This window comes from Monodelphis domestica, chromosome 5 (genome assembly GCF_027887165.1).
Source record: "Monodelphis domestica isolate mMonDom1 chromosome 5, mMonDom1.pri, whole genome shotgun sequence".
NCBI lineage: Eukaryota > Metazoa > Chordata > Mammalia > Didelphimorphia > Didelphidae > Monodelphis > Monodelphis domestica.
In genome coordinates, this window is record NC_077231.1 from 17,487,590 (window position 1) to 17,631,768 (window position 144,179).

The following is a 144,179-nucleotide window of genomic DNA, read 5'->3' on the forward strand; positions in this document are numbered from 1 at the left end:
TTATGACAGGCTAAGTTTAGTCTTGAGAGTTGAGAACAAAATTCTTTGTGAATAGCTGTTGTCTTCCAGTACTTCTCTTGCACCAACATAATAATTCACCTCTATAAATGGTTTGTAATATTTTTGAAAGCCATATATGTATTTATATAGATATATATACACATATGTATTTTAAATCTCTTAATTTTTACCACAGCTCTGTAAATTAAGTTCTTTGATGTTATTCCTTTTTAATAGTAATAGGTAACACATATACATCAGTTTAAAATGTGTCTAAAGTATTTCCTCATTTTATGATGAAAACAGCCCTCTGAGTTACTTGTGAGGATTATCCCCATTTTACAGGTGGGATAAGTAGGACTGAGTGGTTAAATGGCTTGCCCAGCATCCAGCTAGTTAGTGTCTGAAAGAGCGAGAGACAGAACAAAAATAGGAAGAAAGACAGAGACAGAGAGATGGATAGGCATGAGAATAATTGAGTCATGGGAATCCTAGGGAGGCTCAGGAGAGTGTGATTGAGAAGCCCTGGTTTATTGGGCATTTAAGTGTGGTATATATACATCCCATGAACAAAGAAAATGCATCAGTAAAAGGATAACATGTCAGAAGCATACTTTGCTAATTGCTAACTTTGTACATAGAGGAAAGAATAACATGTCAGAAACACATATTTTCTATACACCAATTAAGAGTATGTTGGAGTTACCAAACTATGCAAGCCAATTCGAGTATTCAGCTGCATAAGGGACCAATATATATTCATCCACCCTAACCTACAAATCTTCTACTTTGTTGTTATCTCTAACATCAAGCTGTCTCGAGGCACCAAGAATATAATAAGTGAGAGTCTTCTGTCTGGAAATAATGCTTTAAGGTTATGTTAACCTGGCCAATAATATTTAAGTCCTTCAGTAATGTTTTAAGCCAATTAAGAAGAGTCAATTAGAAAGAGCCAGATGTCTATGACATGATTTGTGGACCTCCAGGTTCATTACTCAGTCCTTGCCAGGAGTCTGGGGTATAAAACACATCATTTCCTGGCTGCTGTTGCCTCAGGGGGCCTGGGGTGTCCTATCACTTCCTTATTTCTGTGCTCTATCCACTGGACCATATAGCTTCTTCTGTTTCAGAGGTAAAAAAATATGGGTTAGCAAAGTTGATATCTGCCTATGGTTATTATACCCAGAAATTGTTAGAGAAAACATTTGAACCCAGGACATTCTTGACTCTACTCTCCCACTGAAAAAACAGAATATATAGAAATATGGAGTTCCATAAATAATGCGAAGTGGGAAAAGGAAAACTAAGGGTATTTATTTTATGTCCTCAGTACAATTTTCTATAATATCTAGGCTTGATTGTACCATTCCAGGGACCAGGGAGAGGAAGGCAAACTGTAATTTACTGATACAGTGTATTAGCAATTGTGTTTATTTCTTTATATAAAATTGATTTAAAAACATATTGGTTTATACAAATCTTCAGGGATTCTTCATTCATATGGAGGGTGAATGATTTTGAGTTTGCTAATATTCTATATCCAGTTAAGTTGGAAATTTTTGTTCATTGCCATCGATTCAATCTACTCAGTTGTTTACTTTGATATACTGAAGCACCATGGGAAGCTCACTATTAAAGAAACTGATCAATTGGGGGGACAATGAATTAGATCAATTATTACTTTGTAGCACCCTAACTTCTACGAAAGGAAACCCATCATTAATAGGACTAAGCAACCTGATGTCTTCTCAGGATCATCATCTTTAATAAAGAAAAAGTATGATTATTTTTAGAAAAATTAAAATTAAAAACAAGAGCCTTTATTAAGTGTTTACTCTGTGCCAAGCATTGTGGATATAAATTATAAAGCTAAGACTGTCCTTGTCCTCAACAAGCTTATGTTCTAATTGGCAAAACCTCACACACTGAAGAGCAGTGTCCCAGGAGGGGCAGTTTGCTTGAGGAAATTACAAAGGTAATGATTGGGCATTGAATAGATAAACACATACCCACTCTGGAAGAAATGGATTGAATTGATTGTAGAAGGAAGGTTACATTATAATTAGGACAGAGTGGGACATGAAGTAAAGCCTGACTTTCCTGAAATAATTTTATTGGAGAGGTGGTCACCAATGAGGATTGCTGTGCTATTGGGTGGAGTCTTCCAGGGTGTATTCTGTAGTGTGGGATTGTCTTAGAAGCATTATGTATTTATTAATTTATATTATGTATATATATGTAATACATATAATAAATAATAATGAATGTATTAAATACAAATGAAAAACATTTGGTGTTTTCTTTGTTTTGTGGATTCACTGAACTCCCATTGATGTAAATATACTCTGTGAGCTGGGACTGTTTGAAGCAGTTCTGCCCAAGCAGTGTCCACTCACTCTGTCTCTATGTCATATTTTCTCTATGCATCTTTCATTTTCATTTTTATTTTTCACCCATCACTTTCAGTTCTCAGCTTCCCTTCTAGGTCAGAAGAATCCACTTGTGTCTTGTTATGGTTGGCCCATAACATCAAACAATAGTCATGGTTTTGTGAAAAGAATACTATACTAGAACTTGAGAGCTCTATTCTTTATGCTACCATTGTGTGACCCTGGGGAAATCGATCACTCGCCAAGCATTTATACAGCTCTTTCTGTATGCCATACCCTGTACAAAGTACTAGGAATGCAAATACAAGCAGAAAAGGTCCCTGACCTTGAGGAGGTTAGGGTGGGAAATGAAGAGTTGACTGACTTGAACACCTTCTTTAAATAGAAGTTGTAAGCTCCAAAATGATCTTCCAGAAGAGGCGTCTCTGGTACATGGTGGAGAAGTCCAGAGGGGTTCAGCTAGGTGGGAAATAAAGAGGGCTGGCAAATAAGGAATGGAGGAAGGAGATCACAGAAGTTGAAATTTCAGTTACACGAAATTGAAAAGTTTTTGCACAAATGAAATCAATGCAGCTTGGATAAGAAGGGAAAGCAATTTTTAATGCAAGTTCATTATATTGATTTATTTTAACAACTTTCCAGAATAGAAAGAACTAGGCATCCACTAGGCATCAAGTGAGTCAGTAATAGTGCATGAAACTAGCTGGTTGTTAGTGAGTCAGGCATCCAACATTTCTCTTTCTTTGCTGTATGGATGATTGGAAAGGAAACTACTCCCAGAAGTGGAATGGACAGAAAGTCAGAGGGAGTAACTAGAGAGAAGATCACTTTTCAGCTCTGCTGTCTTGCCTCCATAAACCTCTAGTAAGTATTGTTACATATGCAAAGTGTAAGGGCCAGAATGTAAGGGGTGAAAATAAAAGGGTTGGACTAGATTTAATAGTGTGGTCACCAAAGAGTAATATATCTCAAATCAGAATGACTTTTTTATGGTAGTTTATTTACAAAAGGAGAACTGGTAAAAGTAAGAAAATCAGAGAGAGTAGATATTTACTCTGGCCCAGTCTGAACCAGGCAGGGCTTCAGAAGCCCCAGAAAAGGAGGCCCAGAGGTAAATTAAAGAAAAGTTTTAGCCATGAGGCCTCCTCCAAGATGAGGGGCCTCTCTGGAGACTCGTATCTCCAGAAAGCCAGGAAAGGAGTCAGCCTTTTTCACTCATGCACATGGTAGTCCTAAGGGAAAATTCAAGAGCAGTCTAAGGTCCCCAAGCTCCTTCAAGTCAAGTTCCAAGACAAAAAGACCTCATCACAGGAAGTTCTTGCCACTTTTAAAGACCCTTCCTTTCATCACTTCCTGTGCCTTCCTTCAACTTTTATATGGACGAATTATAGCTATAGCTTTGCTTAGGACTGCCCAGGGGACAGACAGTGGATTCTGATTCATCATCTACTTTTATACACGTGGGGCAAAGACCTCCCCATACTTAAGTATAAGCAGGTATACTCTTGGGTGATTAAATCTAAAAATGGGCAGGGGAGAGTTAATCCCATCTTCATAATCCTCCCTGTGATCATTTGGGAGACTAGTCTCCCCAACTGATCATTTAGCATAATCATCTTGTACCCCTAAAAGTCTTCCAACTACAGTTGTACACAATATTGGGCCTTCTAAAAGGAAACTGCAATTGTTTGAGATGAGAGAAATAGAGAGAAATGGATTCTTATCAACTCAATCAGAGGGGCAGGGGTGTTGGAGATTGAGCTTCCCTGACCTCTGAACCAAATTCATTTTATGACACAAACATGGTACTGATCCCAAAGCCAGGCAGGTCAAAAACAGAGAAAGAAAACTATTGACCAATCTCCTTAATGAATATAGATGCAAAAATCTTAAATAGGATACTAGCAAAAAGACTCAAGCAAGTGAACCCAAGGGTTATTCACTATGACCAGGTAGTATTCATACCAGGAATGCAAGGATGGTTCAATATTAGAAAAATCATCCACATAATTGACCATGGTGGTAGTAGTCTCTTGGTAACCAAGGATGACAATTGTCTTTGTGCATTTTTGTGCACAAAGACACCTGTACATGAAGATTTAAGTGGAAAAGTCGATGCACAGAGACAGTCCCACTCTCTCGTCGTTGGAAGCCTGGGTCCAGTGGCACAAAAAGTCATTACACCTGGAGACTTCCTCAGCTGCATTGGATGGCCGTGTTGTGTTTTGTGCTCCAACACGCCCTTAGCACTCCACAGTGCCTTGCTGCATTGCCATCTCAGCCGTTGAACCCTCTTGTTGGTTTATTCCGCCTGTTCTGCCAAAACAGTCTTCACATGCTGGGTGAGCAAAGCCCTAGTTCACCAGGGGTCCGTGACAACCCGATGGCTACCCTCACAAGGTTTAGCCGGCCTGTCGAAGCCGTTGTCCGGGGTGTGGCCGCTGCCGCATGCTAGCAGCTACTAGGAGCCACAAGTGAGAGCTGGGTGTCAGGTGGGGGTCAGAGGCTGGAGAGCTGCCCTAGGAGGGCACAACAAACCCTCCATACCAAAGATATTACTCCTCACTGAGCACCCCATACACCCCATAATTGACCATATTAACAAGCAAACTGACAAAAATCACATGATTAAAAAGCCTTTGATAAAATACAACACCCATTCCTATTGAAAACACTAGAAAGTATAGGAATAGAAGGGCCTTTCCTAAAAATAATAAATAGTATATATCTAAAACCATCAGCAAATATCATCTGCAATGGGGATAAACTTGAAGCCTTCCCAATAAGATCAGGAGTGAATCAAGGATGCCCATTATCACCTCTTTTATTTAACATTGTACTAGAAACACTAGCAATTAGAGAAGAAAAAGAAATTGAAGGTATTAGAATTGGCAATGAGGAGACCAAGCTATCACTCTTTGTGGATGATATGATGGTCTACTTAAAGAATCCTAGAGAATCAACCAAAAAGCTAGTCGAAACAATCAACAATTTTAGCAAAGTTGCAGGATACAAAATAAACCCACATAAGTCATTAGCATTTCTATATATCTTCAACCCAGTTCAGCAGCAAGAATTAGAAAGAGAAATTATATTTAAAATCAGCCAAGACAAAATAAAATACTTAGGAATCTATCTGCCGAGACAAACACAAGAACTATATGAACACAACTACAAAACACTCTCCAGACAATTAAAACTAGATCTAACAATTGGAAAAACATTGATTACTCATTGGTGGGACGAGCTAACATAATAAAAATGACAATCCTACCCAAATTAATCTTCTTATTTAGTGCCATACCCATTGAACTACCAAAAAACTTTTTTCCTGAATTAGAAAAAAACATAACAAAGTTCATTTGGAAGAACAAAAGATCAAGGATATCAAGGGAAATCATGAAAAAAAATGCAAAGGAAGGAGGACTTGCAGTCCCAGATCTCAAACTATACTATAAAGCAGTGGTTATCAAAACAATTTGGTACTGGCTAAGAGACAGAAAAGAGGATTGGTAGGATAGACTTGGGGTGAATAACCTCAGCAAGGCAGTCTATGATAAACCCAAAGATCCTAGTTTTGGGGACCATTCTTTGGTCCCCAAATTCTGCAAAATCCACCTTTCATAGTGGTTACTCTTTTCATTTACATTAGTGTAGCCATAATGCCAATTTATAAATCTGTCCATGTTTCTCTTTATTCATCATGTTTATCATTTCTTACATCACAGTAATATTCCATTCCCTTTGTATTCCACAATGTGTTTAACAATTCCTCAAGTTAAGGGCATTCAGTTTGTTTGCATTTCTTCATTATCATAAGAAAGCATTACTCCAAATGTTTTGGGATACATAGCTATTTTATTTTTGTCATTAATGTCTTCGGGGCATACAATATGCTTAGTAGTCGAATCACTAAGTCACAGGATATGGACATTTTAGTCATTGCATTTGCACAATCCCAAAGTGCTTTCCAAAGTATTTGTACTGATTTACAGTTCTATCTAGAAAGCACAAACAAGGAGAATCATGTGAGGGGGAAAACTTGTTTCAAATATTTCTAACAAGGGTGTGATAGCCCAGTATGTAGGGAATTAACCCAAATGTGTAAAATCAAAAGCTATTCTCCAAATTATAAATGGTCCAATGATATGGGGTAAAAAGATAAAACATAGTTTGCAAAATAAGGATTGAGACTATTAACCATACAAAAAATTCTCTAAATCATTCATAATAAGAGAAATTCGAATTAAAAATAAAGATTTTCCTGTTACAGAACCAGGCCTAGAGGTGGGAGGTCTTGGGTTCAAAATTGGCTTCAGGCATTTCCTAGTTTTGTGACCCTGGGCAAGCCAATTAACCACACTTGCCTAGCCATTAACACTTTTCTGCCTTAGAACTGACACTTAGAAGAAAATGGCTAAAATGAAAGTGTTGGAAGAGCTATGGAAAGCCAAGTTCATTGTTGGTGGAGCTGAAAAATGATTCAACCATCTTGGAAAGCAATTTGGAATTCTTTTTTTTTTAAACCCTTGCCTTCTGTCTTGGAATCAATACTGTGTATTGGCTCTAAGGCAGAAGAGTGGTAAGGGCTAGGCAATGGGGGTCAAGTGACTTGCCCAGGGTCACACAGCTGGGAAGTGTCTGAGGTCAGATTTGAACCCAGGACCTCCCATCTCTAGGTCTGACTCTCAGTCCACTGAGCTACCCAGCTGCCCCTTAATTTGAATTTCTTTTAAAAAAGATTAAAATATTTGTGACTTTTGACTTAGACATCCTACTGCTAGGCATATGTCTAAAGGAGGTAAAAAACTGGAAAACCCTGCATATACCAAAATATTCATATCAACATTTTGTGGTAGCAAAGACTTAGAAACAAAGATTCACTAATTGGAGAATAGCTAGAGAAATTGATGGAATATGATTATCATAAGAAGCATTGAATGTGAATTTAGAGCAGAAACAGGAATATAAGATTCACATTAGCTAGTACAATAATGAAAATTAGCCCCATGAGAGCTGAGAGTTGTAGAGGTTGGGGAGTATGGGAGTGATACTATCAGGCACACTTGATGTGGTGGGTTTACTAAAATAATTTTTTTGCCCTCTTTAATTTTTTTATTACACTTGGCTTCTTGGTTAGGGTATGGGTACCAATTTATAAGGACAGGAAGAGTTTACATTCACACTGGAATTCAAAAATTTGAAGGCTAGTCCAGTTGGTGCATATATGTTTATATTTACTATTGATATTACTTTGTTGTCTATGGTACCTTTTAACAAAATGTAATAAAGAGGACTGAGGTCATTTTGGCAATTAAGGAAAACAGTATGCACTTCATCGTGCCAGAGTATTAGGACTCTTATGAAGAAATTAAATTACTCCATTTATAGTTGTGTGTTCTTTATGAAGTACAGATTATTGAAGAGCAAACATGAATTATTCTATTATTTATATAAAAAAGATGATTGATCTCTGGTTTCTAGCAAGTAGTTTTTTTTAGCTTGAAGTGACTGGTAAATATGAAGCCAGTCTTTATGCAATTGAGTTCCAAATGGAGCTACAATTATATCAAAATGAATTCCAAGAACCTGCTGAGTATGTATGACCGAATTCATGAAGATCCTGAAGGAGACTTGTATAATGCTGATATATCCTCACTGTGCTCTTTTTCAGGCCTGTATCTGTGCCACCAGTGTCCTTCATGACTTGTGGTAGAGAGGTAAACCTTGGCTATGTTCAAAGTCGGCCACCTAAACTCTAGCATTTTCTGCCATGCTTGAGGGATGCCCTCAAAACATGTAAATTCTCACAATGATGAGAAAATAGGCATGTAGGTTATCATCCCTCAAAACTCTTAGCAAAACAGGCTTGAAGATCCAACATTCTAATCCACCAAAGATCCAGGGAGAGTCTGTCCTTAGGAAGTAGAGGTGGGTGCATCAAGCCATGAGACAAGATGAGATGCAGAAAAGCCAAGCTCCCTACCCAAAAGTGCAAGAGGAAAAGTGGGTATCCTGTCTTGACACAAAGCTCAATTCAGAAACTAAGACTGGAAAGATGAATAAAATAAAAAATACAGTCTGTTGTAAAGAATCATAATAAGGTGAGCTTTGCCCCAAATCCAGGAGAGAGTCATTTCACAGTAACTGCAAGCAGAAACTTAAAGGGAAAGAATGGATTTTGTACAAGGACTGCCAAAAATACCTAAAAGAAATGAAGTAAAAGATTATTTTTCAAAAATTAAATCCTCTCCAAAGGAAGGAATTAGGAGAAGAAACAGTTTTAAGTGGAAAGTGGTATATTTTATCCAAGTAACAGTAATCAGAATAAAATTATTACATATTGAGGATAAGCAAAAATTTCAGATCATTTGGGCATGTTTTGAAATTGTATCTTGCTGAGTTTTCAAATACCCTCCTCCTCCAAACTAGGAAAGTTGTAAGGTTTCCTTTCAGTCTGGTGATCTTTGAATTTGACAGCAAAGCTGGAGAGTAATTGTGATATAAAGGGAAGGGAAGAGGGAGGGACCCTTTTGGATACCCCAGGAGATTCCTAGAAACGTCCTTTTACCTGAGCTCATGAAGACTCACCTTTTGATCCAGGCAATGCTAGACTTTGTTACATTTCATCAAAGGACAATTAAAAAATTTAGACCATTGTGATGTGTATGTCCTTTGTTAATTTTTTCAATACAGTGACTTAAAAAAATACCTCTCATTTAGCACCTTTAAAAAAATTCTTTTATTTCCCCCCAACTAGATGTAAAAACAGTTTTCAACATTTTATTCATTTTTTCTTTTTTTCTTTAGCATATTTTTCAATGGTTACATAATTCATCATTCCCCCTTCCTCCCTGCACTCTATCCTCCCCCCTCTTGAAGCTGACAAGCAGTTCCACTGAGTTTTACATGTATCATTGTTCACAACCTATTTCCAATGATCCTTTAACATCAAAACCCTAATCACACCCCTATTGTGCGTTTCTGTTTCTACAATTCTTTCTCTGGATGTGAATAGCATTCTTTCTCATAAGTCCCTCAGAATTGTCCTGGGTCACTGAATTGCTGCTAGTAGAGAAGTCCATTACATTTGATTGTACCACAGTGTATCAATCTCTGTGTAAAATGTTCTCCTGGTTCTGCTCCTTTCAATCTGCATCACTTCCTGGAGGTCTTTCCAGTTCACATGGAATTCCTCCAGTTCATTATTCCTTTTAGCACAATAGTATTCCATCACCAATAGATACCACAATTTTTTGATGGACATCCCTTCATTTGCCAATTATTTTGCCACCCCAAAGAACATAGCTTTAAATATTTTTGTACGAGTCTTTTTCCTTATTATCTCTTTGGGGTATAAACCCAGCAGTGGTTTGGCTGGATCAAAGGGCAGGCATTCTTTTAAAGTCCTTTGCACATAGTTCCAGATTGACCTCCAAAATGGTTGGACTAATTCACAACTCCACCAGCAATGTATTAGTGTCCCAATTTTGCCACAGTCCCTCCAACATTTATCACTTTCCTTTGCTGCCATATTGGCCAGTCTGCTAGGCCTAAGGTGGTACCTCAGAGTTGTTTTAATTTGCATTTCTCTAATCAGGAGGGATTTAGAGCACTTTTTTATGTGCTTATTGATAATTTTGATTTCATCATGTGAAAACTATCTATTCATGTCCTTTGACCATTTGTTGATTGGAGAATGGCTTGATTTTTTTTGTAAATCTGACTTAGTTCCTTATATATTTGGGAAATTAAATGTTTGTCAGAGAGTTTTATTATAAAAATGTTCTCCCAGTTTGTTGCTTTCCTTCTAATTTTGGTTGCATTGGTTTTGTTTGTACAACCCCTTTTAATTTGATATTATCAAAGTCATTCATTTTACATTTTGCAATGTTCTCTATCTCTTGCTTGGTCTTAAATTCCTTCCTTTCCCACAGATCTGACAGGTTATATTCTATGTTCACCTAATTTATTTATGATTTCACTCTAGTTTTCAACATTTTAAAAAGAATTTTGAATCTCAAATTCCCCCTCTCTCACCCACATCTCCCAAACTGAGATGGTAAGCAGACTGATGTAGATCTTACAAGTGCAATCATGGAAAACATCATTACGAAATCATGTAAAACTATATTAATCCTTTTCTGGGAGGAAACTTGAACCAAAAAATTAATATAGAACATGAGAAAAGTTTGATTTCATCTAGAGTTAGGTTCTTTCAGTTCATTCTCTGGAAGCAAATGACATTTTTCATCATGAGACCTTTGAGATTGTTTTGATTCATTGTATTGTTGAGAATACTTCATAGTTGTTCATTGTATGGTATACCTATCAATTTGTTCAGTGTCTTCCTGACTCTGCTTCACTTTGGGCAAATCTTTCCAGGTGTGTGAATTAAATATCTGGGGGACCTCCAACCATGTCCGATTCAAGAAGATTCACCACAGTGAGTAACCAACCATAGGAGTCCCAGAGTCACCTGTCTGCGTGTGTCAGCATGGCATGGCACATCAGGTTCCTGACTAGCTGAGGGGAGGCCAAAAGATATGATGTATAGAGGATCCAGCCCTAACAGGAGGGACCCAAACAAAATGCATGTAAATGAGTGAGTGAGTGTGTGTTATTGTTGTGTGTGCTCTATTTTTGCAGTAAATAGACCTTTGAAAAAGGTCATTAGTGTTCATTTGTTAAGTGAAATAGGCACTTGTGTTTAATATTGGGGAGAACATACTGGAATGGGGACTTGAACTGATAGCATTTTGGAGTCACCTCCAACTTCTCAGTCTATCCCAAGAACCCTGGAGATGAGATATAGCCTCGCCTTGGGGGACCTGATTTGACAAGGTCAATGGTTTGGGAACTTTTAATAGCTATATTTAAACTGAGGGATTTTGTTGAATAAATGAATAAGAAGCATCTATTAAGCATGTACTTTGTGCCAGGCACTGGTCACAAAATTTAAAAAGTAAGACAATTCATGTCCTTAAGGAACTGGCATTCTAAAAGTGAAAGACAAAATATAAAAGGGAGCAGTAGGTTAGAAAAAAAAGCATTCTTGCCTAGGACTCACATAGATGGTGAGTTGTGTAAACCTTAAAATTTCTTAGACTTATAAATGTTGGATATTTCACCATTGGGAAATTTCATACTTGAAAAATTTCCTATTGATAGTGGGAACTCTATTGGAATGTGAACCCCATTGGCATGGGAGGTTCCTCCTCCTCCCTTCTTAAGATTACTTTAGGACAGAAACCTTTTGCTGAACAATGGAAAGGGCTTTGACCTATGCTTAAGCATAGAACAGGAAGTTCTTTGAGTCATGATTGATTTTAGAATTGATACAATAGAGATACTTGGAATGACAGAACCAGGTCTTGGAAAATACAATTTCCACCCCACTCAGTCCTAACAGGATTTAGGAAGGGCTGCAGCAAAGGATCAAGATTTAATTATTTGAGAATATGACCTTCAACAGACATGTGCAAAGCCACAGACCTCTGGGCGGTCCTGGGTTAAGCTAGAGCCACCATTGGCACAGGGAAGACATGGACAGTGATTGGTAGATGTGAGAACTGTGGTTTCCTTAAAGATAGAGGGGTCTGAGGACTGAGGGGTGGTTGGTTGGAGAGGTTTTTGCTCTGAGAGGTGGTGCTTTGAGAAGTTTGCTCTGAAGGAAGCTGAAGGTGGAGGCCCCTTCAGGAGACTGTTTCTCCATTTTGGTCACGTGAGTGATAGGGACTGATCTCTTTTCTTTGCCTCAGCTATCTAAGGGCTTGGGCCTTTTGGCCCAGCCTAAACAGAAGGGGTATTTAAGCCCTATTCCCTTCTCTCCCCTTTCTTTCTCTCTCTCTCTCTCTCTCCCTCTCTCTATCTCTAATACCTTTCTTCCTCCTGTTTGTAATTAAACTCCATAAAAGGTTGACTGCTGACTTGAGTTTTCATTTAGGAATTACATAGCTGAATTCCTTGGCGACCTTAAATTAATATATATCAGTCTTTTAAAGTGATTTCCTTGTCACAGTTGCCAACTATCATTGCCTTTTCAGAAGTAATAGGAATATTGAATCGAGGTCTATTTCCAGAATAAAAGGCTGAAAGAACCTGGAAAGGTAGAGAGGGTTAAGTATGCATCAGCCACTGTACTGCTGTAATTGTTTTCATCTTAGTCTCAGAAATCCTCTCATCCCTTCCCCAAATGTATTATTGCAACAACTGACGAACTACCACTGCCACCCCCAAATTTAACAAAGAGGAACAAAAGGGGACAAAAACACCAAAATAAAAAAATTTGTTTTTAAAAATCCTGAAAACCTATGCCATGATTTATACCTCTTGAAAGGAGTAGACATGGGAGTGTGTGTAGGGGGTGGGGAGAGGTTTTCTCATCTCTTCTTGGTGTCAAGCTTGTTCTTTATGATTCACAAATTTTATTTTCAATTGTTTTGTGGCTGTCCTTTCCACTTTTACTGTTGTAGCAAATTTCTACATTGTTTACCTGGTTTGGCTTATTTCACCTTGTATGTTTGGGTAACTGTTTTACCTACTTCTTACTAGGTCTGTTCTATTTCTCCAGCAGTTCTCTAGAGAGCTATAGTCTCCTGGGGATCTCCTGGTCCTTCTTGCAGCAGTTAGGTATAAAGAAAAGCAAGACAGTTCTTGCCCTCAAGGAGTTTACTGAGGATGGGAGAAGGGAGAATAATGACATGGTTTGGAAATGACCAAGAGCCATGTACCTTGCCTGCTCATGTCTGCCTGGGACCAAATGCAGCAGCATTTTGCCCACTTCAACACTGAGCTGGCTTTTCAGGTTTCACCTGATTTTCTTGAGGTTTTTCCCCTTTCCTAGGCTGAAGGATCACACATACCTCTCTTTCTACAGTACTATAGAGATAGAACAGAGTAAAATTCAAAAAAATGTGACAGTTCATCAAGATTCAATTCAATTCAAACATCCTTATTTTTTAAAAATTATGTGGACCAAGTTTCTCAATTTCCTTTTGTTGTTCCTTGTTCCCTGAAGAGAACAGCCAAACCAAACAGAACTCGTGAGTATAAATGGGAGTAGCAGTTCTTGGGTAGACTTCTCCTTCTGAGAGAACTCCACCTCCATTTTTCAGTCCTTCCAGTAGGGAAAGATGAGTGTCAGAGCTCAGATGGTTCCCTTCTCTGGGTAGGGAATCTTTAGAAGAAGATAAGAAGAGGGACTCCAGCACCACAGACTTCCCAAGTTACAGAGATGACTAGATTCAGATGCATATCACCTGCAGATTCTCTCCACACAGGTGAGTCTCTTCTCTTTCATTTCTTCTCATGTCTTTTGGGATAGCCTAGGAATCTGTCCAAGAATCAGTGAGCAAGAACTCAAGAGAGTGAGTCAGAGAGAAAGTAAGTAGAAAATGCTGATGAATTCATTATAGTCCTGGAGGCAAACTGAGATTTCAGGAAATTAAAGAGCAAGAAGAGAAGGCCATGTTAATAGTAGATTCAAGACTGATGCTAAGGGATGAAAGTCTAAAGGAGTGTCAGACTGCAAGGCTGGAAAGGAAAGGGAAACAAAGGAAAAGCAGGAAGGAGATGGACATGGACAAGAAGAGACTGTTTTTGTCTAGAAGCTCTGCAACAGAGGATTACAAGGGGGAATTTTGGCAATGCAAATCAACCAATATTCACTGAATGCCCCCTATAGTCCAAGGGCTAGACTGGGTACCATGAGGTTGGAATGAGGGAGAGGAAGGTACCCTCTGCCTTCATGAATTGTTATTGAAATTGCCTCATCTTCAAGAAAAGCAAATTAGACCTGTCATGAACAATAGTTATCCCACAGCTTCTGCCATAAGAAATAATAGAGCCTCAGTGCTCAAGGTTAATAATTGGATAGCCCCTGTGCTCTAATATAAAAAGAACTTCAATATCCCTTGGCCTTAAGAATAATGTTTATATAACCTTAAGCTCAAGAATAAAAACACAGTTCTACTTACTAAGAATAGTTATCACATAATCCCTGCCCTCAGGAGAGCACCTGACCCAGGCTTCTAAAATCAAGAATCTCTAACATAATGCTTCCATTCAATTAGAGTCATTGCAGCCCTGGGTAGTATAGCTGCTAGCCTCAGAAAGAATCATGCCCTCAAGACTAAGAACAAAACCTCCTACCCTCAAGGAGAAAAAATCCATAGCTTTCCCCTTCAAAATAGGAATAGTATTTCCCTTGCATTTCAAAATGATGCCTGCTATATTTTGAGGTGTTTTACAATTTTCAGAGGCCCCCACTCATCTGTCATCCAGTCTAGACAGTCCTTAAGCCAAGGAAGGAGAAGTTCAGAGACACCTATTTTGTTCTTACCTACTAAGGTTCCTGCCAGGTCTGATTTGTTGGGAACTGTGCAGGTGGAAATTTTGCCACGCCTGAGCTCCATTCCTAGCATCCTTTTAAATTCCATCCTCATTTTGCATAAGGATGCTTGGGAGACAAATTTGGCCAAGACCCACGCTGCGGGGCTCTTTTTTTGGAGCTTGTGTTCTTGGTAAAGTGCTGCAGGTGTGAATCTCTGGCTCTCTTTGCTCTGCTCACTTCACTGAAAGAACCCTTTTTCTTTTCCCTCTCTATTGATTATTATTAAAATGCTATCTATATTACTGGGAGTATGTATTCATTTTTACTCCTACAGAACGCAGGGGCCTCAGCGACAATACCCACTTTTTAAAAAAGCTTCCTTCCTCATTGGGAGAGGAGAGATATCCACAAAAAGGGATGATAACCACGTTCTGAGCATAATGTGGTTTTTAATCAGACTTGAATTATCTGAGGCAGATCACTATCCATGCTTTGGTGAAGAACTTGTGTATCAGCCCAAGGAGGCAACTCACCAGTAAGACGGTAGTTACCAAGTCCAGATGCAACCCTGTAGCCATCCGGGCCAATCTTAGTTGGATGCACCTTGTGGGGCTTCTCTGGTCTCTGCCGTTGCCTTCAGCAACTTTCCCCAAGAACATCAGCTTTGACCCACTCAGCAGCCCTGTGGTTTGTTGATAGGTTCAGAGGAAGGGCTAGAGCTGACCCAGGGAAAGGGAAAGGCTGGATTCAGTCAATCCCAGCCCTATACAAGAGGATGTCTGTGTGGCCAGGTGGGGGTTGTTCTATGTGGATTCACCTTTGCTGTGATTTCTGCTAAGGATGGATGCTGACAGCAGAAGAGTGTATTGGAAGAAGTGAGAGTCAAGAATGAAGGAGGGATAGGAGGGTGCAGGGTCATGACAGGGGGAAGGGAAAAGAGGTGACACGGAGAGCAAAGAGGTGAAGATGTTGAGGCAGAGCTGGGGGTTAGCCATGGGGAAGGAAGGGGCAGCCATAAGGAAAAGACAGGGGAGAATCAGTAGCTAATAGAAAGGGGCACCATGATTAAGAGTCCAAAACACACATACCTAGAAATCCACAATACATACTAGGCATAACAGAGGAAAGTTGTTCCAACATGATTTAAGAATTGATAGATGAGGGGATAGCTGGGTGTCTCAGTGGATGGAGAGTCAGGTCTAGAAACTGGAGGTCCTGGGTTCAAATTTGACCCCAGATACTTCCTAGGTATGTGACCCCCCCCCCTCCATTGCTTACCCCTTATGACTCTTCTACCTTGGAACACAGTATTGATTCTAAGATGAAAGGTAAGGGTTTAAAAAAAAGTTGGTAGGTGGAATGAGACAATGTGAAGACCTTTCTTATAAATCTCATTCTTAAGACTCTCTCTCCCCACCAGCATTTACCCAAAGCTCACGGAGGCCTAGCTTTGAGTTTCTCTTGAGCCAGCACTGGGTTCCCAGCTCACACTTTTGTTATTTAGAAGAAAAGTCACTGTTTTTGTTTCTCATCCATGTCCAACTATTTGGAGCCTATTTGGAGTTTTCTTGACAAAGATCCTGGAATGGTTTGCCATTTCCTTCTCTAGCTTATTTTAAAGATGAGGAAATGGAGGCAAAAGGGTTTAAGTGACCTGCCTGGCTCACGCACCTAGTAACTGTCTGAGGCTGGATTGGAACACAGAAGGATGAGTTTTCCTGATTCCAGGCCCAGCCACTGTACCACCTAGCTGCTCTGATAGGAAAATTACAGTAGCTCTGGCCATGTGACCAACCCATGCTTCAGAGGTCCAATGAATCCTATCTTGGTGTATTTTTCCCCACAGAGTTTGGAAGCTACAAGTCCCAGATGAACCCCTGGATTTATGGGCTGCCCATTCTGTTCTTGAGTGCCTATTTTATTACCAGCAGTGTTGGTGAGTACCAGGTTTGCCCAACCCTGGGTTAGAAGTTGATTCATGGCCCCATCATAGGAAAGGCATGGGAGCCTTGGATGCAAGTGACAAAGGCAAACTTTTAATTTAATGTGAAGAAAATCTTCTGACCCAACTGAGTTATTCTGAAGCCAAATACCTTAAGAGATGGATCATTAGGGAATAGAAATAACCATGAAGGAGCCCAGAGACATGATGCCAATGCTTAGAGGCATCATTGCGCTCACGGTAGAGAAGAGGATGAGGAGAATCGAAAAGATGCCCTGCTTTGCTTACAATGTCTGGGCCTCCAAATCAGGTCTTTAGACTAAAAACACAGTGCTCTTCCCAGGAAGCTGTGCTACCTCTACTTCTCTTTGGAAGACCAAGACATGTTTTGACAGTGGGCTAAAGCGCAGAGGTGTTCAGCCCCGCTTGCCACCTAGAAGCATGAGTAGGCAACTTTCCTTTTTATTATGAACATAAGAATCATTGGCAAACAAAAGGCATACTGAAGAGGCTTCCATAAGAAGTTCTCATAAGAATGTCTCTTATGTGGCTTTTGTCTTTGCAATAGACAGTTAGAGATGTATTGTATTTAACAAGATAATACCAAATTGTCCTGTTTGTTGGTATCCCCTTGTATCAGTTTTTTCTGCCCATTAAGACATGTTTTATTGATACTCTTTTAAAAAATATTTTTGCATCTCTATCACTATGGCTAGAAAGATTGTCCAGCTATAGAATAAGGAAGACTTCAGAAAGAACAAAGCCAGTAGCACCCTGGAAATGGTGGTGAAGGGATGAGAACAAATTAAGGAGCATCCTACAAATGACTACACTTTTTTATTGATCATTTTGGTTTCAAGAAAGCACAACATTACTATCTAGCATTCATTTACAGTACTGGATCAACATGTGGTCTAGTCCCTGAAACCACTGAGCAAAACAAGACAAGACGATTTTCTTGAGTAGCACACAAAACCTGCACCTTGAGTAGTTAACAGGTCACTTCAAGAAAGATGGCACCACCCTTGTTTCTATCTAGATCTCAGGCTATCTTATTGCCTTTTCTATATTCTGGTAAGTAAGTCATCACTAGGTTTGTTCTTGAGTTTCTCTTTGCATGAGGCTTCACTTCATGAAGACTTTCTTTGATTTCTCTCTTAGGATTCATTATGAAACACATTTTGACATTGTATGCCTATCCTATCATTTCCTCAGTTTTTTCTTAACCAGAGGCCACTTGATTTACTGCCAAATTTCTGCCATCATAAACAATGTGCCTTTGAATTTTTGTGTGCATGTCTTTTCTCCTATTCAAAACTACCCATCAGGAACTTTCGGCAAGATACAAAGTTGTTTTTTTTTACTTTTATTATATAATGTCCAATAATTTTTTTTCAAAATGGGCTTAATAATTATGAGCTCCAACACGAATACGTTATTTGCCCTGTTTTTTTTTGTAGTATGCCTTCAACAACCTCCCTTCATCTTTCATCATCTTTCCCTATGTTATGTCTGATATAAAAGAGATCAATGCTTTTTAATTATCACATCTATGTTGCTATACTTCTCAGTTTCTCCCAAACCCCTCTACCTCTCTTCTCCCAGAAAGGTGTTATGATTAAAATTATCTCAAGGGGCTTAATTTGGGGTAAGAGTATAAGCTTATTGATTATATTAGGTTTATTTGTTAGACCAACTTCATAACCGATGATAAAGTGATAGATCTCCATCATTGTCTCTCAAATATTTAGGGGCTCATTATTCCACTCCCAGCTTTGACCATTCCAAGATATCATTAATTGTTGATATCTAATTAAGAAATGGTTTATTAACCTATCTACCCCTACCCATCCCCCCCACATTATGAGAAAAGAACCCCTTCAATTATTAACCAAATTCTGTTTAAAAGGAAGATATTCCTTTGGATTCCCAAAGACAAAGAAAATACAAAAATTAGCAGACTGCTCCTAGACAAAGGAATGCTCAGTAATTCCCCCCTAATATATAGGAATTAATACAGCATGTGAAAAATAAATTCCCACAAAGGCCTATTTTAGCTCACTATTTTAAAAGTGTGTTGAGGATGGACAACTTGATAGACGTAAATAATAAATAGTAGAAATTAATTTTTGTTTATTTTTAAGTATTTTCATGGTTACATGATTCATATTCTTTCCCTTCCCTTTTCCCTCTCCCCTCCCAAAGCTAGCAAACAATTCCACTGGGTTATTATCACTCAAAATCTATTTCCATATTATTAATTTTTATAATAGAATAATCTTTGAAAACTAAAGTCCTAAATCATATACTCATGTAAACAAGTGATAAATCATATCCTTTTCTTCAGCATTTCTACTCCCAAAGTTCTTTCTTTTGATGTGTGATGTAGATAGTATTCTTTCTCATAAGTCCCTCAGGACTGTCCTGGATAATTGCATTGCTATTAGTAACAAAGTCAATTAAATATGATCGTGCCACAATGTTTCAGTTTTTGTGGTTTTGTTCTGGTTCTGCTTATCTCATTCTGCATCAGTTCATGGAGGTCTTTTGAACTTGTATGGAAATCAAGCAGTTCATCATTTCTTATAGTATTCCATCACCATCATATACCACAATTTGTTCAGCCATTCCCCAATTGAGGGATGCCTCCTCATTTTCCAATTTTTTTGCCACCACAAAAATTGTACAAACAGGTCAAACCCCCCCCTTTTTATCTTTTTTGGGATACAAACCTAGCAGTGATGGATCAAAGGGCATGCTTTCTTTTAAAACCCTTTGGGTATAATTCTAAATTTCCTTCTGGAATGTTTGGATCAATTCACAACTCTGCCAGCAATGCATTAGTGTCCCAATTTTGCCACATCCCCTCCAACATTTATTATTTTCCTTTACTGTCATGTTGTCCAATCTGCTAGGTCTGAGGTGGTATTGTTTGAGTTGTTTTGATTTTCATTTCTCTAATCAGGAGGGATTTAGAATACTTTTTCATGTGATTATTGATACTCTTGATTTCTTCATCTGAAAACTGCCAAGATATGAGAAATTAGAAGGAATCATTGCTCTTTATGGAGGAGGACATTCTGGAAAGTTCCATCCCAAAACATGATTGAAACAAGCGAGGACATGTGCCATTGTTTGGTCCCCTAAAAATACTAATTCCCCTTTGGGAGAAGGAGGCTTTTTATAGTTGAGCTCATATGATCCTCACAATAATCTTGTGAGTTGTTTCTAGTTGTTTTTACAGGTGAGGCAGTTGAAGCTCAGGAAAGGTTAGGTGGCTTGCCCATGATCATGTAGTTTGTCCAAGGAAGGATTTGAACCTAGTTCTTTCTGATTCTAAGGACAGAGTCTTATCTAGTATACCACACTGCCTCCCACCATTTATCACTCTCCAAAATCACCAGGCTTTCAGGAACAGAGTAGGTCTTTGTGTAAAAATTCAGATGTTAGAAGTTTTAGAAATAACCACAGGAGAAGATGTGGTTAAGAGCAGAAAAGGCAGACAGGCATCAAAGAAGTTTCTACATAGAAGCACCATTTGAAAGCTGTGCTGAGCACCTGCCCTTATCTCATTGGGAAGTCCAGGATGCTAAGTAGAGATTTGATGATTTTTTTTTTTGTAAAAGGGATATGCTCTTCTCAGAGTTTACCAGGGATGGAACTGGAGGAAATCACCTCAGAAAATGGAAGGGAAAAGAGATAGTGAAAGAAAGTACACAGAATAGAATTTATGCTGAATTTCCTGTGAATTCTCCAGTGATCTGAGCCAGTGTCTATTGCAGGGGACTCTAACATGGAACTGAGGTTGACCAATGGAAGTAGCAGATGTACTGGAAGACTGGAAGTGAAATTCCAGGACCACTGGGGTTTGGTGTGCAATGATGGCTGGAGTGGAAATGAGATTTCTGTGATCTGCAGGCAGCTGGGGTGTCCACCTAACATCAATATTCTTCAGGGGCAGAATTGGACTGTTCTACCTGGACTCTTCTGGTCTGCTAACGTTTCCTGTTATGGGAATGAATCTTCTCTCTGGAACTGTAGACACGATGGCTGGAGAGAGCATAATTGCACTCACCGTCAGTATGTCCAAGTGTCTTGCACAGGTAAGATATACTTATGTCTTCTCAAAACCTCTAGTGAGGAATCTCCTAAAAACAGAAATCTGAGAATTGGGATTAGAATTAGAATTAACTTTCAGTAACTGAATGAGTGAGTGGAAGGTTAGTGCCTGGAGGAGCTCTGTTTCCTGAGCGTTCTTCTCCCAACTCCCCAGTATTTTCTGAGGCCTAGTAAGAAATGGGAGCCACCTTCTCTGTGAGGCACATCAGATTACAATCTTACCCCAGGAACTTGGCACTATTGGTTATACTGGGGCATTTTAAATCTTGGATCCAGCAATGAGTTTGGGAGAAGAGGGGCTTTTTCTTTTCTTTTTTTTTAATTTAAATTTATTTTTCCCCAATTATATGTAAAAACAGTTTCCAAAATCTTTCAAAGAATATTGAGTCTCAAGTTCTCTCCTTGCCTCTCTGTCCCCCAAATCCCCATTCATCTTGAGATATTAAGCAATCTTAGATAGATTTTACATGTGCAATCATGTAAAACATTTTCCCATATTAATCCTTTTGTGGAAAGAAAATAAAATTGAACTAAATTAAGAAAGTAAAAAAAGTTTGCTTTGATCTAGCTTCAGACTCAATTCCTTTTCCTCTGGAAGTAGGCAACATTTTTTATCATGAATCCTTTGGGATAGTTTTGGATCATTATATTCCTGAGAATACCTAAGTTATTTAGTTGTTCATTGTAAAGTATTCCTGTCACTTTACAATGTTCTCTTGGTTCTGCCCATTTCACTTTGCTTCAGTTCATGTAAGTCTTTCTAGGTTTTTCTGAGTTCCTCCTTTTTGTCATTTCTCACAGCACAATAGTATTCCATTATAATCATATACTAAAAATTATTCAGCCATTTCCCAATTATGAGTATCCCCATACTTTCCAAATCTTTCCCCCTATAAAGAACTACTTTAAATACTTTGTACATAGAGATCCTTCACACACACACACACACCTTCAGAAAAATAATATCTTTGGGATACAAACCTAGTATTATTGGGTCAAAGGGTAGATATTGTTTTATAGGTCTTTGAGCATAGGTCCAAATTTTTGTTTTGAAAGACTGGATTAGTTGACAACTCCCTCAAGAATGCATTAGTGTCTCAGCTTTCCTATATCCACTCTAGGTTTCATCATTTTCCTTTTCTGTCATAATAGCCAATATGGTAGGTGTGGGGTGGTACCTCAGAGTTGTTTTAATTTGCTTTCACTAAATGGTAGTGATTTAGAGCATTTTTGCATGACTATAGAGAATTTGAATTTCTTTGGCTGAGAACTCTCTGTTCATATCTTTTGATCATTTATCAATTAGGGAATGACTTGTATTCTTAAATATAGAACCCATTTCTCTATGTTTTTTGAGAAATGAGTCCTTTATTAGGGAAAATTATTTTAAAAATTTGCATCATTATGATTACTGTGTATTGCTTTTCATCCTATTTATCTCTGTCAGTTTGTGATGACCACCTTCCCCAATTTCTTCTCTTCTATCAGCCTCCCTGCTTCTCTTATTCCCTTCCTTTCCTACTTTCCTGTTGGATAATATAGCTTTCTAGACTCAACTGATTGTGTATGTCCTTCCCTCATTGACTTCTACTTGCCCAATTCTAATTTTTCAGATATGATTTTCTTGAGTGAGATTTTGTGCCTCCTTTTCCAGTTGGCCAGTTCTACTTTGTAAAGTTCTTTTCCAGTGAATTTTTATGTACCTCTTTTTCCAAATGGCCAATTCTATAAGTTTTTCCTCTTCAGTGCATTTTTGTATATCTTTTTCCATTTGGCCAATTCTGATTTTTAAAGAGTTCTTTTCTCCTTTGGATTTTTGAGACTCTTTTACCAATTGGATTATTCTGGTGTTTTGTTTTGTTTTGTTTTTAGGATACTAATTTCTTCAGTATTTTTTGGTGCCTCCTTTACCAAACTATTGACTCTTTTCTCCATGATGTTCTTGTGTCACTCATTTCTTTTTCCCATTTTTTCTTCTACTTTTCTCACTTGATTTTTTAAATACTTTTTGAACTCTTACACTAATTCTTTTTGGACTTGAAAGCAATTTATATATTTTTTTCTTGGCGGCTTTGGGTGCAGCCATATTGACTTTGTTGTCTTCTTTTGAGTTTGAGTCTACCCTGTCACCAAAATAATTTTCTATGTTTTTCCTTTTTTTTAAAAATTTGCTCATTTCCCTGCCTTTTTCTTTTTTAGTTTAAAAAATTGTTAAAACTGGGCTCTGCACCTTTAGGGAAGGGAGCACTCTTCCAAGCTTCAGGTTCTTCGTCTAGCTTCTTTCAGAACTGGCATTGGGAATCAATCTGCTGAAGTTCTTCTGGCATGATGTAAGGAGAGGTATGTTTAATATTCTCCTGGCCTTTGTTCTGGTCTGTGAGTAACCCCATACCCTCTTTTATCCTTTGCAGCTGTGACCAGGGCCCCCTACTCCCCTGTTATTGCAAATGCCTGTATATCCAGGACTGAGACCTGGTTCTATGTATTGTCAAGAGTCTTGCACCTAGAGCTAGCAAATGTACCCCTTAATCTCCTTCTGAGTCCAACCAACACTTACAGTCTATGGCTAAGAGTTCCAGAAGCCTTGGCTGCTCTTTCAGCTGCACTCATGCCTTGGAAGGGCCTGCCCTGGTGAGCTGTATTCTGCCTCCATCCCTGGTGAACTAGATCCTCTGTGCTGGCCTTCTAAGTTTTGGGCTAAAAAATTACTTCACCTTGTCTTTTTATGGATTATGGTACTCCTGAATTTGTTTTGAAGCATTATGTCATAGCTTTTTGAAGGGTAATTTGGTAGAAATCAGTTAGGTTCCTGTACCTTCTCCACCACCTTTGAAGGGCTCCTTTTCTCCAACCATCATTTCCCATCTTCTCACTCCTCTGCAGAAAGGATTATTGGGACTTCAAATGGAGCCTCAGTTGGGGATGGTGAGGCAAGGCTTCTCTCTGTACCTTGGTCAGAATCCATGGATCAGCTTCTGGGTTCTTCTTCACCCCACCCACCTTTGTACCCAGCCACTACCCAATGGACAGACATAGGGTCTAGATTTTTACTCTACCTTCAAGCTGGGGCTGGTGAACAGAGCAGGTGCCTAGACCCTCAAACCAGCCCAAGCATGAATTCTCTTAGAGGTCAGAGCTCCTCTGATCAAAAAGATCCACAGAAGGAGGCTCATTGCAACCCTACTAGATTGGGCTGGCTGGGAAGAAACTGATGTCTATTTTCTGGTACTGGCCAGCCTGACACTTCTGCTGGATTCTGTCCCAGTGCCAGGAGCCCATGGCACATGCAGGCCACTGAGGCTGGAAAGACTGCTTTACATTTGTCTGCTTAGGAGCTGGAGTGAGTACTCCTGAAGAGTTTGTACATCTCCTGGAAGGGCAGGCAGAGGGGCAGGCCTGCCAGTTCCCTGGTTGGCCAATGTGGGTGATGTGTTTCTTTAACCTCTCTGGACTCCATTTCATGGCCCCAGCAAAGATTTTTTTTTTCACATCTCAGAGCCCATAGCTCATGGCCAAGAAGATATTAGCTGCTCCATCCCTGGGGTTTCCACCTGCAGGACATCCTTAAAGATCAAGGTGCTGTTTTTGTGTGGGCTGGGCTTTTATTTGATGTGATAGGTCTGACCCTCTCTATAACAGTCTAGGTTTGGTGGGGAGGGGGAGTAAAGTCTCCCTGTTATAGTCTGGTTTCTTCTATTCCTTCCAAAGCCAGCCCAGTAACTCATGTAGGGCAGGGCTGTGGTCAGCTTCTGCTGAGCACACCTCTTCAGGAGACCCTGAGAGTGGAAATGAGAATTCTTGTTCACTGCTCCTTCAGGGAGACCTCTCTCTTTCTGATGATTGCCAGGGGCCTATTGTCTTAAAAAAAAGATATGAGAGGAAGTTTTGTACCCCGTGGGAAGCTTGGACTTTCCGTATGGAGAAGGGGAGAGGAGAACCCCCTTCTCAAAGCAGGGTTTAGGGGAGACAGCAACTGTAACGGGTTGGCTCAGAGAGAGGAGAGGGAGTTTGAAGATTTTCTCCCTTCTGCCTTCCCTCCTTAGCTAAAGCTGCTCTCCCCAATTATCTCTTGTCCCCTCTCCACTACTTGAGGCCAAAGGGTCTCCCCTTGATCTGTTCACTTATACTCAGCTTTTAACAGATAACTTTTAATGTTAACTCAATCAGCTAATACAAAAGGAATAATGGGCGGGAAAGAATGGGGAAAAGAAAGTGGGAAGAAGGGGGTCCCTGTCTCTAGCTAAACCCTTTCCCCTCCCTCCTCGAGTTTGGGGGAACTCAGGTCTTGGCAGCCTGAGCCCCCTGAGAGAAAGTCAATTTGACAATTTTCCCTGGGCAACAGGAGCTGAGGTAAAGTCAGCTCAGGTTTCTCTTCAGAAAGTCCCTTCAATTGGGAAGTGCTGGGGGGAAAGATGGAGTGGGTAACCCACAGGAGAAAGTCTTTATCCACCTCTCCCAACTGAGGGCGTCAGTCCTCTCCCCGACAGAGTCTTCTCCTCCTTTGGGAGTCCACTCCTGGGGCCCCTCCCCTGTCGACGTGATCAATTTCACATACTCTTCAGCTTGGCACTTTTTCTCTAGTGCCAGCCTGTCACAAATCCTCCATTTCCTGTTGTTCGCTTGTTGCCACCCTGGCCCATGCCAGTTACTTACCTTCTATGTCTATTCTAATCTATCTATGTTACTTATTGTTCCCATCTAACCTCCTCCCTCCCAAAATAATAAATCTTATCCTAATCTGTCTATTTGCTAATATAAGTTCCTATCTTATGCTGAGACTGAGTTGTGGGAAGAGGGTTAGGATTATGTGCCAACAACATTTTTTACAACATAACAATTTCTTAATGCAAAAGTCACTCCTATTGCAATCAATATAAAATTCAAATCTTAAGTAAAATTGAACTATCCTATGCCTTATATAATGCCAACTCCAATGTAACAATTCATAACATTTATAGATATATATATTAACTTGTATCTAATGAAATCTGATTCATTCTGTCCCTCTGTTACCTCTCTAGTTACAATATTCCCTTTTCCACCCTAAACTACTCTATCCCTGTCTATTGACAGTTAGTATGTTAACTCTCCTTTCTATCTATATTACTGGATTAAGTCATTATTATGCTATATATATATATATGTATATATATATACATGTCTTCTATTTGTACACATTTACATATGTCATGTGTTATTTAAATACATATATACATATATATCCTCTGTTACTAGAGATTTATTTACAGATATACAATTTATGGGTTGTTCTTATTTACGGCACAGCCCCTAATGTCAATGTGAAATTTGTTTGTGTTCTAAATATGTCATTATGGATGCATATTTATTCCAATGTATATGTGGATGTACTTCCCTATATGTGAAGTTAATATGATCGGCAATTAATCTTATGTGACCCATTTTCCTGAAGTTCATTCCCCATAATGGCTTTGATTCAAAGTTCTTTCCAGTTGTCTGTGAATCTTCCATCCTTTGGTATTGTTTGAAGCTTATCACAGGTCCAGGGTGCCTTCTCCTTTATAGGATACATACTTACTTGCCTGTTGTCTCACCTTGAAAGATGATCTCAGGTATTCGGATCATGCTTTGTATGTGTAAGATTAATGTGTGCATGCATGTAAGAGTGAATATGTTGATGCATGTGAGTGAAACTTTATACAGGATGTTTGTGCCATCCTCATGTGTGTAACTGAGATTCTTTTTTTATGTAATGAATGTAGGTATCTTTCTTAATGTGTAATTGTAAGGCGATTGTTCTATTCTTATGTGGTTGATTGTAGAGGTTGATGATATTTTAGTTTAGGCTTGAGATTGAAATTTGTATATAGGTTTAATAATTCTAAGGGATTCTAAATCCACCCAAATAAACTCCCAGGTTCCACTAGGAACCACTTCTCCTGTGTTTCACAGGCTACACTAATCCTCCCTGATTTAACTAACCCAAATTTATAATATCTGTCTTGGGCATTATTCTGTTATGGTTTCATCCAATAATTTTGTTTGGGTAAGATGCTCCAATAGCATCTTGGATGTTTCTCATCTACATTTACTGGGGTTCACGGACTTATCTCAGTTCTTTTTTTTCAGCCAGGGATTGTCATTATGGGCTTAGGGGTTTTCCTGATTTGAATAAGGTTTCTTTGTGGATCATGTGTCAGATCTTATGCCTAGTACCAGTCTGGGTCCTAAAAGGTTTCATGCTGTTTGCTACCCTATAGAACTCAAACCAAAACTGGTACCAAGTTTTCTATCATATTACTTCCAATTCAGTGTCACTATCCCCTAAGTCATATTCCTTACAAAATTCTTCCTAACTACTGACTCCTGTAATATACAGTATTTCCTCTACTGATAGTTTCCTAAGTTTTCAATTGCTGAATCACCCCATGTGAGCTGCTTGACTCCAGATAACTTGTGAGCCAGGTTCACCCAATTCCCATTCCTAAGCCTCCTGGTTTCAAGGTCTAGCAGTCAACATAATCGAATTCGATTACAGTTTTCTTTGACCTCAGCTAGTGGCTCTCTCTTCTGTCTATGTTCTGCCAAACAACCCTCCAGTTTGGGATTTTTGTGGCCCCATATTGGTTCTCCTACTATCTCTTTTCATGTGTGTGTGTGTGTGTGTGTGTGTGTGTGTGTGTGTGTGTAATTCTGCTTGTTGAGATCTGATATATTACACAGTTTTTCTTTTGGAATTTTCCTAGAGTTTCTTGTCATCGCATGATCAATAATGAGACTCTAGAATTTGGTTTCATTGAATTACCTGAGTTCTCTTGTCTTTTTGGTGGAAAAAATAGCTAAGCTTTCTTCCAGGTTATAAGATCTCACTTAGTACAGTCATTTTAGTAGATTCCACAGTGGATATCACCTTTCTACATGAGAAGAAGGTGGAAGGGTTAGCTAACACTGGATGAAGCCTAGTTTCCAAAAATATCTTGACAGTTAAATGCTGGAGGCTGAGAAGGAAGAAACATCTCTAAGAGGTACAACTCTCAGTTTACATAAGAAGAAACTGAGTCCAAGTGAAGTCAAGTGATTTGTCCACAATCCACAAGTAGTCCAGTCAAGATTTGAATGCAGGTCCTCTGACTGCTAATGAGGTGCCATTACAGCCTGTCTTTCACTTCTTAAGATTCCAGGAATAACCCAGGTTGGGTTGGTCGAGTCTACTTCCCCCTTTGTCAGTTCATGTCAAATAGTCAGCCAGACTTGACTTAATTTTAGAAACAGGTATTTCCACAGGTGGTGTAGGACAAAGAATTCCCTCCAAAGGTCTGTGATACCTCCCCCATGACTACACACTGAGTCCAGGGAAAAGTGGGCTCAAGGGTAAAGAATTCATAGGGAAAGGGCAAACTCCCAGGTCCTGATTATTGGCAGTCCTCTTCTCCTTTTACAGAGGATTTCCCCTCAAACATGGTGAAGCTTTGTCCAATGCTCACTGTAAGAAGCCTCAAGATGCCTTTATTTCTCAGGGAGCCTAATTTGTCCTTAGCTCCTGATGCAGACTCAGCAATCAGTCACTGCTTCTGGCTGGCCTGTCACTGGACTCCTGGGTGCTAAACAGGGCAACTCTTCAAAGAATCTTAGTATCACCTCTGTGGAGCTTCATTTCATTTTGTCCAATTGTTGGAAGTATTTTTCTAACTCCAAATTGATTAAGGAATTAGTAAAAGGGTTCCCATCTGATAAAGATATCAAAGTAGAACATATTGCAAGTTACTTACCTTGGAGTTGCTATGATTGATTCAATCTCCTTTTACCATTTTATATATTTTATATGCATGATCTCAAACCTCATCTCCTTCCCATTCCTTTCATTTACTGTACTGCAATATTTTGAGCACTTTGCTACTGGAATTCAATGTATTAAAGTTAAATAGCTAGCATCTTTACAAAAATCTTTTCACTTGATCCTCTGATTGACCCTGGGACATGGGTGTTCTGAATACCTCCATTTTACCTTTAGGGAAACTGAGACAAATGTTTGCGTGATTAGTTGCCCAGGATTACTGGGTTAGTGACTGAGGCTGGATTTGAACTTGTCTATCCAACTCCATCTCTGGTACCACAATTACTAAACTACTTAGCATATTTTATTGTAAGATTATATTGTAAGAAACAGTCTAATGTAGATTTCACAAGACATTTCTTACAATATAATCTTACATACATCTGTTATTATTCCCAATTTATGGAGTGGAAGTTTGACTTCCATAGCTATAGAGCCAGCCTGAAAGCCAGGAGAACATGCCTTCAAGCCTATATTGGCTTTTTGACTCACTTGTATGTCTGTGCTCTAGGTAGCCCTCCAAAATTATAAACTGCAGAAAAGGTGTCCAGCTGAATTGGCAGATGGAGCCTTCCTCACATGGGAGTTCTCTATGCCAAAGAAATAACAGATCTAGTCCTCTCATCTATAGGTGTGGAAATGGAGGCTCAGAGAGTTAAAGTTACTCACCCAAGGTCAAAGAGATGTCAGAGGCAGGCTTTGATCTTGGGACATCCTCATTTATGTGGCAAGTACAAACTTGTCTTCTTGGAACCCCTCTTAGACCTATAATTCCAACAGAGAGAGGTAGTATCCCTCACTGACCTCTTCCCTATTCAGATCACATCTAGAGTACTTAGACAAATTCTGATGACACTGGAGAGTGTGTAGAGAAAGATTTTTAAGAGCCATAAGTATGGGGTGTATGAATACCACTTGAAGGAACTGAAGATGTTTAGCCTTGACAAGAGAAGGTGGAGGAAGGATAGGACAATTGATATCATCTGGAAGATCCAATTGGACTAAGCCAGGAGCAGAAGAATGTCAATTGTAGAGAGGCCACTGTTTGTTTAGTGCAAAGAAAAACATCCCCGAAATAGAAACTAAGCAAGTGTGAAATGATTTTAATGGCTCATGAGCTAAGTCATCTGAGATGATAAGGCAAAGTCTGGTTGATCACTTGGTAGAGATATGGGTCAGGGTTTTCTTGGGGTGGTTTTGGATAGGACTCGATAGTCTATCACATTCCTCCAAGTTAGAAGCTTCATGACTATCTTCATTTTTCACTTGTAGGGAGAATGTCAACTTGGTTTGACTTTAATAGTTAATTTGACATTTAGAAATAATGTGACAGGGGCAGCCAGATGTTTGGCAGAGTGCTGGGCCTGGAGTTAGGAATTGTCTTCCCAAATTTAAATCTGGCCTCAGACATTATTAGCTGTGTAACCCTGGGTAAGTCACTTAATTCTGTTTGTCTCCAATTCCTCAAATGTAAAAAACATCTGGAGAAGGAAACTACTCTAGTATTTTTGCCAAGAAAACTCCAAATGGGGTCACAAAGGATCAGACATGACTGAACAAGCACAAGAAGCATGTAGTCCTTAGCACTACTCTTCCCCTTTCCTACCATTCCTAGCACTGCACTGCCCTTGCAGAAGTAGATGATGTCCACACAAGATGGAGATTGACTTCATGTCTATATATCTCATTCTAGAATGTATTAGTTAATCACTTATCCCCTCCCAACAATTCAATAGATGAGGTCAGACTTTATAAATGGGGAATAAATTTTTAAAATGGAATATTTTTAATTATCTAAATTCTCTGGAATAAGACAGATATGGATACCCCAACAAGTTACCTTGAGCATCCAGAAGGTAGCAGGAGGGCCTGGAATCCCCATGAACCACAAGAGACTGTATAGGCATAGAGGACACAAACAGAGACACTAAAATGCACACAGAGCAATTTCACCATTTAACTTTTTCTTCAGTGGTGGCTCTGTGCCAGATACTATATAGGTGAAACAGAAGACTCCATTAGTACACAAGGAATTTTGAGTTTCTTTAGAGATGAGTTGACAATTACTAATACAAGGTCTGCATGATAGTCTTTAAATTCTGCATCACTCCCACTAGCTCTTTTCTTTAAGCCCTTTCCCTCAATTGTTGCATTTATTTATTTTATTCCCTGCCTCAGGCTTCCCAAGGATTCAATCATTCCTTTTATGACCTGACTGAAAGTACCTTACATATTAATGCAATTTTTCTTTTAAAAATACATATAATATATTTATTTCATTAACCATTTCCTAATTACACTTGTAAAATTTTCATCATTCTTTTTTTTAATCTTCAGTTCTAATTCTCTCTCCTGCTATTTCTTGTTAACGGGATTTTCTTAATCTTTCCCTCTGTCTTTTTAAGAGGCAGGAGAGCAGGATTTCTAAGTGGAGCAGAATTGACAGGGGCCAATGAGCCAGAGCTGAAGATTCCATTACCAAGAAGATGAGGGGAGAGATGAGGAAGGAATGAGTTGGCAGTTAGGTCTTTTGCCTCTGGATCTCTTGAGAGAAGGAGGTCTATCTCTATCTCTGCTACTGGCAGATGGCAGTTGAGGGCTTTTGCCTTTGGATCTCCAGAGAGGAGGAGGTCTGTCTCTGAGGCAAGGGGTTACTCGTGGTTTACTACTGACAGTTGGTGAATAAAACCTTATTTAAAGGGATTGTGGAGGGTGGCTGTTGATTTATTAGTATGAGATAGGTAATAGATAGATCTGTTCTGGCCAAGCAAGAAGAACTTGTCTTCAGAAGACAGAAGTAAGGTTTTAGAAATTTTAGTTTTAAGAATTTAAGTATAGTCATAGGGTATTAGAATAATAATCTCTTTCCTCCTTTCTATTTTCTATCTGTTTTTCTTCTCAAATTAAACTAAGTTTTATTCAACTGCTCTCCTCACCTTTGTCAAACTCCTACCATTTAACCCTTACATCCCTTACCCCTCACAAAGGCAAGCAATATCATATCGTTATACATGCAATCAGGCAAAACTTAGCTGCCATACAAAGAGTTGTTATAATTTTTTTGTGTATTTGTCCATTTTCCTTTTGTTTTATTTCTTTGAGACATGGTGGTGTTTTGGGGTCAAAGGGGTATGCAGTTTTATAACCCTTTGGGCATAATTCCAAATTGTTCTCAATAATGATTCCATCAGTTCACTACTCTACAAACAGTTCTTGAGTATCCCAATTTTTCCATATCTCCTCCAGTATGTCCTTTTCCTTTTCTGTCACATTAGCCAATCCAATAGGCAGGGCTGTTTTACTTTGCATAAAATGCAATTTTCAGACTAAATTGCATGGTTTGTATAATCTAATAGTCCTCTCCAGAGTTAATAAAATGAAATCCTCTGCCTGCAAAGATCTGTTGAGATACTTTCTGTTGGAGTGTTTAATCAGCTATTAATTTCTATGCAAATGCCCATGGCTCTAATGGCTGTGGTTCTGCCTTTCATCTCAGTGCTGAGAATGGTCTTGCCTTCTTGGAGGTGGTGGCAGTGATGATGCTTGATGATTGTGGCTGACCTTTTGGAAAGGTTTTAAGGTTTCCAAAATGCTTCACACACATCTCATTAGAACTTTACAACACTCCTATGGGTCAGATACGTCAATTATTATAATTCTTATTTTATAGATGAGGAAATAGAGATAGGAACACAGAGCTAATAAATACTAGAAGGAGAATTCAAACTCAAGCTTTTCATTGGCCAAAGTCTAAAGGTCTTTTCAATGAACTCCCAAAGTGTCCCCACTAAACATAACCATATAGATCCTCTAGCCACCCACAATGATGAGAATTAGATTTCTTTGGTGTTCTTTAGGCATAGGGTGGATGACCACTTGTCAGATGTGTTATCACTGGAATTCTTTCAGGTATGAATATGACTAAAATTTGCTGAGACCCTTTTTAAGCCTCACATTCTACTAACTCAATGATATCTCTTCTCTATGCCTTTACTTTGTTACAGATGAAGCGGACTTGGAACTGAGACTGGCAGATGGCGCTAACCGTTGTGAGGGCAGAGTGGAGTTGAAAGTTCGAGGAGAGTGGGGGACTGTGTGTGATGACAATTGGGGCAGTATGGAAACTTCCATAGTGTGTAAACAGTTGGGATGTGGATCAGTTCTTCATTTCCTTGGGAATAACAAAAATGGATCTGGACCCATTTGGCTTGATGAAGTTTCCTGCCTTGGGAATGAATCAGCTCTCTGGAACTGCCACCACAATGGATGGGGACAGCATAATTGTAATCATGAAGAGGATGTGTCTGTCATCTGCTCAGGTAAGTCTTGGCCCCCAAATAGAAATTCCTTTATTTAGCTGTCATGCCTCCAAAGAGAAATCTCCTGCTCTGACAGTTATGGTATTGACCCCTGAAGCATTCTCACCTCTTTCAAGCATAGAAAACTGACCTCATCTGTCCCCATGCCCAACTCAAACCACCCCTCTTTTAATATAGTATATTTCAGGCCTGAACCCTGGGACTCATTTTGTAATTTTATGCCTCCTCACTATTCACATTCATTTAAGTGCCAAATGCTGATCCTGTGGCCTCCACAGTTTATGTAATTATGCAACATCTCTAATCACATGACAACTCCTTTCTCCCTCCTCTGTCAACTTAGAGTCATAGCATTTCAAAGAGAAAAGGAATTTTTGTATCTATCTAGTCTCACCCATATTTGATGAAGAATCCCTCCTTCAACATAACCAACAAGTAGTCATCCAGGTTCTACCTGAAGACTTCCAGTGACATAACCTATCCCACGTTTGGATAGTTCTAATTCACAAGTATATATCATATATCTACTATATGCCTGATTCTGTGCCAAGTTTCAAAGATTCAAAGAAAGTAAAAGGACAGCTCTTAAGGAGTTAGACACTATTGGTGAAGACAATGTGCATACCTATTTACAGACAATGTATAAACAACAAATTGTAGATAATGTCAGGGGGAAAGTTCTACTATTAAGGGGGAACAAGAAACAGAATCTTATATTTGAGTGTTGAGTCAATGGAAAAAATTGGATTTTATTAAATAGGAGGATAACAGGGTCAGACCCATGCTTGAAGGAGATCAATTTGATAGTGTGGATTTCTAAATTAATATTCAATAACTAAGTATTATATTTTAAAAGTTTTATTAATAATAACTAGGACAGAAGAACTGCCTGAATAAAGCTGGTTGAGGGTCCAAAAAGAGAAAGAGTTATAACTACTTAAATACATCACACAAAATGTGGGGACACAGGAAAAGGGAATTTTGGGAAATACTAAGGGACTTCTGGGGGATGAAGTCCAAAGGCTCAAAATCTCCATTTATACAATAGCCGAGTGAAGGATGGACTACAGTGAGGAGAGACTTGAGCCAGTAAGATCATCTAGCAGACTAGTGTGATACAATAGGAACGAGGTGATAAGGTATAATATCAGAGTAGTGGTAGTATCAGAGGAGAAAACGGGAATATAAAAAGGATTCCATATGGTAGTATCAATGAGATTTGACAACTGATTGGAAACAGAGGAAAGAATGAGTGAGGGTTGAGGGTGACACCTAAGATGTGAGTCTAGGTTACTAAAAAGATAGTGGGACCCTCCATACTAACAGGGAAGTTAGGAAAATTGGAGGGTTTAGGGGGGAAAGATGTTAAGATATCTAAGATATCTGTGTTGAATTTAAGTGCAGTCTAAGCTGATGATAATGAATTATTTCACAAAGTGAGATAATGTTGAAAGAGAAGAGATAGGAACAAACAATACAGAAGCAAATGATCACAATAATCTCATGTTTGATAAACCCAAAGAGCCAAGATTTGGGGGCAAGAGTTTGGTATTTGACAAAAACTGCTGGGAAGACCATAAAGAAATATGACAGAAATTAGCCAAAGACCAGCATCTCAGATCATATACAAAGATAAGGTCAAAATGGGTACATGATTTAGACATAAAAGGTGATATTATAAACAAATTAGAAGAATATGAATATTGCGATATTCTCTGCCCTAATTTAAGATGTATATATTTCCAGCTAATTTTGCCAGAATTTTTCCATTCAGCACTTTACCCTATGAATGAAGTATGCAGATATATCTTTTAAAAATAATATTTTGTTTTTCTCCATTTACATATAAAAGTTTTTAATATTAATTTTTAAAGTTTTGAGCTCCAAATTCTCTCCCTCTCTCCCACCCTCCCCGTCTCTGAGAGAGTAAACAGTCTAATGTAGATTTCACAAGACATTTCTTACAATATAATAATATTTAATTTCCTTTATTACTACAACTTGTTTATCTGTTTCCCAATGGAAGGTCATTTACCACTTTCCAGTCTCTTGTTGCTATAAAAAGTACTGCCATAAATATTTTAGTTTTATGAGAGTATTCCTTTTTGTCATTGACATCCATGGGTAGTAAATATATTAAATAGTGGACTCTTTTGAGTCAAAGAATATAGACATTGTAGTAATTGTAGTAATTTTCCTTGTATAATACTGTGTTCTTTTCCAGACCAAGTAGACCAGTTTACAGATATTCTAACAGTTTTTTACTGTTTCTATAATGTTCTGGGGTGTGCAGTGAAATCTCAGAGTTGTTGATTATAAGTTTCTCTTATGATCAGTGATTTAGAATGTCCTTTCACATAAGAGTTTGCATTTCTTCTTTTGAGGATTGTTTTTCTATGTCCCTTGACCATTTGTTGGATGTATTTATGGATAGATGAAGTTATCCATATATGTGTGTAAATGTATGTATGTATATATATATATATATATATATCTCATATTTTTGTATCTATATATTCTTCTAATGGGCATTATATTGAATTTGTTCATGGAAAATCTTATTTTCATTTAATTAAATTGGTCTACTTTGTCTTTCATAATTTCTTCTATTCCTTGTTTTGTTTCTTTTATATCTAGCTAAAATTATAAAAAGTCAATTATTTATTTTTCTTCCAATTTTTATCATTTCAAACTGCTAATGCATCCCCACCCCCCAAATTACATTATACATATTTATATGTGCACATTTTAACTGTCATATTTGTCTTTTTTTCAATTTTTATTTTTAAACATTTTTCATTGTTTACATGATTCATTTTCTTTCCCTCCCCTCTGACAGAGTGGACAAGAAATTCCACTTATACCATATATTTCTTGTAGGAAATTAGGGTTTTTTTTTTATTTGCAAGCTCAGAGACTAACATAGTTCCTAGAACATTATAAGAGCCTAATTTATTTTGTTGATTGATTAGTCTATGTATCCATTTGGAACTTATGTGGTATAAATGTTTCTTTCCAAACTTTTTTCTCCTATTTTTCTCATTCAAGTGTTTTACATGTTTGTTTATTGAATACTGACCTACTGAGTTTACTTGTTTCTGATCAAAGTACATCTTTCTATGCCAGGATTATGTTGACAGCAGAATTCATTATGAGGGACTATGGATTTGATTTAATAAATACTTTAGTAACAAAATATAATGTTTCTTTCATGATGTAATATATCTTATGCATTTAAAACATGATTTTAATAAGGAACTGATTGCCTTGAGTAGACCTATGGTAAGGGGGCCCATGACACAGATGTGGTTAAGAAATTCTGCTTTATCATAACCCAAATTTCCAGAGGACAGATTCATGGCTCCTGAAAATAAATTACAAACTGGACAAGAAGAATGATTCATAAGAGAAGGTTGTTCATCATAGAGGTCTGATATTCAGAGATTCCAGGAAAATTATCTCCTTGCTTTGGCTTTGCTCATGTGATAAAGTGGCTTCCTACGATACTTTGGTGAAAGGCTATTCCTTTTCTTGAAAGCCTTGAACCAGAAGGTCAAAGGCTAACTCACCTTGCCTCTCTCCTGTGCTTCTCACCGGGTCCTTTTGTTTATCTTAGGTCCTTCTCAATACAACTGTGCCATCCACTTCAGGCCTCCAAATTGTTCCCATGATTGACATGTTTGTTCATCTCTGTTGCAGATGGAGCAGATCTGACCCTGAAGCTGGGTAATGGAACTAGCAGCTGTTCAGGGCGAGTGGAGGTGAGAGTACAAAACCAGTGGGGAACAGTCTGTGACGACAACTGGGACAAGAATGCTGGGGCTGTAGTATGTAGGCAAGCAGGATGTCCATCTACTATGATGGCCTTAATTAGCATTAATGCTAGTTATGACATTGAAAACATTTGGCTTGATGAGGTTTCCTGCAATGGGAATGAGTCATCTCTCTGGGACTGCAAACACAGAGGATGGAAAAACCATGACTGTGGACACAATGAGGATGTTGGAATGATGTGTATAGGTAAGGTCGCAGTGCAGGACCACTTAATAGAAGGAAGGTGGGCTGTCTGGGGAAATATTTTGTTGGGAAATAAATTGTTCCTTCTCACAAAAAGGAAAGGAATGGGGAAGGAGGAAAGGAAAGGAAAGGAAAGGAAAAGAAAGGAAAGGAAAGGAAAGGAAAGGAAAGGAAAGGAAAGGAAAGGAAAGGAAAGGAAAGGAAAGGAAAGGAAAGGAAAGGAAAGGAAAGGAAAGGAAAGGAAAGGAAAGGAAAGGAAAGGAAAGGAAAGGAAAGGAAAGGAAAGGAAAGGAAAGGATCTAATTTGATCCTTACAACAGCCTTGAGAGGTTGATGCAGTTATGTATGATTCCCATTTTACTTAATTTAACTAGGGTCGCACGGATAATAAATATCCAAGGCTGGATTCAAATTTAGGAATTTAGAACTCTTTTCCCTTAAGTCACTTCCCTGCCATTACTTTATGGACTTTGATACAAGATGAAACATAATTCATGAATTTGAGTCAAAAGGCTAGAATGGAAAAGCACAACACAGCATTGTGATAAAGGAAGAATAGTGAGGCTAAACTACATGGACATGAGAATTTAGTTAGAAGGATGGGAAATGATTGGTGTTTTGTTTGTTCATTTTTTGCTTTGGAGGTCATTGACTCTGAATCACAGGAATTAGAGGAGGAAGAGGTTGGAATTTGCTAGCACAAGATGATAAGTACCAGCTGATCTGCCATCACATGGATGAAAGGCTGGTGCTAGAAGATGAGTGGTTTTACAGTTAAAGTTGTATGGTATGGATATGGATCCTACTGAGTAGTTCATGTAGAGTAAAGCCATTCTCCTCCATACAACATAGTTTAACCCATAACCATAGACCTCATTCATCACACATCCTACCATACCCCCATTCATAGCAATATTCTTGTCTAAGAGTCAGCCCCTCTCAAACTTTATGGGCAGCTTGTGGGTATTTTAGTCCATTTCCCTCTCTATCACAAACTTATGGCATGACTCAATACAGTTGTAAGAATGCTCTAGAGGAATCTTCTCTGATATACATAGACCAAGAGGTATGCCCAATGATTTCAATAAATCCCAATCTTCATCTGATTTCATCTAGTGGCTAAAGACTTTTCATTCCTTCCCAACTAAAGGACAGCAACAATGTGGGGTTGATCCCAAGGGAAGTGCCGTCTCCCAACTGACCATGAAATGACCTTATAAACTTCAAAATGTCAGAAGATCTGGAGGGCCTTGGGCCTCAGCTGCAGTGGTTGATGTTAGCATTTGTATTCACCAGGAACTGAGGGACACATTGAAGGCAAGCAAGGCATACTAAGGATAGGCAGTTTTGGAGTCCTGAAGGAGGCTATATCTTTTTAAAAAATATTTTATTTCTTTTTTTTCCATGGATATTCATGTTGTCTCCCTTACTTCTTCCTTACCCTCTCCCAGAGTTGACAAGCAGTTCTATTGGGTTATACATGTATTATCACACAAAACCTATTTCCACATTATTCCTTTTTGTAATAGAGTAATCTTTTAAAACCAAAACACCAAATCATTTATCCATAAAAGAAGTGATAAATCATATGTTTTCTTTTGCATTTCTACTCCTGCATTTTTATTTTATAGTTCTTTCTCTATATGTAGAGAGCATCCTTTCTCATAAGTCTCTCAGAATTGTCCTGGATCTTTACATTGCTACTAGTTGCAAAGTTAATTACATTTGATCATCTCATGTTTCAGTTACTGTATTCTTTCCAGTTCATCATTCCTTACAGCATAATATTATTCCATCACCATCATATATCAGAATTCATTCAGCCATTTCCCAACAGAGAGACATCAATTGAGGGACATTCCAATTTTTTGCTGCCACAAAAAGCGCAGCTATAAATACTTTTGTACAAACAGATCAATCCCCATTTTTTTTTTTATCTTTTTGGGATACAAACCTAGTCATGGTGTTGCTGGATGAAAGGGTATGAATTCTTTTAAAGGCATTTGGGCATAATTTCAAAGTGCCTTCCAAAATGGTATCCCAATTTTTTGCCACATCCCCTCCAACATTTATTATGTTCCTTTATTATCATATTGGCCAATCTGCTAAGTGTAAGGTGATACCTCAGGGTTTGATTTGCATTTCTCTATTTAGGAGTGATTTTGAATATTTCTTCACATAATTATTGATAGTTTTGATTTCTTTATCTGGAAACTGACTATTCATATCCCTTAGTCATTTGCCAATTGAGGGATAATTTGATTTTTTTAGTAAATTTGATTTAGTTCTTTATATAGTTGAGAAATTAGACCTTTATCAGAGAAATTTGTTTTAATTTTTTTCCCTCAGTTTGTTACTTTCCTTCTGATCTTGGTTGTATTGGTTTTATTTGTACAGTCCCTTTTTAATTTAATATAATAAAAATTATTCATTTTACATTTTGTAATTTTCTCTCTCTTTTGTTTGGTCCTTAATTCTTCCCTTCTCCATAGATCTGACAGGTAAACTATTCGACATTCACCTAATTTGCTTATATCATTCTTTATGTTTAAGTCATGTACCTATTTTGAACTTATCTTGGTATAGGATATGAGATATTGGTTTAAACCTAATTTTTGCCATACTGTTTTCTAAGTTTTCCCAGTAGTTTTTGTCAAATAGTGATTTTTTTTCCCCAAAAGGTGGGATCTTTGGGTTTCTCAAACATTAGATTGCTAAAGTCATTTCCTCAAACTATTCCTAGTTTATTCCATTGATCCACCCTTCTATCTCTTAGCCAGTACCAGATTGTTTTGATGATGACTACTTTATAGTACAGTAGCCTGGTACTGCTAGGCTACCATCCATTACATCTTTTCCACTAGTTCTCTTAATATTCTTGATCATTTGTTCTTCCAGATGAATTTTATTAATTTTTTCTAGCTCTATAAAATAATTTTGGTAGTTTGATAGGTATGGCACTAAGTAAGTAAATTAATTTAAGAAGGATTGTCATTTTTATTATATTAGCTCATCCTATCCATGAGAAATTAATGTTTTTCCAACCATTTAGATCAAGTTTTATTTGTGTGGAAAATGTTTTGTAGCTATATTCATATAATTCCTATGTTTGTCTTGGTAGATAGATTCCAAAATATTTTATACAGTGATATCTAAAGGAAATTTCATAAGGACTACATGATGGGTAGGAAGAGCTACCCTTCTAATTGCTTTCTTATTCGAGTCCAATTTCTCCTGCACTATATGTTTTTTTAGGAGAGTGTGTCATAGGCTTTGGGGGAAGATGTTTTTGTACCAATTGACTGTACCCCACTAGTAAATACTCATTACTAAAAACTCCCAGTGGAGGCTCATGAATGATATTACTAGAAAGCAGCCCATCTACTAAGGGTTCCCTCTCATACCTTAAGGAGAAAAGCAGTAAACTACTCTCTGGAATATCTGCTAGTACAATATATAAGAATATGTTATTACATATAATAGGAATATAGTACATATATAAGAAACAGAAAATTGGAGAGCAGTCATTCTGGGTCTTAGAGGAAGAGTAAACTTACTAATGATTGATCTTAGACTAGTAGAGTAAGGCCTTTTCTATTGTTGCTCAACGATTAGCATAGCAGGGAAACTAGCAAAGGGCAAAAATGTAAAACATAAGGGTAAAGGGTGGAGTCATTGATATGAAAGGAAGGAAGATGCATTGGAACCCTCTTTGCCTTTGTGGTATACCGAAGAAAGGGTATAGAGTACAGAGTGCTTTAGAAAAGTTAAGGAAGACAACTGTGTTACTTATTAAAAATTATCTGAGCTACATATGCTCACCCAAAATTATTCTTGGGGCCAGCAGAAATCAAATCATGTCTCCTGGCTCACCTATGACTGAAATTCCTGTCTCTTTTACAGATTCATCTGCCCTGGAGCTGAGGCTTCTTGGGGGAAGCAGCCAGTGTGCAGGGATAGTGGAGGTAAGAGTCCATGAGGAGGCGGGAGTCGTGTGCAGAAGCAGCTGGTCACTGAAAGAAGCCACCATGGTTTGCAGGCAGCTAGGCTGTGGAGTTGCTGTCAGCATCCCCATGGAGCACAGCTTTGGAGACATCTCTAAGCATGTCTGGATCAAAGGAACCAAATGCTTTGGAAAAGAGGAATCTTTTTGGGATTGTGGGAATTGGGAATGGGGAAAGAGTTTCTGTCATGAGGATGAAAAAGCTGCTGTCATCTGTTCAGGTGAGTCTCAATACCAGAGATCATCCCCATGGTAGGAATCTGACTCCTAAGGTTACAATCAGTAGCAGGATCCTTTGCTAGGGGAACAGAGCTCAAGACCCTTCTTTGAGAATTGCCCATCCATTGGCCCCTTCCTGAATAGCTCATCTCTGGGTTCCTGGTCCCAGGACCACACAGTCTTGGGCCTCTGGGACCAAATTGGGCTCAAATTACAAACCCTAGTCTCTTCCTCCCAGGATAAGGCCGTCCATGCCAAGCTGGCCTTTTCTTCCCTCTCTCACCTGCCCTTAGCATGAGGAGGAAGGAGCTATGTTTGCACTATTTAATCTTTGAAAAGTTTTTGCAGTGAACAAGATTTAGCACCAATATGTCAAGACATGACATTACTCTGTGCATGCTTCAGTCTTTGCCTCACCCAGAGGAATAGACCATCCCCAATATCACCCTTCCCCAGAAAGGGAGGCTGGGGGTACTCAGGTGCACAGACGTACAGGAAGGATCCCCCAAAATAGAAGTATCAAGACTTCTGGTATGAACTTCCCAACACCACCCTCATTTTCCAGTCTTCCATACCCATTGTCAGTGATGTTGGGTCCCAGCTCTGATGTTGGGGTCTTCTACAACGATATTCTGTGTTTTCTGGTCAGTGCTTCTAATGCAGCTCTTTCAGGTATGTTTCAAAGTTTACTCCATAAGTGCCAATAACAGGTGGATAGTACTTGTTCCATTTCATGCAGTAATCATTGAACACTTGGACCAACTCGATGATTCATGCAGATCTTTAGAATTTCTATCTACAGTGTCTAGCAAGTCAGAGGAAAGACAGGGGCTCATGTGCTTGATAAATACTTGGGGAACTAATTGGGAAGTACATTGAGCTGATGACCACAGAACAATTCTTTCCACCTCCATTGGTTCTGAGTCTTAGATAGAACAATTTCATCAATGAGGTAGAGGAGTCATCGCAAGCAGAATAAAATTGTTTCAGGGGATAGGTCCAGGTTCTTTCAGGTTTGGGAAGCAGGAACTTCTTGATACAGTCATCACAAGGATTGTCTCATTTAACAGAGATGCTAGAAAAAGAATATTGAAGTAACCCTGGGCCTCAGAATATTAGACCCTGATATAGCCCAGGAATATGCAACCCAGGGCTCCTGCACCCTTCAGTTCAAGGCTGGTGTATTTGATTCTCTTTGCTAGCCACTTTTTTTGGATTCTCAGTAGAGGAAGAAGTGATCATCCCTTGTCTCAGAGGTATGTCTAGTCTCTAAAGGGTCACTTGCTTAACTTGATATTGAACAGACCTGTTTGCAGTATGTTCACAAAGCTCTTGACACTTAGCAATGGCACATCTTCATTTATTTGTTCTGTATAGCCTGGTGGGTGCATAGATAAAGCATTTAGTTAAGCTAGCACAAAATAAGAGAATATGGTGGTATGTGGAAAAACAAAGAAGTATCAAAGCTATCTGGGTAGAGGATATCTCAAAACCAGACAGAGAAATATGTAGATAAAGAGAGGGAGTGAGTGAGTGAGTCACAGGTGCGAGTTAGGTGAAAGGTAGACATAAAAGGTGGATGAATATTCAGTCCTGAAAAGGGTCTTGCAGCACTCACACCAAAAATACTAGTCCTCCTTGAACACTCCACATACTCCAGTTCTCACCTGTGGCTCCAAGAAAGCAATGGAATGCCCAATGGCCACACTCCAGTAGTCTCAGCAGTCAGTCTAGATCAAGTTGAGAGTAACTTACAGTTCTCAAGCTCATTAGTGAGACTTCCCCCATCAGAATGGGCAGATGAGAACAATTTAATCAAATATCCATGAAGGCAGCTAAAGCAAGTGCTGTAGCTTAGTCAGACACTGAAGAAGCCACGGTTATCTACCGCATCCTGAGCCAATATCAGTTGTCTTGACTTTTGTCTTTGTTGACTCTGGAAGAGGGAGTGAGGCTGAAGACCTTGTGCATCTCTGGCTTGTTCTGATCCAATTCACTCTTGGGCCAAGACATCACTCTATGATGTGACTAGTCCTCTTTAAAAATGAAGGGAAAATGACAAGAGATGGGTAGATGGAAATATAGCCATGTTACTTCTGTAGTACCATTTGCTTAAAATTGTTCTAAGGTTCTAGCGAGAGCACCTATATTTAGAGGACTCATCCAACTTCAAATGCTACTTAAATGTCCATTATCATGATTATTGTTATTACCAAGGTGTATATAAACATGATAAATGTAGAAACCATCTGTCTCCAAAGGATAAGAGGAAGAAGACATACAAGTCACATGTGCTGGCCATCATGCCAAAGATTCACTGATCACTTTCCAATGAGGCACGGCAGCCAAGAAGTCCCATTTTGGACCAAGAACTTGGCTTAGTTCCCAAATATCTAAATCCTACTAATTGCCTTGGCAACTGAAAGTTGGTGGATGGACCCCCTCAAAGATCACTCCCTGGTGGATTGGCTTTGGAGTGAGGGAAAACTGTGTTCACACCCCAACCTTGGATATCACAGCTATGTGATACCCACAAGTAATTCACTCCTCAGCCTCAGTGTCATCATCTATAAAACACCAGTGATAATATCTCCTATTACACAGAGTTCCTGGAAGGATCAAGTGAGATATCATATGCAAACCAATGCTGACATTCATTATGATACCTGTTACAATTAAAATATAGTCTAGGATCAGCATGTGGCATACCTTTGAAGAAGGGAAAAGTAATTCATAATTTACCCACTTGGAAACAGACAATTAGTATATTTTTCTATCTATTCTTCCATTCTAAGAAGTTTCTCATGCTGGAAGCTGTCTTTTGGGTACAATTGGTGTCAGCACCTTAAGGTCCCACATCATGTGTTCTCCACAATGTCTTGAAGGCAACAGGTGTTCAATAAATGTATATAGAATGGCCAGGATCCACTGGCTCTCAGAGGCATTGTACCAGGGTAGCTGCATCTAATAATGGTCTGGGGACGAGTGGAGAGAGAACTTCCTGGCCTTTTCACTGGTTTAGGTCAGAAGCCAACAAACAAAGTATAAAAGGAACTGAGGTCTTTACTGGTATTTCTTACCTCACAGGCCACATGCAGCCTCGACTAAGTGGAGGGGATTTTCCCTGCTCAGGAAGAGTGGAAGTGAAGCACCAAGGCAGCTGGGTCTCTGTCTGTAGTCCTGACTTTCCTCTGCAGATGGCCAGTGTGTTGTGCCAGGAGCTGCAATGTGGCACGCCTGTCTCCATCCTGGAAGGTATTCACTTTGGAGAAGGAGGAGATGGCCAGATCCTGACCAAGGAGTTGCGGTGTAAAGGCAACGAGTCTCATATCGCATTGTGCCCCACAGTGCCCATACACAGCAGGAAGTGCAACTCTGACATGACCATTGGCCTGATCTGCTCAAGTAAGAGTCAATAAACAAATGCCCTGGCCCTCTACCCTCAGCTTCAGAGTTGTGGTCTCTGCTCTAAGGTTCTATCTCCTCCCTAGGGTACACAGACTTCCGGCTGGTGGACGGCAACTCCAGCTGTGAAGGGCGAGTTGAGATCCAGGTCCAAGATGTCTGGGGAACCCTCTGTGGCTCCCATTGGGGTCTGGCCAATGCCAATGTTCTCTGCAAGCAGCTTGACTGTGGAATTGCTGTCTCAGTCTCTACAGGAGTGCATTTTAGAGAAACAAGAGGCCCTGTCTGGGGGCATAGATTTCACTGCTCAGGGACTGAGTCCCATCTGGAGACTTGTCCAATGACTGTCTTGGGAGCCTCACTTTGTTCTCCCACAAATATTGCTTTTGTGAAGTGCTCAGGTAAGAGAAGAGAGTTCTAATTTAGGGCCCTTGGACAGGGGGAAAGTCTGAGAGCAGGCAAATATGAGAAGACTGTGGTCAAAGAGTTCTACAGAACTTTGGTCAGCTTGTCCCTTTCCTTCCCCACCTAGGTCAATGTACAAATTGGGAAGCCCCAGAGGACAAGGACTTGCATTCTGGGACTGGGCCTCTTTCTAGATCTCATCCAGCCACGCCATCTAGCTCTATACACACATCCCCCCCCTCACACACTTGCACACATGTACACACGTACTCACATGCCCCTGATCTATGTGCAAGAGGAATTGAGCAAATTTGTGTTTGCAGGAAACCCATGGGATGCACAACTCCTATGTCAAGGTGTTCAGCCTCAGCCACCTTTATGCTCAGGTGAGAACTTCGAGGAACCCCAAGAAAGTCTTTTCAGTCTTTGTAAGTGCAGCCAATGTTCATAAACACCTTTGGCTCTCAACCTCAACCTCATCCTCTTTTCAGTCTTCTCCCATTCCCTACCCCCGATTCCCTACAGATCCAAACTGTTGTTGAATCTTGTAGATTTTAAAAATTAATATCCACTACTCCAAGTATTATATTTAGAAAGTTTATTAAAATATAACTTGAAGTAAAAAGGCTAGAGAAACAGAGAGAGCTCATCCAGCCTCACACGTGGGGAAAAAAAGAGAGAGGGAGGAATTACAAAAACTCATATACAAGAACACAAGAACACATGTAAACAGAAAGGGAAAAGGATTCTCGGGACAACAAAAGAATTCTGGGAGATGGAGTCCAAATTTTTCTAATTATACAATCTTCAGGCTTTACATTTGCTCCCCTCTGTCCTCTTCTTTTCACTTCGAACAGTCACCTTTACTTGGACTGCAGCATATTGACATCATAAGTTCCCATCTTTTTCCTCTCCAGCACATCCCCATCTCCACTGCCAAAATCATCTTCTTAAAGCACAGACCTTACCATTTCACTTCCCTGATCAAAAGCCCAGTGAGCTCTGGGATAAAACACAAACACGTCAGCTTGACTTCAGACTAAGTCCTTCTGGCCCTTCCAGGTCCTGCCTACCATCCATATATTTCCTTTCACACTTCTCTTCCTGGGCTCCATGCTGGCTCCAACCTGGAATGCTCTTACTCATCACCTACACCTTATACAATCTATATAATTATAATTTTGTGATAAAAAGACCCCTAATTTCTGAGACTCTGTTGTTAGTGCTCTCTCCTTTTATTCTCACTTTGTCTGCTTTATTTCCCACAGTAGAAGAAACTCTTGTAAGGCAGGGTTTTTTTTTTCTCCTTTTATCAGCACAAATCATAATGCCTTGTGAAATGTCACCACTTAATGAAGCTTTGGATTGGATAACTTATTAACGATGATTTCTCCCTGTAGAGCTGAGACAGATCAACCTTGTGAATGGGGGAGATCGCTGTGCTGGAAGAGTTGAGGTCTACCATGAGGGTGCCTGGGGCACTATATGTGATGACTCTTGGGACCTAAATGATGCTCAGGTGGTGTGCAGACAGCTCAGTTGTGGAGCGGCCATCAATGCCACCGTCTCTGCTTACTTCGGAGCTGGAACTGGGCCCATTTGGCTGGATGATATGAACTGCTCTGGGAATGAATCCAAGATGTGGCAGTGTCCGTCAAGTGCCTGGGGTCAACATGAATGCAGGCACAAGGAAGATGCAGGAGTTCTTTGCTCAGGTTTGTTCTGAATATACCTACTGAATATCCAATTAAATGGCAAAGGACTGAAAAAGGATGAAGGCAAGTGAGAGAAAAACACCTGAGAAAAGCTGTTGGATATGGCTCAGAATAGGGCTGCCCAGACAGGGGCATTGTCTGAGTGGTCCTCAAATTGTGCAGTGGCACAGGGTCACTAGCTTGAATCATATTTGAAGAATGTGCTTTATAAAAGCCCAGGATGCCAAAGCATTTTTGTACAAATAGAAAATCATTAGAGTACATAGTGAGCTAAGATGTGAGTGAAACCAAAGGTTGATTATAGCAATCCTATAAAGATGGGAAAAAGAAAGAACAGACAACTAAATTATTTACTTTGGGGGTTTCTTCCTGTTAAAAAAATATTTTATTTCCCCCCAATTACATGTAAAAACGATTTTTAACATTCATTTTTGAAATGTTTGAGTTCTAAATTTTCTCCCTCCTTCCAACCCTTCTTCCCTGAGGCCATAAGCCATTTGATCTAGATTTTATATGTTCAGTCATGTAAACATTCCATTTTGTGGAAGTGATCTCAAACGGAAATCAAGAAGTGAAATATAATCATTTCAATCTACATTCAGACTCCATTAGTTCTTTCTCTGAGGACAAATGGCATTTTTCATCAAGTTTCTGGGGTTTTACTTGGATCCCTATTGCTGAGAATAACTAGGCTACTCATAGTTGTTCATCAAAAAATATTGCTATGGTTTTCCTCACATCATGTTGCATCAGTTCATGTAAGTCTTTCCAGATTTCTCTGAAATTGTCCTACTTGTCATTTCTTAAAGCACTATTCTATTACAATTTGTTCAGCCATTCTTCAATTGATAAGCATTCCTTCAATTTCCAATTCTTTGCTATGATAAAAAGAACTCTAAGTTCTCCCCACAATAAGGTCTCCACCTACTTTTTATGTCTTTGGGATATAAACCCAGTAGTGGTTACTTCTGTTTTTTCAACTTAGGAAACCAGAGAGATTTGTGCATACAAGCTCTTTTCTAGTTGACGGTTTATAGCTTTTTCAAGACCCCATTAGCTTCTTCAGGGATGGTGCAGAATAATAAGGAAAGGGACCAGAGGATGCTCAGAATTACAAGTCAGCAGACTATCCATCTCAACTGCATCATGACAACCAAATGTAAGGCTTTTGTCTAATAACCAAAGACTCCAAACATTCTTGGAAAATTCATCCATCCACATTGACATTCTCGCTAGAAAGCCCAATAAGAAGACATAAAAGAAGCTGTAGTGAAGTAGAAAGTCCACTCCTATTTAAGGGAATGGTTAGAATGGCCTTTGTCCAGTGCCAGAAGGTTAGAAGAGTATGCAGGGATCTGAATGTAAGCAAACTGACCCAGACGAAGACATTCAACTCTATACACGAAAATCAGTTGCAGAAGATGAAGAGGTAGAAAAATAATAGGACAAAATACCAAATCCTCCTAACAATGTCAATATACACCTGAATTTTGTATCATCTTTTTGTAAAAGTGGACAGTGGGCTGGACTACAAAAGTTTTGTTGAAAAGTGAGGTCCCACATTTTTAAAAGATAATGCACACATTTTTTTATAAATTACCAAGAAAGAGCAAGATATTATATCGCATGATTGTAGGGGAGGGTATTACTGTTAAGGTAACACAGGTCTCTCCTCCCTATGGAGATATAATCAGCCTTTTCCAAGGAGCTGTAATCAACCACATCCTATTACAACTAGCTCTCTCAAGTCTTTTATAGAGAGGTCCAGATCCAGGAAGTTTCTTCTTCTGCTGATTTATGGTGTTTAGAGGAAAAGTAAAGGGTACAGCCAAGTGGCTCAGTGGATAGAGAGCTAGGCCTAAACCCTCCACAAAACTCTAGTTTCTATTTGTCTTAACTTTTCTGGTGAATTTGCTGCAGAACTTTATCACTGATTAGGCATCAATATTCTGCCAATTACAAGCATAGCCATAAGGAAAGGGATTGGGCGAGTACAACAGTTCCTAGAGTTTTGTGGGGGGTTTAGGCATGTGAGTGGTGGGGAGGAATTGCCGCTTCTATTTTGTAAAGGTGCCTTTTCATAATTCACGTACTTTCTATGTTTTAGTAAGACTCTGACTTGTCATATGCACACAAGTTTTTCCATGTCAATAGCAAATGAAAAGGCGGTCTGTTTTGTTTTTCATATATATGTAGTTTATTGCTATCACAATTTGAGCAGAGCTGACTTTGGTTTCCATGAAAGACACAAGAGGCCCCTTTAGCTAGTGACTTCTATGTGCACATTAACCCAGGTCACAATAGACACTGAGGACCCCAGGGAGAAGGATGTGGTTCTAGTGCTATCATGGCCTTGCTGACCCCTCCTGCAATCCTACCATGTTTATTCTCGAAAGGAGGCTGGGAGGAACCTATCCTCTGGGTCCCATTGGAGTGGAGGGAGGGAATCTTCTGATATTTCATGCACCAAGGAACTTAACTGCCTTTCTCTGTAGAGGTCATGTCTCTGAGGCTATTCAGCGCATCCAACACCCAGGCCTGTGCAGGACGACTGGAAGTCTTCTACAATGGGACCTGGGGCAGCATTGGCAGACATAACATGACTGCAGTCACCGTGGGAATAGTCTGCAGGCAGTTAGACTGTGGAGACAATGGGACTTTTGACCCTGCTCCTACAGACAAGGCAAGTTCCAGAACCATGTGGGTCAGTGGTGTCCAGTGTCCTAATGGAGCTACCTCCCTTTGGCAGTGTCCATCAGATCCATGGGAGAAGAGACCCTGCAGTGCAAGAGAGGAGGCCTGGATCACATGTGTTGGTGAGTGTCCATTGGTCTATACACACATGTCATAGACATTATTCTGTTGCTAATCCTACTTGACACACTTCAATAAAAATCAATCATGCATTATTAGTCAATCAAAAATTATTTATAATGGGCTTACTATGTGCCAGACACAGTCCTGAAATACTTAAAATACAAAGAAAAGTAAATCAGTCTCTACGTTTAGGAACATACACACTAATGGGGAGACATACATACATATATCTATGTGTTAATATGTATATTTATATATATATATATGCATATAGAAGGCAACTACATAGGGGATGTCACTAGCAGCTGTGCACTTGAGCTGAATCTTCAAAGAGTTCAGAGATTTGAAAAGTCAAAGTTTGGGAGGAAAACAGCACAAAGGCAGCAGATGGAAGATGGAGTACATGAATGAGGGGGTAACAAGTAGGCTAGTATGTCTAGTTCATAGAATGAGTAGAAGAGAAAAGAGTATAAAAAGACTAGAAAGAAAGGAAAAGGCCAGGATATGACTATTTAAATATCAAAAGACCCTGGAAATAATAGGGAATCCCTGAACTTTATTGAGCAGTGTCATGGATAGATTGAAATGATCAGACCTATACACCATGGGAAAATCATTTTGGCAATTGATTGAAAGATAAACTAGGATGTGAGAGCAATTTGAAGACTCTTATAATAGCCCAGGGACTAAGTGATGAGATTCTGAATTAGGATACTAGTTGTGTTTGTGGGGAGAAAGAACATAAGTGAAAAAAAGAGAGAAATTACAAGATTTGGTAACTGATTGACTATGTGACATGTAAGAGAGAAGGAATCAAACACCAGGGCTGACATCTAGTTTGAAAAATGTGGTAGAACAGGAGAGATAGTGAGCCTGAATAAATACATCTGAGAATCGTTTGCATAAAGAATGTCATTGAATCCTTGGGAAGTGATAAGATCACCAAGTGAGAAAGAAGAGGGGGGAAAAAGAAGAGGGTTCAGGGTCTTGGGAAATTCCTGTGGTTAATGATTTGTCAATAGATGAAAATACTTGTCATTAGATGAAAAAGACACTAAAGACCTGGCAGACAGAGAACCAAGAGGGAGCAGAATCATGAAAATTCAGAGGAGAAAGTATCCAGGAGAAGATTGTCAATAGTTTCAAATACTGAAGATTGGTCAAGAAGGCTAAGGATGAGGAAGAGACTATTAGATTTAGCAATTAAGAGATAACCAGAAACGATGCAGAGAACAGTTTCAGGGGAATTAGATCATATCATGAGGCTTTGGAAAGAAAAATATAAGAGAATAATTTAAGGCAACAAATATAGACAGTTTTTTTCAAAGAATTGAACTGAGGAGGAGAGGCTAAGGTTAGGACAATAACTGGCAAGCATTGCATGAATAAGTGATGATTTTTATGGATGGAAGAGATATAGGCATATCTGTAGGGAGCAGAGAAGGAGCCAGTAGATTAAAAGAGATTGGATATTAGAAAAATAGTAACAATGGGGACAATTGCTGAAGAAGACAGGAAAGAGACGATAGGATCAAGGGTACACATAGAGAGAGATTTGTATGACAAATCTTCAGCAGACATTAAATTGAGGAAGGAGATAGTTGGAAAAGATCTCCAAGTGACATCAGATGAGGAAGAAGATAAAAGGGGCAGCTTTCAGTGCATAACCTCAATTTTTCAGTAAAGTTAAGAACAGGCCATAAGTAGAGAAGGTAGAGAGAGAGTGATATGGTAAACTGGAAAAGAGAAGGAAAAGAATTGCAGAAAAGGATTAGAGAGCAGTGGATCACCTTTCTTCAGGGAGGGTCTGAATGGGATTTATGCTATTAAGCTGGCATAAATTTGAAGTGAGACCAGTTTCATCTTTTTTCCAGTTCCATTTAGCAGCATATGAGTAAAAGTTAAGAAGGTGAATGGTGAGAACCATCTAAGACTGTTGTTTGGCAAGATGTGATGGATGACAGGATTAAGTGAACCAAGAATTCAACTGTAGAGGAGAGGTGATTGAACTGATTGAGGTTTTGACCTGAAATAATTCTGTTGGATGGTGGGATAAAAGATTATAATGGGGATGAAGAGAAGATTTTAAAGAAATAATGGAGAGTGGAATGGAAAGATAAAGGAAATTCAGAGTTCTTGATCATGAAAATGAAATGCTTATGGGAGGTGACATGATGTGTTGTAGCTGAGGTGTACTAGGTAGATTGTGAAAATTGTATAACTTTAGGATCTTTGAGGGAGCAATGAAATTTCCTAATTGGGAAGAGAAAAATTTTGAGCCAGACAACAAACTCATAAGAAAGAATGGTGAATGTCTAAGGAGTCAGGATATTTTAGCTATGAGAATCTGGGCTGGGTGGTGATAGCATGCTGGGATTACTCAGAAGGTGGGACAAGGAGATCCTCTGTCCAGTGATCTAAGGGATATGGGTGACTGACCTTTGACCACGCAAAGAATGTATTCATTCACCTCTTTCTATGTTAGGAGTGCTCAGTATAAGAAATTGACCTTCCAAAGTAGGATAAAGAGTACCTGACCAAAACCAAAAATCATTATTATATACATTCTATACAAAGAAGAAATGCTGGTGATAATTCTTAAAACTCTTAGTTGCTATCTAAGTATAGGTAAGGGCTAGGCAATTGGGGGTAAAGTAAATTGCTCAGATAGAGCTAGGAAGTTTCTGAGTCAAGATTTGAACCCAGACCTCCCATCTCCAGGTCTGGTTCTTTGTCTCCTGAGCCACCTAGCTGCTGCTCTGGTGATATTTTCTTTTTCCTTTTTTTTAAAAAAATTAATAATTTTATTTTTCTTATCTTATTTTTTCTCTGGAGGTGGAGAGCATTCTGTTTCATAAGTCCTCCAGAATTGTCCTGGATCATTGTATTGCTGAGAGTAGCTAAGTCTTTCACAGTTGATCATTGTATAATATTGCTTTTACAGTGTACAATGTTCTAATGGCTCTGCTTATTTCACTCTGCATCAGTTTCTGCCAAAATCTTTATCGTTTCTGTCAAAGGGACCATGATTTCTTCAATTGCATTTGTTAAAATAGGGGCTAAAATAACTGCCTCATTTCTGCTATTGTGACCTTTCTTATTCAAATCCTCTTTTTCTATTCTTTCCCATTCCTCCCTCTCACAGTCTTCAAAAAACATATATTGCTGTTTTCTTTAACTGCTGTATGTCCATACTAGACCAGTTTGGACAAATCTGAAAATACTCTCTAATTTCTGAGGAAAAGTGATTTACAAAATGGTTTCTAATAATATAAGAATCTGTCTGCTTTGAGATATCCAGCCCAAGCTATTTAGCTCCTAATTCTACAATCCTCTCATAAAAGCAGGTTGGCCTTTCATCTTTTTCCTGGTTAATATATTCAAATTTTATCCAGTTCTCTGATCTTGAGGAACAAGACTTTATACCTTAATAAATCATCCCTGGCTTCACTTAATTGTAGATAGTCCTCAGCTACATTTTGGTGCCATTTGGGGCTAATAAAAGCCATTATTTTGCATTCTCATCCTGAGAATTATTAGTGGCTGCTAGAATGGCCTCTCTATCTCCTTCTGTCAACAAAGTAAACATGAGATCCATTACATCAATCCAATTTGTATTAAATGTCCTAAATTGTTTTCAAACTGTGTAATTACAAGCAAGAGTTTAACATTAAAGGAAGGGATGTGGTCTAGCCATCTATCAATTTCACTAGAGCTGAAAGGCACATGATTTCTTGTTGTTGCTAAATTTTTCTCTACAATCATGTGTAGGTACTTCTCTCAAGGGAAACATGCCTTTATTTGGGGCTTTCTTGGTATCCATTACCAAGTCTGAAGTCTGAGTAGAGACTGAACAAACCACCTGTGGGGGGAATGGGAAGAGAAGAAGGTGAAAGGGGTGGAGCAGGGGGAAGGATGGGGGAGAAGTAAAATGAAAAGAGGGGAGGGGAAGGACAATGGGGGAAGGGAGGAGAATAAGGATGAGAAAGGGGAGTGACTGGGGGAGGGGAAGGAGGAGAAGGATGAGGAAAAGGGGAGGGGGCAGGAGGGACAGGAGATATGCTAGAACTGTGGTGGGAGGGGCTAGAGGGAGCCAGGCTTTCTTGTTGAGGGTCAGATTTCCTTCAGAAAGAAATAAGGCTTTAATATTTATTCAGGAGGTCCAACCAAAAATTTGGGGGAGCAGGGGAATATAGAGATTGGCTTGACAGAATGGTCCAAAATATGACCTCCCCAAAAATGGCAAAAAAACCTCCTTGGGATTATTTGCTCTTATTATCTCTAATGTCTTTAATTCCTTTAATGCCTTATAATTAAGTGGACCGTATCTAAGCCAGAAGAAAACCTATTTTGACTGAGATTTACAGAAACAAATTGCTTCCTTACTCATCATTCATGGCTCTACAGCAGTAATGGCAAACCCTTTAGAGATAGAGTTCTGGCCCCCACCTCCCCCACCCACCCAAAAGACTGAGTGCCCTGCCCCCCCAAGATCAAGTTTCCGAGAAAATGCTCACCTCCAGCTCTGCTGCCTGTGAGCCTGTGAGCTCCCATTGAGCTGCTGGGCAGAAGAGGGTAAAATAGGAAAAAATATCAGGCATGGTGGAGAGGGGGAAGGGAACAGCTCTGCCAGGGTCCCTCTGACTTTCTAGTAATGAACTCTGGGGAATATGGTATAGAGAGGGCAGCACAGAAAGTGCTCTGATGCCATTTTGGCATTCATGCCATAGGTCTACCATCACTGCTGTGTAGGAACATTCTTATCATCATCCCTAAAATCAAAATCTTATACAAAGGGCTTTCCTTTGGGATTCAGTTAGAAATCTTCAGAGACCCTGTAGCATTTCCCATTGTCTAAGCTTAAAAAAAATCCACCAAAAGGAGAAAAGCAAAACAGAAAAAATAGTTGAATTTTCTAATCTTACTGCAGGGCTCACTCTCTACAGGTACCTTTAAAGCTTAAGTTTAAGTTCACTTCTAAAGAGGTCCATTTAAAAACCTATCTTTACAAGCTAACACATGCTCTCCATGAATACCTTAAGCACGTGTGAGATTAAAGTGAAAAATGGCATCTCTCCACTCAAATCATGTTGATCGTTAGTCTCTCTGGTGCTGGAAAAAAGAAGCTTTCCACCTTCCATCTCTCATAGGCTAAATAATCCAATTTAAAAGGACACAAGATTAAGATCTCACTGATTCTTATATGCTGCCTTGAGTCTCTAGAATCCAGAAGTGCAGAAGAAAACTATTTTCTAGTAAGCTACTTTTGTGAAAAACTCAGAGAGGGAGAGGAAAAGGAGGAAAGAGCATGAAAGAGGGAGTTCATCACCAACTTCAGGTCTCCATAAGTGTTATAAATCCAAATCTGGAGGCTTGTTAGCAGATTTATTTATTTATTAGTATAGAGAAATAGATAGAAGAAGAGAAATAGTCTTTCTAACTTGACAGATCAATCTGATTCTCCATTTACCTGGCTCAGGCCTCAGCTTGCCAGAGATGGCCAACTAAGATAAAGAGCAGAGAGCAGTTGCAGAGACTATTCATTCAAAGGTAAAAATGAGCACTCTCCCAACTTGGTTTTTAAATACTCTAGCTCCTCCCTCTGCAATGATGTTGCACTGCCTCTGGCGTGTTGATGCTCAGGAAGCCCATACTGACTGAGCCTGTGACTCTGTGACTCCTATGTCTCACCACTAGGGTTTGTGGGATCCAAGTACCCTAAATAATTTACACAGAACCTTAAAAGTAAACTCACGCCCAGATTAGACTTTGTAATTCGTCATACTAATGGACCTAAGCAAAGAGTGAGAAACAGTAACAAAGACTAGTAAAATATATCATCAGAACAGAAACAAAGAGCAATAAAGGGTCACGATCACACACAAACCTAAACTTCTTCCTCCTGTGTGGTTTAGGAAGTGAGAACCTAATTTTTTTTATTGCACCAATAGGGAGGACATTTTAAAGTCCTTCTGAAACTTAACTGAAAGGCAAAAACTTGAACAAAGCAGGTCTTAGATAGAAGTGCTGTCTACAGCCAATCGATGTGTCCCATCATAGTTTCAAAGTTTTCCCTCCTTCATCTTTGGAACCTCATGGACAATCAGGCACCTCTGGGGCACTTAGTTACTGCCAAAGGGGACATTAGTATTCCATGGGTATACACAAACACAAAGCCCAGTGGACATCTCCTTACCCTTTAACATTTCTGTATCTTCCCTCAATCAAGGCATACTGCCTCCATGGTATATGATGGATTTGGAGCTCCTCTTATAAGTAACTGCCAGAGCCCAAACTAGAAATTCTGCCACCAAACAAAAGTAGCTTGACTGAGGCATGGGGATGATGATGGCAGAGGTGGCAGTGTGAGTGTTCCCAAGTTATGGCTGTTCCAGAGGTAGATGGGAGAAAGAAATTGTGGGACTTGAGGAAGCTAAGAAAATGAGAAGCCAAGGCAGAGAGAGGCAGAGTAGAGAAGAATTTGATCTGAATACTAATCAGAACCAGGAAAACAATTTGCACAACAGTATTGTAAATAAATATACTCTTTGAAAGACTTAAAAACCTCTGATTAAAACAATGATTTGCCACAATTCTAGAGGACTGGTGAAAAAATCTACCAACCTCTGGTCAGAGAGAGGACATCCTCAGAATACAGATGTGATAATGGAGCTTGACTACATATGTTTATAGGAGTTTGCTTCTTTCTTTTTGGTTTCCTGGTAAGGAGGGAAGGTGGGAGGAGAGAAGATGGACCACCCATTAGAAAAATTTTAACTTAATTTATAAAAAAGCAATCCAAAAGATATTGTGTCTTCAAGAGAGAGTTCAGTTCCAGTTAGTATAAGAAGAAAGAATCTGAGAGGAAGATATCTAGCATAGATCCATGTAATATTAACTTAAATAGCTCTCCCACAAAGAACATAGGTACTGTGATTGTGTCTTAAAAGGTAATAGAATCTTAGAGTGATAGAGTAACTATCATCCTATGAGGAGTTTATGAGGAGACTGAAAGTTTAATTATCATTTTGGAGAAACTATTAGTGCAGTGGCTAAAGAGAGGACAGAGTAAAAGGACTAAGAATTTCATTCCTGAGAAGACTGGGTTTAATGCTTTTCTTGCAAAGAAACGTGAAGAAAAAGGTGAATGATGACTGTGTTTCCAAAATTGAGAAGATTGCAATGATGGTACTTCAGCCATGATCATTTTCATAGATGATTATATGGTAAATAATTATTTATGGTTTTGTTTCATTGTTACATTATTAATTGTAGCATAGTCAATAATCTTATTTAAATTTAGAGAGACATGGAAAGTTTCTAGATTTTATGAAATAATTTTATGAATTTATGAAAAAAATTTATGAAAAAATTTTATGAAATAAATTGCTAATTGTTTAATTAATCAGAGAAATGTTGCAATTTGTCAATATTTCTTCATTCGAATCTGGGATGGGAATGAATAAGGAAAATATCTTGGGAGTTCATCCAGTATAACTCTTGTTTTGCATGTGAAGAAACTGAGGTGTAAAGAGATAAAATAAGGTGGAGGTTACTTTATGGTTGCCTCCATAGAGAATTATACTAAGTAAGGTATAGATTGCTCTCTCCTAGCCAAAGTAGGACAATTTAATCTCTAGGAACTGTCTAATTTCACCACAGACAAGAGAGTTAAGGTGTGTTTGGATCTGTAGAGGGTACAGAGAAAGAGAGAGAACATGCTATCACCATCCAAGCCCACCAAGGTTTGTTTGGAGCAGGCTTGCATCAGACACAAGAGGTAGATAAGATCCCTCTTAGATCTCAAGCAGCTTCTGAGTGGTGAAGGCATCTATCTCTGCTTCCTTTCTTATCCAATGTGCTGCCAAAGAAGGAAACAGATAGTATCCTTGACATGCATTTTTATTCTTCTGAATGTCCAAAGCCAAGAAGCCAAGGCTGTGATTATGTCTTCTTGTCACTTGGATGTCACCAGGGCGTCTTCTCTTACTTGGGATTCTTGGAGGCTGGGATGACTTCTTGTTGCTTGAGGAACAAATCCTGCTTTTGCATTTCTAGGCAAGATTCGATTACGAGGAGGAGACTCCCGGTGTTCAGGGCGTGTGGAGGTCTGGCATGAAGGCTCTTGGGGGACAGTGTGTGATGACTCCTGGGACCTGGCTGATGCTAAGGTGGTCTGTCAACAGTTAGGTTGTGGCTCAGCCCTGGGTGCCCCAGGGGAGGCTGCATTTGGCCGAGGAATTGGGCCCATCTGGCTGAATAATGTTCATTGCAAAGGAAATGAGTCTTCTCTGTGGAATTGTACTGCTGATCACTGGAAGCAGACAGATTGTGAGCACAAAGAAGATGCTGGGGTGAGGTGCTCAGGTAAGGACCAGAAAGCCTGGACTGAGGTTACTGGGGATCATACCATGATGGCTTGGGGTAGCAAGGAGAGGAGCAGGCAAAGAATGAAAGGATTCCCGCTAAAGTCTGTGATCATCTCTGGAACTGTCTCAAACCTCACAGACTTGAAAGAGGAAGATCAAGAGACTCATATATGTGCATAAAGGAGGATTAAGGGAGCAAGGTCAAGAGACCTTGGGCCTGAAACAGGATCTTAGGAAGCAGAGAAACTTTATTGAATAAGAACCTGTTCCTTTCTCCCAGAATACAGCTCTCCTTCTTTCTCCTGCAGGTGTTCTGATGCCCACAGAACCTCATGAAGCCTCAGGTAATCATGGGGTCACTTCGATGAAGTTAACAGGAGGGAGTGGAGCTCTACTGACTTTCATGGTGGCCAGCTCAATGAAGAGCAAGCCAAGCCTGCCCTCTGTTTGACTGCCCCCATATCACAACACCATCCTCTGAGACAGTTTCACTGTCTTAGTTTCACTGTTCTAAACCAGTCTGATAAATCCTACTCAGGTATTAGAGATGTAGGAACTCCCAGACACACAGCCATCTGGAAAGAGTTCCAATGACCTGCTTCTCACCATCTGAGAAGCTTGCATAGCCCTTCTATAAGGAATAGCACAGGACTTCTCTATTCCTCACTGCTAGATTGTGGGTGCTTTCTCTGATTAAAGACTCTATTCCTAAGCCCCAGCCTATTCTTGGAGGTAGTTAAAGCACCTAGTGCTTTGGAAAGATGTGGAATTTAGGTACCCATTAATCTGAAGTTTTAAAATAATGAACCAATAAATGCATTTGGAATTCCTAGAAGGAATCCAATATTTTCATTTGGATGCATTGACTGGCCTTTAGCTCAGAGGATCCATGTCACTTCAGTAGGAAACCAGGTCATTGTGTATCTTCTTCACAGATCACAAAGCCTTCAACATGTTTTGGATCCTTGGGGTCATTCTGATAATGCTGCTCCTGCTTGCTTTCTTCCTGTGGTCCAAGACTAGAAGATGGACTTACCAAATCAGAGGTGTGAACTCCATTAGGTTATAGTTCAGATGGCCCAATAGCAGACCTAAATGTAAGGTCTTTGTCTGAGGATTGGGAAAGTTTCTGGGGTGGTGAAACCTACAAGTACAGAGTGATTTGCTTTCTTTGGGGTGTTCCTACACTAGAATTAAAGGAAAGACACCTGATGAAGCTGAGGCATCAGCTCATTTGTTTCAATAAAAGTGAATAGCAAGGTTTAGAATAAAGATATGACCTGTTGACATCTCTTGAATGTCTTATGATAGACTAATGAAGCATAGGTGACCAAAGGAGGGCTGGCACAGATATACAAAAGGGGAGGAGCACATAAGCCATAACTGGAAGTCTTAATATAAACAAATGTGGAATTCTAAGAAAGTATTAATTCTGGGAAGGGAAACTAGAAAGCAGATGGACCATGGGAAAATGAAGACATGCCCATCTTTTCAATGAGAGGAGCATTGATTTAGCTGGAGAAATAGTGATGAGAATGGCAAGAGTTTGGGAATCAAGGTATGAATGCCACAATTTAAAAGTCCTCTGTTCTTATGCTTTTTCCCAAGGAGGGAATGTTCTTCAGGAAGTTTTTTACAAGAAGATGGATGTTCACCAGAAGGATGAAGAAGACCTACATCTATACAGCCACCCAGGTCTGTAAGCTCAGGGGTCCTCAGCTCATTTGGAGGAGAGTCCCATGATGATGCTGACATCTAAATAAATTCCCAGTAGAGAGTAGAATAAATCCACAGGAAGGAGTAAATCCATGAAAAGATCTGCCTGAAATGGCTTAGATCACAAAACAGCCATCTTGGTTTGGGTCTGCCGTCCATCTGGCCTCATTTTCTAACTCTAATGAAGCTTCAATGATCTTGTGAGAAATCATAAAATTAAACTGTCTTTGCTCCTCTTAATAACTGTTCTTTAGGGGAAAGCTAGGTAGCTCAATGGATTGAGAGCCAGACCTAGAGATGGGAGGTCCTAGGTTCAAATGTGGCCTCAGACACTTCCCAGCTGTGTGACCCTGGGCAAGTCGCTTAACCCCTACTCCTCTGCTTTGGAACCAATGCATAGATAGAAGGTAAGGGTTTAAAAAATAATTGTTCTTTATGGGATCATAGAATCATAAATTTAGAGTTGGAAGGTATCTTTTAAGATACCTTAAGGCCCTCAAATTCTACACCTGCATTTTATAGATGAATACACTGAGGCACAGGAAGGTGAAGTGATTTGCCTACAGTAACACACCTAGAGGTGTCTAGAGTGGGATTTGAACCCAGGTCCTTTTACTCCAAGCACAGTGTCCTATTCCCTATACGATGTTGGAACTCTTATATAGTGCTTTGTAGTTCACACCATCCTTCACATTCAATATTTCATTCCCATTGTGAAACAGTGTCTGCAAAGTGCTTTTCCAATCTTAAAAAAATATCAGCTGTTTCATCCTTTCTTAACAACTCTGGGGTCCTCCCTATCCCTACCCTCTCAGCTGAAAAGTTTTCCTCATTAAAAAACAAACAAACAAACTTGAGATTATTCAAAATTTCCTACTCACTTTTCCATTTCATATAATTTAGATGCCTTCTGCCACTTTCTCCTCCTACACCCATAATGCTAAGGCAAATTCTTCTGCATGGATCCTTGATCCTGTCCCCTTCCATCTTCTACAGTGGATTTTCTCCTCTATTGTGTCTATTCTCTCTCACATATTTAATTTTTCCCTGTCTACTGCTTCTCTGTGGCCTGAAAAATTCCCACATCTCCCTTCTCATTCAGTTCTATGATTTCTGCTAGCTATTGTCCTCTATTTCTCCTCTCCTCCTTATATAAGCTGCTTAAGAAAGCTGTCTAGAATTATACTTTTTCTCTAGGTCTAAACTTTCAGCAAAATGATTTCTGATCTCAATATTCTGCTGAAAGTGCCCCTCTCCAAAGTAACCAATGATTTCTCAATAGATAACTCCAATGGCCTTTTCCGAGTCCTCCTCGATTTTTCTGCAGCTTTTGACACCGGATCACCCTTTTCTTCTGGATCTCTATCTGTTCTAGATTTTTGAAATGCTATTCCCCCCTTTCTCTTCTTATTTGTCTAACTACAACTTTTTAGTCTCCATTATTGCCTCTTCATCCAGGTCGTGACTGATAATTGTGGACATTCCCCAAAGTTTTGTCTTGAATTTTCTTGTCATCTCTTGTCTTCTCTTACTTAGTGATCTCATTAGCTTCCATGGTTTCAATTATCATCTCTATGAAGCAAGCTATTAAAAGCTATTAAATCTATATGTCCAGCACTAACCTCTCATGGATATCTCATGTTAGTTAAGATGTCTTAGAGATAGCTTAAATACTGTCATTTTCTTCCAAGCCCTCTCCCAGGTGTTATCCATGACTCCTCCACCTATATCCAATCAGTTCTCAAGTCATGCTTTTTTCTACTTTTGAAATATCCTCTTCTTGTCTCTGACATCACCATCATCCTGATACATCTACTCAATACTGGATCATTGCAATAGTCTTTCTGTTGGTTTCCCTGGCTTGTCTCATCGTTCTGAACCATTAGCCACTCACCTGTCAGAATGATCTTCCCAGAGTGCGGAAACCATGTCACCATGCTTATTCAATAAATTCCAGGGGCTCCTTTTTGCCTCCAGGATCAAACATAACATCCTTGGTTTGGATAGTAAAGTCTTTCAATCCTGGCCCCTTCTTATCTTTCCAGTTTTCTTACACCTTACTTCCCTCCACACACTGAGATCCAGTGAAACTTGTATCCAGTATGTTCCTCGTATGTTCCTCAAGCAAAACACTCCATCTGCCAACTCTGAGCATTTTCCCTTATCCTCCAAGCCTGGAATGATCTTCCCACTTATCTCCACTTACTAACATCTTTGGCTTCCTTCAAGACTGAGCTGAAGTTCCACGATCTTCAAGAGTATATGCTGGTCCTGCTTAATGTTAGTGCCTTTCCTCTGTTGAGATGTACAGATTATCCTGTCTATATTGTATTTATACTGGTTTGTATCTTCCATTAGGTTATGAGCTACCTGAAAGCTACCAAAAACTATCTTTTGCCCTTTTATGTACCTGTAGAATTTGGCACAGTGCCTAGCTTCACATGAACACTTTTATAAAATTAAATTAAAATTTTTTCAGTTACCTGTAGACACAATTTTGACAATTGTTTTCTGATGTTTGTGATCTAGACTCTCATTCCCCCTTCCCCCATATGGTAAATAGTCTGATATAAGTTATGCCAGTGCTTTCACTAGCATAAACTTTTAATAAATGCTGATTGACTTGATGCGACATCCCCTTTTTAAGGTCATTTCTATGTATTAAGATCACCCCACACATACCATGTCTCAGTCTGTCCTGAAGACACACCTAACTACACTAACACCTCCATGCTTACCTTGGCCTGGTCTACACTGACTCTGCCTTCATTTTGTTCCCCTTTCTGTCACTAAGATGTGTTGCCATGGACAAGCCACAAGGACTAGGAAACCAATTTGTTTATTTCTTATTCATGTTCTCCCTTACCTATATCTTTGAAATGACTTATTTACAATAGTATCTTTTAAAAACAAAATACCATGGATAGAGCTTCTTCTTTACATGTCCAAGACAATGAACATGAACATTGATTCCCAAATCTCTGGATCAATATGTGCTGTGCCTACCAATGTCCATAGCCAGAACATTCTTTTTCTCCAAGTGGGATCTAGGCAGAGTTCAGAACCTAACCAGATCTGCTTAATGATTGCTCATCAGTGCCTTCACTAATTGACATTACCAGGAAAGCAAGCCCTCACAATATGGTCCCTCACTAGAGGGAAAAGCAGAGAGGCATAAACCTAAAGACCTGGCTCAGTACTTGACCCTGAAAAAGCCATATAACTCCCAAGATGGAGTGACTTGAACTCTGTCTCTTGACTTCTCTTAAGTCCTTTTGGTGTCTTTCTCCCAGATATCTTCACGAGGTCATTCTAGAAGTTTCTATTCCAAAATGCCCAAAGCCTATGAATTCTGGAGTTATAGTTTCCAATCTCTATGGTAATAAAAAGTCACAGCTTTTGGGGGGAGAAACAACCTACTAAGTAGAGTTGTCCAAAAGTGGCCCTTCTACCCTGGGAAACCATTGTCAGAAATGTCAAGTAAGCTGGATTATGCCTTATTGGGTTTGTTGGTCCCTTTTTGGTATGGCTTGGACTCTGTGTCTGCTGAGGTCACTTCCAGCTCTGACACTACAAATTGGCAATTCTAGCTTCTGAATTTCTACATACCTATAACTCATTTCCATTGCCTCAGGACTGGTAACAAATTTCTCATTCACAACAGTCCTGCCCTTCAACCCAATAACTTACAAATTGTTTCTCGAGCTATGTTTTCCATATTTCTTATGAAAATTGAAAAGAGAAATTTTGAGCTAACAAAAATTTAAGTTGCCCAAAACAATAGCACAGACATTCTTTTTCCTCTTATACAGTATCAATGATATCTAAAGAATGAAGTCCTGCTCAGAATTATGCAACAAGCAAAGATTGTGAGGATCTCCTCACATCTCTTCTCCTCTGGCCCTCTCCCCATGTAGGTGACTTTTCTCTTCCCTTATCCAAACACCAGGTACTTTAAATGATCTCATGCTCCCCAAGTAACCTGACTACTGTTTTTTTTCCCTGTAATTGACCTTCATGAGCAGGTCTGTATGCTCAGGAATTGACCTCAATATCCCTGAAGCTACTTTGAGAAGACATTTTAGCCACCTGGTCATCTAGCCCAAGCTAAGACCGAAGTGTGAGAAATGAGGATGTCACTTTAAGATTGGATTATTTAAGTATTCTATTTCCTCTTTGTTAATCTAGGCAATTTATATTTTTGTAAATATTCACACATCTCAACTAGATTATCAGATTGTCATAATTGGGCAAAATAGCTCCTAATGATTGCTTTAGTTTCCTCTTCATTTGTGGTGACTAAACCCTTATCATTTTTAATACTGGTAATTTGATTCTGTTCTTTCCTTTTTCAATCAAATTAACCAATGCTCTATTTTATTTGTTGTTATTTTTCATAGAACCAACTTCTAATAGTATTTATTAGTTCAATTTTCAGACTTATTAATTTCTCCTTTGATTTTTAGGATTTCCAATTTAGTATTCATTGGGGATTTAAAATTTGTTCTTTTTCTAGTCTTTTTAGTTACATGCTCACTTCACTTATCTGTTTTTCTTCTATTTTACTGATAAAAGCATTCAGGGATATAAATTTTTCTCTGAGGACAGCTTTGGCTGTATCCCATAATTGATATGTTGTCTTCTTGTCATTCTCTTCAGTGATTATTTCTATAATTTGTTCTTTGACCCACATGTTTTGAAGGATTTGATTATTTAGTTTCCATTTAATCTTTAATTTTCCTTTTCATGAACCCTTATTGACTATAATTTTATTGCATTATGATCTGAAAAATTTGTGTTTATCATTTCTGTTTTTCTGCATTTAGTTGTGAAGTTTTTATGCCCTAGTACATGGTCAATTTTTGTATATTTGCCATGTGCTGAAGAAAGGAAAGCATATTCCTTTTTATCCCCATTCAGTTTTCTCCAGATAACTACTAACTCTAACTCTTCTAAAATTTCACTCACTTCCCTTACTTCTTTCTTATTTATTTTTTTGTTTGATTTATCTGGTTCTGATAGGGAAAGATTGAGGTTCCCCACTAGTAAAGCTTTACTGTCTAGTTCCTTCTCAAGCTACTTTAGTTTCTTGGTTAAAAATCTGGATGCTATATCACTTGGCACATTTATTTTGAGTACTTCACTATCTATACTAACTTTTATGAAGATGTAATTACCTTCCATATCTTACTCAGATCTATTTTTGCCTTAGCTTTGTCTGAGATCATGATTGCTACTCCTGCTTTTTTATGTCAATTGAAGCCCAATAGATTCTGCTCCAGACTCTTACACTCTGTGTGTGTCTACCTGCCTCCAATGTGTTTCTTATGAAGAACATAGGGTAGGAATCTGTTTTTTAATCCACTCTGCTATCTGCTTCCTTCCCTTTCTCCTTTTACTCTTTCCCTCCACACCAGTGTTTTTCTTTTCATCAATCCCCCCATTTTTCAACCTTTATATTACTCCCCATCCTATCACCACCTTTTTATTCCCCTCCTACTTCTCTATAGGGTCTTTTAAATGCCCCTCCAACTTGTCCTATTACTACCCTCCACACTACTCTTTTTCTTATTCCCATTCTACTTCTCCATAGAGTAAGATAGGATTCTATCCCTCACTGAATCTGGCTGCTCTTCTCCCTCTGAGCCAATTCCAATGGGAGTAAGGTTTAAGTATTTCTCTTCACCACCACTCTCATCCTTCCCTCCACTGTAATAGTTCCTTCCTTGCCATGCTTCTTTATGTGATATAATTTGCCTCATTTTATGTTTCTCTTCCCATTTCTCTTAGTAAAATCCTCTTTTTTCAGCCATAGTGTTTTTTTACATATCATCCTTAGTATCACACCCTCTGTCACAGTATACTTCTTCTAACTACTATGATAATGATAAAAATTTTATGAGTTACAAATATCATCTTTCCATGCGGGAATATAAACAATTCAACTTTGTTGAGCCCCTTAAATTTTTTCTCTTTCTTAATTACATGTTATGCTTCTCTTGAATTTTGTATTTAGACATGAAATTTTCTGTTTAGTCTCTAGGAATGCTTTGAATTATGCCATTTTATTATGACCAAATTTTTCCCTGAAAGAGTATAGCCAGTTTTGATGGATAGGTGATTCCTGGTTGTAAACCCAGTACCCTTGCCTTCAAGAATATCATATCCCAAGTCTTCTTTAATGTGTAATCTGCCAGATCCTATGACTGGGGCTCCATGATATTTGAATTGTTTCTTTCTGAATGTTTTCAGTATTTTCTCCTTGGCCTGGGAGATCTTGAGCATTCCTCAAAGTTGTCATTTGGGGATTTACTGCAGGAGATGATTTGTGGATTCTTTCAATTTCTATTTTACCCTCTTGTTCAAGAATATCTGGGCAGTTTTCTTTGATAATTTCTTCCAATATGATTGCTAGGCTTTTTATCATGATTTTTAGGCAGCAGAACAATAATTCTTTAATTATCTCTCCTGGATCAATTTCCCAGTTCAGTTTTTTAAAAACCCTTACCTTCCATCTTGGAACCACAATCCCAAAGCAGAAGAGTGGTACGGGCTAGGCAATGGGGGTTAAGGGAATTGCTCAGAGTCACACAGCTAGGAAGTGTCTGTCTGAGGTCAAATTTTAACTCAGAACCTCTGGCCTGGCTTGCAATCCACTAAGTCACCTATCTGACCCTCAGTTGTTTTTTCAATGAGATACTTCATATTTTCTATTTTTTCATACTTTTGATTTTGTTTTATTGTTTCCTAATGTCTTGGGAAGTCATTAGTTTCTCTTTGGCCAATTCTAGTTTTTAAAGAATGAATTTCTTCTGTAACCTGTTGATTTTTTTTTCCTTTTGAACTATTCTACTTTTCATGAATTATTTATTGGATTCTTTTACCTCTTTTTCCAATTGACCAATTTTGCCTTTAAGCGTTTGTTTTCATTTTGCATTATTTTCATTTCTTTTCCCCGTTTTATTCTACCTGTCTTATTTGATTTTTTAAATTCCTTTTTGAGTTCTTCCAGCACCTGAATTCAATTCTCATTTTTTGAAGTTTTGCATGTAGTTGCTTGGATCTCACTGTCCCCTATTGACTCTGAGGTTGTGTGTTTCTTTTTCTGTTTGCTCATTTTCCCACCCCACTCCTTTTTTGCTGGTGGACTAGGAATTCTGAAAGCTGCTGATTCTGTCTCCTCTGCTGATGGTTTTCAGGAATCAGCACTCCCAGCTATTTTGTCCTGGGGCCAAGGGATTCACCACAACTATAGGCTTGAAAGGACCAAGAACTTCAGATTTCTTGACCTCAGTGAAGGCTGGTACCAGGGCCTGGGACTTTAAGGAGTGAGTGTGGGATACTCTGTTGTTTGTGTAGTCAGGGTCCCAGGATCCCAAATTTGACCTATCCTCAAGCTTGGAACCTGGAGTAGTAGGTGGGGGAGTGTTTGGCCAGCACTCTTCTGTGTGCAGTTTTCCTTCCAGTTCCCCCTTATCCCATGAAAATTGACTCTCTCTGCCAGATTTCAAGTTGTGTTCAGCAGGAAAGTCCCTCACTCCATCCTGCTATAGGTCTTTAACTCCTGTTGTTTTGAGACAGTTTTAAAAGATTTATTTGGAAAGATTTTCTGAGAGGTTTCACCACTACTAATCCACCATCTTGGCTCCACATCCTAGATCTTTCTGAGGATGTCATTTTGACAGAAATTTAGGGCAATCATCTAAAATTGCTACTGAGGATGAAGTTCTCAAGCATCTTTTCAGGTCTTGGAGAATCTTTATAAAAAAGGCCTTATTTTCCATCTTGGAATCAATATTACATATTAGTTCTAAGGCAGAAAGCAGTAAGGGCTATGCAATAGGTGTTAAGTGACTTGCCCAGGGTGACACAGCTAGCAAGTGCCTGAGGCCAGATTTGAGCCCAACACCTCCCATCTCTAGGCCTGGCTCTCAATTCCCCTAGCTACCCCCTTGGAGAAGCTTTTGATCAAAGATGTTTCTCTGACTCCTTTCCCAGCCCAACCATTAAGCCTCCCCTCATTCACTTTTGTCTACAGGATGAGAGTCTCATTAGTATCTATGATAGACTTTTCTCTAGTTTTGCAAAGATTCACTCTATGGGAAGAAAGAAGACTTTTCATCATTCTCATTGAATATTTTAACCCCTTCAGAGTCTCCTAATGGCTTAAGAGGTGGCCTAAGATCTGATTCTGAAGTTGCTGGAGAAGTCTTTGAGCCTGAACCACTTCCCATTTCCTGGGTTGACAAAAAGGATTCTTTGGGACTTCCAGAAGAGTGGAGCAGGAACAGAAATTCTACAAGTGAGTGGGCAGCAGTTGTACACTGACATCTTTAACAGGCTTGGGCCTTAATGACAAGAAAATGCAGGGGTTCTTAGTGTAACTTTAGGAATCAGTTTAATAGCCACATGGTGACCCTGTGAAATAATAGAAGGTGAGAGAACTTCTCTAGTGACAAAACATTCTGCGACTTTATGCTTGAGCCTTGGGCAATTGATATCAGGGCTAAGTCAGGCATGGTGACACTGGAAGGAAAGTGCTTGGTAACCAGGCTGTAATTCTCTGGGGTTTTAGTCTCATATCTTTGGAGAAACAGTCATACTTCTCACTTCCTAGTATTGTCCAGGGTAGCTGAAGAATCATGGATATGATGACATGAGTTTTTCTCACTTCCTACATATATCCAGCAGAAAATTCTGATATGATAATAAAATCTGTATCTGGGATAGATCTAGGAAGGAGAGCAGGAGTGTTTTGAGCTCCACTATTTGAGTTTACCAAAATCTAAGACACAGGCATATATGTTATATTATGATTACACAGTTGTTCACCAATTGCATTTATTCTTTTGAAAATTTAATGCTTGCTCATATCCTTGATCCACTTATTTTGGAAAGAGCTTTTTTTTATCCTCTTTATCTTCTTATTACTAGCCTCATCCTGTCTGTTCATTGATATGATACTCCTGGTGAGTAAGTGCCCTCTACCAGTGCAATTGGCCCCTGTTCTGCAATTTTGAGTGTTAAAAGTGGACACTGAAAGCTTAAAGGACTTGCCCATAGTTGGAGATAAGACTTGAAAGATGTGTATCTTTCTGAGTCCAAGGTCCACTCTCTAACCATTATACTATTATATTATGTTTAGGACTGGGGTAATTACCAGGGCTAGACTTAGAATTTTGTGTTGGTTAGACTAAGATTCTTGAGAATAAGGACCATTTGTTACTTTATATTTGTTTCCTCAGTGCCTGGTGCATAGTAGATGCTTAATAAATACTTTCTTAATGATTAAATTTTTCTTATGTCTTGGCTATCTAAAGTTTATCAGGAATGTTTATATAAACATTTGTCCTCAGTAACAGTTTCTCTTCTTATTATAGTTGCACTGGTTTTGTTCAAGCAGCAATTTTTACATTTTTATTTGAAGTTGCATATTTTGTCTTTCATGATATTGTCTAATCCCTTCATTAAAAACAACAACAACAACAACAACACTCTCCCTGAAACCATAGGTGGCAATTATGCTTCCTCTTCCTTTATTATCTGGGTTTTTGTTTTGTTTTATTATGGTATAACAAACTTGCATCTCTTATCTATTTGGAACCTATATGCTTCATAAATTCTAATAATTGGGAGCTAGCACCTCCAAAATGAACTATGAAGTCTTTAGTCATTTAGAATTCTTGATGACCTCTTTCTACATTTCCAGTCTTGTTATACTTTATTTCTCTCCAGAAGAGAGGCTTATCCAGAAATATTTTATTCTTCAGCATAAAGGTATAAATTAAAGATCAATATAGGCAAAATGTAAAAGCTTAAAATGATTCAGTATTACAGAAAGGTATTGACTAGATTAATACAGATAAACAAAAAAAATTTTTAAACCTTAAAGCAATCAGTAAATACTGATTAAATGTTAAATATAAACCAGTGAGAAGGGGCAGACAAGCAGTCAAAAAAATTCTTTTCACCAATCCCAATAGACTGTTTCACTATTATAGGAGGAGAATAAACTCAAAATAGTTAGCAATATGCTTCCAGATCTCTTTTAAAGTTTCCTTCCCATCCCCCTATATTTATTATCCATTTAGATTTCATTTGTCAGAGGTCTGAATTTTCTCATAGAAGCACACATCTCTTCTCTGCATATTGAGAGCATTTAAGACTTTTAGAGCTTTGTCAAAATATTTCAGGTTGGTTTGTAGTATAAACAGCCTGGCTTGTGGCATATTCTTGAGGAGAAGGAAATAAAGTGGGAAATCTCCTATGAAAATAAAAAGTCCCAAGATAAGAATTAAGCAGATCCAAATGCACTTTTGAGCTCTACCAACTCAAACTGTTCCAGAGTTTCAAGCGTGCTTTGCAATAGCATTTTTCCTGAATGACACTGAATGGAGTTTATTTAAAGAATAAACATAAAGAAGCAAAACTTCCAGGGAAAACAATAGCTTATTTGCATATGAGAGAAAAAATACTTCTCCTTGGAGTTTTGGGTCAAAAGAAAGAAGGAAAAAAAATCAGGCTTATTCCCCAAAACTGACATTAAATCTACTGATTTGCAACTAACTGCCCTCCCTGTGAAAAACCTTTAGTAACAGCCTTCTAAACTAGGAGTCCAGGATCAGCTTTAAAAAAATCTGATTGAAAATTAGAAGGGGTGGGGTTCTTTTCTCTATGCTGAAAAATTACTATGGCAGACTAGAAACACACACATGGAGTGTGGAAAGGGATTGGGGCAGAAAGAATATTATATGTCACCCTCTGTGGAAATAAAATGGCCAGGATTGGAAGGCTCTTGTGACAGGTCTGGTCTTGGCAAGAGGAAGCTCCAAGCTGGGCGGAGAGTGGTGAGGAATGCTGGCCAAGCAGATGGACAAGAGAAACAACAAGGAGCAGCAGGTGGCAGGGTGGGGCAGGAGCGTAGGCATACCCCACCACCACTAGACCCTCGTGGTGGGCAGCAACAGGGTAAACTTACTATCTTTACTGTAAGGCTATCGGCTCAAAAATTTTTGAGAATTCGTAATCGCTTCATGGTAAGCAAAAATGCGGGGTTTTAATTAATAATCAATAACTAAATATTATATTTTATAAGGTTTTATTAATAATAACTAAAACAAAAGAACTGTCTAACTTCACAGGACACAGGTCCAAGAGAGAGAGGGAGGAGGTACAGCCACTTAAATACAAACGTGGGGACACAGGAAAATGGAAATTTGGGAAATACTAAGGAACTTCTGGGGGATGAAGTCCAAAGGCTCAAAATCTCCATTTATACTCAATGATTTGGGGATACTACAGAATAAAGCCAATGATTGCTAAGCACATGGACAAAAAGCCAATTAGGGCAGCCCCTTTGGCATAAGAGTATACAAACAAAACAAATGCATTCAACCCCACACAGTTCGAATCGTCACATCCAAAATTCACTCTGGATCTTCTGGTGCAGCATGTGGTCTGTGCAGGCATCTTCATGATGCCTTCTCCAAACAGTTTCACTTTCTGGATAGCATGTTTCTTATCCTAAAATTACTCTCAAAAAGAATTTAAGCTTTGTATTATAGGATTATAGGATAATAATACATTCCCTCCTGAGGAGGATTGTGAAAAACACAGGAATCACTTAAGGAAGTATGGCTGGGTTATGAGGTATATGAATCAATTGGCAAGAACAATAAAAACAATAAAAAAATCCAAATAAAAGAGAAAAAAATAACTTCTGGATGAAATATAGAATATCAAAGTCTTATGTGTAAAAATTCTAAGTAAAGGAAAAACAAACCTAGAACAGGTCCTTGAATCAGGGCCCAATTAAAGTGATTTATGTAATTATGCACTTACCCAATCAGTAGCCAGGACTGAAGAAAGTTTGCCACACTATGAAAGACAGAAAAATGGACTCGATTTACAGGAGCCAGGAAGGCAGCTAAAGTGAGGTGCTTGATAGAATATGGGGCTCAGGGAAGTCTTGCCTCTGACACGTGCCTCTGACAGTCACAATCCCAAACCCCAAACAAGTTCAAGTCCTCGTCTTGGCTCAAAATTTCATCAATCCCACTGGGATTGGTTGGTCTCTTTGACCTTGTGCTCAATTGGCACTATTCAGGTTAGCTTTTTTTTTATTCTCTTCTCCTGGAATCAGACTAATCATTAAAAGAAAGTCCCATCATTTTTTAAAACAATCGATGGCACCATTTTTTAGTCTAAATCTTTTTTGGGTATGCATTGACAGTAGACAAAATATTTTAAACTTATATTACTGCAAAATTAAAAAAAATGAAGAAAATCTCAATACTGTTGACATGTGCTTCAAATAAAAAATGAAAGAAAAATAAAACTCAAATACTATTTTGCAATTCAAGGAAAAACAACAATAAAAAAGTTTTAAAAATAAAAAACTTGGCTATGATCCACAATGTGAGTGCAAATGATTTTTTACAAAGTAACAGATTTAGGGAGCAACTGGATAGTTCAGTGAATTGAGAGCCAGGCCTAGAGACAGGAGGTCCTGGGTTTAAATCTGGCCTCAGACACTTCCCATCTGTGTGACCCTGGACAAGTCACTTGACCCCCATTGCCTAGCCCTTACCACTCTTCTGCCTTGGAACCATTGATTCCAAGACAGAAGGTAAGGATTTAAAAAACAAAAAACAAAGTAACAGATTTATAAAACAGTAGTATAAGAGGCAATGCACATTCAAGAAGTATCAAAATCCCCAAAGTTATAATAGCCCATTTAAAGACAGTAGTAAACTAGCCCACTATCATTAGGATTCACGCGAGTCTGCTGTATGACATTTTAAAAACCTTAGAAGCTAATGGATACTTGTCAGAAGTTTTAGAGGTGTAGCAAATCTTTCAACCTTGGCAAAGATATTTAGCCAAGTCTATTACTGCCATCATTACAAAATGTGGCAGAGGAGCCCAGAAAAAACACAAACTTCTATACTATTGATGAAAACCTTTTGGTTCTAAAATGTCACTAAGAATCTAGATCATTCTGGTGGAAGGAAAGAGTAAGCTGAAGAGTTATAAATGGGAGATGCTCCCTCTTGGGAACCATCCAGGGGTATCACGTCCTAGGAACAACTTCTCAGCTTCTCTGGTTTGAGACTGTGATATGTCTCATCCATTAAATTTTTACAAATGCAGAGGTGGGGATTATAATTGTACTTCAATTCAGCTTCTAAATGGACCCTTTACCTCTTGTTACAAATAAGTCAGAGGCAGGCAAATGATTAGTCAGAGCTATTGAAAAAAATATCTAAAGATCATGTCTGAAGAACCCTTAAAATCAATTTGAGATATTTAGATCATTAAATTCTCCAAAGGTTGTTAACCAGGTGGATGGAGTGCATCCATCATCTATGTGACAATTTAACAAAGGCAAAATGGAAGAAAAGGCTGTTTATGGGCTTTTACAGATTTGAGACTTCATGGTCAGCCTTTTGTTGCCCATAGGAATACCCATGGGAATAATAGGAGACCATTAAAATCAAGTCTAAATTTGATCCATAAGTATTGATTCCAGTGAGTAGATATAATTCCTAATCAATAATTAATAAATAATATGAAATAAAATGGAGTATCAATCTCCAATTTCACTTCATATTTTTTTTCATTTTCTTTTTGGGTAAAAACCAATCTTTCCTTGTCAGTGTCATAATCTAATGTCTTGGTTTTTCATAGAGAAACAATTTAAGAGATTTAAATTTATTTTCTTTGGTAAGTGAAGGACTTTTTCCTGGTTGCTTATAATATTTACTATTTAGTATAAAAAATCTATAGTCTGACTATTACTTATTTTGGCAGGTTAAACTTGGGTTTCCTTTTAGTCAGAACATTATGAATTCTCTACATCTATGCTTTGCTTTCTAATTCCAATATTTCTTGGGAATTTTCTTGTTTAATTTCCAGAAGTATAGTATTTATTCTTTTTTTTTTGTAGTATGCTTTCCCACAAGGCCTATGATACTTAGGCAATCTATATCTTGTCTTTGAAGTCAGTTACTTTGACTTTCACAAAATCCATATTGTGCCCTAATGTTATTTGTTACTTATTTTGTTTTATCATATTTCTTTATCCTATAGGTTTTTGAAGGTCTAACTCTCATTCTCTTTTTGATTTCTCTGATATTTTGGAGCAATTTACCTTTCAAGGTTCTAAATTGTTAACTCTCTCTCTCTCTCTCTCTCTCTCTCTCTCTCTCTCTCTCTCTCTCTCTCTCTCTCTCTCTCTCTCATCCTTCCCCCCCACCCTTCCATCTCAAACTACTACACTAGAGCTAATATTACATCTTTCCCCCAGGATTCTTGATACAAATCTTTTCTTTTTTGTTGGTGCAGTTGCACCCTTTTGTCTCTTCATTTTGCTGAGTCTGAGAAAGTTCTATGCTCTTTTCTGTTGTGAGGATCAAACTGACTTACTGCCAAGGAGATACTTTGAGGGGATAGCAGAAGCACCACTTCATCTGTGTTAAGTTTGAAGTGAATGCTTTTTGAAATCAGTCAGGTGTTATCCATATAGAAAGGAGATAGGAACACTGAGTTAATAATGTGACTTTCTGATTGTTTTTGTTTGTTTCAATAGATGTTACCTTGTAGAGAAACATTTCCTTTTAATTTTTTTTTATCATGTAAGATTGGAAGCTAAACTGAGAAAAAAAAACTCATCACTCTTCTCTCTTTCCGGAAGTCTTTCATCAGCTTGCAGTTAAAGAATCAAAAATCACAAATTAGCAGAACTCGCTATAGAGAACTTTGCATGTAAAAAGTGTTTGTCTGGAAAATAAATAACTTCCAAATACATCCTGGCCCTGAAAACATCACAACTCAGGCACTTTTGATGACAGCATGTGGTAAAGCTGTCTTTATTGTAGGGTGCATCTAACTAAAGAATTAGGAACTTTGTTGGGAAAGGTTATGTTTTATTGATTTTCTTCCACAAATACACAAGGGTTCCCCAAATTTATCTTTGACCACTATTTGTCTCCCATTATTATATAACTTTAATTTTTACTATGATGAGAGGCAACATAGCATAATGGATAGAGCTGGCCTCTGAACCAGGAATACCTAGGCTCAAGTTCAATATCTGACTTGAACACATCTTCCTGGCTGGGTGTCTTGGGATAAGTCACAACCTCTCATTGCTCTAGATAACTCTCTAAGACTATGCAGGGAGGATGCTTAGACTTGTACTGGGAGAGATGAGTTTCCTCCCTTTGAAGTTCCCTAATTAAATTAATTCTACTAACTAAATGACAGGTCAAGTCCATTTTTATCCCTCTCTTCTGATTATTTATCCAGCCTAACACTTCATTTCCCTCATCATCATCTTCATACTCTGGTATTTAGCTTCTTTCTCTATTTTGTTTACTTCCCATAGATGTTTCTTTTTAGGCACAGTTTCTTATATTATAGAATTAACATCTAGTTTTGTTGTAAAAATGCAGTTTCCTGATAGTCAACATCCTTTTTATACTAATTCCTATTGAATTAAGATTTAGGTTTATTTTGGGTTTTAATGCGCATTCTCATCCAATTAAATACTATTAATAGATTGTCATTTTGGACATTCTTCTATTTAAAATCTCCCCACATTTCATTCCTTGTGCCTAGCATTTCCCATGTCTCCATAACCTAGCTATTAGTTCCCTTAGTGACATAATGAATGGAGTCTTGAATGCAGAATCAGGAAGATTTGAATTCAATCTTAACTAAAACATTTACTAGCTGTGTGGTTCAGGCACAATCTCTGTCTACCTTATCTATCTTATCTGTGTTCCTTATCTATAAAATAGAGATAATGATAGCATCTATTTTACAGAGTTATTGTGAGAATAAAATGTAACACTAGGAAGACCTTTGCAACTTTAAGCACTATATAAAAGATAGCTATTGTTATCATTACTCGTTTTATTATTGGGAAAACTCTCTTTATGCAAAAGAGGACTTACAGTCCTAACTTTTTTCTAATCCTAACATCCTAGTTTGAATGGAGGAAACTGATGTATATTCCTTGTTCTTTTTAGGTCAACATCTACAATTTCTTGAAAGAGACACCACCTTCTGAACAGAAGTTAGATAAAACTGTCCCTTTGATAAAACACCATTGTTTCTCTGAATATGACTAAAATCCCAACTACATGGGATGACAAATTGGGTAAATTGTTATCCTATTCTTCCTTGGATCAAAATCAATAAGAACAATATGACTTTAAGTTCTATGTTGTCTTCCCAAGAGTTTTTGATTGCTTAGATGGATTTTATTCCCAGGATAATTTAATCTAATCAAGGGCAGCATCTTACTTTCACAACTTTTATATATTTTTTATTGTGGCCAGTTACTTTTTTAATTACCCAAAATAACAAAGTTTGATTCTACATTTAAGTCCCTTCCAGGGAAGGTCAAGTTAACCTCCTAGTTAGTGATTGTCACAATGCAAGAATTATAATGAAGAAGTTCAACGGATGAAGCATTCCAGAAGCATATTTTGTGTTTAGGGAAAGAAAGCAAGAGTTTCTGTGGGACAAAAAAGTTTAGGAGGGTGTCTAGACATTCACAAAACAAAATTTTTTCCTCCATATTTGGAGTCCTGAACATGCTTGCCCACTGTGACTATCTGTATCTGTATCTATGACTACCTATATTTTGGGTTGATTTTCATTGTTTTTTTTTATCAATTCATGCAATCATACCATGTATCTCCCATTTCTTGATATTGGCACAAATTTCTTATATTTTTTCTTTCTTAATAGCACAAACAACCATTCATATGCCACATGATTCTCCATTCCTCAGTCAATGGACATTCACTTTTATTTTCAGTTTTTGCTAATCTCAAAAAGTGTTGCTGTCAAGTCAATCCACAAGTACTTATTATATACCTACTCTATGCCAAGCACTGGGTTAAATTGTTGGGTATACAGAGTAAGGTGAAAACAATAACTGCCCTCAAGGAGCTAATAGTCTAATGAGGGAGATAACATGTAAACAACCACTATATATAAATTTGCCTTATGGTTAGGGGCGGTGCCCTCTTTCATGAAAACTCTTATGACTCTGAAATTTCATTGTGAGAAGTGGATCTCTGTGAGTGGTGATCTCCACCCCTGTTCCACACATTTAGGATATCAGATATAGCTCTTCTTCTGTATATTTTGGTATTTTCCCTGTTTTTTTTTAAACATAGCTCATGGGTTTAAGGTTGTAAGACAGCTCCCCCAAACAGAGCTATAACAGGAGAAAGGGAAGGGAGGAGGAAGAGGAAAGGGTTTTGCTATTAGGGACACTCTATTTTGATTGTTTGAACTTAACCAATGTGCATTCCTGAGACACAAAGTCAGGAATGCCTCCTTTCATGAAAGGAATAAAATTGCTGCTTTTCTTTTATGTTTTTTCTATTATGTTTCTGACTCCAGAAGTAGAGCATTTGTGTTTCTTAGTTTATCCCACCTATTAGGGATTCAAAAAACCTTTCCTTCCAACTCCCTCAGTCCTTGACCAGGGGAACATAATCAATTACTTAAGCCAGACTCTTCTGACATTGTTGCTCACCCTCTTCATGATATTGTCTTCTCTCTAGGTTTTTTTTTTTTAATATTGTTTTTCTCAAGGTTCTCCTCTGTGTCTGATGGCTCCTTAGTCTACTTCATGGAGTGTGGGAAGGAGTCACAAATGGTGGACTCTTCAACTCAAATGAATACCCAATTTTGAAGTCAGTAAGCCGAAGTATAAGACAGCACTTTGTTCTACCTTTCAAAAGGGTCTATGTCTAGTTTTGGATACATAGACATATAAATACATTGAATTCAAAGGATCAACTTATAGGATTTCTAATCACAAAACCCTTCTTCCTCCCTCCCTTCCATCCTGTTAGATTCTGTTTTCTCAAAAATCAGGCGGTAAATGTGTCTAAGTTTGAGGAATGGTGAGAAAACAAATTATGCGAAAGAATATTCTGACATCCTCAGAGATAAAAAGTTGTTACTGCCCTTGCCTCTGTGTTCCTTATCACTCATTCTTCCTGGACTTGTCCTGGAACCCTTAGATAAACCACCCAAAGTCTTTGAAATTTAGAGCAGATAGGTCAAATGTTTTATTGAGGAAAGGGGACAGTCTAAGGAGGGATACTTATTCTGACTGGAGTCCTAAAAATATTGGGGTGTTTTTCAGGAGACTAAAAATACTTTATCTGAGGGTTAAACTATCAGCATCATTGAATCAGCAGGGGGAGGGGGTTCTCAGAGCTCTCAGCCCTCAGATCATCACATCATCCTTACCAATAATTAGATAGGAAAAATGAACAAACAATAAAAAAGCAAATACCTCTAAAAAAGTTTTATAAAGACAAAGAGCAAGGCACAGACACAAAAGGGGACAGTGAAAGCAAAGGAAACCCACCCAAAGTCCAAAAGAAAAATATGAATTGGACACAGATTCTGGAAGAGCTCAAAAAAAGACTTCAAAAACCAATTAATAGAGGCAGAGGAAAAGTGGGGAAGAGAAATGAAAATGATGCAAGGAGAAAGGAAAGTGATACAAAAAAATGGAAGTAATTCAAGAAGAAATGTGCCTGTTACAAAAAGAGAACCAAAAACTGACAGAGGAAAACCACATCTTAAAAAATCAGAATTGACCATCTAGAAACTAAAGATTTCATAAGAATTCAAGAAACAATAAAGAAGAATCAAAGGAATGAAAACAATAGAGGATAACACAAAATATCTTATTGAAAAACAACTGACAAAGAAAATTGATCTAGGAGAGACAATTTGAGAATTATTGGACTACCTGAAAGCCGTGGTCAGGAAAAAACCTTGGACGTCATATTATAAGAAATTATTAAAAATAACTAGCCATAGATCCTTGAATAAGAAAATAAAATTGAAACTGAAAGAATTCAAAGATCACCTCCAGAAAGAAATCCTCAACTACAACTTCCAGGAATATAATAGCTAAGTTCAAGAGCTACCAAGCCAAGCTCAAAATACTTCAAACAGTCAGAAAGAAACTATTCAAACACCATGGAGCTACAATCAGGATCATACAGGACCTAGCAGCTTTTACATTAAAGGATCAAAAGGCATGGAATATGATATTCAGGAAGGCAAAAGCTTTGGGTTTATAATCCAGAGTCACCTATCCAGCAAAATAATATATTCTTTACGGGGGGAAATGGTCATTCAATAAGATAGAACATTTCCAAGGATTCCTAAGGAATAAGCCTTACCTAAACAAAAAATATGAAGTCCAAATACAATACCCAAGAGAAGTCCAAAAAGGTAAATAAGGAAGAAAAAATTTAAGGGACTCATTAAGGTCAAAATGTTTATATGTAAACATGGAAAGAGGATTTCTGTAATTCTCAAAGATTACTCTTAGTAGTAGAGAAGATAAAAGGAATTTACTGAGAAAGAGGGTGGAGAATGATTATGATGATATGATGTATATGTAAATGTGGTGATATCGAATAATATATGTATGATATGATATGTATGCATATGAATGATATGTAAAAAAATCAATCAAGGGCTGAGAGGGTTGCACTGAGAGAAAAGGGAAGGGAGGGAAAGAATGGGGTAAATTATATAACATAAATAGGCATGAAAAATCATTACAGAGAGGGGAGGATAAGAGTGTTGACGAGCAATGCTTAAAATTTACTAATATTGTTAAGGGCTTAGAGAGGATAAAACAAGTATACTCAATGGGGTATAGAATTATATATTACCCCACAGAGAAGCATAAAGGGAATAAGACAAGGGAAGAGGGAGGTAATGGGATAGAGAGGAAAGTGGGGGGGGTGTATGTGACAAAAAACAAAACACTTATGAAGAGGAACAGAGAAAGGGAATAGAGTAGGATTTAAAGGGGATAATATGATGGAGGGCAATAGTAATCATAATGCTAAATGTGAAGGGGATGGACTCACCCATTAAACAGAAGTGTATAGCAGAGTTGATAAAAAATCAGAATCCTACTATATGTTTACAAGAAACACATTTGAGTTAAGGTGACACACACAGATTCAAGGTAAAAGACTGGAGCAGAATTTATTATGCATCATCTAAAGTTAAAAAAAAACAAGGAATAGCAATCATGATATCAGACAAAGCTAAAGTTGAAATTGATCTGATTAAAAGAGAAAAGGAAGGAAATTACATTCTGTTAAAGGGTACTATGAGCAATGAAGTAATATTAGTAAACATTTATGCACCAAATGGCATAGAATCTAGATTTCTAGAGGAAAAATTAAAGGAACTCAAGGAGGAAATAGATAGTAAGACCAAATTAGTTGGGGATCTCAACCTTACCCTTTCAGAACTAGATAAATCAAACTGAAAAATAAATAAAGAAGTAAGAGAAGTGAATGAAGTGCTAGGAAAAAGTTAGAGTAAATGGATATCTGGAGAAAATTGAACAGGGATAAAAAGGAATATATCTTCTTCTCAGTAGTACATCATACATATACAAAGATCAACCATGTACTAGGACAGAAATATTGCAAACAAATGCAGAAAAGCAGAAATAATAAATACAACTTTTCTAGATGATAATGTGATAAAAATTATACTTAACAAGGGTCCATGGAAAGGCAAATATAAGATTAATTGGAAACCAAATAATCAAATTCTTCAAAATTGGTAGGCCAAAGAAGAAATCATAGAAACAATTATGGATTTCATTAAAGAAAATGACAATGAGGAGACAACATATCAAAGCCTATGGGATACAACCAAAGTAGTACTCAGGGGAAAATTTATATCTCTGAGTGCCTATAGCAACAAAATCAAGAGAGAGGAGATCAATGAATTGGGCTTTCAAATTAAAAAATTAGAAAAACTATCAATTAAAAATCCCTAGATACAAACTAAGTTGGAAATCCTAAAAATTAAAGGAGAAATTCATAAAAATTGAGAGTAAAAGAACTACTAAACTAATAAATAAGACTAGGAGCCGGTACTTTGAAAAATAAAGTACTGGTTAATCTAATAAAAAAGAAGAGAATCAAATGAACAGTATCAAAGATGAAAAAGGTGATCTCACCTCTAATGAAGAGGAAATTAAAGTAATTATTAAGAACCATTTTGACAAATTATATGGCAACAAATATGACAATTTAGTTGAAATAGCACTAGCAGTAGCAATTAGAGAAGAAAAAGAAATTGATGGGATTAAAGTAGGCATTTAGGAAACTAAACTATCACTCTTTGCAGCTGATATGATGGTATACTTAAAAAATCCTGGAAAATCAACTAAAAGACTAGTGGAAATAATTAGCAATTATAGTGAATTTGCAGGGTACAATATAAACCCACATAAATCATCTACATTTCTATAGATTTCCAACAAAATTAAATAGTAGGAGATAGAAAGAGAAATTTCATTTAAAGCCACTCTAACCAATGTAAAATATTCAGGAATCTTTTTGCCAAGACAAACACAGGAATTATATGAACACAGCTATAAAATACTTTTCACACAATTAAAACTATATCTAAATAACTAGAAAAACATTAATTTCTCATGGGTAGGACAAGCTAACATAATAAAAATGACAATATTACCCAAATTAATCTACTTATTCAATGCCATACCTATCAAACTACCAAAAAAACTTTTTATAGAAGTAGAAAAAATTACAACAGAGTTCATCTGGAAGAACAAGAATATCAAAGGAAAAATTGGGGGGAAATGTGAAGGATGAAGGTCTAGTAGTACCAGATCTTAAATTAAGCAGCTGTCATCAAAACAATATGGTACTGGCTAAGTGAGAAGGGTGGATCAATGGAATAGACTGGGGTAAATGACCTCAGCAAACTAGTGTTCTATAAACCCAAAGATCCCAGCTTTGGGGACAAGAACTCACTATTTGGCAAAAACTGCTGGGAAAATTGGAAAACGGTATGGGAAAAATTAGGCTTAGATTAACATCTTACACCCTATACCAAGATAAAATGGGTAAATGGCTTAAATATAAACAGTGAAATTGTAAATAAATTAGGTGAACATAGAATATTATACCTATCAGATCTATGGGAAAGGAAGGAATTTAAGAACAAGCAAGAAATAGAGAACATTAAAAAAATGTAAAATGAATGACTTTGATTATATCAAATTAAAAAATTTTATACAAACCAATGCAACCAAAATTATATGGAAAGCAACAAACTGGGAGAGCATTTTTATAACACAAGTCTTGGAAAGATTGGTCAATATGACAGCAAAGGGAAGTGATAAATGTTGGAGGGGATGTGGCAAAATTGGGACACTGATACACTGCCGGTGGAGTTGCGAATTGGTCCAACTATTCTAGAGGGCAATTTGGAACTATGAGAAAAGGGCTTTAAAAGAATGCTTACCCTTTGATCCAGCCATACCACTGCTGGGTTTATACCCCAAAGAGCTAATAGGGAAAAATACTTGTACAAAAATATGTATAGCTATGCTCTTTGTGGTGGCAAAAAATTGGAAAATGGGGGGGTGTCCAATTGTAGTATATATTGGTGATGAAATATTATTGTGTCAAAAGGAATAATGAACTGGAGGAATTCCATATGAACTAGAAAGACCTCCAAGAACCAATGAAGAGTGAAATGAGCAAAACCAGGAGAACATTGTGGAGACTGATCCACTGTGGCACAATTGAATGTAATAAACTTTTCTATCAGCAGCAACATGATGACCCAGAACAATCCAGAGGAACTTAAGAGAAAGAGAACCAAGCACATCCACATCCAGAGAACAAACTAGAAATGCATTGGAAAAATATTGATTGCTCATAATAATGTAGTGTGATAGGGATGTGTTTTGATGTTAAAGAATTGCTCTGTTGCAAATATGAATAATGTGGAAATAGATTTTGAACAATGATACATGTTCCCAGTGGAACTGCTTGTCAGCTCCAGGAGGGGAAAAAATCATGAATTATGTAACCATGGGAAAATATTCTAAATTTTAAAAATACTTTTATCTGAGAAAGACACATTGACAATGTATCAATAATCAATGGTATTTTCACCCAATTCACTCCCCTGGACCCTATTCTTTTCTCCTTCTATACTGTTTCCCTGGATGATCTCAGCTATCATGGATTCAACTTTCTTCTCCCTGCAGATTATCCTCAGATTTATTTTTCCAACCTTACCCTTCTAACTCCCAGTATCCCGTCTCCAACTGAGACAAGAGAATGTTGGGCCTAGCGTCAGGAACATCTGAATTCAAATCCAGCTGCAGACACTACTTGTATGACCCTGGGCAAGTTGCTCAATTTCTGACTGCCTTAGTTTTTTCTCAACTGCAAAATAGGAATAATAATAGCCCCTATCGAAAAAGGATGTTGTGATGATCCGATGAGGTGTTATTTATAAAGTGCTTAGCTTAGTGCCTGGCACATATATAAGTCCCTATTCCCTTCATTTTCCTGTCTACTAGATATGTCAAACTGGTCATCTCACTGGCATCTTAAAATCAGCATGTCCAAAACTAAATTCATTATCTTTTCCCCAAAACCCTTGCCTCCTCATAACTTCTCTATTAGTCTTTTTTTTTTAATAAAAGCCCTTACCTTCCATCTTGGAATCAATGTTGTGTATTGGTTCCAAGGCAGAAGAATGGTAAAGGCTAGGAAATGGGGGTCAAGTGACTTGCCCAGGGTCACACAGCTGGGAAGTGTCTGAGGCTAGATTTGAACCCAGGACCTCCTGTCTCTGGGACTGACTCTCAATCCACTGAGCCACCCAACTGCCCCCTTCTCTACTAGTCTTGAAAGTATCACCATCTTTCCAGTGACACAACGTAGGTGTTTTCCTTAGCCTCCAACGCCCCTTTTACTGTCTCTATATAATCTGTTGTCATCACATTGGCTTTCATAACTTCTCTCCATTATGGGCCTTTCTCTCTTCTGACACAGACCCTCATTACCTTACACATGGATTAATCCAAAAGCATGCTGATGGATCTCCCTATTTGACTTTTAAAAACCCTTTATAACCTGGCCCCTCCCCCATTGAGTGAGATAAGCATGTGATTTTCAAAGACAGGGGGTGGGGCATTCTAGCATCTTTCCACCATTGCAGGGGCTGAGTGCAGCAGGTGAGCTTAGTCCGAGGCCATACTCCTCCCTCCCACTTCCAGCCTCCCAGAGAGGAGTCGCCACTCCCCAAACAGGCCCCCTAGAGTCAAGTGGCAGCAGCGAGTACACAATAGGGACAGACACTGGCATGCAGTGGGGGGAGGGGGGAGAGAACAAGGCACGGGGTCTCTTAAAAGTCCAAAAAGATTCTCCATCACTGTCTTAGGATGTTAGATGTAACTCTTCTTTTATATATGAACCTAGCCTATATGATTACCTTATAAGGGAGCTGGACAGAGGAGGGCAGGGGGAGTCTCATGATGGGATCTGTATAATTAGAATCTGCTCCTCAGGACTTTAAATCCCAGCTTCCCATGTTCCTTCTCACATTATGTGCTAATGTAGGGAGGATATAAGTTTTGTGTAGCTCCGCCCACTCTTGCTCTTCCCACAATTGTGGCTGTGGGTGTGTGAGAAAGTGGTCTGCATGTCTGGGAGCTTTTCTGTGTAATTGGTTCTGTTCTCTTTTACTTTTATTTCCTTCTTATCCCAAATTATTGTAATTTCCCCATAGAAAGTACAATATTGTTTGTGCCTCTAGTTGAAGATCTTTAGAGATATAAGTTGGTTATGTGTACTGATTCTGTGGGGAAACTAGGCATGTAAATCTGTGAGATTTCTACATGCTCATTTTCCAATGGAATCATAGGGGGGATTCTATAACTAGATTTTTCTCCCCAGGGCTCTAAATCCCAGCTTCCCATGTTCCTTCTCACCTTACATGCTAAAGTAGGGAGGATACAAGTTTTGTATAGCTCCACCCCCTCTTTCTCTCTTCCTGTTATGGAAGGTGGCTTTGGGCCAGGCACAAGAACTTACTCACGTTGTCTTTTTTTGTTAGTTAATTAGGTTTTTATACTTCTATTTCCTTTTTGTTCTTTCTACTTCAAGTGATTATTAATAAACTTTATAAAATTAATACTTGTAGTTATTGATATTGATTTTAATCTTACAGATCCTATAAAAAAGTCTGTTCTTGCAACCAGACATTTACATTTGCTATTAAGGCATCCTCCTTTCATGAAAGGAATAAAACTGCTGCTTTCCTTCACTCTTGCTTTTGTAAATGGAAATTTTGGGGGCCATTTATTTTATTCCACTCACTGTTTTCCAATCGTTTACACCTTACTCCATCCCCATGGATACTGTAAACTAGTAATACTGTTCTCCTTGGTGACCCTAGAATTATACATCCCATTTACTGTCTGAACATTTTCACTAGCTATCCCCTATATCTGGAGTTCCCTCCCCCATTATCTCCACCCTCCATTTTTTTCTGGCTTCCTTTAAGTCTCAGCTAAAGTTTAGCTTTCTACAGAAGCCTTTCCCAATCTTCCTTAATCTTATTCATCCCTTTTGTTAATTACCTTGCACATACCTCATATTTATCTTGTTTGTATGAAGTTGTTTGCCTGTTGGGTTTCTTGAGGGCAGGGCTGACTGTCTTTTGCCTTTCTTTGTATTCCCAACACTTAGTATAGTGCTTGGCATATAGTAGTTGCTTAATAAATATTTCTTGATCTCATTTCTTTTTTAACTTGATTTGAAATGGCAGTAGGAATTAATGATCATTCTCTGTCTCTCCCTTCTTGAATGAAGCTCAGCTCTTATGTCTAGCAATAAGATAAAGAAAAGGAATTGGAAAAATAAGTATAACCAAGGAGGAAGCAAAGGGATTACTTTTTTGCAGATGACATGATGGTTTCTTTACAGATACCTAGAAATTCAACAAAAATTAATTGAAACAATAACTCCAGTAAAGTAGAAAGATATAGAAGAGACCCACAAAAATCATCAATATTTTTCTGCATGACATTTATTATGTCATAATTATGAAATCTGTTCAAAATAACTGCAAAATGGATCAGAGCCAAGAGGCAGCTTAGTAGCAGGGAAAGCTCAAACTGCTCTAACAGTCCTTCCAAATCAATCCTTAAAAACCACCTCAAAATGACAGAACTCAAAAATATACAGCAAGAAAGTATGAGGGGGACTGTCCTACTGAATATAACTTGAAAAGTAGGCAGAGAGAGTTGAACTTCATGGGATAAAGAGGAATCAGAAGCAAAACTGCACATAGAGGAGTGCTGGCTGACCACACATCCCAACCTACTGCACTAGGTACTATAGGCTGCTGAAAAGAAGGTATATTCCTTTTTATCCCTGTTCAATTTTCTTTTGATGTCAACTAATTCTGTTTTTTTTTTCTAAAATTCTATTCACTTCTCTTAGTTCTTTCTTATTTATTTTTTGGTTAGATTTGTCTAGTTCTTATAGGGGAATGTTGAGGTCCATCATTTTTATAGTTTTATTATCTGTTTCCTACTTAAGCTCCTTTAGTTTATCCCTTAAAAATATGGATGCTATACCATTTGGAGCATATATGTTGAGTACCCATATTTCATTGTCTAAACTGCCTTTTATCAAGATGTAATTACCTTCCTTAATCCAATCTATTTTTGCTTTAGCTTTGTCTGAGATCATAATTGCTACCTTCTTTGTTTCCTGCCTTCTTTGTCTCAGTTGAAGGCCAATAGATTCTGCTCCAGCCTATTACCTCTACCTGTGTGTATCTACCTGCCTCAAATGTATTTCTTGTAAACAACATATGGTAGGATTCTGGTTTTTAATCCATTCTGCTATTTGCTTCCTTTTTTATGGGTGAGTTCATCCCATTTACATTCACAGTTATGATTGCCATCTGTGCAGTCCCCCCTCCATTTTGACTTTCTTTTTTAATCCTACCCTTTCTCCTTTCACTCTTTCCCTCCCCTATAATGTTTTGCTTTTAAACAGTCCTACCCCGCATTCCCCTCCCTTATATTATTCCCTTTCTTTCTTATTCCCCTTCTACTTCTCTTTGGGGTAAGATAGAATTCTATACCCCCAATGAATCTGGCTGTTCTTCCTTCTCTGAGCTAATTCCAATGAGAGTAAGGTTTAAGTATTTACCCATCACCACCCTCTTCCTCCCTTTCATTGTATCAGTCTTCACCCCACTCCCTTCTTCCCCAAAGCCTCGTTTTGTGATATAATTTACCCTATTTTACTTCTCTCTTCCCATTTCTCTTAGTAAAATTCTCTTTTTCACCCCTAGTTTTTTTTTCTGATATAGCATCCTAAACAGCTTATTAGCACATCCTCTATATAGATATTTCTCCTAACTACTATGATAATGATAACAATTTTTAGGAGTTATAGATATCATCTTTCCATATAGGAATACTTGCCATTAGACCTTATTGAAGCACTTACATTTTTTCTCTTTTTTATTTACCTGTTTATGCTTTTCTTGAATTTTGTATTTGGGCATCATATTTTCTGTTTAATCATGTAAAGGGAACCCCTTTCTCCCAGGGTCATGAACTTTCTGTTTGTCTGAGACAGCCCATTAGTGTGGCTGGAATGCTCCAAACAGAGACTTTGATTGGATCCTGAAATGTAATAGACCAGTGCACAGGGAAAGGAAATGACATGGAGAAAGAGGACTATAAAAAATATAGAGGAGATTGGGTTCTTCTCTGGAGGTCTTTGACTGGGGATCTTTCTGCGATTCGGCATTGGAAGCTCAGGCAGAAGACAACCTTGTGAGCTGGTAAAATTAGGGTGGAAGGCCAGGAAATATTTTCTATTTCCTTCCCTCCTTATTTCTTTCTTAGACTATATTTATTTTAAAATTAAATAGTTAAAAGCTACTATCATCCTTGTGATTTAAGGGTTAATTATTTTATAAACAGCAACCACAACAATCTTTTTTTAAACTATTATATTTTCAAACCAATTTCTAAATATTACATTTAGTATATTACATTTGGCATATTAATTTTCAATATTATACAAGTCTGATCTTTTCTTCAGGAATGCTTGGAAACCTCCTATTTTATTAAATGACCTCTCTGAAAGAATGTAGTCAATTTTGATGAATAAGTGATTCTTGGTTGTAAATCCAGTTCCCCTGCCTTCTGGGATATCATATTCCAAGCCTTCCAGTCCTTCAGTATGGAAGGTACCAGATTCTGAGTAATCCTTCCTGGGGCTCCATGATATCTGAATTATTTCTTTCTGGCTACTTGCAGTATTTTCTCTTTTGCCTGAGAGCTCTTGAACTTGACTACAACATTTCTGGGAATTGTCATTTAGGAATTTATTTCAGGAGGTGATCTCTGGATTCATTTAATTTCTATGTTACCCTCTTGTTTAAGAATATCAGGGCAGTTTTATTTGATAATTTCTTGTTATATGATGCTTAGGCATTTTTTATCATGACTTTCAGGTAGTCCAATAATTCTAAAATTGTCACTCCTGGGTCTATTTTACAGGTCAGTTTTTTTCAATGAGCTATTTCACATTTTTGTCTTTTTTCATTCTTTTGATTTTGTTTTATTGTTTCTTGATGTTCGATGAAGTCATTAGCTTCTGCTTCCCAATTCTAATTTTTAAAGAATGAATTTCTTCCATTATCTTTAGCTTCTCCTTTTCTATTTGGTTCATTCTTCTTTTCATGTCACTTTTTTCTTCATTGGATTGTATTTACTCTTTTTCCAGTTAGTCAATGATGGTTTTTAAAACACTTTATTCTTCATTGGATTTTTGTCCCTTTTTCCCAGTTGACCAATTTTGGTTTTTTAGATGTATTCTTTTTCCCATTATTTTCAGTCTGTCTTATTTGATTTTTGAATTCTTTTTTGAGTTCTTCCAGAATGTGAGCCCAATTCCCAGTTGTTGAGTTGTTGGGGTTTGTTTTTTTTAATGTTTTGCTTGTAGTTTGTTGGATGCCGTCATCCTCTTTTGGTTCTGCTCTTTATTCTTTTTCCCCATTGAAGCCTTTATTACCTTCTTTTTCTGTCGTTTACTCATTTTCTGTCTTTTGAGTTTTGGGAGTTTTGTCATGTTTTGTTTTTTGCCTGTGGACTGTAAACTTGCTGATTCTCTCTCCTTTGCAGGTTTACTGGATCAAGTCCATTGCACTAATCTGCCCTGGGGTTAAGTCTTCAATGTTGTCAGTCACCAAGGCCAAAAGTTGCACAGCCTGATGGACTCCTGGTCCTCCCTGCCAACTATTGTCAGGGCCTGGGACCTCAAGGGGTGGGACTGAGGTGCTCCTCCACTTGTGCAACCCCTGCCCTGGGATCCCAAAGTCAGCCTATGCCTAATTACAGAACCCAGATTAGTGGTGGGAGACAGTGTTGCCAGCGCTTCTCTGTGTGCAGTGATGTTTTGAGTCCCCCCTTATCCTGTGAAAATTGACTCTCTCTACCTACCTTTCAAGTTGTATTCAGCAGGTGAGCTCCGTGACTTGTCTTGCTGTTGGGTTTTGGTTCCTATCTTTTTGAAGCACTTTTTAAAGATTGGTATAGGAGGATAGTCAGTGTGGTTTCAGCTGTTGTTGCTACTAAGCCATCATTTTGACTCTGTCTCATTTGATTATCATATGTTCCAGGTATTAATACAACTGCCATCATTTCATTTGTCATTGGAATGATTCTGACTTCATGGTGTTGTTGCTCTTTGAAGTAATACATTGAAGGAGACTTACTCCCTATAGGAGTTTTTTGTCTGTCAGAGTAAGTCTGTCAAGGTCTCCAAAAAAGTCCATTTTGGTTTTAGCCATCACAATGGTTGTAGGCCTTCAGGGGAGGCCCAAGATCTAGAGATGAGTGTGACCTGAAAGTCTAGATCTATCATCTTTGCTGGTACATCCTTTTGGGAGCCTGCTCAGAGAGGGCCTGTAGTGGCTAGGTCCAACCATCTGCCACTAGCCAAGGCCATAGGCTTGTAGAGACTGAGAATTTCATTCCTGAAACCTCATTTACTGCCTGAGTGACTTTGTGTATTCTCATTTTACCACCCTCCCTTCAGGAACTACCAAGAGGAATAGTTTTTGCTACCACCTGCTCCCAGATACTTGTCATGGACAAGTTCATTAATCCATGACAATTGCTGATGGTAATTGACTTGGGATGAGAGGAATGCCACCTGAGGAGACACCCCTCCCTCCCTCCCTAGGCACTGTTACTTCTTCTATAAGTGACATGATCATTGATCATGGAAGTTCCAAAGGGAGATGAGATTAGCCATCCAGCAGCACGTATAATTCTGCCCCTGGATTCAGACCCTTTTGCCCTGGCTGCTAAGGACTGCCACCCTTCTCAGAAGCAGAGGTGAGTTGTCCCTTGTCTCTCAGTCTGTCTAGTAGGAACTGAGGGAAACAATCCTCCCTTCCCTATGATAGGTGAGGGAACAGATGGGACCTTAGCCAAGGATTCAAGGAGCTGGGGATGGGGCACAGCAATGAGGCCAGGACTTACAGACACACAGGGAAGGGTTGACCCTGCTCTGGGAGAGGAACTCACCATTCTCCTTTCCCTCATGAGAGCAGAGCCTTGTTGGAGCTAGGATGAGTTGAGAGGAAGCTTCCTGGGAAGGAAGAGGGATCCTGATATTCAGTACATGCTATGGCCACAGTCATTCCAAGCCTGAAGGAGACCAGAGAATAGTCTTTTCTTTGCTGGATCCACAGTATCTCTGTGGCTTGGAACTGAGATTGGAAATCCAGACTCCCCAGTTCTGACCTATTCATGGTGAGAAACTGAACTCCTTAAGGCTGTGTGACTGTCCCTAATAAGGTAGAGAGCTAGTCTCTATGTCCCAAGTCTGGAGATACTTACAGGTTAAAAAATTCTGACATACACTTTGCATGTGTCTCTGAGTGTATGTGATGGGGAACCTTACTGGGTCCTGCTGTTTCTTCTTCAATGTATTACTCCAAGCCCTACCATGTCTCTCATACTGTCTGTCTACCCATCTACCATCTGGATGGCTGTCTGTCTGCCTGCCTACCCATTTGTATTTATTGTATACTTGCCTGTGTCTCTGCCTGCCTGTCTGTCTGTCTACCCATGGGTCTGCCTACTTGACTTTATGGCTGCTAGCCTGCCTGCTTCTCTTACTACTGATCTGTCTATCTATACATCTGCCTGCCTACTGTCTGTCTGTCTGACTACTAGTGTGTTTGCCTGCCTGTCCATTTGTCTGCTTACCTTTGTTTTCCCTTTTGTCTGCCTACCCGTTTATCTGTCCACCTTTCTGCCTGTCTGCCTGTCTGTCTTCTTACCTATCTGTCTGCCCATCTGCCTGCCATCTCTCTGTTTACCCATCTTTCTGCTTACCTGTTTGTCTGTCTGTCTCCCTGTCTACCCATCTGTCCACCTACCTCTCTGGCTGTCTACACATCTGCCTAACACCTGCCTGCCCGCCTACCTGTCTGCCTGCCCACCCATCAGTCTATCAGTCCATCTGTCTGCCTGTCTGTTTTCCTACTGGTTTGTCTGCCTGCCCATTTCCTTGCCTACTCATACAAATTGTTGATCACAACATGCTAGACTCTGTTGGTGGAGAGTATACCTAACAGTATCTTGGTGCTACTCAATTCTAGAGAAGGGACTAGGAGCCAGAATCCCAGGGTTTGGTTTCTTACTCCATAGCTGGCCCACAGTAAGATCCTCTCAGCTGTCCAGCCCAGTCTATTTAAGGAATTAGAGGTCAGGCAAGATGGAGAGAGGTTGGGCACGGGGGCAGAGACTGGCTCAGTTCCTCTAGCTGTGAGAAGGGCAGCTGTAGGGTCTTTGCCAGGAGAAAGGGGGCAGATAAGGTACATGGGAAGCAGATTATCAGAGAGAAGTTAATGTGTATTGTTGTCTTTTCCCTTCTCTCCATTCCCATCCAACCCTCGCCTGCTTAGCTCCTGGAAAGGAGGGATGGTTTCCCCAGACCTATAGGGAAGGAGCAATGAGCCTGTGTCTGATGAACTCCAGACCCTGCATACATGGCTCTTCCCTATAGGAGTAAGTTGGCAGTACTTTGTGTCCATATAGAGAGCCATGCAAAGGGGGCTGAGCATATAATTAGGGAAAGCCTGAGCCTGCCTTTTGCCTTCTGCATTACTTATTGGGTCACCAAGGGTAAGGGGTGATTGATCTGTAAATCAGGGCTAGTAATCAGTACCTTTTTCACCTTCACTCTAAGGTCACTAAAAGGATGCACTGAGGGCCTATGGCCAAGAGTCTAGATATTTGTTTTTTTTAATTTAATCAAGTTATATTTATTTATTTAATTAATTAATTTAGAATATTTTCCATGGTTACATGACTTTTGTTCTTTCCTTCCCCTCCCCCCACCCCCCAATAGTCAATGAGCAATTCCACTGAGTTGTATATATATGTATGTATGTACATAATTGAACAAGACCTATTTCCATATTATTGATATTTGCACTAGGGTGATCATTTAGAATCTGCAGCCACCATCATATCCCCATCAACCCATGTGATCAAGCAGTTGTTTTTCTTCTGTGTTTCTATTCTCACAGTTCTTTCTCTGGATGTGAATAGCCTTCTTTTTCATAAGTCCCTCAGAATTGTCCTGGATCATTGCATTGCTGCTAGTAGAGAAGTTCATTATATTTGGTTGTACCACAGTGTATCAATCTCTGTGTACAATGTTCTCCTGGTTCTGCTCCTTTCGCTCTGCACCACTTCCTAGAAATTGTTCCAGTTCACACGGAATTCCTCCAGTTTGTTATTCCTTTGAGCACAATAGTATTCCATCACCAATAGATACTACAATTTGTTCAGCCATTCCCCAATCAAAGGGCATCAAGAGTCCAGATGTTCTAAAGAAACTGAAAATGGGAAGTGAGGTAGAGGCATTCTTGGGAGGATCTGACTTCCTCTATACTGAGTGGTTTGGGAAATCTGCACCTTCCAAAATTACTACCAAAAAAAAAAAGAGTATTAGAACCTCCCATGCAGTTATGGAACAGCAAAACAGAATTTGAACAAAAAGATGGGTATCTTACACAACCTAATGGCAGAAAATGAAACAAGTAATTGTAAAAGAAATTCCAAAGGAGGGGGCAGGCCAGGGAACAGACAGAGGGAACCTTGGTCTAGATTATTGTAAAGGAGAATTTTATAAAATGTTGTTAAGCATTTTAATTAACCCCATAACCAATCAATAACTCAGCATCCTCAGACTCTACCTATCACACTGACTCTGGGAGGAGATTTAAAGATAAGCCAGAGGCATAAAACTCTGGGTCATAAAACTCTGAGGAGCCTAGAGTGAGAATAAATCCTTACAAGAACCAATGTCATCCTAAACATGTCAAGATTGTCTTCCTTTTATCTCATTAGAACAAACAACACAAGCTGTGTACTCAATATTCCAAAGGAGCACAGCTTATCTCCTGCTGCATGAGTTACAGCTCCCTTAGATTACTACAAAGGCTTGAAGTTTTATTCCTTCCACAGAAGCTCCACAGATGCTCTCAAAATTGTTAGTTACTATTAAATTCGAACATTAATATTCTCCTGAACTATTATGATAATTAATATAAAGAATTAGTTTATTACCTGGACCTACCTACTTCTAAAATCATAGCTGTAGTTGTCTAGCTAAAGGATTTTATGTGATTCCTCATTTTTATCATGGATGTTTAACTCGTGTTTAATCCCTGATATATAAAGCAACAAAGGAAATTTCATTTACCATTCCCACCTCAGCCCAAGTTATCTTTTTAAGACCCTTCCCACTTAGTTACCAAAAAACTACTGAATAATGCCAGACAGGTTGTTATCGAATTAAGGAATCCCTAAAGGGTTCACCCCAGTTTCTAAGCTGAATCTGGAGGTGTAGATCAGAGATAAAAAGCTCTTCAAAGTTAGTGGTATTGGGTGCTTGCCACCACTGCTATGTCATTTATTGTGGGCAAAGTCAAATGGAAATCTTTAGAGTTGCTGAGTGTTAATACCAAGTAATCCCTGGTCCCAAGAGGGGTGAAAGTAATTTCTTCCTTAGTTGTGGAGATGAAGGAAACTAGAGCTCTTCACCATGACAATTTATTTTACATTATCCTAACCATCAATTATCTTCGCTTATCCCAAACCTTAACCTTATGAGGCTAGTGTAGGATCCAGATGGCGCTTGGTGATTTCCTGTGGATTAAAGGTTACTGAACAAAGTTGTCACACATTCAATGTAACAGTTGGCAAAAATGAGGGGCAGAGGGGTAATGCTCTCATCGATTCTTTTTAAAAATCCATTCTCATCCCTGGAACTGGTCAGGAACAGTTGGTTCTCGCCTTGGGGAGGGAGTTCAGTATACATTTCACTCTCTCCAGGGTTATTGGACCTCTCCTTTATCTTACCACTGTTTAATAGGCAGTTTCTGAGATATGAGAAGGAGCCTTTATTTCCTGAAGGCATCCATTTCCATTGCTCTATTTAGGGTGGAATGTTGACCATCCCATAAAAGGAACAAAGGAGAGATCATTCCCTGAAAGTCCATGGTCTATCTCACTCCCTGTTTGGGGAAATACAATGGATAAGGAGAACTCAAATGACTATAGTTGTACTATGCAACACTCATGTAGCGGGCAATAGAAGCGGATGCCAGCAGCAGTGTAGAACCCAAAGAAAGTGGACATCATCATGGGAACTGGCACCAGGAGTGGATGCAGGCCCCATTCCCAAACTCTGAAGACAGTGAGGAAGACAATAGTACAGGCCTCAGTAGCTCATGGATACTAGGTTTAGATAGTGCTGTCGGCTCTGTTGACCAACAGGTTGTGACTCTGGCAGAGGGAAAAGAAAGGAAATTTACTTCTTATTGGAAAAAAAAAAAGCTTCTTCATCATCAGACCGCTGACTACTGAGATGAGGTATCTCATCTCCCAGAAGTTGGGTCCATGTTAAATTGGTGCCACTCTTGGAAAGGTAGAAAAGTCCAGTGATTCCTTGGATCCATCCTCCAGAAGGACTAAAGAATAGATGGGTTTAGGTTCAGTGCTCTGATGCTCCTTTATTCCATCCCTAGCATAGCATCACCTAGGCCTCTTGAAGGGCTCCAGGGAGTCTCCTCTGCTCCAACTCCATCCCAGTGATTGTCAATCTCCTTTTCCTTGTGATGATTCAAACAACTCATCCTAAGAATGGTCTGAGTGGGAGGAGGTTCAGGCTGAATCTTGGGATTAGTTTGGGCTTAAGGACAGACTGCACTCAAAAGGTTTATGCCCTGACTGTGTTGGAGGTGTCATCCTTTGCTCTGTGATCCTGATGTTCCTGGTGTTGCACTTGTTCATCATCATTGCTTTGCGTTGGGAGACCCACTGTGTGCTACCCCAGTGTCAACCCTACTGAATGAATTGCACCTTTTCAGAAGACTTTTACCTTGTGTGATATTTGTATCTTTCTTTTATTTATGCAAAATCCTTCTACATATATCTTCTCATATCCCTGAGGTCAGAGTTATTTTATAAAAGCCTTTAAAGTAATTTAAATGGTCTGAGGTCCCCTAGAAGATTTTAAGAGACTACTATGTGGCACAGTGAATGGAAAACTAGCCTAGAGTTATGAAGACTAATCTTCCCCAGTTTAAATCTGGCCTTGGACACTTACTAGCAGTGGGCAAGTCACCTAACTGCTTGCCTCAGTTTTCTCATCTGTAAAATGAGCTGCAGAAGGAAATGACAAATCATTCCAGTGCCCTTGCCAAGAAAACCCTAAATGGGTAGTAAAAATTCATACATGACTCAAAAGGAACTAAGCAACAATCAAAGATTTTCAGACTTTTCCATAAGGGAGTGGAATATAGTAGTAACAGCATTTATTTTACATAGACATAAACTGAACTGGTTTCTTTAAAAGGGGACAAGTTGATGATCCTCAGAATTTTTTGGTTTCCCAGGACTAAAACAAGAATTGTTGGTAAAAGAGTATTTGTTTATATAAATATTTATAAAAATATATTACATTTATATATTTTGTGTGTTAATAAATATATAAGTATATAAAATATATGTTTGGATTTTATATATTTGCATATAAATATATAACAAATATAAATAGTAGTAAAATAATACAAATTATAGTAAATAAATATAAAAATAAATATTTGTTAAATATTTATTATGAGAACTTCTTATGGAACTTTACGGGAATTAAGGTTAAACATGCCAGAGCTCTGTGTAATTCAGATGTACCACCACTATGAGGGAAGGCAAAGGAAAGCAACATCAATTTGAATAAGGAAATTATATCTTTCTTGATACTTCTAATGAATGAGTAAATATTTCATGGTCTATGAGTGTCTCTTTGTGCTCTTCTCCAGAATCTACACTGCTAGACTGATCTAGGTTAGGGCAAGAACAGGAAGAATCAGAAAAAAATCAATGGGCAAGCACTTATTAAAACAATTACTATACATCATGCAGTCGTCTAGACCCTAGGATTCTTTTTTTTTTTTTTTAACCCTTACCCTCCATCTTAGAATCAATACTGTGTATTGATTCCAAGGCAGAAGAGTGGTAAGGGCTAGGCAATGGGGGTTAAGGGACTTGACCAGGGTCACATAGTTGGGAAGTGTCTGAGGTCAGATTTGAACTTACTCCCAGGTTGTAATGGGTTTTAAAGGCTAAATCTAAATTATTTAACTCAATAGCCTTGTTTTCAAGTAAACTTGAGAGCATAACTTACTTGGAGTCTTCCCTCATTTGTCAAGAACTTCTGGAAAACTTAAGAATAGTTTGATGGAAATTATTTTAGACTAATAGCTTATAACTAATGCCACCAAAAGCACAAAATAGGTACAAAACTTGACACTAACAGGATCATCTTTTTATATCTGTGTATAGGAAGAGAGTTCTGAACCAAGGAATAAGGCAATTACAAAAGATGAAAGACATAAATTTCAGAACCTGAAACAGAATATCTCTTACATGAACAAAATCAGATCCTTTTAATAAAAGGGGAAACTGTTGATGAAGGAAGGGGAATCTTTGCATCAAATACTCTTCAGAAAGAGTGATATCTAAACAAATATATAAACATGACTTTATGAGAACCAGAACCATTCCAAATGGATAAGCACACAAACAATTCTCAAAAGAATTGTAAACTGTTAAAATCACTAACAATATGAAAATAGAAAATGAAAATTCTGAGATTTCACTTTATAACTACTAAAATGTCAAGGGCAAAAGATATGAAAATACTGAGTATTGGAAGGGCAACCAGAGGATAGATGTGCTAGCATCCTGATGCTGGAGCTGCAAATGTAAAGGAAAAGATAAAAAAAAATCAGAACAGAATAAATTGTACCTCTGAATCTGGGCAGCTAGGTGGTGGAGTTGATAGAGTTTGGGGCCTGGAATCAAGAAGATTCATTTTCCCGAGTTCAAATCTAATCTCAGATACTTACTAGCTATGTGACTGGGTAAGTCACTTAAGTCACATTCCATTTGCTTCAATTCATCATAATTAAAATAAGCTGGAGGATGAACTGGCAAACCACTCCAGTATCTTTGCTAAGAAAACTCCAAATGCAGTCAGGAAGAGCCTGACATGCATGACAGGTTTATTCATTTTGGTAAACATCTTGTTTTATGCAAAGGAGATCAAAGAAAAAGGAAAAGGTTGTTAACGTATAAACATGTTTATAAAAATTCATTTTGTCAAAAAAATAAAATCCCCTGAAAACTCAAAGGGATGCTTAGCAAATGGAGAGTAGCTGATGCAATGATCATATATGAATGTAATGGAGTACTATCATGCTTTAAAAAAAATAAGAAATCAATTATTTCAGAGACACTTTTAACTACTTGCATTCAGGATGAAAGGAGCAGAATCAGAACAATATGTACTACGACATTAATATTATAAAAATGGACAGTTTGTAAGTATTCAATAAACTGTTGTTCAATGAAATGAACAGAAATAGAAAAAAAATTTATACAATACAAACAGTACTGTAAAAAATAAAAAAATGGAAAGTTATAAAAAACATAGATCAATACAATGACCACAATTCCAGAGAATCCATGCATGACACATTCAGGGTGCAGAATAGGTATGTATTTGGTAAACATAGTCAATAGGACAATTTTCTTACTCTATTGTGTATATATCTTATGAGGAATTTCCTTTTTCTTTTTTTTCTAAAGTGGTTGGGGTGATGTTAATTTAAAAAATAAACAATCTAATAAAAAAGATATTAACTATAATTAGGTCAGATACAATCCCTGACCTTATGAAGTTTACATTAGGGTATTATTCCATACTTATATGTTATGTAAACAAATAAATATAATGCCTGATGAGAGCAATAGAGAGTGGAGACCAAGTTTACTGGGAGTTTTAGCAGTGAGAAGATCATTACTGACTTGGGGATTCAGGTGAATGTTCAATGAAGTAATGGTATTTTCACTGAACTTTCATTGAGTGAATGGTATTTTTGGTATAAGGATAAGGATACTCTTGGCATAGGGAGGAGTGTGAGCACAAAGATACAGCAGTGGGCATTCACTTGAGCTATAAAGTGTGTATATATATATATATATATATATATATATATATATATATATATATATATATATATATATGTATATATAAGCCACCCCTCTTTCCCAATGAAAACAGATTGAGTTCAATTCTATATGTCTGCTGTTGGATCAAAGGGTCAATTTTGACTCTATAGATCCCATCTTTGATGTAGTGCAAATTGCCATTAGACTTGCAAGTAGACCACATAGGGTTCCCAAAGAAATGTGAAGACACCACTGGAGCTGACTGTCCTGTCTAGGGCCACCCCCAACAAGGGAGGGTAAGAGCCACGCTCAGTCCTTCCAAGTAGCCTATGAGTAGTTCACTTTTTGAGTATCTTCTATATGGCACTGATGTTCTCACAAGGGTTGATCTAGTCCTATTTAGGTATACCAGCAGTGAAACACAGTGAAAAAACAGCCTTAAATATGTACTGACAATCATTTCTAATGGGTAGATTTCAATGTGTGCTCATTGCTTACACCTTGAAGAGTACCTTAGTTCTCAACATAGGGAGATTTGACATGCATAGATTCCTATCCCATTTAGTGCCTTACCCTGCATTCTCATGAGGATCTGTTGCTTTTCTGGGTTCCCTGGGTGAACATATGCTGAGAAGCCCATGAGATCAGGCCTCTTTCCATAAATGAAACTTTCACCCAATCTGTACCTAATCTCAAGGCGGACTACAGTCCTAAGTCAAGCTAAGCTAACATTGGTACAGATGAGATACAGGAAAGTGACATAAAACTGTCTATATAGGGCATGTCACTTCCTCTTTTCGGCCTCTTTTTCCCTGGAGAGGTGGCTCTGGCTGGCAGCTTGCTAAGTGTTCCCAGATCTTGGAGTGGTGGCCGCTATTTGTCTGGGTCTTGGCAGTGAGTTTGCCTTTGAGTTAATTAAGGTTCAAGCATCTTGGCTGAGCCCTCTTGGAGTTCAGGCTGATTCCTTCCTCTTTCACACTCCAAAAGCTTACTTTCTAGATCCCCTAATCTTCCTGCCCGGCACAAGCCAGGTGGGAGAAATTCTACACCCTTTTCTTTTCCCTTCTTCTTAATTTCTTTCCACTATATTTTTTCTTTTTCTTCTTCTTCTTTTTTTTTTGCTGTTTTATTTATTTTATTTTATTTTTTTTTATTTTTTTGGTTACAATACTCACTTTATTTCCCCCCCTCCTGTGGAAAGGAAATAAGACTGGTAGTTTGTGAGGGAAGGGGCAACTGGGAGTGGCAGTTGGGTCTTGGGACTAGCACTTCCTTCCTGCTGGGTTGGACTTCCTTCCTGGTGTTGGAGGAGAGAGGAGCTTGTTCAGCCCACTCTGGAGTGGTGTGCCTCTTCTTGGTTCAGCCTGAAGATTTAGGCCCAATTACTTCTGAAGGTCAGAACTGTTCTTGTTTGCTTCTCTGTCTACTTCTAAGATTCTGAATTAGACAAAACAGGACTGATATAGAGTAGACAGGAGTCAGAGAACCCTCCGCCAGCCTCAGGGCCTGGCCTAAACTCTGAAGCTGAGAAAAAAAAACTCCAATCCCAACTGGTTATTAAACTTTATATTATTTGAATTCACAGTCAGATAAGTGGACTATCTTTTCTGGTCAGAGAGGGAGCTGAACTTCAGTTCAGTCATTCCAGGACAAACAGTCCTTATCGGACCCCTGCTGCTTCCTCTCAGCAGGGGGCATCTCCCTCATTTGCTTCACCAAGTGATATTCCCTCTCTCCCCTCAACTCCTCCATACCCCATACAAACCTCCCATTACCCCCCAGTTTTTCAAATCCCCCCATTTTCCTTTCCCAATAAATATTGCACTCCCTTCAACCCACCCTTCCCGCAGCTGATGCTCAATTTCATTGGGGATTACTTGTGTCCTTGATCAGAACCTATTTCCATGTTGTTGTTTGCACTAGGATGTTCATTTAGAGTCTACATCCACAACCATATCCCTTCGACCTATATATTCAAGCAGTCGTTTTTCTTTGGTGTTTTTACTCCCACAGTTTTTCCTCTAAATGTAGATAGTGTTTTTTCTCATAGATTCCTCCAAGTTATTCAGGATCATTGCCACAAATGAAGAAGTCCATTACATTCGATTGCACCACAGTGTATTAGTCTCTGTGTACAATGTTTTCCTGGTTCACTCTGCATCTATTCCTGGAGGTTGCTCCAGTCCCCATGGAATTCCTCCACTTTATGATTCCTTTGAACACAATAGTATTCCATCACCAACATATACCACAATTTCTCCAGCCATTCCCCAATTGAAGGGCATCCCCTCATTTTCAAATTTTATTGCCACCACAAAGAGCTCAGCTATGAATATTTTTGTACATGTTTTTTTTTCCTTATTATCTCTTTGGGGTACAAACCCAACAGTGCTATGGCTGAATCAAAGGGCAGACAGTCTTTTAGCACCCTTTGGGCATAGTTCCAAATTGCCCTCCAGAATGGTTGGATCAATTCACAACTCCACCAGCAATGAATTAATATCCCAACTTTGCAACACCCCCTCCAGCATTCATTACTTTCCTTTGCTGTCATATTAGCGAATATGCTAGGTGTGAGGTGATACCTCAGAGATGTTTTGATTTGCATTTTTCAGATTATTAGAGATTTAGAGCACTTTTAATGTGCTTATTAAGTTTTGATTTCTTTAACTGAAAATTGCCTATTCATGTCCCTTGCCCATTTTTCAATTAGAGAATGGCTTAATTTTTTTTGTACAATTGTTTAGTTCTTTATAAATTTAAGTAATTAGACCTTTGTCAGAGGTTTTTGTAATGAAGATTATTTCCCAATTTGTTGCTTCCCTTCTAATTTTGGATGTATTAGTTTTGTTTGTACAAAAACTTTTTAATTTGATGTAATCAAAACTATTGATTTTACATTTTGTTATTTTTTCTAGATCTTGCTTGGTTTTAAAGTCTTTCCTTTCCCAAAGAACTGACAAGTATACTATTCTGTGTTCTGCTAATTTGCTTATAGTTTCCTTCTTTACATTCAGATCATTCACCCATTCTGGGTTTATCTTGGTGTAGGGTGTGAGATGTTGATCTGCACCTAATCTCTCCCATACTGTCTTCCAATTTTCCCTACAGTTTTTATCAAATAGTGGGTTTTGGTCCCAAAAACTGGGATCCTTGGGCTTATCATAGATTGTCTTCCTGAGGTCATTTATTCCTGGTCTATTCCACTGATCCTCCTTTCTGTCTTTTAGCCAGTACCAAATTGTTTTGATGACCACTGCTTTATAGTATAGTTTGAGGTCTGGGACTGCAAGTATTCTTTCCTTTGCATTTTTTTTCATGATTTCCCTGGATATTCTTGATCTTTTGTTCTTCTAAATGAACTTTGTTATGTTTTTTTCTGATTCAGTAAAAAAGTTTTTTGGTAGTTCACTGGGTATGGCACTAAATAAGTAAATAAATTTGGGCAGGATTGTCATTTTTATTATGTTAGCTCATCCTACCCATGAGCAATCAATATTTCTCCAATTGTTTAGATATAGTTTCAATTGTGTGGAGAGTGTTTTGTAGTTGTGTTCATATAGTCCCTGTGTTTGTCTTGGCAGAGAGATTCCCAAGTATTTGATATTGTCTAGGGTAATTTTAAATGGAATTTCTCTTTCTAATTCTTGCTTCTGAAATGGGTTGGAGATATATAGAAATACTGATTACATGCAAGTTTATTTTGTATCCTGCAACTTTGCTAAAGTTGTTGATTATTTTGACTAGCTTTTTGGTTGATTCTCTAGTATTCTTTAAGTAGACCATCATATTATCCTCTAAGAGTGATACCTTGGCCTCTGCATTGCCAATTTTAATACCTTCAATTTTTTTTTACTCTAATTGCTACTGCTAGTGTTTCTAGTACAATGTTAAATAATAGAGGATAATGGGCATCCTTGTTTCACTACTGATCTTATTGGGAAGGCTTCTAGTTTATCCCCATTGCAGATGATGTTTACTGATGGTTTTAGATATATACTATTTGATATTTTTATTTTGTTTGTGTCATAAATTGAATTTTGGTAGAACTCCTTCTTTGCTTATTCAGTCAAATAGTTTTTATAATATTGGGGTTAGTTGTTCTTTGAATGTTTGATAGAATTCATTTGTGAATCCATCTGGACCTGGGGGGGTTTTCTTAGGGAGTTCTTTGATGGCTTGTTCAATTTCTTTTTCTGATATGGGGTTGTTTAGGTAATCTATTTCTTCCTCTGTCAGTCTAGGCAATTTATATTTTTGTAAGTAATCATCCATATCACCTAGATTGCCATATTTATTGCCATATAATTGGGCATAATAGTTTTTAATGATTGCCTTAATTTCCTCTTCATTAGAGGTAAGGTATCCCTTTTCATCTTGGATACTGTCAATTTGGTTTTCTTCTAACCTTTTTTAAATTAGACTGACCAGTACTTTGTCTATTTTATTTGTTTTTTCAAAGTACTAGCTTCTAGTCTTATTTATTAAATCAATAGTTCTTTGACTTTCAATTTTATTAATTTCTCCTTTGATTTTTAGGATCTCTAATTTAGTCTTCATCTGAGGATTTTTAATTTGTTCACTTTCTAGTTTTTTAATTTGAATGCCCAATTCATTGTCCTCTGCTGTCCATAATGTGTTAATATATGAACTCAAGGATATTAATTTCCCCCTGAATACTGCTTTGACTGCATCCCATAGGTTTTGAAAGGATGTCTCCTCATAGTCATTTTCCACAATGAAATTATTAATTGTTTCTATGATTTGTTCTTTGACTAACTGGTTTTGGAGAAGTGTATTGTTTAATTTCCAATTAATTTTTAAGGTTTATTTTTATCCACATATTTACTAACTCTAATTTTTCCAAGATTTCAGTCACGTCTCTTACCTCTTTCTTATTTATTTTTTGGTTTGATTTATCTAGTTCAGGTAGAAGAAGGTTCAGGTCTCCTACTAGTATTGTTTTTCTATCTGTTTCATCCTTGAGCTCCACTAGTTTTTCCTTTAGAAATTTGGGTTCTATGCCATTTGGTGCATACATGTTGAGTACTGATATTTCCTCATTGTCTATACTGACTTTTATCAGGATGTAGTTACCTTCCTTATCTCTTTTAACTAGATTTATTTTTACTTTGGCTTTGTCAGATATCATGATTGTGACTCCTACCTTCTTTTTATCAGTTGATGGCCAAAGATTTGGCTCCATCCTCTTACTTTCACCCTATGCATATATACCTGCCTCATGTGTGTTTCTTGTAGACAGCATATGGCAGGATTTTGGATTCTAATGCACACTCCTATTTGTGAACCTTAAAAATTCTCAGACCCTACTTCATAAGATTTGGTTAAGACTATTCCCCATTTTAAACAATGAAGGAACTTAGATTAGGAATGTGAGAACTCTACTCCATCCCTACTTGGGCATGCCCTAGGGGAAGATAAAGTTGTAAACTCCTTGCTAAACAATGAAAAATACTTAAACCCATACTTATAGTAAGACAAAAGTTCTTAAGCTGTGCCTATTTTTAGATTTAATACAAAAGGGTGCTATGTACCTATAAAGGTCAGACAACTTGTGAATTTACAAGGAGCAAAGAGGTGAGAACTTACTCAGAGGTTTTTCTGGTGTGAACTTAATAAAAAATTTAAGCCTTCTTAGGTGTGAATTAAGAATGGTCTGTCCTTTGGAAAATGTCTACTGTGATTGGTAGATGTAAGAATTTAGGGGAGGTGACATAGGAGAAAATTCACTTTAAAAGGGAGCTCAGAGAGAGCTGGGGACATTCAGATTCAGGATTCAGCTGGGAAAGGCTGCCTTGAAGGACTCTCTTGGGGCTTCCTTTTAGAGATCTTGTGGTGAGTGGATAAACGACTGACTGATCTTTCTCTTAGGGCTTGAGCCTGTGTTGGCCAGGGCTGGCCTGGGCCAGCCTATCCTTTTCTCATTATTTCCTTTTTTCTCTCTTTCTCTCTTTCTTTAATTACTCATTTGTATTAATTAAAATCTCTATAAAACCCAGCTGACTTGGGCATATTTCATAATTGGGAATATTTCCCTGGCAACCACCTTATATTTGATTTAAAATAAGACACTGTCTTGAACCATATTTTCTGTGGTCACAATTTAAGCCAACCACTCTTATATCTGCCACAGTTTATGTCTTCCACTATTTTAATTATTACATATTTGCTTGTGTTTTATGAATGAGTTCATTCCATTCACATTCAGAGTAATGGTTTCCAGCTGTGTGTTTCCCAGCATTTTGATTTCTACTCCTGGTCCTGTCTTTTCTTCTTTCACTATTTCCTTCTACACCAATATTTGTTTATAATCAGTCCCCCTAGTTCTCACCCTTATTTTACTTCCCTTTCTACCTTCTTATCCCCCCCCCTTATTTTCCCTGTAGTCTTTCTAAAATTACTCCCTCACCCTCTCTCTCCATTGTACTGCTTCCCTCCCCACCAGTCTGTTTATTACCCTTCTACTCCCCTATAGGGCGCAAATCTATTCTCTGCCCCAATGGATTGGATTGTTCTTCCCTCTTTCAGTCAATTTCAAAGCACGTAAGAGTTAAATATTTCCTATCTCCAACCTCTTTACCCTTCCAGTGTGTTGATGTTCTCCCCCTCCCACCATGAGCATCTTTGTGACATATGAATTTACCCTGATTTCTTTCTTTTCCCATTTCTTTTAGTATTAACCTCTCTTTTTTAGCTCTAGTTGTATACACACACACATATGCATGCATCACACACACACATGCATCTATATACACATATGTATATAGATATATGCATGCATAAACACGTGTGTTTATGCATGCATATATCTATATACCTATTTATGTCTTGTCCTTTTATCTTATACAGTTTGTCACTGTTCCCACTAAGTGTAATTCTTCTAGCTGCCCAGGTGATTGCAACAATTTTTAAGAGTTATCAATGACCTCTTTTCTTATAGGGATACATATCTTTTTAACTTATTGAGTCTCTTTTAAAAAAGTTTTGTTTTGTTTTGTTTTGTTTTTCTTTCCCCCCTCTTTTTTAATTACCTTTTGATGGTTCTCTTGAGTTCTGTGCTTGGACATCAAATTTTCTGTTCAGGTCTGGTCTTTTCTTTACAAATGCTTGGAATTCTTCTATTTTGTTGAATGACCATACTTTCCCCTGTAAGAATATAGTCAGTTTTGCTTGGTAGTTGATTCTTGATTGTAGACCTAGTTCCCTTGCTTTCCAGAATATCATATTCCATGCCTTTTGGTCCTTCAGTGTAGGTGCAGCCAGATCCTGTGTTATCCTCATTGTGGTTTCATGGTATCTGAATGACTTCTTCTTGGCAACTTGTAATTTTTTTTCTTTGGTCTGATAGTTCTTGAATTTGGCTATCACATTCCTGGGTGTTGTCAGCTGGGGATTAAGTATAGGAGGTGATCTGTGGATTCTTTCAATCTCCACTTTTCCCTCATGTTCTAGAATATCAGGGCAGTTTTCCTGAATAATTTCCTGTAGTATTCTGACCAGGCTTTTTCTTTTGTCACAGTCTTCTGGTAGACCAATGATTCTTAAATTGTCTCTTCTCAAATGATTTTCTAAATCTTCTGTTTTGTGAATGAGATGTTTCATATTTTCCTCAATTTTTTCATTCTTTTGGTTTTGTTTTATAGTGTCCTGCTGTGTTGTGAGGTCACTTAATTCTAGTTGTTGTATTCTGGGTCTTAAAGACTGGATTTCATCCCTGGCTTTTTGGTCATCCTTCTCCTTCTGGTCTGATTTTCTTTGGAGGTCATCTTTCCTCCTCTTTGCCTCATCTCTCATCTCCTTTGCCTCCATTTCAAGCTGGTTGATTTTGAATATCAAGACACTTTTTTCTCTTTACAGATGACATCTTAGTTTTTAAGTTCTTTTCCCAATTGTTTTCAGCCTCTCTTAATTGTGTTTTGAATTGAATTTTGAGTTCTTCCAAAGCCTATATCCAATTCACTGGGATTTCTGATTTTTCCTTTGCTGATCCCTCCCCCTCTGTTTTGTTCACACTTTGCTTGTTAACTGTACAGAAGCTGTCTATTGTCATTTCTTTCTTTTTTTTCTGTTGTTTGCTCATATTTATCCCTTCTTTGCTCCTTGTATTTGTCTGTGCTCTTGCTCCTCTCATTTTTTTTGGTTTTGGGGGTTTCTGTCAGTCTCCTCTCTTGGAGCTTTGACAGAAAGTCTCTCAATGTGGGGGAGGGATATTGTAGTTTGAGCTTCCCTGTCCTCTGGAGACATTTTATTGGATTAAATTAAAGTCCAGCAGTCTGTGTGGAAAGGGTGTTGTAGTTTGAGCTTCCCTGTCCTCTGGAGGCTTTTGATTGGATTAAATTAAAGTCCAGAAGTCTGTGAGAGAGGGTTGTTGGAGTTCGGGCTTCCTTTACCTCTGAAGACTTTTGATGGGATTAAGTTCAGCTGGGTTGGGCTGGATGTGCCCTGAGGCCAAAACCTCCTGGAAGGCTACTGCAATGTGGAGGGTCTTCGTAGCTCTGTCCAGGCAGCCAGTTCTGTGTTTCCTCTCCAGCTCCTTCCCTGCCACCTGTGTTTGATGCTCTGAGCCTGGAACAACCCTGCCCACAAGGTATACCCTCCAGACCAGTGCCTTTGCCTGCCCAGAGGTTCCTGCTGCCACTGGAGGCTTAGCGCTCTAGGTGGGGGAGAAAGGGGTGTCCTGGGACCTTCCTTCTGCCTTCCCCTTAAACCCGAGTATTCTCGAATTCTGGGGGCGTACCTTTTGGATTGATTCCAGCAGGAGGGTTCCTTGGCTCTCTCTTGTTAGGTTTAATTTTCAGTCTCCTAGGAGCAGTCAGTTTGTGATTGGTAAGGAGGGATTTTTAGAGGTCTGAACTTTTTCTGCTTCTGAGCTGCCATCTTGACTCCACCCCCTCTCTTTCCACTATATTAATTAAATCACCATAAAATTTCAGACTGACTTGAATATTTTTATTTTATTAATTGGTATATCCATGGTGACCAATAATTAATATAATTTAGGTCACAACGCTAAAATTTATCCTTTACACTGTCCTCTACTGAATCTGTGCTATGCTCTTTATCTCCATAGAGATTTTATATGATTAGGTGTTTCTTTTGCCTGTTGGCTGGGGTTTTGAAAACTGCTGATTCAGTCTTCTCTGATGATGGCTTGCTGAATTTATGAGTTATTTTGCTATGGGGGTAGGGACTTTACCATAGGCTTAAAAGAACCAAGTGATTATGGATTTCATGGCCTCCCAGCAGGCTAGTACTAGGGCTTGGGACTTCAATGGGTATGGGTGGGGTGCTCTGCTGCTGCCTTAGAAAGGGTCCTGTGTCTTTAAGTTTGCTTGTATAGAGGTTTGGAACCTGGATAGCCAGCATTCCTTTGTATGCAGTTTTATTTCCTGTTCCCCCTTATCCCATCAGAAAGACTCTCTCTGCCTACCTTTCAAGCTGTTTTCCACAGGAGAGCCCCCTCATTCCATCTTGTTGGGTTTCTGATTCCTGTTGTTTTGAGGCACTGCTTTAAGGTTGGTTTGGGAGAATTCTCTGAGCAGTTTCAGTTTTCTCTGCTACTAAGCTAACATCTTGGCTCTGCTCCCCTCATCTCACTGGAAGAGCTGCTAAGTTTTCCTCACTGCATGAAATGTTTGCCCTTGAATTTAGATAGCTAGAACTTGCTATCTAAGTAAAGATTCATTTTTTTCCCCTGACGGAAGTTCCTAGAGTTTTAGAGAAATACATATCTTAGTTTTTGGCAAAAAGCACTTTATTGTCTTTTGCTATATATGTGTGTGCCTCCAAAAATAAACACAAAAGTCTCTGCTTGGCATCCAAAGGTCTTCAGAAACTAGGCCACTGGTACCTTTTCAGTCTTCTCACACATCACCCCCAGACAGATTATCTTTGATATAGTGGCACAACACCTTCCATCTCTTGGCTCTGGGCATTTTCTCTGGCTGTCCCACAGGTCTTGAATGTTCTCTCTCCTCATTTCTGACTCTGGCCCTCCAAGTCTTCTTTTAAATCCCAACTTTTGATTGATTCGTTGATTGAGAGATTTGGAGTTAAGGGATCATCTAGTGGTAGAAAGGAAATGTAACAGTCTCTGAAAGAGAATGACTAGAATGGGCTGGACAGGGGGTAGTGAAGAGGGAGAGAATACACACAAGGGTTAAGCCTTGTCTTCCCCATCACCTCATTCCCATGTCTTGCCCAAGGTATGTCTTGTAAACTTCCTGTCTTCCCATAAGTCTCCTAGTGATATACCAAGATCAGCTGATGATGGTGTCTGTCTTAAGAGCCAATGACAGACTGGATACAGATATAGAATTCCCCAAAGCAATAAAACTACTCTGCACCTAAGGAATTTCCAAGATCTTCCAAGAATTCCCATTGCCATATGGACTCTTTAAGCTTCAGTCTACTTTCCCCTAGACTCTGTATGTCATTGTGGGAAGGTATCACAGTCTTTTGGGAAGATGTTTTGTACCAATTGTTCTTACCGTAGTGCCTTAGTAAATACTCCATTATTGATGGATTATATATTTAAAAAGAAAAACAAGTTGTACATAATAGAGAACTACAGTTTCAAGAGGGAGGGAGGAAGGGAGGAAGGGAGGAAGGGAGAGAGGGAGGGAGGGAGGGAGGAAGGAAGGAAGGAAGGAAGGAAGGAAGGAAGGAAGGAAGGAAGGAAGGAAGGAAGGAAGGAAGGAAGGAAGGAAGGAAGGAAGGAAGGAAGGAAGGAAGGAAGGAAGGAAGGAAGGAAGGAAGGAAGGAAGGAAGGAAGGAAGGAAGGAAGGAAGGAAAGAAGGAAAATCTCTTTGCCAGATGCTGTACTAAGCATTTTACAAATATTATCTCATTTGATCCTTACAACAACCCATGGAAGATAAGTGCTATTATTATCCACATTTTGCAGATAAGTAAACCGAGGTAGACACTTGATCCTTGACTTGCACATAGCCAGTGCCTGAATACATATGTGAACTCAGGTCTCTAGGTCCACTATCTATAGCTTCCTCTACATTCTTCTGACATCCATATGGAAATATTCATTTTATTTAGTGATGTTAACTTCGGAATAAAAAAGTTATTAAATAGATCAACATATAAATGCTCTTTTCTAAATCATGTAAATGATTTAGATACCAACTAATCATTATGGCAAGAACAATAGTGGAGGCTTGTGAACTTTTCCTAATATATCAGAATTACTCCTGGATCCCCAAAGAAGCATAGTAGTCACATTCTAGGAACCCAACCCAAATACCCAGCCAGGCTGAGTGGGAAGTACAAGAATCAAATTAGAACCTTTACTATAATTGTGATTTTCATGTTCTCTTTTTTGCCAAGGTCTTCCTGATCCTGACTCTCATTCTTCTACCCTAAACACTGAGGGAATGCTTCTACAACATGTGATCCTGGGAACTCTTTACATTACTCAGACAGGAGTTGGGATCCTGGGCAACTCCATCCTCCTGTCCTTTTTCATCTTCACTAGATGTAAGCTGAGACCCATAGACCAAATCATTAGCAACCTAATTTTAGGAAATTTCATCTTCTTATTCTCCAAGGGCATCCCAATGACAATATCTGCATTTGGAATGATAGGTTTTATGGATGACACAGGGTGCAAACTTGATCTTTACTTTCAGAGAGTTGCCCGGGGTCTTTCTATCTGTAGCACTTCCCTTCTGAGTGGCTTCCAGGTTATCATCCTCACTCCCATCAACTCCCAGTCAAAAGAGATTAAAACCAGAGCGCCCAAATACATCACCTTTTCCTGTGTCTTCTGTTGGCTCTTCAACTTGTTCATAGAAATTGGTATAGCCATAGGTACAAAAGGCCTACAGAAAAATACCAACTTCACGGCACCAATTGACCTCATTTTCTGTACCTGGAAATTTCCAGTTCAGAATTTTGTATTATTAAGTACCTTCCGGGATGTTTTCTTTGTGGGAATGATGATATGCACCAGTATCTACATAGTGATTCTCCTGAGGAAACACAGCCAACAAGTCAAACACTTGCAAAGAACCAGACGATATGCCAGAGTCTCCCCAGAATTCCGGGCTGCCAGGACCATCTTGCTAACAGTAAGCACATTCATTTCTTTTTATTTAGTCAATGGCCTCTTTGCTATGTACCAAAACTACTTTCTTCATTCTAGTACTTGGCTAGTGAATGTGTCTTCATTTCTGGTGCTATCTTTCCCAACCATTAGCCCCTTCCTCCTGATCCATGGAGATTCCCAAATGGGCAGGGCCTTCTGTGCTTCCTGAGTGGGGCAAAAACTCTGGCCTCTTGGGGCTTACACTTAAGGAATGATTCCTCCTTGATAATATCCAGGAAAGATAGCACCTAATGGACTCATCCTTAATCCTGACCCAACAGGGAAATACTAAAATGAACCAGGATCTGAGGCTGGTGAAGATAGCCTGAAACCTTTTATGATTTAGGGGACAAGGAGATACTGGGACTCAATGGTCCCCATGACCCTTATGGATCCAAGTTCCAGGACTGAATTCTAGGGGACACCACCCTCTGACACCCTCCTCACAACAACTTCCTTACTTTTACACTCGCTAGTGGAAGCAGCATCCCAGCAAAGCAAGAGTCCTGGAACAGTGTCCAGAAGACTTGTGTATATCTAAGCACTGACAGAATGATGCCCTCTGGTAACCCCAGATAAAATTACACTGGAGTCTCTTGTTGAGTTCTTACTTATTATTTGCTTTTAAAGTTGGGGATTGCAGTAAAACATGTAGTAAAATTCTAGTTGGTGAGATTTTAAATATCAGTAGTGATCTGTCTCTGTCTCTCTAATGTGTGTCTGTCTGTCTGTCTCTATATATATCTGTCTGTCTCTCCCCAAAAGCAGAGTGGCTAATAATTTCACAGAATATAAGCATTGGAAATGACATCAATAGCTATATACTCCAACCCATATATCTAAGAGTTTCCTCTTTAACAACAAGTCATCCAACTTTTGCTTAAAAACCTTGCTTAACAACTGTTTAACTACAGGGGTTGAGGGGACATGTCTGAGGAGAGACTCTAAATGAACACTCTAATGCAAATACCAACAACATGGCAATGGGTTCAAATCAAGAACACATGTGATACCCAGTGGAATCATGCGTCAGCTATGGGAGAGGTGGGGGTGGAGGGCGGAAAAGAAAATGATCTTTGTCTTCAGTGAATAATGTTTGGAAATGCTCAAATAAAAAAAAATAAATTAAAAAAAACCTTGCTTAAAAAAAAAGGATAAGAAAGTCCATTGTCATTATTTTCAGTGACAGTGAGGAGACAACATATCAAAATCTATGGGATACAGCCAAAGCAATCCTCAGGAGAAAATTTATATCTCTGAGTCCCTATAGCAACAAAATAGAGAGGGGAAAAATCAATTAATTGGGCTTGCAACTTAACAAATTAGAAAAAGAACAAATTAAAGCTTCCCAGATAAAAACTAAATTAGAAATCCTAAAAATTAAAAGAGAAATTAATAAAATTGAAAGTAAAAAAATATATATTGAACTAATAAATAAGAGTAGGAGCTGGTACTTTGAAGAAAACAAATAAAATAGACAAAGTGCTGGTTAATATAATAAAAAAAGAAAGAAGAGAATCAAATGAACAGTATCAAAATAAAAGAGGTACTCTCACCTCTAATGAAGAGGAAATTAAGAAAATTATTAAGAACCACTTTGCCCAATTATATGACAATAAATATGACAATCTAAGTGAAATTGGTGAATATTTACAAAAATATAAAATGCCTAGATTAATAAAAGAGTAAATATAATACTTAAATAACCCTATCTCAGAAAAAAGAAATTTAACAAGCCATCAAGGAACTTCCTAAGAAAAAATCCCCAGGGCCAGATGGATTCACAAGTGAATTCTATCAAACAATCGAAAAACAACTAATCCCAATAGTATAGTATAAGCAAAGAAGGAGTCTTATAAAAAATGTTATGACATAAATATGGTACTGATTCCCAAGCCAGGAAGACCAAAAACAGAGAAAGAAAACTACAGACCAATCTCCTTAATGAACAAAGATGCAAAAAGCCTAAATAAAATACTAGCAAAGAGACTCCAACAAGTGGTCACAAGGATTATTCACCATGATCAGGTGGGATTTATGCCAGAAATGCAAAGCTGGTTTAACATTTAGAAAACCATCCACATAATTGACCATATCAATAATCAAACTAACAGAAATCACATGATTATCTCAATAGATGCAGAAAAAGTCTTTGACAAAATGCAACACCTATTCCTATTAAAAACACTAGAAAGCATAGGAATAGAAGGGCCTTTCCTCAAAATAATAAACAGTATTTATTTAAAACAACTAGCAATTATCATCTACAATGGGGATAAGTTAGAGACCTTCCCAATAAGAACAGGAGTGAAACAAGGATGCCCATTATCACCACTATTATTTAATATAATATTAGAAATGCTAAATATCTCATCCTCACAACAATCCTAGAAGGGAGATGCTATAAATTATCTCCATATTATAGATGTGGCAAATAGAGTTAAATGATTTGCCCAGAACCACACAACTTCTTAGTACTTGAGATTGGATTTGAACTCAGGTCTTCCTGACTCTCGGTCCAGTGCTCCAGCCACTGTACTACATTTAGGATCCAAATAGCTCCTATGATGAAATTTCTCTTGTACTTGAAAATCTGTTAACACTATTTCTACCCCAACCTTGCTTTCTTTCAGCTAAATAAATCCTGTTCCTTCAGTTAAAAAAAAAAAAAAAGAAAGAAATGCTAGTGGTAGCAATTAAAGAAGAAAAAAAATTAAGGGATTAACATAGGCAATGAAGCAACTAAAGTATCACTTTTTGCATATGATATGATGGTATACTTAGAGTATCCTAGAAAATCAACCAAAAAGCTAGTAGAAATAATAAGGACAATTCTGAGGGGCTTATGACAAAGAATGCTATTTACCTCCAGATAAAGAAATGCTGGTGTCAGAATGCAGTTCAAAGCATATGATTTTTCATTTCTTTATTGGGGTTTATATTCTGAAGTTGTGGTTTTATAAGATTACTCATAAAAATGAACAATATGGAAATATGTTTTGCCTGGTACTGGCAGGCAATTCAGTAATTCAGTCTGGGTTATATATATATATATATATATATATATATATATATATATATATATATATATATATAACCCAGACTGAATTGCCTGCCAGTACCAGGAGGAGGAAGGGAAAGGGGGAGCAAGATAAATTTGGTCATATATTTTAAGAAAATGTGTGGAAATTTGCTATTACATGTAATTGGTTAAATATATATATTTAATTCCCCCCAAATAAAAAACACTAGTTCCCAATTCTACACAATAGTAATATGAAAAGCCCCACACTTCATCGCCTTCCCCTCCTCTTATCTCACATTTTCTTTCACTTTGACTCCCTGAACTCCACCCCTTAAGTAAAAGAAAAGCTGTGTTCACCCAGGACACTGACAAGAGAAGAGTGAAGGCTCCAAGAGCTAGTGTCACACTACTGTAATCACATAGATGACAGGACAGAAAACCAACGTGGAAGGCAGTGTGGGTGGAGACCAGAAGTGAAACACCAATAATGGGACCTTCTGCTGAGTTATTGTTGATGTTGCTTTTTAAACCCTTATCTTCCATCATAGAATTAATACTGTGCACTGATTATGAGGCAAAGGAGTGGTAAAGGCTAGGAAATGGGTATTAAGTGACTTTCCCAGGGTCACACATCTAGGTATCGGAGAGCAGATTTGAAACCAGGATCTCCTATTTCTAGGCCTGTCTCTCAATCCACTAAGCCATGGATTCACCCCTGTTTTTTTGTTTGTTTGTTTGTTTTTAATATAAGAATTATATTATTTGGAACAGCTGGGCATTTCAGTGGATTGAGAGCCAGGCCTAGAGATGGGAGGTCCTAGGTTCAAATCTGGCCTCAGAAACTTCCCCCCAGCTATATGACCCTGGGCAAGTCACTTAACTCCCCGTGCCTAGCCTTTACCACTCTTCTGTGTTGGAACCAATACACAGTATGAATTCTAAGACAGAAGGTAAGGGTTTTTAAAAAAAAGAATTATATTATTAATATTTGCTTCCTTTTCCCTCTGCCATTATGACTGGGGTATTGTATAATATTGCAACTTACTGGTTATTGTAGGGTGGTAAGAGGGAACTGAGCTTAGTAGAAACTTCTCCTTTTGCCATTTTTATAGAAGTCCCATAGAAAATCAAAAGAACCTCATTTAAGAATATCATTCCAATTATTAATAAAACTGCCATCATTTCATTTGTTACTGGAATGACCTTGACTTCTTGGTGTTGTGGCTGCTTTGGGGAGCTTGTCAAACATGGGAAGTTATGCAGATGAGTTGTTCATGTAAGAGGAAGTTTTTCCATTTATATGGGAACAGAGCTGCCTTTTGTAGCCTCTTGAATCTTGTAAAGTTTACTTAGCATTGCGTGTCTTTCTGCCTACCTATCTTCTTCTCTGTCTGTCTGTCTGTCTTTGTCTTCCTACCTATCTCTCTACTTGATGGCCTGTTTGTTTTTCTGTCTACTCATACAAATTTCTGGTCACAACAAGCTGGACTCTGAGGGCAGAAAGTATACCTGGTGGTATCCTGGTGCCAGTCAATTCTGGAGCAGGGATTAGGAACTGGGACCCCAGGGTTTGGTGTCTTGCTTTATAGCTGGCACACAGTGGGGTCCTATGAGCTGTCCAGCATCACCATCACTGGCATTTCTAGAACCCCTTCTGGAGGATGTATTTTTAGCAAATGTATTTTTAGCCTCCAAATCATCCTCTGAGGACAATCCTGTAAGCCTTAGTGCTTCTTTACTGAAGTAGAGAATGTGATCACACAGCTAGCTCAGAGTACAGATAGGGATTCCTGACTACTCCAGATCCTCTGCTAAGGATAGTATCTGCCTCTTTTATGGACTCCTCATTCTTCCTTGCAGGTCAAAGATATAATGAGCCTGGTCCATAAGGAACTAGAGTAGGTCAAATAAGATGGGTAGAGGCTGGGCCCAAGGGTAGAGGCTGGCTTAGTGTCAACTCCAGGAGGTGGAGGGCAGGCAGATTATTGAGAGTTGTCAGCAATACATTGCTGTCCTTTCCCTTCTTTCCATTCCCATCTCAAACCCACCTCCTTAGCTCCTAGTAAGGAAGAGTGACTTTTCCAGGCCTATGAAAAGAGAAGAAGCAATGAACCTGTGTCTGATGAGCTCCAGACTCTAAACATATGGCCCTGCCCTATAGGAGCAAGTAGGCAGTTTTTGGGGGAATCACTCCTGGAGAACAGCAACACTGTGTGTCCACACAAGACAGCCATGCAAAGGGGGCTCACCTTGTAGTTAGGGGATGCCTGAGATTACCTCCTGTATTACTCACTGGGTCACCAGGGCTGAGTCACCTAACTGACAGGTGATTTATTTGTAAATTAGGGCTAGTAGCAGGTACATTTTCCACCTTAGCTCTAGGGTCACTCTAAGGATGCACACTAAGGACATGAGGCTAAATGGGAAGTGGGGCAGAGGCATTCTTGGGAAGATCTGACCTTCTCTACACTGAGTAGTATGGGAAATCTGTCCCTTCTGAAATTACCACAAAGTACAAAGAACTATTAGAACTTCTCATGCAGTTATGGAGCAACAAAACTGAGAATTTAAACAACAAAAAAGGGATCTTACACAATCTAATGGCAGAAAATGAAATTGAACTAATTGTAAAAGAAATACTAAAGGAGGGGCATCCCAGGGAGTAGTCAGAGGGAACATTAGTCTAGGTAACTGTAAAGGTAAATTTTATGAAATGCTTGAAGCAATTAATGGGACTTCTGGAGATAGAGTCAAGATGGAGGAGTAACTAGAGCAGTAGCTCCATGTCACCATGAACATTCTCTCTGACCAAGATGAAAATATAGCCACAAAATGAATACAGGAGTGAAAGAACCAAAAAGGAGATAGAGTGAAAGAATCTTCAAGAAAAGAAGAATCCATAAGGTAGGCAGAGAACATAGGTAGGAAGAGGCTATAGCAGGGAGTGAAGAGTAAGCCAAGAGCAAACCACAAGCCCCCTAACCCCCACCCCACATCTGCTACAGCAAGTTCCAAACTTAAGTTCAAGATAACATTCAGACCCTGAAAGCCTTCCTGGGCAAATAGTGGCCCAAGCCAACTCACACTCCTTGAAATTTCAAACCTGTGTAGAAGTCTGGAGTCCCAGCCAAGGGCATTCTGGGCTGAGGGGGCTGATCCATGTGGGCCCAGAGTGAAGCCAGGAATATGAGTCTGGGCTTGAGATGAGAACATAATCCACAGCTTCGGATGAGAACAGAGTTCTCAGAGAAAGCCCACACCCCCCTCCCAATCTTTTTGCCCAAAACTAAGGGCAGAGCTCCAGGACAAGGCAATCAAGGGTGTGACTGATTGAATCAAGGACACAGAGATGAAAACTGTGAGTCTAAACCTGGGGCTACAATTTGATCAGCCCCTGACCTGATCAAGTTCAGAGTGAGAAAAAGCTTACACCTAAGCCTGAGGAAAGTCTTTAAGCTATCAGCATCTCAAGGGTCAATTGAATCAGCAGGGTAAACTAGTAACAACCCAGAAAATTAGCTGAAAATAGCATCAAGGAAGGACTGAAGTTTAAGAAGGTACCCCAACTTTCCAGAAAGCAAAGCCTACCTATAATTAGATAAGAAAAATGAGCAAACAACAAGAAAGGACCAAACTCTAAACTTTAGGGTAATAATCTGGGGGGATTAAGATGGTATATATATTTATTCTATAAGTCTTTGTTCTTATATTATTTATTTTTGTGTTGGAGAGAGAACAATAATCATCCATTAGTGAGGGAAGTTGGAGAGAGGGAAGTACAGAAGTTTTTTGTTTGTTTGTTTTTTGTTTGTTTCTGGGCTCCTATGCCACATTTTGGAATGGGTAGTAAGGGACTTTGTTAAAAATATCTCAGACAAGGTTGAAAGATTGGCTAGATCTGGAGAACTTGTGACAAGTATCCATGAGCTTCAAAGTTGTTATTTTTTTTAATGTCACATAGCAACTCATGTAAATCCTATATGATAGTGGGTTTGTTTGCTACTGTCATTAAATGGGCTCTTGTGACTTGGGGGATTTGGGTGCTTCTTTGAATGTGCATTACCTAATTATACTACTGTTTTATAAAGCTGTTACCTGGTAAAATATTATGTACACTCACACTGTGGATCATGGCCATATTAAAAAAGAAATGGATCTCATTTTGGGGTGAGAAACCTTTGAATTGCACCTCTGCTTGGAAAACACAGTGTTTTGTCATTGTCAAGTCATTGATTGTGAACTATATATTTTTGATTTTTTAAATTATTGTTTTTCTAAAGTATGTGCAATAAAGTATTTGAGTTTTCTTTTTTCTCTCATTTTTTGTACTTGAAGCATGTTACCAGTATTAATGACGTTTTTGATTTTGCACTACTATAAGTTTATAATATCCATTAGCCCTCATATTAATGCATACCCAAAAGCTTTAGACTATGGAAACCTGCCATTGATTAAGTATTATGGGACTTTGATTAATGATTGTGTCTGATTCCAGGAGAAGGGATCACAAAAGAGCCATTATACAGTGCCAAGAAGCACAAGGTCAAGGAAACCAACCAGTCCCAGTGGGGTTGATAAAAATCTGTGCCAAGATAGAAAACTTGTTTTGGGGTTTGAGAAATCAGCTGTTTGACATTGTCAGTTGCAGGGTTTCCCCATGCTAGGTTCAGACAAAGTACCTCGGTTAAGCTATAGTTCTGGCTCCCCTATCCCTAAGAGCAAAGGTAAAATCAAACCAGGGAATGGTATTTCCCTTTTGCTGTTAAAATCTAGTCCCTTTTCTGTCTTTCATAGTGTGGCAATTTTCTGTAGTCCTGGCCACTGATTGGGTAAAGTGCATATTGCTGCTATGGTCCTACAGATTTGTGGGACATGTCACTTTATTGGACACTGATTCTAGTACCTGCTATGGGCTTATTCTTGCTCAGAATTTTTATATACTGTTTAATTTTGACTTTTTCTTTTCTTCTATTTTTTTATCTTTTTTACTTCCTTTTTACAGTTGATTTGCATACCTCATAACTCAGCCATGTATCCCTGGGTGATCCATGTGTTTGTCAAAACCCTCCTCAGGGGAGATTGTATAATTGTAATATAAGTCTACATTTATAAAAAATTTTCTTTTTTGAGAGTAATTTTAGGATAAGAAACTTGCTACCCACCCTAAGTGAACTGTTTGAAGAAGGTGCCATGGAGATGCCTGAAGAAACCTCACACTGCACCAAAAGATCCAAAATGAACTTTGGGATGTAGTGAAATTGAACTATGGGAGGGGTGAAAGCATTTTTTGAATATATACTCATGTCAAAGGGGACTGCCCCCTAATTGGCTTTTTGTCAATGCACCTAGCAATCATTAGTTTTGTCCTCTTTCTTTTATTTCCCTTTCATCACAAAATTATTGTAATTTCCCCTTAGAAAGTGCAGCATTGTATGTATCTCTAGTTGAAGATCTTTAGAAATGTAAGTTGGTTATGTGTACAAATTCCATGGGGAAACTAGGCATGTAAATCTGGGAGATTTCCACATGCTCATTTTCCATTGAAATCAGAGATGGGATTGTGTAATTGGAAACTGAGCCCCCAAACTACAGTTCCCAGCACCCCATTCTCCTCACATTACGTGCTGATGTAGGAAGGATATAAATTTTGTGTAGCCCCACCTCTAGCTCTCTTTTCTTGTGATAGCAGGTAGCTGTGGATGCAGGCTTTTTGAGAGCCAGGAGAACTTACTCATGTGGGTTTACTTTTGCTAGATAATTATGTTTTTATATTTCTATTTCCTTTTTATTCCTCTACTTTGAGTGATTATTAATAAACTTTATAAAATTAGTACTTGGAGTTACTGTATACTAATTTAAATCCTACAATATGTAATGGTGAGTTCCTTCAAGGAAACAAAAAAGAAATGATTAGGAATAGGAATACAGAGAAAGAAAAGACAATCTGGAGGATAAGAAGAAAAAAAGCAATAATGTTAATGATCTCCATAAATGGAAAAGCTTTTGATCTCAAAGACAGGATATATAGAGACAATTCAAAGATTACAAATCAATGATTCTTGTACACTATAATCTAAGAAACAGTACAACTTCCCAGCACTTTGGAACATAGTAAACATAATGTCAATTGAAAGAATCCACAAATCATCTCCAGAAAAAAGTACTATACCATAATTTCCAAGATACATAGTGGTTAAATTTGACAATTCTTGACTTCATCATACGTGGTCTGGTTCTTTTTATTTTTTCAGATTGCATGTTAATACAATTTTTAATATTAATTTTCTGACATGTGTCCCATGTTCTTTCCCTTCCTCTCATCTCTCCTTCATCCCCAAGAAGGCAAGTGATATGATATGATAATAAGTTTGAACATATATTACAATATAATACATATTTCCACATTCATTATGTTGAGAAATAAGACACATATTGCTTATACTAGAGAAAATCCATGATGGAAATAAAGTGAAGAAAGTGTCAAGGGATAGCCTTTTTCATCATGAGCTGGAGCCATGGACTCTTTACCATCAAATCCCAGTCCTTGGAGTTGTCCTAGATCCTTGCATCGCTGATAATACTCAACTCATTCACAGTTAATCATAGTACACTGTTGTTACTGTGTACAACATTCTCCTGATTCTGCTAACTTCACTTTGCATCATTTCATAAGTTTTTCTAGGGTTTGTGTGTGTGTGTGTGTGTGTGTGATTGTCTTGTTTGTCATTTCTTACAACACAATAGTATCCATTACAATCATATTCCACAACTTGTTCAGCTATTCCCTGTAATAGCCCCAAGGGGGGGGGGCAGGACTGGGACCAGAGTTCCCTAGGTAAGGATGAAGGAAAATAATAGAAGAATTACAAAGGTGTAAATATAAGGACTTTGCCTGTAGGTAAGGACAAAGGAAAAGATAAGAATCAAAAGATAACAGACACAGTGTGGAGTCAGAAGGATTTTCACCTTACTGATGGCAGGCAAAATACAGTTTATTGCAGGCAACTAACAACTTTTAAAGGTACAGATCACAAAGAATGAAAGCATTCCTTTGAGACAGGTCCTTGGTAAAGGTCTGAGACAGTCCTAGGGAAAGTGCAACAAGGATGGTAGTTATGACACCTGGTGCAAGATAAGGATTCCAGGAATTAGGGTGAGAGAATATTTCCAAGAAATGTAGATAGGCACTTGGGTTAAAATAATGATTCAAGCACCATCCAAGGTTCATTGAATGGTCAGCAACAGCATGTCTTTGCCAGCAATAGACACTATGAGAGGCCTAAAGAAGGAGATAGAGAAGGCACTTGGGCTTGTTCTCAGACAGACTCTGAGTTTCAACCTCTTGACAGAGGACACTCAGATCTTTATCTTAGATGAGCTCCAAGTTATCAACCTCTGACAATTCCCCAGTTGATGGACATCTTTTCAGAGAAAATGCTACTTCTAAGAGGGAACAGAGGTAAAGATACACAGGGTAAAAATAGGTACTTTCAGAGTTTCAATTCCATTAATAGCACAAAAAGTAAAGGAATAAAGGACAATAAAGAGGATGAGGGAAAGAAATATTTTTATTGTTTTTTGTTTGTTTGTTTTTTTAGAAAAGTACAGAAAATGAAAACACTTAGCAACCACAAGAAATTGAAGGGGAAAAATAAGGGAGACTTTCTCTAACTACCTAACTGGAAGGATAAAAAAAGAAGCAGAATTAGATAATTAATCCTCTGTCTAATGGCCAGCCTTAGGATGAAGAAGAAGTAATCTCCAACCTCCAGGTTAGAGTGGAAAGAGAAGAGAGCTGCACTTTCCATTTTTCTGCTTTTTTCTCTGTCTAATCTTTAGCCTTGGGCAAGAAGGGGGGGGAAAGGTAAGAAAAGAGAAAGGTAGGCACCTTCCATCTTAATGTTTCTAACTTCTGCTTGATATCTAGCCCTCAGAAGGGGAAGAAGGGGTGATCACCAGCTTCCAAGTAAGAGTGGGAAAAGAAGAAGTAGGCATCTCCCATCTATCCCCTGTCTCTTTCTTGATCTCTACCTTCCTATGGGTGTAGGAAGTAGAGAGATGGGCTCTTTACCATCAAATCTCAGTTATCTCTTGCCTCGTGGACCTCCTATGGGGAAAGGGAAAATACCATTCCATCATACAAGTCTCCTTCTGTCAGGGTGTTGAAAGAAGGCACTATTTCATCAAATTCCAGTCTGTGCTTTGGAGAAAGAGATCTCTCTTTCACTACTCCTTCTGCTCCAAGTTCCTTTTCTCTTACAACTACACAAGGTTCTGAAATAATTCAATCTCTCTAAAATTTTCACTCAGTAATGAACAAACTTTTACCTTGGTAATATCTTCCACATTGTAATGATTCTGAACCCTGTGTTGATCATGATCTAAAATCCATTACTCTTCCCCTACTAATTCCTTATTCTCATTCCCCTCAACAACAACCTCCCCTTTTACTGTGCAAAATGCCAACTCTAAATAACAAACTTGCTTTCATATTAAATCTTGTCTTTTCTCGAATTTATTTAATAGGTATGGGAATATATGTTCAGAGCTATGGTTTAGAAAAATTACTTTGGAAACCAAATGGAGAATGAATTGTAGTATAAAGAAAATGGATGTAAGGGGATCAATTAGAATACCGGAATTAGAGTTGGAAATTAGTAGACTTTGGGTTCTCCCTCACTGGGGTTAGTCTAGAGGAACTCTTGGAAGGGAGAGTAGTGTTGGGCTTCTTCTCTAGGCATAAATTGGACAAAGAAATTCCTCAGCCATTTTGTGATTCTGGAAAGTAAGTAAACACACCTCTCTCAAAGTTCTTACATTTAAAGAATTTTCAACCTAAGGATAAATAGTAAATATATATGACAAGGTGTAAATTCTTCAGCAAAGTGTAGACTCCTTGTATTTGTTTTGTTTTAATTAGGCAGGTGTGAACTCTTAGGATAGATCATAAAACCAAAGACTAGCTGTATAACTTCCTTGTCCTGGCCACATGGTCTGTCTCTCTTGTTCTTGTGCTTTTCCCCACACAAATATCTCCCTTTTGTCTAAGTAGGAGGAAAGACATTGAGTTCAAAAGTATACTAGTTTCTAGATAAGGTTCTAGGTAAGACTTAGAATATTAAATGTAAATTCTATCTTGATGTGAACCAAATCCCTTGACTTCTTGTCCCACCCCCACAGTATATATTTTATATAATCCTTTACTTTTGTCTCTCTCAATGTGACTACTATCCTCCCAATGGATTAGAACAGTTGGAAGAATCTTAAACCAAAAAACAGACCCAGCCTCCCCAGGAACATGTCTGAATCAGGAGTTAAGATAGAAAGGAACTTCATTTGATGTTCTTGGACTGGGGCATCCCAATAAAAGCTATTTTTTTGTTGGGGGGGGAGCTCTTACATTCTTGCAACCCAGAAAATCTTTAAGTAGGGAATTCTCATAGAAACCACCAATGGTCTCCCTAAGTGCTGCAGGAGAGTGAATTTGTGGTGGGAGAGCAAATTCTGGTTCTTGCTCCAGCCCTTGCATCTGAAGACCTGGAAGTATTTATTCAGGGATGTTACAGATAGTATTGGGGGGGGGGGCATTTGGAAGGGGGTAAGAAATCACCCATGGTGGTGAGATAGCATTACAGCTATGGAATGACCCCAGTCTGGAGGGGTTGCAGACCTACCTGTGGTTTCAGATTGCTAGATTTTTGAGGGTATGGGGGATTCTCTCCTCCCATCAGACATCTTCAGAAGGGGCTATGTTTTAAGGTTATGAGGTGAATCTTAGGAAAAGAAAAGATGAAAGAAGTATGTGCAGAGCTTGGAGGACTTCCCTTAACCAAAAAGATCGTCTCTCAATTGCAAAGATCCTCAATGCTCAGGTGTGATATTCCTTCCAGTATCCTGTTTGTTAGACCTTTAAGGTTGTTTGGTGGTTTGGGTGTTCTTATCAAAGTGAAGAAAGCCATAGCATCCTTCAAGTTAGCTCCCTGCTCCATTCAGGCTTGGAATTTCAGGCAAATCTTTTTCAACTAGGAGGAAGGACAAAGGGAAAACACAAAGTTTGAGTACTGACAATATCTGCTAAATACAAAAAAGTATAAGATCTAAACTACCATTTTATTTTTTTAATTTTAATTTTTAAAATATTTTTCTGTGTTTACATATTTCATTTTCTTTCCTTCCCCTCCCCCGTCCTGGATCCAATAAGTATTTCCACTGGATTATACAAATGTTATCACTTATACCTATTTTCATATTCATTTTTGCAAGAGAACAATCTAAAAGCACCATTTTAAAAAAAGGATTTCAAAACACTATTTTTGAAAGGATTTCAAAGAACTATTTCTCATTCTTTCCTACTGCACAATCATAAGGAATTTAAGACTATTTCAAGTTCTGAAGAGCAGGAGAAAAGCAAGTTCCAATCCCAAAGGGTATACTTTTACAATAGGAATGGTTGCTTTATAGTCTTGTCTAGACAAAGAATCCATATTAGACAAGTTGGGAGATAAAGGAAGGGAGCAACATAGACAGTGCCTGTCTTCAAAGACATTCTAATGAGAGAAAATGATATATGAAAGGGAATTGAAGAGCAGAGAGGGTGGGGAATGAGAGATGAAAGCAACATGACTTTAAAGCCTAGGACAGAAATCAGGAACAAGGCCTCCAAAAAGGAAGACTCCAGGAGAGACTCACCAGTAGGAGCAGGTATTGCTTGGATGGATATTCCAAAGTGATTGACCAAGGGGTGTAGAAGCTATTCCAAGGCACAAAGGCCTCAGACACTGAGAGAAATCCCAGGATGAGACAGCAGTAGAAGAGGTGTGGTTGCACAGGGCAGGGGAAATCAGAAACAAGGCCAAAGGGAGAAAAAAACTAAGATCCAAAAGTGAGGGAGCTTAGTGGGATCACCCTCTCTTACCTGATATTGCCTGTTATTGCATTAACAGTTTTTACTCCCATATTACACTGCTGGCTCATGCTGAGCTTGTAGGCCACTGACCCCAGATCTTTTACAGAAAAACTAATGTGATATGTAACTATACCTATATCTGGCCCTTCTGAAATTGTTGGTTTTGTTCCCAAACATAAAACTTTCCTACTGAATTCCTACTGAATTTCTTGATATCAAATTCAGTCCCAAACATAAAACTTTCCTACTGAATTCCTACTGAATTTCTTGATATCAAATTCAGTCCAATACTGTAGCCTGTTAATGTCTTTCTGGAAACTTCATCATTTACTATCCCAACCTGCTTTGTATCATCTGCAAATTTCATGACCATAATATCAATGTCATTGATATAAATATTAAAGAGTACAAGCCCACACTCAGATCTCTGTGGCACTCCCCTGGAAACTTCCTGCACATTGACACTCAACCATTTACAACTGCTCTTGGGAGTCAAGCTATCCAAGTTACTGGATAGTGTTATCTCCTACTCCATATCTCTCCATCTTTTGCACCAGAAGAGTACAAAATACTTTATCAAAAGCTTTGCTAAAATCTAGGTAAATGTCATCCACAGCATTCCCCTCCTCTGGGAGTTGAATAAGCCTCTCACAAAAGGTTAGTTTGGCATAATCTCAAATATACAGTCCCTTCATTTTTTCAGGGATATGTGAGGCAGGATCCTCAGCTGATAAGGTGGCAGACTTGAGGAGAGATGAGAATATTTGGAACTTTCACTGGGAATAAACCTATCAGAGAGGAGAAGGGGGCTCAGTGAGATTAGATAACATAGATCATCTTGCAGGGGGGGATCAAACCAAGTTACCTCTACAGCATCTTCCAGATCTGACACTGCTAGTTTCAATAACCTGGAGATGCCACTGCAGAGAAGTCATCCCCTGCTGATAGGCATGCTCCAGGATTTGCAGCCACCCAGATCACAGAATTTTTTGCCCAAGGAAAGTAGCCTCCCCTGGAACTTCACTTTCCCCAGGGCCCTCTTTATGTCCTTGTTCCTGAGGCTGTATATGAAGGGGTCCAGCATGGGTGTCACCACAGTGAACATCACAGTGGCTACTTTGTCTCCACCAACAAAGTGAGTCCATGATGGAAGGAAGTAAACACCAATGATAGTTCCATAAAACATAATGACTACAGTCAGATGGAAAAAGCACAGGTGGAAAAAGCCTTCCATCGAACATTGGCTACTGGGACTTTGAAGATTGCCATGATGATGCAAACATAAGATGCCAGGATGAGTACAGATGGGAGAAGTATGGCAAACCCTCCCAAGACTAAAATCAAGAGCTGGTTGAGGTGAGTGTCAGAGCAGGCCAGCTGTAGCAGCAAGGGCATGTCACAGAAAAAGTGGGGGACAGTGTTACTCCTACAGAACTGCAGCTGGTCCAGCAACAGAATGTGGACCAAAGCAATTAAATTGGTGACATCCCAAGATACAGTGGCCATCAGAGCACAAAGACCTGGGCTCATCGCTGTGGCATAGTGGAGAGGCCAGCAGATGGCCACATAATGGTCGTAGGCCATGGTAGCCAAGAGGAAGTTATCCACAGTGACAAAGACAATAGAGAAATAGAGCTGGGTCAAGCACTCAACATAGGAGATGGTCTGATTCTCAGTCCAGATATTTTCTAGCATCTTGGAGACTGTGGTAGAGATGGAGGCTATGTCAGTCAAAGAGGGGTTGGTAAGGAAGAAGTACATGGGAGTGTGGAGGCGAACACCAGAGGTGATGGCCAGGACAACCAGCATATTGCCTGTCACTGTGACTAGGTACGCTGACAGAAACAGACCAAAGATTAGGGGCTGGTGAATGGACTGCTCAGATTGCCCCAGGAGGATGAATTCAGAAGCACTGGTCCAATTTACTCTGTCCATGTTCCTGAGGGAAAGGGTAACAGAAATGGAGGGATGAGAACAACCCTGGGGAGGGGGTGGGTGGTGGCAGTGCCCCTCCCTCCCAATGAGTAGCTTCTCAGAATTAGTGGATCAGGATGGGGAAGACTGGAGCTCCCAGAGAAGGAACTGATGGACACCAGTCCAACTCTATTCTATCCTTTGTCAGGAACTACAGTCAAAGCACAAGTATCCCATCCTTTACATGTTTTAGAAGACACTCCATGGCAGATCACATACTCATTCACATTTGTCTGTCCTTGGACATTCTCTCTCTCTCTCTCTCTCTCTCTCTCTCTCTCTCTCTCTCTCTCTCTCTCTCTCTCTCTCTCTCTCTCTCTCTCCCCCTCCCTCTGTGTCTGTCTGTTTCTATCTCTCTCTCATCCCACCCCTCTCCTGAAATACTCTTCCCACAGTTCCCACAGAGATAAGATCCAATGATCTTATCTCAGTTCTCATTGTCCTCCTCCTTGATCTAGTTTGATAATTGACCATAATGGCCATTCCTTCCTTAGCCTGTCTTTAGTTTCTCTACATCACTGCTTTCTTGAAGAACCAGAGTGTCTTTGTGATATTTTGGAGGTTATGAGAAATTGTCTTTATTTAATTTTGATAGAATGTGCATGTAGTACAATGAAACCAACCATCAAGTTGATTAAACTTTCCTATTAATTCACTTTGTTTTGATGTGAATGACTCTCCATCTTTGACCTCCTTGCTCAGCTATACAACTATGTTTCTAAAAGTTTTCTGGAGACATTTGCCGGAATATGAATTGGTTCCAGTGCGGGTCCAATGAGAAGGGTTTGCCTGGTCATCAGCCCCCAAAGTATATTTGCCTTCTGCAGGAAGTCTAAGCATAGGCTGTTTCTATTCATTATCTCTTCCTAGAGGAATCTGTGGTCCATGTGAGTGGCTGATGCATTTCTGCATCTGTTTCTGGGGAAGAATCCTCTGTGGCTTTTGCATTTACTATGGGTGAGACAAAATAACTCCAATACATTCAATGCCAGTTCATGCTCTTGCTTGCTCACTAAACTTTCCCTGACAGATTCCATTTCTGTCACCAAGCTGGCCCTGCAGCCTCCAGCACTGTTGTGCTATTCCTCTCTCCTGGACTCTCATCCTCATCACTTGTCACATCTCCATTTGCCTCTTTCACTCTCATCCTCCCCATTCCATTACCTCCCCCCCAGCTCAGGCTCATGATGACCTCCCACCTGGACAATTTTGAAAGCATCTGAACAGGAAGCTCTCTCTCTACCTCTTCTGGTTCATGAGTGCTGATCTCACCCTAGTTCCACTCACCCACATTCAGTGGGTCCCAACTGTCCCCTAGGTGGAGTTCAGGGATTTTAGCTGATCACTCAGGGGCCTCTACCATCAAATTTCACTTAGTATCTCTAGTCTCTCTCTTTCCCTCCAAATTCCCTGACCCTGGGCTGAAGGCCAGACTCACAGCTTATTCCAAAATGGCTAAGATTTTGCTTAGATCCTTCCCTTCTATCTCCTCAAGGACTCATTTTATTGGAATGAATGGAGTGTCTTGGGAAAATAATTCAACGTGGGAAGCTTCTGAAGGCCTGGGCTATGTCCAATTTCTAATGTGGATTGACTGAGTGAGCCTTTCAGCTCAGCAGCCTTATCTATAAATGGGGTCAAGATGCTTAAAGACATTCCCTCTGTCTAAGGTTCAGTTTAGAGAGACCAATTCAAATTGTGATACTCCTTAGCAAAACAACCCTGGGTTATTCTCTTTATCTTTCTCTCCCTCTCAAGTTCCCTCACCTAAAAGATGACAGGGAGAAAACTTGCACAGCTTCTCTTTGAAGGCTGCTGAGGCATATATGAGCCTATGTCACCCCTCACCTGACACCTGAGCCTCCAATTTCTGCCTTCCAGTTCATGTTCTATTCAGCTGCCAAAGTCATCCCTACAGCTTTGGTCTGTTCATAAAGCTTCCAAGGCTCCCCAGTGCCTCCAAGACATCCTCCTCTGCTTAGCATTCAATCCTTAATCCTGAACTTCAGTCTATCTTGGCAGGATGAGGGCATGCTCCTCTCATGATATATCCCTCTGGCCAGACTGACTGATTTCACTTCAGAGATTTAGGGCTTAAAGACCCCTTGAAGTCACAGAATTAGTCTAACCCTGCCTGATTTTCTGATGATGAAGAAACTGAGCCTAGGCAAGGTGGAGTCATTGACTCAGGTCACAGAGATACCAACATCAGAATTTTATCTTCCAATTATGAACCCAGCAAGCTTGCCCTGAACATGACACTCCTCATCTCATATAAATGCCTTTGCAGGGCAATTTGGAACTATGCCCAAAGGGCGACAAAAGAATATCTACCCTTTGACCCAGCCATAGCACTGCTGGGTCTGTACCCCAAAGAGATAATGGACAAAAAGACTTGTACAAAAATATTCATAGCTGCGCTCTTTGTGGTGGCCAAAAACTGGAAAACGAGGGGATGCCCATCAATTGGGGAATGGCTGAACAAACTGTGGTATATGTTGGTGATGGAATACTATTGTGCTAAAAGGAATAATAAAGTGGAGGAGTTCCATGGAGACTGGAACAACCTCCAGGAAGTGATGCAGAGCGAGAGGAGCAGAGCCAGGAGAACATTGTACACAGAGACTAATACACTGTGGTATAATCGAACGTAATGGACTTCTCCATTAGTGGCGGTGTAATGTCCCTGAACAACTTGCAGGGATCCGGAGAAAAAAACACCATTCATAAGCAAAGGATAAACTATGGGAGTGGAAACACCGAGGAAAAGCAACTGCCTGAATACAGAGGTTGAGGGGACATGACAGAGGATAGACTCTAACTGAACACTCTAATGCAAATACTATCAACAAAGCAATGGGTTCAAATCAAGAAAACATCTAATGCCCAGTGGACTTATGCGTCAGCTATGGGGGGTGGGGGGGAGGAAAAGAAAATGATCTTTGTCTTTAATGAATAATGCTTGGAAATGATCAAATAAAATATTATTTAAAAAAAATTAAAAAAAAAATAAATGCCTTTGCACATATCATATTCCATATCTGGAATACTCTTCTTCCTTAACACAACTTCCTGGAATCCCTAGCTTTCTTCAAGGCCCAACTCAAGCACCATCTAATTCTAAATGTCATTCCTGACCCCTCCCCACCTCAGTTACTAATGTCCCTTTCCTAGGCCATTATTTCCAAGTCCTTTGTTTATAATCTTGTTTGTGCAGAAGTAATTGCATATTGCCTTTCCCTTTGGACTATGAGTTCTTTGCAGGCAAGCACAGCTGTTGGGTTTCTTTTGGAGGGGGATAGTGGTGTATTTTTTAATATCCCCAATTATTAGCACAGTGCCTATTTTTATTAAATAAACATTGAATAAAGGCTTATTGTCTTGACTTGAAAAGCCTACCCAGTCTGGGGTCCTTCACTTACCCAGCTGGTCTTTTAATTATTTCAGAAGTTATCTCCAAGAATTTTTATTCTGTTTTTCCTCTTTTCTGCTCTTGATGATAGAAAATTCACAGCCCAGGTCTGCCCAGAATCCAGGAGCCTTTCCTGGCTGATGCAGAGAAGACATAGTTATGAGATTGTGATGGCTCCATGTGAGATTCAGAAGAATGGGGTGTGGTCACATAAGCCCTCAGTCCCTAGGATAAGGAAATCTGCATGGGGCAACCCTAAGGGAACCACTTCGAGGCCTTTGGGGTTCAATTGCTAGAGTTTCTCATTAGAGACAGAAGGATTTTAATTATCCTACCTTCATCTCTGATGATGTGAACCCTACATCCCTCATGGGGTAGTGGGGATAGGGGAGGCAGTAGGGAGAAGTACTCAGCAAGCTCTCTGTCCCCATTTCCAACATTTTGGGGGTCTCCAATGGATTCTGCTGTAGCCACTACAAAGTGTTCTCCAAGATTTCTATCCTTTCCTCTTTTATCAGTAAAATGATGTTTTTGTAAGCGCAAACTTTGGAATCAGATGCCTTGGCCTTTCCTCTAACTCCTCAGGATCTCTTGACTAGTTGCTTGGCCATACTGACTCAGATTTTCCATTTGTAAAAGCAGGTCTCTGTGCCTTGTAAGGAAACTACCTTGTGAGCTAGTACTATGAGAGCTACTTTCTGAATCTGGTAAGGTGATGAGCCACAGCTGGAGAGCATTCTAAAGTTACTGACTCCTCAAAATGACACCTTTGTTTTGTTCTGGCTCTTTCCTACTGAGATGCTTCTGGGGTGAGACATTGAAAGGTCTCTGGCCTTCTCTACCTAAAACCAACACATGGCTTTTAAATATGGGAGTCTCCTCTTTCTTTCTTTGCATGTTTTCTGTCCTGATTTGGAGTGAAGGAATATCAGACACAACTGTCGTTCTCCCCTCCCATTCAAAGAGGACCAATGGCATCACTGGCATATTCTAACTTGTGAGTGAATTGGATCTAAACGAGGCAGAGTCGTACAAAGTCAGCCTCAATTCCTCTCACAGAGTCACTGACCTCCAGTGGCAAGACAAAAGCTAGGATGGTTGGTAATGGTCTGGGAGTGTCCTCCATGTCTGACCAAGTTCGAAGTATTCCAAAAGAACCTGCTTCAGCCACCTCCATAGCTGTTGGAACAAACTGTTCTCATGCTGGGGAAAATATTCACATGCTTGAGGTAAACAACCCTTCTAACTCACCAAGGAGTCTGAAGCCTGTTGATTATTCTTAACCTGGTTGTTGATGGTTTTACCTGGGTGTGGCTGCTCTGTATGCTATGGCTTCCTGGTGCCACAGGTGAGAGTTGAGTGAAAGGTGGATACCAAATGTAGATGAGCAGCCCTGAAAAGGGCTTAGTAAGTCTTCATACCAGTGGTGGCCCTCACAGATGACCAGTAAGCTTTGAAAGGTCAGAATGGCAAGTCATAAGAGGTCCAAAAGCAGGAGTCCATGCCAGGTTTTGTGACCATCCCATCTGGCAGAATGGCCCAGTCCAGAAGTACCTAAAATGGCCAGGTGTGAAGGCCCCCCTACTGGAATAGAGAGATGAAACCAATGTGTACCAACAGCCAAGATGATGGCTGAAGCATGCCCTGTAGAGCACTTAGAGCTAGGTTAGACATGGAAGATACCAAGTACTGCATCACAGGCCATTGCCAATCATGTTGACTCATGTCCTATGTATAAATGGAGATTTTGAACCCCAGACTTCAATCCCCAGAAGTCCTTGGTGTTTCCCAGAATTCCCTATAATCTCACCTGAGTCCCCTGGTTGGTAAGATCACAATTGGTATTTAACAGGCAGTAATGCCTCCCTCTCTCTCTTCCATTCCATTGCAATGATGTAGTAAACTAAGCTAAACTCAAGGATTCTGAATTGGCTAATCAGCCATGGGCACGTGATTTTATGTGTATCTTCTTTATTCCTTGATTTCTAATAATCCTTAATAAACATCAAAAAAATATTTTTATTACTAGACGCTAATTTAATTTTTATACCTGCCAGTGGATTTCAGTGACTGATGGAGAGTGAGGCTGATGACTTTGTACAACTCTGCTTCACTTAAATCCAATTAATAAGCAAGTCAAAACATCACCCTCTTCAAACAGTTATAACAGATGCTTGTCCAAGCCACTCCCTGGCCTCACTTCTACACCCACTCAAGGCCTTTCCACCCAAAAGTGGGCATATAAGGAAGGGTCCAGGCTGTCTTGTGCTCAGGCACGGAAATAGAAAGTTGTCAAGCAATCAGTAAATATCAATTAAGGTCCATCAGTTACTCCTTAACCTAATTTAGCCTGCCTGCCCAGATAGCTCACCAGGGTCCGGCTTTTGGGTAACGCTACAGTTTCTTGGAGGGGCAGCCCAGAGCTAAGTGAAGCCCAAAGGTGGATGAGCAGGGAGGCCATACCAGAAGTGCTGGGTCCTCCCTGGGCAGCTGGGAGGCGCCATAGTGCACAGAACGTTGGCCCTTCCACCAAAGATGCTGGCCATTCTTGGGCAGCTAGGGAATGCTGCCTCCAAGATACAGACAGTTCCAGAACGCCCATCCATCCCGGACTCTAAGGGCAGGGCCAAGGAAGGGGAGTGTTTGTATTCTGTGCCCCCCGACCCGCCTCCAAGGGTAGAAGAAGGTTTTAGAAGCCAAATGGGTCTTGGAGACTGTGCTTCTACCTAGGCGTACCAGTCCGGGGAAGAGGCGGAACTGAGAGGGAAGCCTGGAGGGGAGGGATTGGCGCCCGAGTTCAGGGAACAAAACGACACGCAGACCATTTCCCAGAATTCCCCTAACTGGGCCAGCGACAACCCTGCATCTCCGCACCGCCCGCCGCATTGTAGAAAAGGCAATTGGCTTGATCTGCGCACGCGCACGTGGAGGAGGGGAACGAGACGCCCGGAATGCGCTTGCGTATGCATCCGAGTACCCACGTCGTTGCTTGCGTTTGTCAATTTGTGTGTAAGTATTTGTGTGTTCCTGCTCCGTATCTCTTTAGCTCCACACTGGCGTCTGTCTCCTTATCAATAAGGGTCTCTAGTCCTGCTGTCTGTCCCTGTGTGTCTCTTCCTCCCTCCTCTCTCTGATCTCTGTCTTTCTCTGTTTCTTTCACCCCTCCTGTGTCTCCTCGTCTCTACTCGGAGTCTCTGTCTTTCCTCATCTCTCTTCTAAGCGTTTCCCTCTATCTCACTCTGTCTCTGTGTGCCTCTCCCTATCTGTCTCTTCATCTCTCATCTATCTGAGCATCCCTATCTCTCTGTCCTGGTCCCCCTTCTCCATCTCTGTGCGCCTCTTCCTGCTTTTTTCCTCATTTCTCTAAGTGTCTCTGTGTTTGCTACTTCTCTTCTCCGACCCCACCCCGGTCTGGCTGCTGCGCCTGGGCCTCCACTGCCGCTCCCCAACGCCCCCCTCCCCACCCCACCCCGCCCGCGACCTGGGTGCACCAGGACCTGCACGCCTGGCCCACTCTTTGGTGCCAGTGCCCCTTCTCTAGGGAGGGGGAGAGGGAGTGGTCTGGGACTCGAATCCAGGGCCACCTCGAGTCTCCCTTTTTCTTCCTCCACCCAGAGAACCGTCACCTCCTCTGTGAAGGGCTTGGGGTGTCTGCCTCTCTCTGTGTCTAAAGGGGCGACCTGCCACCCTTGTTCAGCAAGATCAAACGAGTATTGGCTTCCGGACCCCAGGCACAAGGAAAGGGGTAGTTGTGGAGGACATCTGAGGACGGGTCGAGACCATCAGCTCCACCCCTAGATCCCTCATCCTTGTCGACATTGTTATTGCCTTCCTTGTTCAGCAGAAGGGGAAACTGAGCCTGGAGAGCTTGAGCCACTTCCCCTTGGTCTCTCAGGTAGTAAGCTTCTCCACTTGTATCCCAGGAGCCAGGCAAGTGGGTGCTTGGGCTGCACATCCTGCCCCAGTGTTCAGATACCTGCGGGGCCCCCACTCTCTGTGGCTTCACCCTCTTCAGGGACCCCAGGGGTAGGAGGGATGGGGGTAGGGGGTGGAAGGGTGTGTCTTCCCTCCTGATCCCTGCCTTCTCTTCCAGACTCCGCCAGCACCAGGAGGGAATGACCTCTGAACTCCCAGCAGCCCCCAGCTCTCTGGTGAGTGGACACCCCAGAGCCCTAGCCCCCAGTGTGGTGGTCACAGAGTCCTCTCATTGGACAGACCCTCCAGTGACAGATCAGGACCAGAAACTGAGTCTCCTAGCCATGAGCCTAGGGCTCTGTCCACCACTTGCTCTGACTTAAGGAGTCTTCCCTTCCTCTTTCCCTCTTTCTTTTCCCTTCTTCCTACCATACTGCCTCCCTCCAGGGGATTTCAGGTCCACTGTGAGCTCATAAGTAGAGAACTAGGCGAGAGCAGGAGGAGGACTGAGGCCCTGCCTGTCCTCTGAGATGTGCAGGGCACACATCCCACTCATCCATAGGCATACAGCTTCACCCTCATAGCCACACACAGCCACAGCCATTCACCCACAGTTACACAGCCTAGGTACACTTATGTGAACACTCCTCCCATAAAAACTCTCTCTGCTCAGGTGCCCACAGGCCCTCATCCCCTCTAATAGCTTTTCTTTCCAAGTCAGCTTTCTGGGGTCCTTGTATATTTCCCTCACCTGCTTTGCATTCACATCCTTCTTCCCCCACTCTTCACAGACCAAGAAGTGCCCTTTAGGGGGAGGGGTAGCCCCTGGGGGGGCCTTTCTACATCTCCAACTCTCCACCCTCATTAGCAGGGTGGTTTCTGTTAGTGTGCAATGCTCTGCTTGGTGGTAGTGGTGGTTTCTCTTCTACAAGGGGGTCCTCAAGACCTTGGATCAGTTATTTCTCCAACTCTGTTGCATCAGTTCTCAGTGACTCCTGAGTGTCACCCCTCAGGGTGGTCATTTCTTTCTTTCTTTTTCTTTTTTTTTATCTTTAAACCCTTAGAACCAATTGGTTCTAAGGCAGAAGAGCCGTAAGGGCTAGGCCATGGGGATTAAGTGACTTACCCAGGGTCCCACAGCTGGGAAGTGTCTGAGGCCAGTTTTGAACCTAAGACCTCCCATCTCTAGGCCTGGCTCTCCATCCACTGAGCCATCTGGCTCCCCATGGTGATCATTTCTCATGACTTAGCTCAAAAATATTTCCTTAGGCTTTTCAGGGGCCTCTGTGTGTGTTTAACTACCCTCCAGTTAATGCTTTGTTTCTTGTTGTTTCTTTTTCTAGCTATTAAAGAGGGCTTCTGGTGTATATGGGACCCCTGTTCTTTCCTTGATCTCCTTGGGTTATATCCCTGCCTGACAGTGAGATCTTTGAGTCAAAGGGTATAGACAATTTAGTCACTTTCTTAGCAAAGCTCCAGGTTGCTTTCCAGAGTGCAGTGGTGTATATATTCCAGACCCTCTCCCCCCCCCCCCCCCGAATATTGATTGTTCCCATCTTTTGTCATGTTGGCCAGTTTTCATATGCTTAAACCTCAGAGTTGTTTTGATTGACATTTCTTTTATTGCTAGAGATTTAGAACACTTTTCATTTGTTTGTTATTCATTTACCATTTTTTTATACTTGTGTGATTACATCTTTAACTGTATATTCATTGGGGAATGTTTTGTGTTGTTTGTGTAGTTTCCTGTATTGCATTACAATCAGAGGTGTCAAACTGAGTGCAGCCTGAACCAGATTACAATAATTGGGAGTGCAGCTAGGTAACTTAGTGGATAGAACACCAGCCCTGGAGTTGGGAAAACCTGGATTCAAATGTGGCCTCAGACACTTCCTAGCTATGTGGCTTTAGTCAAGTCACTTAACTGCATTTGCCTCTCTTCTGACTTAGAATTGACACCAAAACAGAAAGCAAGGGTTTTTAAATATATCTATAAATATAGATATTTACATGCAAATATATGGAAATGTTTAACAAAGTATATAAAACACCATAGAACACAGATTTTTTTAATTTAAAGATATTTTGTTTTCCCAATTACATGTAATAATTTTCAACATACATTTTCCAAAATTTTAAGATCCAAATTTTCTCCTTCCCTCCTTTCCTTCACCCCCTCCCCATGGTAAGCAATATGATCTGGATTGCATTGTTATGTAAAATATACTTCCATATTGGTCATTGTTGTAAGAGAATATTCAAGTGGAATGAAATCCCTAAAGTAAACCGGTAAATAATATAAAATATAGTCTGCTTTGATCTGCATCTGACTTCAACGAGTCTTTCACAGATCTTATTAATATATGATTTCCCAAGTCAACAGTTATCTTGCTGGGATCGTTATTAATGACTTAGTAGCCCACATTTATATTTGAGTATGACCATTTCCCCAATATCTTCCCTTATCCTTGATGTTTTGATCTTGATAGTATATTACTTTTTTGATTTCATATGTTCAATGTGATCTCTTTGTTTTAGAATTCTCTAAAAGGGAAAGGAAACAATAGAAGTGTAGATGATGTTAAAAATAAAATACCAATAGTTTTCCTTCCTTTTTTTTTTTTAAAGAATTCACTCCAGGGGGCAGATGGGTGGCTCAGTGGATTGAGGGAGGTCCTGGGTTCAAATCTAGACACAGACACTTCCCCACTGTGTGACCCTGGGCAAGTCACTTAACCCCCATTGTCTAGCCCTTACTGCTCTTTTGCTTTAGAACCAATACACCGTATTGATTTTAAGACTGAAGGTAAGAGTTTAATAAATAAGCAAGCAAATAAATCGATAGATAGATAAACAAACAAATAATTCACCCCCTAACCTTAGCTTTGAAAGGGGTCTGACCTGGCTCTCTTCTCACTTTCACTAGTATAATCTTTAATAGTCAGGTCATATATCCAGTTAGAATGTATTCTGGTATATGGTTTCAGATGTTGGTCCAACCTTAATTCCTTCCAAACTACTTTTATTTTCCCAATAATTCTTTAAGGTAAGAAATGCTTTATAAGGTAATTTATCATTTAGGGTTTCTCAAACACTTAAGTGTTTGAGTTTGATTATTTCTGATTCCTTATTCAGTTGGTTCCAGTAACCTCCTTTACAAGTCTTCAATAGGACCAAATAATTCTAATGGTAACCACATGGTCTTATAAGTTAAGATTTGGAAATTCTGTTATTAGATGAGCCTTTGGGACTTTCTAGTCCCTCCTCTATAGAACTGAAGATATAATTTCCTTTATACCATTCCTCTGCTCGTAACCTTTCAAAGATTCTCTACTTTACTACAGACTCCTTATAAGCCCTCCACACTTAGTTTCCAACTTTTCTTCTATCTACAGTTAACCTTTCCCCATTTGACACATTTGAGGATCAAAGCTGACTGTTATGCTCTCTATTCTTTGACATCAGTGGGCTGATTCCTGCCCCATCACTGGAGCACCATCCACAGGCCTCCTCCTGTCTCTAGGGCCCAGGTCAAATGCTACCTCCTTGGGGAAAGGCTCTCTGATCCCCCTACTTAAGTGTGTCCTTCCTTCTCAGACTGTCCTGAACCTCCCCCTCGCACCATGACTCCTGGTGCAGTTATTCTACTGTACCTTGTCATTAAATCTCTCATTGCCTCATCTGGAATACTGAAAACAATTCTCCATAATGTGCTATATATAAACTCCCTGAAGGCAAGAATCAACTGTCACCTTCTAAGAGCCCACCCAGCATTCAGCATACAGTAAGACATACATTTAGCCTCCTTGATCAACCAAGGCTGGCTCCTTCACAAGCCTCTTTGTCTTAAGAACCCATTATAGCTCTGTCCCAAGCAGCTTTGTTTTCCCTTAGATCAGGACTGATTTTCTGTAGCATCAAGTAAAGGTCAAGAATATCAAGTATAAATTAGTGAAAAAGAAAATATGAAGGAAGGAAGCCTAAAAACTCCAACTGTACAATAATGTGGTAATCATCAAAGCAATCTGGTATTGATTAGGAAATAGAGTGGTGGATCAATGGAATAGTTTAGGAAATCAATATTCAGCAGTTAATGACCATAATAATGTAGGGTTTGATAAATCCAGAGTTCCAAACTATTAGGAGAAGAACTCACTATTTGATAAAAACTCTGGGAAAACTGAAATGCAATATGGCAGAAACTAAGCATAGATCGGCATCTCACACCATACATCAGGATAAAGTCAAATTGATCTAGAAATAAAGAATGATACCATAAACAAATTAGGGGAACATGGAAAAGGTTACCTGTCAATCTTATGGATAAGGAAAGAATTTATGACCAAACAAGACAAAAAAAGATTCCAAAAAAGTGAATGCTACCAGGATTAGAAGGGAAACAAATACCTGGGGGGGGGGGGGGATCTATAGCAAGTATCTCTGATAAAGGCCTCATTTCTCAAATTGGAGAGAACTAAATCAAATGTATATTATTACAAGTTATTCCTCAACTGGTAAATACTCAAAGGATATGAACAGGCAGTTCTCAGATGAAATTAAAACTATGGTCGTGTGAGAAAATGCTCCAAATCACTAATGATTAAAGAAATACAAAAACAACTGAGATACTGCTTCATACCTATCAGAGTGAGATGAGAAAATGATAAATGTTGTAGGGAATGTGGGAAAATTGGGACACTAATAACACTGTTGGTGACACTGTAAACTGATACAACTATTCTGGAGAGCAATATGGAATGACATCCAGAGGACCATAAAACTATACCACTACTAGGTCTGTATCCCAAAGAGATCAGATATAAAAGAAAAGGACCTACTTGTACAAAAATATTTTTAGCAGCTTTTTTTGTGTGTGTGTGGTGGCAAAGAATTAGAAATTGAGGTGTCCATCAATTGAGAAATGGTTGAATGAGCTGTGGTGTATGGCTGTAATGGAATTCTGTTGCACCATAAGAAATGATGAACAGGATGAGTTTTTAAAAAAATCAGAATGACATGAACTGATACAAAGTGAAGCAAACAGATCCAGAACCGTGTATATAATAACAGAAATATTGTATGATGATGAACTGCAAAGGATTTAATTATTATCAATAAAACATGGTCCCAAGATAACCCCCAGGGACTTATGATAAGAAAAAAATTCCATTTACAGCCAAAGAAGGAACTTTCTGAGTCTAATTGCAGATCAAAGCATGCCACCTTCCACTTTATTTCCTTCATTAGTTTTGTGTTGTGCAGTATGTGTCTTCCGTCATGGGATAGGGGAAATGGAAAAATAAGGCTATTTACTGCCACGGATTAGGAGGAGGAGGAAAGGAGAGAATCTGCATCGCAATCTATCAGAAAACAATTGTCAAAAATTGTTTCTATGTGTTATTGAAAAAAATCAGTAAAAAAGAAACATTTATGAACTACCTTCTGTGTACCAGTCACTGTCCTGAGCACTAGGGATACACAGAAAGACAGGAACACAGTCCTTGCCCTCTAGGAGTTCACAGTCCAGTGGAGGAGAAGGCATGGAAACAGATGCAAAGAAACAAAATATATACAGGGTTAATTGCTGATGAAAGTTAAATGCACCAGAGCTGATAAGGACACGAAGAATATATAGACAGAAAAGAGAAGAGGGCCCAAGACAAGGCCTCCAGGCACACTCAAAAATCAAGGGCCAAGGAGAATTGGGACAGATAGGAGAAAGACCGGGGAATAAACACAAGAAGGAAAGACTAGAAAGGGGGTGACTCAAGAGGACCCAGGGCTGCCGAGGGGCGAAGGAGAGTCAGGATGGGGAAAGAACTGGCAGATTTGGCAGTTCATGAATCATCCGGGACCCTAGGTTAAGGTTCCTTTTTGTAATGTCCCAGACCGCTCCACCCATATTTTGCCCCATTCTCTCTGCTTCCTGACCCACCTGAGGATGGGTCAAGTATGAGCAGTTCATTTGCCATTTCAGGAATCTGTGACATTCCAAGATGTAACTATAGACTTTACCCAGCGGGAATGGAGGCAACTGACCCATGCCCAGAAGAGCCTGTACCGGGAGGTGATGCTGGAGAACTATGAGAACTTTGTCTCTGTGGGTAAGAAGCCATAGCTGGGAAGGGAGGGAGTCATCATCTCTCTTCCCCAAGCAAGAGGTATCTTCCCTTGCAAAGGGTTGTGGGTTGTTTGAAGGACTACTTGCCTCTTTCTGGACAGGGTATGCAAGAAACAAAGAATCCTGACTCTTCAGATAGGCTGTTTGGGCCCCTTCCTAAGGGAAGCTCTGCAGGTAGAAAGAGGTTAAATTTAGCCTGAGAGTCCTTGTAACCAACAACTATTAAGTGCGAGCCCCAAAATAGTTCCCTGGGATCCCAGGACAGAGTATACAGCAGAGGCCTTGCCTCCTTCCACTCCCCAGGGTACTACTAGAAAGAAACCCTTTCTCTGAACAGGTGGGAGCTAGAATGGACTCAAGAAAGTGCTCCCATTTCTCTCACCATAAGCAGGGTTTCCAGGTTCCAAACCAGAGCTGATCTCCCAGTTGGAATGTGGGAAAGGCCCATGGATGCTGCTGGAGGAAGAAGTGAGAAGCCGCTGTCGAGGTGAGGGATGGACACAATGTAGGGGGGAGGCCTGGCCTCCAAGAGAATATGGAAGGTTGGCACTGGGACCTCCACCGTATGCGGCCAGTGGACCTTGTCAACCTGTTCTGTGTGTTCCTCCTCTTCTTAGTCTGGTTATGCTTTACCTGCACCATCTTATTGGATCCTCATATCTATCCTGGTCCCACAAAAGTTTTTATCCCCATTTTTACAGATGCAGAAGTAGAGGTAATTTTTAAGAGGTCAAGTGTGTTAGTCATGGTCACACCACAGCTAAGTGGCAGGATCTGAAGCTCAGACTCACCTATCGGCAAGGCTAGTGACAAAATGTCATCTCTGCCCTTCACATCCCTTGACTTCTTCCTTGAGGGCACAGCCCAGGCTCCATTCAGGTTCATTTGATTCCATTCCTGCAGAGCTAAGAATCCTTAGTGCAAGTGGTCAAGCTAGGGCCTTAGGAATGAATAGATTGTGCCAGGATGCTGAGAGAGAAAGAAGAGGTAAGACAAGTAAGGCTGGCAGAAGGGGAAGAGAGCAAGCTTTGTGCAAGGAGACTTCCTTTCTGTGTCTGGAATCGAGATTAGAGTCAAGTGAGAAAACTTATGCAAAGCACTTTGTAAACCTTAGGTTGCCATAGGAATGCCAGTGATGACTCTCCTCCTCATCTTCATTCCTTTCATCCCAGAGTAAGGAGGGGAGATAGATTGTCCTGCTCTACTTGGATCACTGTTCCTTTAATATGCCCCATTTTGGAAAAGACATTGGTAAGTGGAATGTTCCAAAAGGAGTAGACTCAGGATGGTATGGGGACTCCCTTGTGCAAAGACCCAGAATAAGGAGCCATCAAACATTTATGAAGTGCCTGTACTGAGGACTGGAGATCTCCATACAGAAAAAGAAAGTCCTTGCCCTTGAGACAAGGCCTCAGAGAAAGGGAGCTGGCAGTCGTTTTCCTCTCCTTATATGGAGAATTTATGGCTCCCCCCTCCAATTAGAGGAACACTGACTAGATTATAAAAGATGGCAATGGTTTCCAGTAATGAGTTTACTAGATGCTTAGTGCAGAAGCAACACCAAGTCCAAATGATCAGTTGGGTGGGAAATGAGAGGTCAGAAGATGGTTCTCTTGGACTTTGCTCTGCTTACCACTTTAATTAGTAGTGATGGACCCCATTTTGTAAAAGGCTCCCTCAGAATGTGGAATGTCTCCACAGGAGGGGACTCAGGCTGGCTTGGGGTGTGATTAAAGGAGAGGGTGATGTTGAATGGAGAAGGGAAGATAGAGGGTTGTCTTCAAGTCTTGGAAGGGAAGAGAGTCATTTGGTTTGATTACATAAAACAGGACAGAACTTAGCCCTTATTGGCAGAAGGAGATTTTAGTTTGACATGTAAAAAACTACCAGAAATTAGAGCAATCTAAATTTAGTGTATTTCTTGTCACTGGAGATCATAGAAATGCTTCCTGCTCAGGAGCTGGCTCCGCTAGATAAATGTCCTTTTCTATTCAAGGAGACTCCAGTTAATTATGAGTCAGGCTTCACAAACAGCCCTTCACAGGGTCATAGATTTGATGCCTTCATTTTACATGAATAGGCCAGGTGGTACATTGGAAAGGGCACACGCCTTGGAATGTGGAAGTCCACAGTAGTCATTTCATATCTGTGTCTCAGTTTCTTCATCTGTAAAATGAGGATAAGAGCCCCTAACCTTCCATGGTGTTTGTATGGACCAAATAAGATAATGGAGGTAAAGCACTTTGCCAACCTTAAAGCACTCCATAAATGATAGCTATTATATTATTACAGAAGAGAAAACCAAGGTTGATATATAAAATGGTTTTCCAAGGTCCTGCAGCCAGGACATGCCTGAAAAAGGATTTGAACTCAGCTCTTCTAGACTCAAAAGCAGTACTATATTCACTGCCGCAAACAGCATTTGCCCTTTGGTGATGATGTTTCAATAACCACAGTTTTCTGGAACATCTCACTCATATTACCCATTTCTCTCATGACTCCACTTCTTGGGCTTCCTTAACTCATATTTTTGTACCCAGGCAACCTCCTTGACCATATGGGCTATCCCTCTGTGACAGGAGCAACTGGGCACCCTTAAAGGTCTTACCATATCCTAGGAAGGGACTGGATTCTTGGCCTTGCCTATTCTAAGCAGAGCTCTGGAAGGGGAAGGTCTATATTTTGTTCATTGAGGAATTTTGATTAATTGCCAGGTGAATGATACTGGCTCCTTAAATTCATGATCTGTTTTAGAAGGCAAGACCTTGAAACAGAAAACAGACGAGGAATGTATAGCATAGCAGAAGTGCATGGTAGAGGCAGTAATCAATCTCAGTGAATTAAAAGGTGAGAGACTAGTTAGGAATCTGTTTTAACAGTAATGATGTGCTGAGCAGGGTGTTATAATATCAGTGTTTCCACTGTTGCCAGCTCTTTAACCTTCATTTCTGCTTGTTTCCATCACCTCTCCTTACCATGTTCCTCCTTGTAACTTCTTTAATCACTTATCTTTTTCTTTTATTATTTCATCATCTAGAAGGAAATGACACGTTACAATCCCTTTGAATGTGATTACTTTATGGTGTGCTTTTTATGCTCTGTATGCTGAAAGACATGATAGCCAGACAAATAACTGTCACTTTCCTAAAGGAAGACGAAAAATCATTCCTAAATTTGAGAAGTAACATCCCTTAAAGGGAGCAAATACTCAGAGTAGAAATCTGCACAGAAGATATTCTCCCTCATATCTGTTTCCAAAATAGAGACAGGAGCTTATTTCTTCTTAATAACCCTACTCTTACTAGACCTACTCAACCTCAACCTCAATTATTTCCCTTGAGTGGAGGAGAGATGTTGTAGTGAAAAACTTCTAGATTTGATAAAGACACAAAGTTAATTATGTTCTGTATTATTATAGTGTTCTAATCATTATTCTCATTCACTTCGAAATGGACCTTTCTCCCTGCCCAGAAAATAGGAAATAAAAAAAAATGTATTTTCTTTTTTCTCTTGTTTATTTTTTCTTCTCTTTTCTTTTCTTTGTCTTTCTCTTCTTTTTATATTTCAGATTGGGAATTTCAGTCAGAGACCAAGAAGACTTTCTCTATTCAGTACATTTCCTTGGAGGACACATCACAGGAAAGGCTTACAAAGGGTGGTCCCTGGGACCATGAATTTGGAGAAGTTGACAATTGTAAAAACAACTTTGATGGGCATATAGCTAATCAGGAGAGAGATTTGATTGAAGGAACTCGAGATAAAATTTTAAACAGGACCAAAGGCCGCAAATCTAATCAGTTTATGAAAAGCTTTAATCAAAATCCAGTCCTTGATACACCAAGGAAAGTTTCTTCAGAAAAGAAGCTTTATAAGTATGATACAAATAAAAATAACATATTTTCTTCAGACCTGAGCGATCGTAATGAAATCTCAGGAAAGAAATCCCGTAAGAAAGCCTTCAATGACCCCTCAGACCTAAGTGAAGATCAAAGAATAGCCACTAAAGAAAAACCCTACACATTTACTGAATTTGGCAATGCCTTCCACCAGAAGCGACACCATACTCAATGTCACAGAAGTGGGAAACCATACATCTGCAGAGACTGTGGGAAAACCTTCAATCAGATCACATACCTTATTCAACATCAGGGAATTCATGATGGAGAGAGACCCTATAAATGTAGTGACTGTGGAAAAGCTTTCACCAATAGTTCATCCCTTATTCTACATCACATCATTCATAGTGGAGAAAAACCCTATGAATGCCATGAATGTAGGAAGCTCTTCAGCAATCGAACAGGACTGTTTGTACATCTGAGAATTCATACTGGAGAGAAACCCTTTCAGTGTAATATATGTAAAAAAGCCTTTAGCCAGAAAGGGGACCTTTCTCGACACCAGAAAGTTCATACAGGAGAGAAACCCTATAAGTGTAACATATGTGGAAAAGCTTTTAGCCAGCAAGGACATCTTACTGCACACCAGAGAACTCATAATGGAGAAAAACCTTATAAATGTAATGAATGTGGAAAAGCATTCAGCAATAGCTCATCCCTAATTCTACATCACAGAATTCATAGTGGAGAGAAACCCTATGAATGTCCCGAATGTGGGAAGCC

General features: G+C 39.2%; 3 protein-coding genes and 1 long non-coding RNA gene across 10 annotated transcripts in view; 3 read left to right on the top strand and 1 right to left on the bottom strand.

The window, feature by feature from the left end:
- The first annotated feature begins 13,445 nt into the window (after positions 1-13,445).
- On the top strand, positions 13,446-75,806 carry CD163 (CD163 molecule). The gene is made up of 17 exons (XM_007502834.3): positions 13,446-13,672; positions 16,571-16,660; positions 20,449-20,769; positions 32,603-32,917; positions 36,617-36,937; positions 40,838-41,158; positions 44,244-44,561; positions 44,648-44,962; positions 45,290-45,352; positions 46,367-46,681; positions 49,177-49,497; positions 57,557-57,865; positions 58,176-58,211; positions 58,803-58,913; positions 59,476-59,562; positions 67,736-67,885; positions 75,618-75,806. The coding sequence occupies exons 1-17, from the start codon at positions 13,627-13,629 to the stop codon at positions 75,656-75,658; spliced, it is 3,480 nt and encodes a 1,159-aa protein (XP_007502896.1). The 5' UTR covers positions 13,446-13,626; the 3' UTR covers positions 75,659-75,806.
- A 32,048-nt stretch (positions 75,807-107,854) lies between these two features.
- LOC130454303 (uncharacterized) lies at positions 107,855-132,138 on the bottom strand. Of its 2 annotated transcripts, XR_008911968.1 has the most exons (4): positions 131,896-132,138; positions 129,535-129,661; positions 122,907-123,254; positions 107,855-108,171 (listed from the first exon to the last, which is right to left on the bottom strand). It is a non-coding gene; the product is annotated as an uncharacterized LOC130454303 (long non-coding RNA). The 2 variants fall into 2 exon arrangements; XR_008911967.1 differs by lacking the exon at positions 107,855-108,171 and having other exon boundaries at positions 119,631-123,254.
- monDomV1R1280 (vomeronasal 1 receptor monDomV1R1280) lies at positions 109,495-110,376 on the top strand. The gene has a single exon (NM_001166793.1). It carries the CDS (start codon positions 109,495-109,497, stop codon positions 110,374-110,376), a length of 882 nt encoding a protein of 293 aa, NP_001160265.1.
- A 236-nt stretch (positions 132,139-132,374) lies between the features above and the next one.
- Positions 132,375-144,179, top strand: part of LOC100020270 (zinc finger protein 569-like) — a 15,397-nt gene continuing 3,592 nt past the window's right edge. The window contains exons 1-6 of one of the 6 annotated variants that reach the window (XM_007502831.2): positions 132,375-132,533; positions 133,140-133,419; positions 133,618-133,675; positions 139,417-139,543; positions 139,949-140,047; positions 143,129-144,179. The exon at positions 143,129-144,179 is cut by the window's right edge and continues 3,592 nt beyond it. In XM_007502831.2, the coding sequence (XP_007502893.1) occupies positions 133,640-133,675; positions 139,417-139,543; positions 139,949-140,047; positions 143,129-144,179 (1,313 nt within the window). In that variant the 5' untranslated portion in view covers positions 132,375-132,533; positions 133,140-133,419; positions 133,618-133,639. Of the gene's footprint in view, positions 132,534-133,139; positions 133,420-133,617; positions 133,676-139,416; positions 139,544-139,948; positions 140,048-140,674; positions 140,812-143,128 lie in introns of those variants that run through there. The other 5 variants (XM_007502832.2, XM_056797672.1, XM_056797674.1 and 2 more) reach the window with 5 other exon arrangements.

Coding starts and splice junctions, on each gene's coding strand:
- CD163 (XM_007502834.3), top strand. CDS start 13,627: ATGACTAGATTCAGATGCATATCACCTGCAGATTCTCTCCACACAG. Junction 16,661..20,448: donor TTTTATTACCAGCAGTGTTG/GTGAGTACCAGG, acceptor TGTCTATTGCAG/GGGACTCTAACATGGAACTG. Junction 67,886..75,617: donor CAGGAACAGAAATTCTACAA/GTGAGTGGGCAG, acceptor TGTTCTTTTTAG/GTCAACATCTACAATTTCTT.
- monDomV1R1280 (NM_001166793.1), top strand. CDS start 109,495: ATGCTTCTACAACATGTGATCCTGGGAACTCTTTACATTACTCAGACA.